Here is a 129,081-nt window from a genome sequence, read left to right as displayed (position 1 = left end):
CATGATCCCCACCCAAGAAGGGAGATTCCGGATGGAGGCTGACTCCAGCAAGGGGGCAATTGGAGTGATACTCTCCTAGAAACAAACTGGAAAGTGGTGACTAGTCACATTCCTTTCCAAGACCTTTAGCACCACAGAAAGGAATTATGAGATCTACAACAAGGAGCTGTTAGCAATCATACTATCTTTGGAAGAATAGCGACACTATTTGATTGGTGCCATGGAAGTCTTTGAGATCTGGACTGATCATCAAAATCTCAGATACTTCCGACAGCTCCAGAAGCTGAACTGCTGGCAAGTCTGCTGGGTTACGGAACTCAGCCAATACTAATACACCCTTCACCATAAGGTGGGCATGGCCAACAAAAAGGCCGATCTCCTAAGCTGACACATGGATCATGATCAAGGAGAAAGAGACAACGAGGAGGTTGTTCTTCTCTCTCCTGAACATTTTCAGGCTATGACAATGCTGACTAAAGAGAAAACACATGAGTGCATCAAAAGCATGATGTGAGACAGTCATAAATGGGACCAGCACATCATGCCATCCCTAAATCATAAATGAGGGCTGGTTCAAGAAGGTGGACTTATTTATTATGACAGACGAATCTATATTCCCCAAGATAGAAGCCTACATGGGAAAATCATCACCACATACCATGACCATGCAACAGCCAGTCACTCTGGAGTCACCAAAACAAAGGAGTTGGTTCTGTGAAAATATTAGTGGCCCAAAATGAGGAGCGACATTACTGAGTATGTCAAAGGCTGTGAAGTCTGCCAATGAGGCAAACCATCAACTAAGCCACATGCAGCCCTCCTATATCCCAATGAGGTCCCATCATCCCCTTGGACCCATATCTTGGTAAATATAATCACCAGGTTGCTTAACTGCAATAGCTATAATGCTATACTAGTCATTGTAGATCGATTCTCAAAGACCATTATCCCAATCACATGCTCAATGGAACTCAGTTCCGAAGAATAGGCAAAGATACTATGAGATGAAGTCTATGCTAAATATAGCATGCTCCAAGTCATCATCTCTGATCGAGGCCTGCAATTCATCTCTAAGTTTATTGACAGTATATCACTCATAGACTGATGGGCAAACTGAGTGCATCAACCAAGAAGTGGAAAAATATCTACATCTATTTATCAACTACAGACAAGATGACTGAGTCGAATGGCTGGCTCTTGCAGCATTCCAATATAATAATTGCATATATTCAGCAATCAAGAAAACTCCGTTTTTCATAAACCATGGCCGACACCCTCTGGTCACTCAGACAAATCACCACCATACATCTACACCAGCGTCCTCAGATTTTGCAACTACCATGGCAAAAATCCATGCCAAGACTAAAGCAGCACTTGAAAAAGCTGCTGCTTCAATGAAACTGCAATATGATAAACACTGCTGAGCAGCACATACATATTCCATCAATGACAAGGTCTGGTTGGACACCACCAACCTACACTTACCTCATCCCAAAAGAAAACTCGCTGACAAGCAAACAGGACCTTTCTCAATTCTCACCAAAGTCAGACAAAGTGCCTACAAATTATGGCTATCAGTAACATGGAAAATACACGATGTATTCAACAAAGCCCTTCTATCATCATATATCATGCCTGTCTTTCTCAACCAAGAACGTCCACTATCTCCTCCCCCAGACTTAATCAATGATGAAGAACACTACAAAATTGAGCAGATCTTAAACTATAAACTCTGAAAAATCAAGGCAAAAAAGAGTGGCATGACAACAACTGTTGACTATTTGGTTAGCTGGAAAGGTTACAGACCCAAGTCAAACCAATGGGTCAACAAGAAACACATGGCAGCTGACACTGCAATACATGACTATAAACTATCCCTAAATTAAGCTATTGGGATGATGATCTTAAGGAGGTGGTAATATTACAATTTCATCTATATTTTCTCTTTCAAACCCCTATTTATGCTTAGTCAAGGTATCTAACCTAGTGCTTGGAGATTATGGGATAAGGCTTAGTCAGCACAACAAGGCTGAATGCTATTTGTCTTCAAATCATCAACAACAACCAGCAATGCACAAAAACCCTTTTATGTACAGTAACAATGACCAAAAACAAATGGATAAAAGAGCAGAGAGATCCACAATAGTCACCATAGCAGTAATAGCATAACATGTATAGTATTTAAGGAGCTTGCTCTTGCTGGCTAAAACTCAGCTTTGAGCTAAAGTTTATAACCACCATTCTACCTTGAGTCTATGACAGACCTTGAGTCACACAGAAGGAAGACCAACTCCATGAACTCAGCTGATCTCTCAAAGTGTGAAGGGACAGCTGTTTATCACGTGGTTTTGCTCATATGACACTTGAGCCTAACAGTGTGCTGATTGTCACAGTTTCAGCTATCTGTTCTTCTAGAGAGATAGATATGTCTCATTTCTTTCAGATCATTCCTTGTATCTGAGCTGCTAGGCTGAGCTTCTGATATGGCTCTAACTTGAGGCTGAAAGGAGACTCAGACAGAGGTAGGAATGTTGTAGAAGAAGAGATCAGGAGTGACATTTTATAAGATCTGTTGTATCTGTTGGAAAGCTTGATAGTGTCTGATAATCTAAGCTGTGACTAATTGGTGTCCTCAATAAAATTGGATAATAGTGAGAAGCCTGAGTAGTATTCTGATGATAAAAGCTAAGAGTTTGAAAAAGTCATCAGTCAAATCAGAGTTTGTAGTTTATGCAGATGGCATTCAGTTTTCTTTACACTTATTATGCATAAGAAAAGAGAAGCAGAAAGCTTCAAGCTAATTGTTAGACTTAAGTTGCATGTGATCAAAACACATGATAAATAAGCACTGTATCATATTCATACAGTTATTTTTAAGTCTATTTGTTGTGTTTTATTGACCAGTGTGCATCAAGATCATTTAACAAGAGGCTTGAGATAAAATAATGTGAATAAACTTTAGCTCAAAGCTGGAGTTTATTCAGCAAGAGCAGATCTACTTATATACTGTATATTGTTGAGATAAATATAATACTATCTATTGTGTGTTTTTAAGTCTTTGTATCTATTATCCTTAAGTGTTGCTACTGTCCACAAAAGATCATTGTGCATCATTGAGGGCTGGTCATCACATCAGAGGACAATGATGGATCAGCTTGTTGTGCTGACCAAGCCTCTCTCATGGTTCTAAGCACTGATCTAGATACACTGACTAAGCATAAATAGGGGTTAATATGAGAGAGAGGTGAAATAAAAATAAGAAAATTGTAACACCATCTCTTACAGGCATTTGTCTATTTATTACAGTAATAGGAATTATCAGATATCATATCATATAGTTACCAAGGGAACAAAAAAGGAGAGAACTAGAGGAGTGGCAGAATCAACAAAGAGTGAATTTCCTTTATCAAGCCCTCTAACCAGCATCTCACACACTTTTAAGTCAGGAGAGTATCATCATCTGGCTATTAGCCTCTGAACTCATAAATATCAGCAGCACAAATTATATTATCTGATCTTCAGAATATAGAAGTGTATGAAGTAGAAGAGGAGAATCTGAATTCTCCCCTCTTATTATCTGACTAGCTATCTCTGACAAGGGAGAGTCAATACAAGAGGATGACAACTATATAAGCCAAACTCCAATCAGAGATATAGCCACTCCTATTGCTGACTACTACTGAGGACATACACTCTGAAGCCTCTTGATCTAAGAGCAGGATATTAGTCAGATTGTTCTCAGAGTCAATGCATACAGTCTTAGAGAGAGCAAGCTCCAGTCTGCTGAATCAGAAATAGTGAATCCATATGAGCCAGGTAGAGAATATGAATATATTCTTAACTGGTAAATCCATGTGACAGAAGAATCTGTCTGGACACTACTAGCAGCTCAGAGAGTGGCAGATAGCAGATATCTGCTGATTAGGCATCAGCAAAGGACTCCAATATCTTGCACTGCCAGAACACATCAGAAATCTAGTGGACAGAGCATAGATAGAGACTAGTGTAGCTGAAATAGTATAGAATGCTAAGAAGCACTGGAAGCCTCTATTTTCTTCCCCTTACTATGTGCCTGAATGACTATTATCAGCAGAAAGCAGTCTAAGCAGTTGGGGAAGCCAAAACCCTTTCTGACAGACTTTTCAGCAAATCTCAGCTACACTCATCTATCTATTCACTGAAGCAGAATCTGAAGATGCCAGACCTCCAGCTCTATTAGCACCCTCTGATGAAGAAAAAGAAAGAGAAGAGCTGGCAGTACTATTTTCTCCACCCTCTGAAAATTCATTGGATCATCCTCAGTATGACCAGAGGCTATGGTCCTTTCCTAGGCCCAAAAAGCCAGCCCTACCACTAATGCTACTGCTACCACTATCTGATACTCTACCCTCATGGGAGTCTGAAACTATAGAGCTCTGAGAAAATTTAAAGCTGACTATAGCCTATGAGCCAGTACCATTCAAAGGAGAAAGCCTGGACTTGAAACACTTTTTCCAACAATGTGAAGTCTATTTTGAGATATATAGCATCTACTTCTTCATAAGCTCCACCAGGTTCAGCCTTTATCAAGTAATATTCTGTACAACCTAATTTGAAGGTGCCACACAAGAATGATAGAGTCTATAAGAACACTACTTTTATAACTCAACTATAGGACAGTGAAGGTATCCCTCCTACCCACAATTTAAAAAAGCTGTACAATGACAATTCAAGCTAGATGCAGAACAAAAAGTTTGTGCAGCCAAGTGGTAGACCTTACAACAGGCCAACTTCATTGATGCCAAAAAATTCTTTTAAGAATTCAAAGAGTTAGCATATCAGGCTAGAAAGATGCACAATCATAAAGCCATATTGGAGCAGATCAAGAATGCAGTCTGACCCAATCTCTGCAACACTATTGCTCACAGGAACAATGATTTTCTCTCCACTTATAATGAGTGGAAAAAAAAGATTTTGCAGATGGACTACAATTATCAAGTCAACACTCTTAGTCATGAGAAAGCAAAAGCCACTACAAGTGGAGAAAAGGCTGTTGCTAACAGGTCAGCTCTGAAAAGAATGACTATGAGTGATAAGAGGACTGAGACTGAAACTGTATATAACAGTCAAAAGCAGCTGATAGATATTGATGCACTCTGAAGAGAAGAAAAGTGCTTCAATTGTGGAGAGAAAGAGCACTTATCTTGTGCCTGCCTGAAACCCCACAAGCCTTGGCCTCAAAGATCCACCCCAAATGCTGCATTAAGCAGTCAGCCTCCTGCCTCACACAACATTTGGGAAATAAAATTCTCAGATGAAGAATAGAAGCAGCTAAGTCAGATATATCAAAAAGAAATGGCTAGACAAAAAGCCCAGAAGAAACTAGACCAGACTATTGAGGAGGAGAAGCAAAAGGAGAAAAGAACCAAATCCCAGGAGGATTTTGGCAAGTAACCTCTTAACATGTATGCAGATGGGTTTTCAACATTTTTTTGACTAAAGCAGACAATACTAAATAGCATATTCTAAACCAGATATTATACCTACCAGTATTAAGATATTCTCTGTAGAAACTGGTAATAAATATTTATTGCTTAAAAAGAAAAAAAGTATGCAAAAAGACTCAAATGCTCTTGAGAGCTGAACCAAGTGAGTGATGCTCCATAAAGTGCATTTTATTATTCTGCCAAGAACTGAAAAAAAAAGCACAGAAAAAAGTGGAATTTAAACCACATATATTGCTACCAAAACTAAGAATAAAACCAGCCATTCAGTGTGAAGCCCCTATGAAAAAGTCCCAGCCTGAGCAGATAGTGAAATATCCAAGGAAAGAACACTCTAAACTAAAGACAGTAACAGGATGAAGGAAGCCAGGCACAGCTGTCTGGATACTACAGGCTGTAAAAGAATCTCTAAATCTAGTAGCTTTAGCTGTGCTGAAAGGATGGGTACACCCAAAATAGCAGGCTAAAGCTGATCAGAATCTGATCAATATACTCTGAAGTATAAGAGAAGATAAAGTACTGTGGATACTAGAAGAAGTACAACAAGAGAAAAAGTATATATGAAGAGGAAAGGATGGAGATGAAACCATCCTCTGAATCCAACTAGAGACACCGGGCATTCATCAAGTGGTGAGCACTGAGGCCTTATTAGACAGTAGATGTATGAGAAGTTCCATAGATAAAGACTTTGTCTGATGGAATGAGTTCAATATCTAAAAAATTTCTAGACCCATTCTAGTGTATAATACAGATGGAACCCTCAATAATAAAGAGTCCATATCAGAGTACTGTGAACTATAAATGACCACTGGAAATGAGCATGTCAAGCAAATAGACTTTGCTGTAATCTATCTCTACAACTAAGAAGTGTTCCTAGAATATGACTGGCTTCAGAAGCATAACCCATAGATAGATTAGAAGGAAGAAGTCATTTTTGATAAATGCATCTGTATCAGAGGACAAGGAGTCCACCCAGACTAAGATGAATCAGAAGAAACCATGTGGCAGAAAATAGAAAAGAGAGATTAACTCTTAATGGTAGACCCTCAACTAGCCATAGAGATCCAAACAGCAGGCACCACTTCAAATGAGTTAGCTGCCAAAGCATATGCAGAAAAGCCTAAGAAGTCCTTTGAAGAGATGATTCTCAGACAGCACAGATATTTCATTGATATATTCAGCAAGAAAAACTTCAATAAACTATCACTAAGGAAATCATGAGATCATACCATTAAACTGATACTGAAAGCAAACACTAATCTGGACTGCAAGGTGTATCCACTAGAAAGGGCTGAATAGGAAGAGTTAGATAAATTCCTGGATGAAAACTTAACTAATGAAAGAATCCAAGTATCTAAGTCTCTCATGGCCTCCTCCTTCTTTTTCATAAAAAAAAAGAATGGAAAGTTGTAACCAGTTCAGGATTACTGAAAACTTAATGATCTTACTATTAAAAATTGATATCTACTTACATTGATTTCTGAGCTCATAGACAAACTATCAGAAGCCAGATACTTCACTAAACTGAATGTCTGGTGGGAATATAATAATATCTGAATCAAAAAAGGAGACAAATGGAAAGCTGCATTCTAAACCAACCAAAAACTGTTTGAGCCACTGGTGATGTTCTTTGAACTCATCAACTCTCCAGCAACTTTTTAGACCATGATGAATGATGTTTTTCAAGACCTTATCATATAAGAGAAGGTCACCATTTATCTGGATGATATAATGATTTTCTCAAAGACCCTTGAAGAGCATCAAGCTGTGATATGGCAGGTGCTATAAATTTTTAAAAAAAACAAATTATATCTAAAACCAGAAAAATACAAGTTTGAAACTCTGGAAATAGAATATCTAGGACTCATTATCACTGAAGGAAGACTACAAATGGATTCTATAAAGATAGCAGAAGTATGGGAGTGACCCATATCAGCAAAGAAGAAGAAACTGCAATCCTTTCTAAGATTTGCTAACTTCTATCAATGATTCATAAAAGAATATAGCTAAGTGGTCTTGTCACTAACCAAGCTTACTGAAAAGACAGAGTAAAAGTGAGAAGAAGCCTAGAAACAGACATTCCAAAAAATCAAGCACTGAATTTGTTCAGATCCCATTTTAGCTATTTTCATTGATGATAGAAGGTTTAAGATTGAAGCAAATGCATCTGAAGGGGCTTTAGGAGCCATTCTTAGCCAAGAACAGGAGGGACAGTAGAAATCAATTGCATACCTGTCAAAAGCACTCTCTGTCACAGAATAAAATTATGAAATCTATAACAAAGAGTTGCTTGCAATAATGACAGCCTTAGATGAATGGCATCATTATTTGATGGGAGCCAAGTATGATTTTGAAATATGAACTGATCACCAAAACTTCTAGTATTTCAAAAAACCACAAAAACTGAATTGACAACAAGCATAATGAGTAATAAAATTAGCTAAATACCATTTTAGCCTCTATTATAAACCAGGTGCTGCCAATAAAAAGGCAGACCTACTCAGCCAAAGGGCAGACTATGACCAAGGAGGAAAGGATAATGAAGAAATGGTAGTACTCAAGTCAGAAATATTCTATACAAATGCTATGATCTTTCCAACTGCCTCAGAAATCTTGAAAAAGGTGCAAAGGGAAAAGATATTCACAGAGGACTCAGTACAGTTGGTCATTGACAATGAAGAGGAAGGATGAACTCTTGAAAAGAAAGTATTCTATTTCCACAACTGATTGTATATCTCAGCAAGCAAAAAGCTACAAGAGAAAATCATAGCCATCTGCTATGATCACCTAATAGCAGGACACTCAGAGATTGCAAAAACACAGGAGCTGATCACCCACAGCTACTAGTGGCCTAATCTTTGAAAATTGGTAGAAGCCTATGTCAAAGAATGTGAAACATGCTAAAGAACTAAAGCCAACACTCAGAAGTGGGCAGCACCACTATATCCCAATGAGATCCCTTCACACAAATGGAAGGTGATTTTGGTAGACATGATAGTCCCTTTTCCCAAGTCTAAAGAACATGATGCCATTCTAGCTATTGTAGATTGATTTTCTAAAGAACTTATTTTCATTGCCACTAACACAAGTTTGAATGTGGAAGGGTGAGCATAACTTTTTTGAGACCATATATATGCCTACCATAGCCTTTCAGACAAAATTATCTCAGACTAAGACCCACAATTCATCTTGCAGTTCATAAAAGAGCTGTTCAAGCTACTCAAAATCACTAGGAATCTATCAACAGCATACTATCTCCAAATGGATAGATAAACAGAGAGGATTAATCAAGAGATTAAAAAATATTTATGAATATTCATCAATCACTGGCAGGATGACTGGACAGAATGGCTCCCTTTAGCAGGATTCACTCACAATAACCAAGAAAACTCTGCTACAGGCTTTAGCTCATTCTTTGTGAAAATTGGTGTACACTCTAACACTCAAATAAACTCCTCATAAAGAGACAGTCAATTATTCCAAGCAAAAGATTTCACTGCTGAAATAAAGAAGATCCATAATGAGATAGAACAAGCACTTCTAAAAGTAGCAGACTTAATGAAGAAACAATATGACAAGAAAAGAGCACCAGAAAAATAGTATCAACTAGGAGATCAAGTCATGCTAGACATGAAAAACCTAAAGACAGACAGGACCATGAAAAAGTTAGATGACAAATATAGAGGGCCTTTTAAGATCACAAAGAAAGTAGGCAATAGAGTATATGAATTATTCATTCTAAAGACTTGAAAAATCTATCTGATCTTCAATAAAGCTTGCTCAAACTATTTCAACAGGCTGAATTCTCTAATCAGCAGAAACCACCACCATCTAAACCTATAGTAGTTAATAATAAAGATGAATATAAAATTAATGCTATTTTTGATAATAAGATTCAGTACAGGCAACAGTGGTTTTTAGTCTATTTCAAGGGGTATGGCAATGAGGAAAACCAATGGTATGTGAAAAAAGACCTTCCACATGCAAAGACCCTTATTGCCAAATATCAGGCATGCTAAAATTCTCTAGCAGCTGTCAACTTTGCCCCAGTGAGTTGACCAATGTTTGACAAGTCAGACTATATCCATATATGATGATTGCCCTTTAAAAAAGACTGAATCCCCTTTGAATGCAAAAAGCTATTTATATGGCAAGAGGAAGATGACCTAGCCACTAGAATCTTTGTCAACCAACCTCATTTTCTTAACTGCACTAATAATATTTCCACTGAAATTGATAGCAAGGATAAAGCATGATCTCTCTTTCCTGGGCTGCTCTGAGCAATTGAGAATAATTGCCTTGAGGAGGAGGTAATATCATAATTTTTGCCCCTAAATCATAATCTGCCAATGCTTAATATGATGATATCATGGCTACACTTTATTCATTAATACACAATAAGATGACAAGGAACAATGGAGTAACCACAGCTATTCCACATCTTGAACACAATGAGAACTGTGGCATATGGGAAACTCACTATAGCAATGATATAGCAGAGTGACAATAATGAACAAAAGCAAGAGCACAGTCATTGTTATTCCAGACAATGAGCAGAAGGCATAAAAAACAGATAATAGTTGTCTGTAGAGCATAGAGTTCTTTAGACAGTATATAAGGTAGTAGTACACACTGATATATCTCAGTCTTGAGCTAAGGTTTAATACACCTATTATACTCTCTGACTACCTGATGCAAATACTCTTGCCACAATGGCAGATTATATCTACTAGCTACAACTCTTCATCCCTCTCCATAAAATCCTTATAGCTTACCTCATCATCTTCACCATACTTTTATATTGAAATCAGATCCAGACTCAGCATCTATAATTAGACCCTGGCAGAAGCAGTGCTAGAGATTTGTGAGTGTTAGTGAAAGCCTAACATGCAATATATAAACAGTTATTATATGCTTTTAGTTGGTGAGAGGTGGTGGTAGTAGTAGTTTAAAAAGGATGAACAGATTGCAGAAAAGATGATTAGAGAAGGGAATAATGAGTGTGTAAATATGCCAATTGCAGCTGTGCTTATAGAGCAGAGTGTTTCCAAGTATAAGTGGTCCATGTTTTAGAAGATTAATATCCAAGAGCTGAGCTTGTATAATGGATTCTGAGAGATCAAGCAATGCATAAAACATAGCTTCTCCAGCTCTAGCAGAGTGACCACTAAAGTCTCTGCCTATAATTGCAAAAAACTTCTTGTTGAACTAATTTTATGATAGGATATCACTATTTTCATGAATGAAGAGTAGAGCATATAGACCATAAAGAAGATCTCAATATTTTATGTATTGTGATAAGAGCATAACTGAGTCTGTGAGTTTCTGTCATGTGAATAGAATGTCAGTATCATAGTAAAAGAAGTCAAATTTATTATAAGAAATATAATATTATACATCATTCTTTTAGAGGATAAAGAAAGAACATTGAATTATTTTGTAAAAGTCTTAAAGTTATTTGTCATTTTTTCAAATGAGCTTATCTGACTAATAGCAGCCATAAAAGCAGCAAGCAAGAATGGTGGCAAATAGAAAATCATCATAAGAATCTGAGATGTTAGCAAGAAGATAAAAGACAATCAAATAAGATAATTGAAGAGATAGTTTTTGAGATATAGAATCATCTCTTATTTTTCTTGAGCCACAGATAGTAGCTTGTATCATGAGGTGTTTCCAATTGGCATCAAAGTCAGAATAGAGGTCTTTTAGAAAGTGATAGACTTCAGTCAAGTATTTTGGACCAGATGAGATGAATTAAAATGTATAGACAATATACCTGCTGAAAGTAAGTGGTGTTGGTTCAAGAGACAATGCATGAGTAATACAAAACTATATGTAATCATGTGCTCCTGTTATATAACTCTTTGCTGCTTTAAGCTCAATTGCATGAGCTTAGAGAAAAAGAATATGTTCATCAAAAAGAGAAAGAGAGAAAGCTGAGTGAGCAATGCAAGAGGCATGCTTGCCTAGTGCAGTTAGAAGGATTGTCTCCATCACACCAGCAGTAGGTCTCTTGGTGGAGTAAAAGTGCAGATGTGATCAGCAGAGAATTTATGATGATATTCATCCAAAAGGAGTTGAGAAAGCATATCTGCCCAAATATTATCCTTTTCATCAATATGTCAAACATGAACATCAATTCCTGATCTGAGTATCAGACCTGCTACTCCAAGTAAGAGTTTGTTGTGAAGAGGTTCTAATACAAATAGAAAATCAAATGCAGTGACAGAATCAAGACTATCAGTGAAAAGCAAGAGATGATGAGGAGATTTGGGTAGAAATACTGCATAATGGATAGCTAAATGAATAGTGACAAGCTCAAGAAAGAAGATATCAATCATATTTTTAGATAAAAGTGGATGGAGCTGATATACAAAACTGTTTCCTGCAAAAACAAATGATAATGTGTCTTTTAAGCTAGCATCTATCCAGAATATCATATCAACTTCTGAGTTGGTCTAGAGAGCTGAATCAACAAAACAAACACCTACAGAATTCAGAAGAATAGATGAAAACCAGAAGAGGTCCTCTCTAATAGCAGCATTGATGAAGATCTTTGTGAAAGAGTGAGTCTTATTTTTTTATACAAAGAAAAAAGAGCAGGATAGTCTCATGACAGAATATTCAGTATTCAGTTCAGGTATCCACTTAAATGCTGCCATTTTTGTAGAATAGGTGCTCTTTCAGGTGTTAAAAGAAATGAGTCAACCTTAGATTCAGCACTGATAACAGACTGCTATATAAGAAAGATACTTTTCTGGTTAGCATTAACTCAGAAACTGATAATTTTAAGAGTCTGACCATGTATCTGTTTTGAATCATCAAAGAGACAGAAGATATATTCTCAAAATATCAAAAGTTGCACTTACCATACTGGTTGCTGCTGATCTTGATAGAAAACTTGATGATTAGTGAAATCTCAGCCAAAGAAGTTATTTATATAAACATGGAGGTCAGTGATGTTGAAATGGTGAATCCCAATCCAGCACAACAAGGCTGAGACTAAGCACCAAATTCTGGATGAAGCTCAGCTCCCAAAGACAAGCTGTCTAACAATATGATATTAGTTGTCAACAAGAATCACTTGATGAATTTGCCATAGAGAATATGCTGGTAAATTCAAAAAGGCTTTAATGACATTGCTTTTATATAGAGTGAAATTGGCATTAGGATGTTATATTTTAGCATTGCAAAGAGCTTCACCAAATAGATGCATATCATTGTATTTGATCTTTGCCTTACTAGCTAGGATTCCTGCATTTAAACTAGAGAAAGTATAATCTATTATGACATGGAATTTTCTATCTTGCTAAATCACAAACATAAGTGATACTTTCATATCTGGTAAGAGTGCAAACCCATCCAGTAAAAGTGGTGACCAATGACCAGCTGCAACTTCACAATTATGAAATGCTCATATTTCATTGATATTTTGAGGATCTATAGTATAATTTTTAATCTTGTCATAGAGAGAATCTTCTCATTCACCAAGATTGAGAGGCTAGAATCCATTCTGAAGACTATAAATGACTGAGGAGATGAAGAGTTTATTTGGATAAAACTGAAGAATATTCTCCAAGCAATTAACATTGACTAGTGTGTCAACTACAATAAAATCCTTTAAAGCATATAGTATAGCCTGCAAGGATGGATCATTGAGTAGATATAAAGAAGAAGAGGGTAGAGAATCAGCTAACTCAGTAGATTGAGCAGCAGAAGATATAGATATAGATAGTGTAAAAGTATTTAATCAGATATAGCCATGCCTGAAGCATAGGCCAATATTCTGGTCCTCATATTTGTGTTTTTGAGGTCTTAAAGATCTAGGCTCTGCTGCTGCTGCTGCTGCCATCTTCACTGTTATCTCTTTCAAATATAAGTCTCCTTTTTGATTAGAGAAGGTTGGTGTATTTGACAGTGTCTCTAGCTTAGTGTCCTGAGCCTCATTCACTACAAGTACTATGCCTACAGCAATTGATATATAGATCTTGGCAGAAACTCAGTTTTCAGTTTTCATATAGAACTGTTGACCTTTTCACAGCAGAAAGTAAAGCAGACAAAAATTACTTTGTGTCTGAAGAAGTCAAAGAAAAGCAAAAAACCTGGGTAAAAATGGGAATTTATAGTTCACTCCAGATGTCCATATGAAAAAGAGACTTAGCATATCACAGCTGAACTTCTTCATCAATATAGATAGCAACTGTGGAGTCATAAAGCACAGCCTAAAAAACTTTGACTATATATTCCCAATAAACTTTGAGTTCAGCCTCATGATGCAGATAAAGAATCTGAACACCTTTAGCTCAGGCATCATACATTCTGCACCAGTTGTATTCTGACCTGAGAGGTTTCTTAACAGATGAAACATTCTTTCTGATAATGGCATATCCTGTCATAAGCTCTTTTGCCTCCTTATTGTAATCATATTCTCAGTCCATCAAAGCAAAAAGTTTTGAAAAGTCAACATACTGATCCTGAATGATGAGTTGTCAGAATAGCCAGGCAATGGGTTTAAACAGAGACTGGGCTTAAAAAACCATGATGAGATTGTCAAGTGACTTTTCAGTAGCATAAACTTGTCTGAGTCAGAATGACTCAGTAAGATGAGGATCTGAGATACTAGTGGCAACAATGATGCAAGGTGAGGTGCTTAAGCAAAGACCATCAGAGAAATAAAAGCTGTCCTTAGTGAGACAGTGTTGCCAAGCCCCAGAATGCTAGTGAAAACTGTAGTGATGAAGCTCTGGAGATCATTTGTATTAGATGTCTGATGAAGGAATTGAAGCTTTGAATAGAGCATCACCCAAGTGGCTTCTTGAAACTGTTTAGCAGTGGCTTTAGATTTTTTGACTCACTTTTATCAAAACTCCTTAACCTCAGCCTGAGACAAGTCTGATAGAGTGGCCTCTCTGTGGTCTGTCACACAAATGTCCTTACTGTCACCATCTTGTATATTAGAGGGTGCAACAGTTGAGCTCTATGGGCTAGCTTGCTTAATCCACTCCTGTAGAAATCTGATGTGGTCTCTGGCAACCTTAGATGAAATGCCAAGTTGGTGAAGTCTGTCCACAAAGTTGAGAATATTGATAGTGCCTCTAACACATTCCTCAACAAGGTCTTTGCAATGTTTAGCCAAGGCAGTGACACCTTCAACATTGATCAATGGATTGAAGGTCATAAATGAAATCCATAGATTTGAAGGATGAACATCTAAACAAAAAACTTGATGACTTGTATAATAATGGTGCAGTAGTACTGAATGAGGATTGATTAGGTCTGGCAAAGCCAAGACTACTCAAGTGAGCCAATTGTGAGATAAAAAAAGAGGTAGAGCCTCACCAGGCAACAGGAGTTATTGATAAGCAAAGGAGGAGGCAAAGCCTCAAAGCCTGAGAGTGGCAGTCAGAAATGATTGACAGTGAGAGTGGAGCTCATCTCACCTAGGGATGTGGGATGAAAGTGGGAGTGAAGAAGAGACACTTGGTGCCGATGTCTCTCATGAATCAGCATCAGCCAAGACTTGGCACTGAGACAGAGACAGCACCAGTGATCCCTCTTCATGAACAAGCAGAGCTCTGCATCTCTGTGATGACAGAGATTGTAACAACCTCAAGAGCCATGCAGAGGCCTGCAAAAACACTCCCTACCCTTGGAATCCGCCTTTACAACGGACTTGGCGATCCCCGTGATCGTGTAATGTTTTAGTACGAAGCTGATATCTCAGATGACGTACACGATAATATCTTCAATGCTCATGTAATATGACGAACCGGGATTGGAAGAAAAAATGCCGACGGCAGCATTAGATGTGTGTTATCTTTCGAATTAGAATTTGAAAACCAAACCTCTCCTTGCAACTGAATCGATCCAGCTATCATGGCGCCCAAGGATGTTCTGCTCGTTGGTTTTGGCGCAGTTGGCGCCGTATGTGAGTATAAGACTTCTCCTTAGGCTTCACATTTTGATTCGCCAAGACTCTCTCATCTTCAAGAAGAGCGGTCTCGCACGAGTCACGGCCGTGGCGAGGAGTAACTATCACCTAGTCAATGGTAGGCTTTTGTGTAAATTACTGGTATTCTTTGAGATGTGACCTCGCAGATAGAACATGGGATGCATTTTAAAAGCCGTAAATACGGTGATATACCAGGATGGAGGCCTGATAGATGTGAGTTGACGCCGTTCCGCTATGCCAACCTCGTAGGAAGTCCAATGGAACATAAATTCCAACCATGGTAATTTTTGCAACAATAACGAGTTGGCAGCTCCGATCTATTCGGACTTCCTATCCTCCTATCCTTGCTGCTTCAATCAATGGCTTGACAATTAATTCTTACAGTGTGCTCCTCCGTTGCAAGCGCTGCGGACCAACGATATGACTACGTCGTTCTCACCACCAAGGCCGTTCCAGAACTCATCAAAACGCCCGAGATTCTGGAGCCGCTTCTGTCTGCCCCATATTCTGACAAGTACCCTCAACCGATATATGTTTTAATCCAGAACGGTTTGGGCGTCGAGGTCGACCTCTACAATGCTATCAAGAGCCTCGGTAAAGGTCCTCCACAGATTATCAGTACCTCCGTGTTTATAGCTACCAATCTACTCGCGCCGAATGTCGTACAGCACGGTGCCTTTGTAAGTTCGTCCAATAATATTCAGCTTGCAGAAAAGATGAATGATGCATGACCCTTAGGATAGACCAACTCTCGGCATGTACAGGTATCGGGATTTCACGACCATTGTCAATACCCCGGAAGAAGATTCCATTCTTCGTGACATCGGCGGGATGTTAGAGAAGGGTGGAAGCACAGTCACCCTAGTATCTGAAATCCAAAGGTTGAGATTTGCAAAGAACTTTTGGAATGTAGCATTCTCTTCGCTAGCAACTTTGACAGGGTGAGCATCAATCATTGGAATTCGTCGAGCAGCCCCTTTTCATTCTTCTTGCAAAAGGTATACCCCGACAGCCATATTTCGACCACTACCTTCAGATCCTGCGGTTCCATATGAAACTTACGTGTATCCGAAGACAGCACATCTCATAAACGAGAGCACCATTCCAAACGTTAAGGCTGTATTGACTGAGCTAATGAACTTAGGCAAGTACTGGTATGTTTTATCTTGTGTGCCGTGCTTATTGTCCTTTTTAGGAAGAGCAATGGGCTTTCCAGACACTGAGGATGGTCTTCCTTCGTCTCTAGTAGAAGGCACCGTTGAGAGAACCAGAGTTCTGCACATAGAACCCGACCACTCGCACAAGCCAAGTATGATGCTCGACGCTGAAAAAAGTTTGCCTATTGAAGTCGAAGTCATTCTGGGCGAAGTCGTCAGATTGGCCAAAGAGTACAAAGTTGACATTCCGGTACGTCTTGCAATTGTTCCGATGTTGACCCTGCTAATTCTGCTAATAGCGAATTGAGATGATGTACTCCCTATTGCTCGTGGTTCAAAACCAGATCTTACGCAAATTGGGGAAGTGAGGGAGTCAGTATGTCAGTAATAGCATAATATACATATATAAGATTAGACGACATTATTATTATTACTTGGCATTTCCAAGATGCAAAGGAAATCTGTCCATGGTACATATTTACTTAAATCGACGTATACCGATGCGAAACGAAGTCCTTGATCCTTAATAGTACAGGTCATCCTCATCTTCCTCATCACTCTGAGCCAGATAATCACGAAGATGTGACGGGGGCCCTGGAACAGAACCATCATCTTCATCATCATACCCATAGTCACGATCACTATCCGAATATCCATATACTTCATCTGCATAATATCCAAGCGCCTCCCCATCGCTGGCATCTTCTGGTTCGGCATATCCATCCTCGTCGTATGCCAGATGTTGATAGACATCGTAGCCTTCGTCAGTGAAGTTCGAATAGGCAGATGCAGGGTGAACGTCGTCATCGTCTTCATCATCAGACATAGCACGAAGTCTGTTCCCAATACGACCTCGATAAGTCATAGGAATTGGGATATCCCCGTCTTCATCCCCACCTGTTTCACTTCGGTATAATACTGCAACCTCTTCATCATCGTCGTCGTCATCATCAATAACGATCGGCCTGATGCTCGGACGATACATAACAGAAGGTCTAGGATTGCCCCCATCTTCTTCTTCGAAAGTGCTGTCTTCTCCATTTACAGAATTCGTACGCGTAGCATCCCAGGTATCATGGTGGGAGCTCGAGGAGGAACTTGAATGAGGCGAAAGGTTCCGCAGAGACGGATATACGCTTGAGCGAGGAGGCGAAGACGCCAGTGAGAGCTCCAGCACTTCTGATGGACTGCTATGCGTCTCAGAATAGGACCCCTCTCGCCAAGAGGAGACACTTCTTCTGTCGCCCTCTGAATCCGAATCATGGACTTCAATAACCTGGTCATCATCAATGAAGCTGCCAACACTGCCATCAAGGAAACTTCCGTCGTAGTCTTCCTCGTCGCTCATCTCTACATCCAAACCGAAGACATTCCCAGGGTGATGGCGGAAATTGGGAGGATTCCACAAACCGCTGGGCATTGAGTCCCTTCCACGTGGTGCATCCTGACTGCCAGGGTAAAAGCGATCACAATTCGAGCAAACTCCAGCCCAAATCTCGTGCATGCAATGGCGACAACGGCGTACACCATCTTCCTCGTCAAATATCCCTAACATGTCCAAATCCTGGTCGTCCTGTTGCAAACGAGTGCCAAAAGTACCTTTCCACGGGTCACCCTCGACAGTCGTTTCTGACTGAGGGTGATCCTGGATATCGGAAAGCAGACCTGATTTGAGAAGACCGGTGACGGTGCTTTTGATCGTCCATATTTCGATGGGTCGCTTCGTAATGACAGTACGACAATGAGGACACGTCTTGGGCTTATGGGCAAGAAGCGCTCCGACATCTACGGCGGGATTTGTAAACCATTGCAAGAGGCAGTCTTGACAGGCGACGTGACCGCAGGGAGAAAGAGCGTAGGGTTTGCGGAGCAAGTCTAAACATACTTGGCAGGTCATGGTCTGCTGGACTTGACGCAAGACATCGTTGTGCTTCTTCAGGAGCTGGTCAAAAGGTGAGACCGCAACAGGACGGGGCACTGGACGAGAAACAAACCTGTGACTTTGCCTGAAGTTCCTCCTTTAGACGAATTATGGTGTCTTCGGGAGACTCGTGTAACGATTTCGCCTTGACTTTACCTTTCATGTCAACCTGCTCTGTATTAGAACCAATGCCGATGACCTAAAGAGACCAACGTACTGGTGCTGCGGCGGGCTCTTTAGGAGCCTAAAGCCTTGTGAGAATAAAACAGGTCTTCAGTAAAATAGAAAGACTTACATCACTCTCTGATGAGACTGACGCAAGCTACAAAGAGTCAGATTGTGTCTTGTACGAAAGTGGTTCACTCACAGTAGCGTCGCTGCTTTCCTGGGCGTTAGCGTCAACATTCATTGTATTTGCCGCTTTCTGTCCAGCATTCGGGTAAGATCTTAGACTCTTGTGTAAACAAAGCACCACACGTACAACAGACGTCGATGCCAGCGCGTTATCAACAATACTTTTCTTCTTTTTCTTACGCCGCCGCTTCTTCTTTTCGCCAGCCGTGCCTGTTCGTGGTCGTTTCTCTGGTCGTATAACACCCAGACTCTCTGTACTGGATCGTTTGCGTGCTGAGGATGTCCCTATACTGCTTGGCCCTGGTATGGATGCCACTGAGGGCATCATCATCGTTAGAAAACAAGAAAGCGATGTGACTGTGATTGTAACGACGCGTCTCGTCGGTCCGAGCCACCGTACATTTTCCGACTTGAATTCAACAAGGCCACGATCCCTACCTCGCAAGTAGTTTTTGAAAATTCACCCCCTGCATAGCCACATGGATTCCAAACTAGTAATGCGATAACGTGACTGGGCACAAACCGACGCCATGTCAGGACATTTATTAGTTTTGTGTGAATAATAATTGAATACCACACCAAGTTTTCATTTTATTCAATTAATTTGAGGCAACTGACCCCTCAAGGATATGGTGGACCACCCCAGGGATACTAACCCCAGCCGCAACCCTAGACCATTATTATGTATGTTTCTATCTTTCAACGGAGGTAATATGAATAACTCTATCTTGTAGCCAACAACCGGAAGAGAAGAGTAGCGGTTGTTGTGGTACTTGTCCGGCTGTTGCATTGGAATATGTTGTTTCTGCCGTGCAGACGGTTAGTATATTCTATATATGGGTCTGTTCTAAAGCTGACGCAATCCGCAGCCCTATGCAACTTATAAACATACGTGCTTTAAATCTTTAATGCTATGTCTACTCTCGCACCACTATATTCTTTTAATCTACGCTATGTTTGAATGACCAACGTGACTTTCATCACTTGAAAGGAACCTCTTTTAAAGAGTGCTGTAGCCCCTCTCAAGCTCGGTTCTCAGATCTCCACCAATTACCTCGACATCCAAAATGCCCATCAAGTTCGTCCTCCTTAACCCTTCCTTGACTTTCTGCTTATCCAAATGCTTGTTTCCTCGTCTTCCGACGGATTCGGGTTCTGTAACAACGACAAAATTCACGCGATTTTTTACGCGTACCATGAGATCGTCGAGCGACTCCCATATCTCGACGGGGCAACGATTCAATGCTTGCGAGTCAAGGGAGACGACTCTCAGCGTTACGTCCTCCATTCGACGTAAGTCATGATTATAATGCCCTCGAAAAAGGTCTGGGAGTCCCCCAATAAAATCGTACGTCGAGAACACGCAGGTAATACGTGGAACACAACTGATATCCACGAAATTCTCAGTAGCTGTAGCACATTAATGAGACGATGAAAGAGGAAGTCCGAAGCTGACTACGCACATCGTTCAATGAAGGTATATAGAACGAGTTCCTTCAACGTATTCCGGGACATGTCAAGAAGTTTCTGTAGACTCCCTGAATGGACAGATCTAGGAGTGCAGGTTAAATAAAACTGCAGCCTCTCCAGGTGTCCGAATACATGAGTAGAGAACGAAGAATTCATCAACATTTCAAATGGTGTCCCATTCAACTGAGACATCCGTACGGCAAGAGAAGACAGTTGTGGCAATCGAGAGCTATCGATAACGGCATGGTATGGTAACGAATGCGCGATTGTTTGTGCATGGACAAGGACATCCAATAGTTTGACTTCCTTGAGTGCCGGACGGTCAACAAGAAGATCCACGAGCTCTTGAAAGTGGGGAAGAATCACATTCACGAGAGATATGCTGGTCAGGCGGGGCAAAGGTGTGTAGAAGAGGGATGCCCTTATGGCACTGGACAGGTTCTGGCTCCTGCGGGTAATGAACCTCGCCGCAACCACGGTGATAGAAGTTAAATTAACCAGGAGCTCGATGATTCTGGGGATCAGAATATCGTCTTGTAGGAACCAGGTACTTTCGAGACCTCCCCCGTAAAAGTCGTGAATACGGAGGGTCTTTACCAGCGCTGCGATGCGTGGCGAGTCCAGGATTAGCCGATGGAACTGGATATAAGGATTAGGTCTTGGGCGGCGAAACTTCAACTCAATACGGGAGAACAACAACTTTTGACACGAGGAATGGAATGATTGATTGACGAGGGAGGCATTCCTGAGGGCGTCATCTTGACCTTCTAGCTCATCGGCAATGGCGTCAACAAGCTCTTGAGGCAGCCCATCCCCCCAAGCGGCATTCGTCACTTCTGTGCGGCGTCAATTCTGCGCAAGAATTTCTCTTCAAGAATACTGACCCTCATCGGCGAACGAAATTACTCCCGCGGATGAAAAATCGGACATGATGGTGGCTGATAGGCTCAGTGATAAGGCACTGGTTCGAAAGGTTGATTGGCAGATCTTATCTTATCTTCCTTGTCCTTCTACCATCATGACGCCTTCCTTTCTGCATGGTCAATCGGAATCACGTATTAGATCGATCTTGGCTTCACTTGTTACGTCGGTCTGTAACCGAAGGATGGCCATGTATGGCTCGTTTCCAGTTCCTACCGTCCATTCTCCGTTTTGAAATTTATTTAGGGACATTTATACGCCTAGCCTGCACCATCCAACTAAATACATCATCGCAATTACATTCAGCCAAGTTCATAGAGAGCGAAGCCATGAGATATTTCAAGAAGATATCGATCGAGTGAGAGTGATAGCAAGGATACGATCACACACACAAGTCGCCTGCCAGAAAATCCAACACAGTGGAACATGGAAGCAGAAGGTTTTACTGCCTGACAGAGTCAATCAGAATCTAACGCTTGTAGACGATAACATCGGTGATGTTTTTCAGCCAGCGCTTGTAGCTTGCGCGTTTGGAGACTTTGGCAAGAATAGAATTCCAACGAGTCGATCGAAGAGAAGAAAAACGAGGGACATGGTTTGACTCGAGCTGTGGTTACAAATGTTACCGCAAAGACTGTGTTTGTTGTGAGTATGATTTCCATGAAGACAAAGCGACGCTCTCAGTCGTGATCATTGATCTCGTAGTTGCATTTATCCAATCTATGTAGGAGCTCAGAGAGCTGCTGAGAAGTTCGCCCCTTCGTCAAGAAACAAATGGAACTGGAGCAAAAAGTCTGTCACTTGGATAGCAGGCGAGCATCTAGATGATGCAGATCCTTGTGCTCTTCCCTTAGTCCCAAGGCGATCTGCATCGCACAACCCAGTAGACACTGTTAGCAATGCCTTGGTCTATCTGGATCCGTCACAAACACAGCAAAGAATGAGATGGTGTATTCCTCGCGATCCGTTATCGAATCAAGATCTTGCTCAAGGCGACGTGATTCTGGTATTACAGGCATTGAAATCTGTCAGATCGCTGGAATGTCAAGGTCAGTAAAGAATCTGAGAGCGATACCATGGCACTGTACAGTAAGTAGTGTTCTGAAATCAAGATCGGCGCCAGGACAAGCAGACTCTGTCAAAGACAAGAAAGCTGAGGCTGAAGAACGAGTAAGATGCCGGGAAGCTCATTCGGCGATCGGTCACTCCCATTCATGCATAAGGTAGTACATACATTGGATCCTCAAACGTCTAGATATACAATTACAATGGCTATTTACAAGATGCTTATACCAAAGAATTAGTCTCCAATAACAGGACGATACCTGAAATTAGGGTTAGACATAAGCTACCACACGAGCAATAGAAATGCGCACTATGAACGATTTCCGGCACGCTCTGCGACACCAGATCTACCGTAAGGTCTGCACAGGAAGGCTTTTCGTATGCCATATCGACGCCGGGGCATCCAGTAATTTCACCGCGGCGTGCTTTGGCATAAATGCCCTTCCTATCCGTCTTTTCGCAGTGCTCGAGAGGTGTAGCGACATGTATTAAGAAGAAATTGTCTCCAGCACCGGCAGATTGGAGGATGGTGTCTTTCGCAGCCTGCCGCGCGTCTTCTTGGGGGGCGAAAGGCGCGGCGATGACTGCAGCCCCGGCACGAGCGAGCTCGGCGGCAAAAAATGCTGCTCTATCGATACTCTCTTGGGTGTTTCCATCCTCTGATGGCGTATTCAATAAGTTTCCATGTGGAGAAGAATGGAGTGGGACTCACCAAGGAGGAGAGAAACACTGCGGCCTCCTTGTTCATTGAGTGAGACCTGTAAGGCCTTGGCAATCTTCTCTTTCCCAGAATTGTGCAATCCAGTAAAGAAGAGGACGAATCCCTGTTGATTGCGAGGTGGGTAGCTTTCACGCAGTGTTTTAACAACGGCGCTAGGAGATGTTTGAGAGATAATAACGGGATGGTAAAGAACAAAGGACTTACTCATAACTAAACCAGTCGGGAATGGGTGCGCCAGTTTTGAGACGTCTGCGGAGCTCAGTGCCAGAAATGTCGAGGGTTTGAACGCCTTTTGGAACCTCGTCAACAGGCTGATACTCGTCTGCCGAAGGCAAATAAGTCATCTGTTGGAAAGGTACCATCTCGATCTGGAGCTCATCTCGATACTTGGTAACAAGGTCCTGCGCATCGTAAGGGCCGTAAAAATCCTTTCCTTGGGAGTTCTTTCCGGGGCCAGCATGGTCTCGTCCAACGATAAAATGAGTTGCACCGAAGTTTTTTCGGATAATTGCGTGCCATACAGCTTCGCGAGGGCCTGCCATACGCATCGCCTAGATGGAAATGATCTCAGTGTTCCGGTAACACCACTCTAGCGCATTCACGAACCAAAGGCAGTAAAGCGAGATGACCCATCCCATTGGGGTACTTGGCCATTATGGCTTCGTACACACGAACCCGTGTATAATGGTCGACATCACCAGGCTTGGTTAGTCCGACCACGGGATGAATCAAGACGTTCTGAATGCGTCATTGAAGGTTGGTGTCCCATGATATTAGATGGAACACCTACTGCTTGTCTTTGTCGGGCAGCGCGAACCGTCAATTCACGATGAGCGCGGTGCATCGGATTGCGCGTCTGGAACGCGACAACCTTCCTCCAGGACAGTTTTTGAAAGTGGGCTCGCAGTTCGGCGGGGGTGACTGTAATTAAAGCTATCAACGAGCGGCCCTGTGTATACTGTACGAAAATACATACATCTGAGCGCGACATAGTCGAAGTGAGTGGGGGCTTGGATGGCTTGGATATTTCCCCCAATATAGAACTCTTGCACGCGTCTTCGCAGGTAACTTACAGCCGGATGAGCAGGATCGTCAGCACCGAAGACTTTCGCTGCTTCTTTAGGGCGGTCTGGCTTGTAGATGTCCTCAACTATCACGAAATCAGTAAGAAGACCAGAAGGTGAAAAATTCAGACCCACCAGTTATAATGGCCAAGGGTTCTTCATCCCGTGGGTCGCGAAGGGCAACTCGGGAACCAGGGACAATTGAGAGGCGGCTGATTTCTTGGCCAGACACATCCAGAGTGATAGGGATAGGGAACAAAACCCCATCTGCCAAACGAAGAGTATCGACAACACTGAGAACACAATTATTCTGGATAAATCAGTAAAAAAAACCCAAGCCTACAAACCTCTTATAATCCTTCTCCGTCATGAAGCCTTCCAAAGGGCTGAAGCCTCCATTGGCAATTAGCTCCAAATCGCAGAGTTGGCGCTTAGGGAAAAAAATCAATACATGTACTAAGAGAAAGATAGGAGGAAAATGACCTCAGTGAGAATGATATCAGGCAAGGTCTCTGCTTCTTCTCTGAGCTGGTGAGAAATTACATTGTCTCTTGCGACGAGGTCCTACAAGAAGGAAAGAGTCAGTACCCGCTCGAACTGAACACGCCAGTATTTTTTCGCTCACTTTGAGAACACCGCCGTGAGGAATGGTAGACATGTCAGTATGATGTTTGTTCTTGAGCTATTCAAGTGAGTGAAAGATAGAATTGAAGTACAGTTTGAGGACGTCTAGCTCAGACATTTTATAGGACGGCGCGATCGCTCAGAATCACGCAATCATAATTAATGCCGTCGGGTTTGTCAGTGTCATGCGCGTCGAATATGGAATACGTCGGATATATGATGCGTTCAGCCCTTCCTTCGAATGTTCGGGGAGACTACGGACATTTGCATCAGACTGTTGCAGGAGACGGGTATTTGATGCAGCAGATATTTTTCTTTCCGCATTGGGCATGCCCGCGGCGGGCGGCGGTATCTAATTCACCGTACGTCTCACATTGGGCGAAGGGAAATCCAGAGGGAGACTAACATAGTTCGTTCAGGATACGATGCAAAAATCAAGCTTCCCCAAAGCTGACATAGCATATCAACCCTTACCACGATGACAAGACGACAGGATAAGGCATGACTGTTTTATGGAATTCGTGTTCGCTGGAAGTGTCTCCATGCGACGTCGATAGTGATTATCATTCAACGAACAGGAGCCGATACCAGGAGTACGACTTTCGAGACTTCAATTTCCGATTGGCAGCACATGGTCTTTGGTAACATTGAGTACGGCGAAATTTTTTTGGACGCAGCCCCGTCACCATACAGTTGAGCACTGAGAGACAGGCCACGGCACATCTGGGTCCTGATAAGGTCGATATACGAATACATATGCGGCATGACCGGGCGCTGCGAGAGACAATACAAAACCGCCAGAGATGTAGAATCAAAAAGTGATGAGGGCGGGTCGGAACTGCCGACATGTACAGCTGGATGCACACGGTCCGGCAAAGGGGAGTACGGCTGAACACGGACAGACAAGTATGAATAACCAAAGTAGAGAACATCCTCCTAGATGAGTATCAATAGGAATCAATCCTGAGAGCAGCGGTACCCCATGTCGGACTTGTTTGATGGCCCATCATCAACAGAGACTGGGTGGGAATACACCAAGGCGTTGCCTGCGTACTGCGGACGGGTCAAAGGAACGTAGCGAATAAGGCACTTTTGGTATGGCGCTGTGTGGTGTGCATGGAAAGGAGAAATTGATTTTCTGGAAAAAACTAATAGACCTCGCGGAAAAAAGGTATTGTAGTGTGAAGATCAACTAGCACGTAATGTCAAAGTTTGGTATGCGGTCGACTTTCTAGCGGTCCAGGTTGCCTTTTCCACGTCTAGAGACCGTCATAATTTCCTGCGACTAGCAGCGTCTGATCCTTTGAGAGCACAGCAATTCTTCGTGAACGTAACACGTCGACGAGACAGTGCATCAATGAAACAATCTTGACTTGGTGAGGGACGTCGCTCCTCATGACCATATGGCTAGTACTCGCTTTAATCGTTCGATAACTTTGCGTTCTTCATTAACGTTTTCAGACCATTGAAGACTGAAATAAAGGACGCCTACTCACAGTTACTAGTCTCAACCCTGGCAGCATGGTTTTGTCACGCATCCGACCCGGAGGTCGATAAAAAAAGACCACTCGACGTTGGACGTGTATTCGGAATTTCCGACATCTAGAGCCCTTTCGATTCGTAAATGCTGGAAGAGAAACGACGATGGCAGTTGGACTTCCAACTGAACCGACATCGTATCCGAACCGGACATTGATACGACTCAAAAGATCAGACAAGATGACGACTGAACCAAAGCCATTAAAAACAAGTAACTCGTCAGAGAACTGCTGATCGACCTAGCCATGGCGATCCAGCAACATCCAGACTCTAGGGACGGCAAGCTAGTATACGGAAAATGCTGACACGTGTGTCCATGGCTGTGGGGGGGCGCGTCAAACCGGCGAGGGCTGTACGCCACGTGGAAAAATGCCGGACGCGTATAAAAGAGGTGAATTGTAGTGCATTGGCCAACCGAATTCGCGAGATGACTCCCGCCATAGCAATCATAGGCGCTGGCCCAAGCGGTCTTCTTCTTGCACGCCTTCTTCGATACCTCGGCGACATACCATCCACCATATTCGAACTCGACCCTTCGTCCTCTGCTCGCGGCCAAGGCGGCAGTCTCGACATCCATAAGGAGACCGGCCAATGCGCTCTGGAAGCCGCCGGTCTCTCTTCAGAGTTCCAAAAATATATGCGATCAGAAGCAGATCACCTCCGTCTGACGGACAAGACTGGTTTCATACATATAGACGAAGAAACGCCCGGGGAAGGGCGTCCTGAGATCGACAGAACTCAGTTGCGTCAACTCCTCATTGATTCTGTCCCAGCTAAATCCATCGAGTGGGCATCCAAGGTCACCAGCGTACAGCCTACTCCCGACGGACGTTTCCAAGTTATTTTGGCGAATGGATCGCAAGACCCACGCAGATTCGACTTCGTGGTAGGAGCTGATGGTGCATGGTCCCGCGTTCGTCCTCTTGTAACAGACGTTCTCCCCTTCTATTCAGGAATCAGTGGTATGGAGGTCCGTTTCCGCGATGTCGACACGACACATCCGGAGATTTCCAAGCTGGTGGGGCAAGGAAGCTACTTTTGCCTTAGCGACGAGAAGGCATACTTTGCACAGCGTCAGGGAGATGGGAGTATCCGCAATTACGCTATGCTCCGCGCCCCTGAAAACTGGATAGATGAATGCGGTATCGATTTTTCAAACCCGCAAGCAGCCAAGGCCGCGCTAGTTGAGCGGTACTTTGATGATTGGAGCGAGGCCAACAAAGATCTTGTACGTCTAGCTGACGATGATCACCTCATTGCACGCCAGCTGCTGATGCTACCTGTGGACCACCGGTGGACTTCACGCCCAGGAGTGACGCTGATGGGTGACGCCGCTCACCTCATGACGCCGTTCGCTGGAGAAGGCGTGAACAATGCAATGGTGGATGCATTGGAACTGGCAGAAAAGATGGTCGCTGCCCTGAGAGACGGCTCAGCTGGAACGATGCAGGAGAATTTGGCGAAAGCGGTGAAGGAATACGAGGAGGGTATGTTTGCCAGGATCCAGCGCGTAGCACATGACACCTTGGAGGGTCTGGGCGTCATTTTCACTAAGAATGCGCCTCTGGAATTCAAGGAAATGATGGAACGACTCAGGGCCGGCGGTCACGATTTGTAGACTCAAGACCCAGTTATTCTCTCCCAAGCATTCCCCGTCTTTTCTATCGCCTAGCAATCGTCACCATTAAATGGGACTGACAAGATCCTAGTAGATAATAGGCAGTTTTCACTTTTGTACTACTGTAATTGTAAACAGGTAGGTTGATAGTTAAAGCAGAGCACAAAGTGTAATATTGGCGCACGCAAGAGCGTTGTGGCAGTAATTTAAATTGTGTTGTTGCTAGGAGAACGTGATTGTGGGAAACAATTCCCAAAATCATTCGGCACTTTGGTCGGAGAGATCGGACCTATGACCATGATGTTCCCCATCCCCGCCTACTTGAGTACTGTAAGGGACTACTCCATGAAAACATGGACGTTACTCGATGATTATTCTCCGGTGCCTCATTTGTTACCAGATTTACCTTTGGCAATGACTATTGTCTCCTGGAACGTAAATTTTGTTGCAAATGTTGTGGCCCGGGAGAGGCTGCGCTGCGCACTTGAGCATATCCGGCGCGTAGTGTCATTGTACCCCCATCCTTGCTGTATTCTTCTCCAGGAAATACGTGGCCCAGGTTTCCAAACTATTCTGTCGACGGATTGGATCCAAAACTGCTTTTTCGTCATTCCACAGTCAGAAGCGACAGACGACAATGGGTATGGTTGTGTCACCTTGATTTCGAACAATCTACCCCTCGTCGGAGCTTGGTCACTTCCCTTTCCATCGGAAATGAACAGAAGTGCCATACTGACCGACCTGCTTTTCGCCTCGGGCCCTGGTCGCCCGCCGGTGAAAGTGCGATTGGCCAATGTACATCTCGAATCCCTTTCATCTGGCGCTGGAGCCAGAGTCATCCAGCTGAATATCACTGCCGAAAGGCTACGCGACGTCGGCGTTGACTTTGGCATTGTTGGTGGTGATATGAACGCGATCTCTAATTCGGACAAGGTTCTTCCTGAGTCGTGCGGATTAGTAGATTCTTGGAAGGGAGCAGAATATGACGAAAGTGGATTCACATGGGGATACCAACCTACCAGCAGGTTTCCACCTGGCAGGTATTGTTTATTCTTCCTTCCAACGTCTTGATCCTTTACATACTAAATTATGTCGACTCGAGGCTGGACAAAATATGTCATACGTTGCCGCAGTCATTCAACTTCACCCTTGATGTTCCTCGTCGAATCGGAGTCGACTTGAGGTCCCCGACTGATAGATGGGTCAGCGACCACTACGGACTGGCGACAATTTTCAGGGTCCTATGACGCATCTTTGAGGCTAATACCACCTTTCCAATCCTACCGCTGATAGCAACTGTTTTCTGGTATCACTACTTTCCTATACCCTTCCTTCGTTTCCAGGCGGCAAATTCATAATTCTCCACGAACCGTTCCGTACCCTTGATCATCTAGCAGTACATCTGTCACGCAAAATCTCACTTGTGGTCCGTACATTCCCGATCTATGTTTAGAACGGGCCGTCGACCGTCTATCTTTCCATGCCATGTTCTTGAAACTTTTTCCCGCGTCAGATGAGCAGGCAAAAGACTATGTAAGGTCATCGATTTTAAATTTACGCACTCTCCATCCAGCCATTGACAATACATCACAGTGCAGTCGCGTCTCGAGGCAGACGAGACCTTCTAAAGAATACTGCGTAGTTTTTGTTCTTTCGCTACTCTCCCACAACCGGGACGTGCGAACCGGACGTGCGCTCTACAACAATATGCACGACGTTGATCGAAGCGCTATAGAAGCCACGAGAAATATAACTTGTAGCTGGTCAGTGTCTCGTAGATTGTCTTCGCGTCACCTTTCACTAATTATATTTCAATGCAGTTGATTTGAGTCAAAAATACTGAAGCCATTTAATAAAAATTTCCAACCGGAATTTAAAATCGCGACGAGGGTCGGCAATTATACGTAGACAATCACCACCAGTTGAGCAGATAAGGCTATCCCATGACCTCACAGGATGATTGGGCCTGCTTCTTTCTAGTGGAAAGATCACCTGTCCCATGGATGAAGGAAGCCCTTTCCGAGTATAAATGATGCTACACAGCATCTGACCCCCCCGTCTTCTTTCTCTCTTTCCTCGTCATGTCGGAAGACAAGGCCCCAGTCGCCGATATCGAAAGACACTCCATCGTCGAGGAGAACCCAAACAAGGAAGGCACTGCCCATCAAAATGCTCTGGGACCAGTGCCAAAGAGGAGGCTGAAGCAGTTCTTGTCGCCGTTGGACTCAGCGTACGCTGCCGCTGTGAACGCGGATGCGGAGACGGTGGAATTTACACCAGAAGAAGACGTGCGACTTTTTATCCTTCATTCTTAATTCCGTCCATGATGCTAAATATCTGTAGTATAAAGTCAAGAGGAAGATCGATAACAGAGTATTGCCGTTGGTGATATGCAGGTAAGTCGCTTTGAGATACCGACTTCGGTCATTTGCTGATACCATGATCATTTTAGTTATGTTTGTAAGTGGCGCTTAGGAAATCCTGAATATATCGTTGAACACATATAACTATTGCTAGTCAATCAATTCGGTAAGTCGACGGTATGTCGCGAAGCAGTTGCAAACCTGACCCATAAACAGACCGCACTAATATGTAACTATCCGTTTTGATTCACGGATAATATCATCTTATCAAGCTCTCGCAGCGGAAATGCCCATGTACTTGACGAATTTAACGACAATTTTGTATGCCAGCATACTGCCTTGCCTCAGTTTTACTCTAATCTCTTCCAGGGTCTCACGACAAATGCCAAGTGGACACTAGCACTTAGTATATTCTACGTGGGTTACTGCCTCCTTGAGATGCCTGCCAACGGTGCGTGCACAACCTTACTTTTGATATGCATCTTATATATTAAACCATCATCATCGTCAGTCCTCCAACGGCACATCGGAGCTAATAGATTGTACGTCATCTGGTTTTATTGCGTCCAGCTACTTACCTATACGTATCCTAGTTTCTTCATGTCCTTGACATGGTGGGGAATTGCGTCTCTATCCTTCATTTACGCCAAAGGATACGGAGGTTTATTGGTGCTCAGGTAAACGTAACTTCCATTACAGTGCCAATGCAGAGCTCATGGCGTCTTAAGGGTTCTTCTCGGAATCGGTGAAGCAGGATACTACGCTGGCATAATCTACTATCTATCATTTTGGTATAAACGGTACGTATTCAACGGAGAATACGTAATGTCACTTTTGGCTGAATGCGGCCCTTAGCCATGAACTCGCTATGCGTATCAGGTGAATTAGATCGTGTTATTCCCTAGATCCGGTTGGCTCATCTAAACCCTCCAATAGCCTCTGTATGACCGGGACCTTTCCCGGCGCCATTGGGGTTCGTTCGCTGACTTGAGCACTTTAATCACATCGTTTTGACAAGTGTTGCCTATGCAGGGTCTTGTAGCATTTGGTCTTGTCCGTGCACATACTTCGGTTTTAAAGGGGTGAGCGCGACCGTTCATCTTGCAATATCGACCTTATCTCTATTTTTAAATAAAGGTGGCAATTCCTTTTCCTTGTATGCCTTTTCACTATCTTCCGAAAGTTACCTGATTTGTAGGATAGATCGAAGCCATACCTACAATCATCATGGCTACGATGATTCTGTTCTTCCTCCCTTCTTTCCCTTTCTCGTCGACATTCTTAACAGCCCGGGAACGAGCCGTCGCACAAGCCCGTCTAAATCGCGATCACAAACCCCAATCTCATGGCGGTATGACCGGATGGGAAGGCTTCAAGCATGTTATACTGGATATCAATTCCTGGCTGTTCATGTTAATTTATGCTAGCTGTGAGTCTGCCGTCCAGTATCTTCATGCTCTAGGGCTAATTCACGGTATCAGTCAATGTTGGAGTCGCCACCATTTCGTACTTCTTACCCACGGTACGCATCTGTGAACTCGTAGGGTGAGTGCTAATGCATCAGATCAGTTGATTAAAGGCCTTGGATTTTCTTCCATAAATGCTCAAGGAATGACTGTGGCGCCCTACCTCGTAGGTTGGTTCATGGTCTTCTTCCAAGCATGGCACAGTGATCGTACGCGCGACCGAGGCTGGCATATCATGCTTTCCTGTGCCGTCTCTTTTGTTGGGTATATTATCCTCGCAACTTCGGTGCAAAAGAGCATTGGAGCAGCGTATTTCGCTCTTTTCCTGGTCGTGGGCGGAAACTATAGCTTGTTCCCTCTTGTAATGTGAGTTGATTCTACGCGACGACAACGTATTATTCACTGACGGTATATACAGGAGCTGGGCTGCTAATGCCTTCTCTCCAACATCCAAGAGAGGTGTTGGCACGGCTTTTATAGTGTCTATCTCAAACTGCGTGTCAATGTATGCCGCTTCTCCCAGTGTCTTCCAACTGGTACTGAATGTTTCCTCCGCACAGCGCTTCGCCCCAAATCTATTTCGATGACGACGATAACTACCGCAAGGGCCACGCCATATCAGCGGCGTCAGTGCTACCATCTAACAAGAAATCAATTCATTGACTTTCCATCTTTTCTAGTTGTTTGTTCTTGGCTTTCCTAACGGCGTTCGTTCTACGCAGTCGTCTATCGATGCTGAACAAGAGAAACGCAAAGAAACTGCAGGAAATGTCGGCAGAGGAGAAGGAGCTGGAAGAAGGTCCGGCAGGAGAGATTCCGGACACTGACCCTAGATATATCTTCATGACTTGAGGCAATGCGATGCTCTGGACCTCGGATGATTCGGGTATGAGTGCCATGATATAAAAAGTAACAAAAAAAGAGAAAAAATGCTGAGGGCGGTAAGTGTGTCCGTGGTGTCCGAAGCTCAATACAGAACATCTGGTGAGCAGGAAGTCCAGTTTTCTTAGATGGTCGGGTGGAGGGTGGACCGCGCTCAGAACAAAGAAGTTGGCAGCTGACAAATCCCCTCACCTTGCTTCCGGACTTTGTCATGAACTTCAGCGGATCTGTATGAAAACGACTTTGCTTGTAATATGATGTTATCCGTGCATCATCTGCAAACAACACTGTCTAAGGATCTTGGCAAACTCGGCGGTTCCGGACATTTACTTGTCTTCTTGGTTTTCGGAAGCTTTCTTCTGGCTTAAAAGTCTTCTGGTTTCCAGCCGGAAACTTATCTTTTTTTTTGTTTCAAGATATTATTATTTTGCTTCTAGCCTTCTATGCAGATGACTACCAGCGCCTAAAATATCGCGAGGAGGTTCTAAAATAGGTCCATGCAGCCATTCGGCGATCGACCAGCATGTGCCTGACATGAAGGTACCTGAACGGCCGCTCTGAAAGGGGCCCACATCGACTTTTTATCCCTCCTGTTTTGCTCTTAACTGCAACGTCTACTGTCGTTGCACCCTACTGTGTCTGCGACTCCCCCTACGCTCTCTCGAACCTTACACTCTTTTTTATACTCTCCTTTCGTGCTTGTTCGAATCACTTCTTTCGAACCCCCCCCCTAAATTTTTTCCTCTGATGTTCTCCAAATCCTCGGCGTTTGTACTTTTTGGCCTTACGACGTCGGTGCTCGCCACAGTCTATGTAAGTCCGAATCTTTAAAGAATACGCTCATCTGAACGTGACCGATGCATACATAGATCACAGACCCGATTAGTTCCACCGTCTGGAATGCAGGTAATAATGTCACCGTCTCTTGGGAAGATGATGGCACCTCTCCAACATTGGAAGAATTTGGTGCAGCCAAATTTGCGATCGCGGTTGGAAACTCGCAGGAACAAGTACGTATTCGAGTGCACATGCCTGAAGGAGAGGTTTGTTCTGACTGCCTTACTCGAATGATAGACTACTCTTCAAGTCATTGCCGAGAACGTCAATGTAGCTACCGTCTCTTCTCTGCAGTTCATTCCGTCTGCAAATATTGGAGCAACAAGTAACGAATAGTAGGCGCATTTTTTAATTTCCTGTTCCTCTATCTCACGAGATAATTCCCAGTTTTATCCGTGTCGATTCTAACGATCTCAAGGACGCAAACAACTCGGCAATTCCTGCTCTCTCTTTTTCTGCCAAATTCACGTAAGTGGCTTTGTGCCTCACCTGCATGCAATTGTAACACTGTCATAGAATTGACGGCATGTCTGGGTCGTTCAACTCCTCCGTCCAAGCAGAGATTGACGGACAGTCGACCGCACCTCTCGCCGGCTCTTCAACGTCCGCCTCATCTAGCGCTTCAGCCAACAAGGCAACTTCTGCTTCAACCACCAAGGCAGCTTCTGTTTCAACTACTGCCACTGTCAAAGCATCGTCTTCGGGAACTGGAACCAAAGCTAGCAGCGCTGCCAGTTCTTCGTCCACCGGGAACAGCGCAGTCGTTGTTACGGCCAATAACTCCAAGATGTGGTTATCTGCGGTACTAGCAGCTGCATTCAGTTTTGCTGTCTGCTAATGGACTTTTTTTTTCCCTTGCGAGTATTGGTTTCAATAATGTCTTAGTATTCACGAGATTAAACGAGCTCCGTAATTGAATACATATTGTTTGGATACCAGATGACGCCGAGCGCCGAGTATTTGGGGAAGTCTGGGGTAATGTTTTCCCATAACGTTTTATTGCAATGACCCCTTCATTTCCACGTTCTCTTTCCCTTTCAATGCTTCCAGGATAAGCCTGCATCCTCGATGCTTCCAGTGCCTTTTCGAATACCAGCAAGCTCGACTTTCCGTCAAGCATACAAGAGTGTCTTGGGCAAGGGACCCAGAGTATTACCCTGCGCACGACCTGTCCAGTCTCGTCAATTCATCGCCGTCATGCCAGCAAGGGATTCAAGTAATGGGCCGCCCAAGGTCGATTTTAGTTTTGAATTGTCCCCAATACCGCCAAATCCGCTGGGAGAGGGCAAGTGCATTCGTACGGCGGCGGCGCTCATCATCGGGTGCGCCCTTCTCACGGCTTCTGCTCTTTCATCTCTGACCGGCACCTTCAGAGATGAGATTCTGAATGGCAAGACACTCGAGGCAAACTCGCACTTTTTCGCCAAGTACTGCTTTGAGCATGGCATCGAGCTGTGGGTGTCTGCAGCCATCGTTGCATCGGACTTGTTTCCTGAGCTAATTTCAGGAAACGTATAGAGGTCATTTCAGACGACGAGAATGAAATGTACGTGCATCGTGGCTCTCCGTAGGCACTCCACTGACATCGTGCAGCATCGAGGCGAGCCGGCGCATGGTGCAAAATTACGACTTCGTGGTCACCAGCGGTGGCATTGGTCCAACTCACGACGACATCACGTATGCTTCTCTTGCGAAGGCATTTGGACAAAGCCTGGCTCATCACACGGAGACACTGCGACGATTGGACGAAATGAACAAGCACCGACCATGGATATTATCGCAGACGACATCACAGAGAGAAGCTACGAAACGAATGGCTTTGTTCCCCGAGCGCGCCGAAGTCATTTTTGTAGGGAGAGATATATGGGTGGTACGTTTCATTGTTTATATCCCCACCTTTGTATGTCTCACATTATGGAAAGCCGGTCGTCCGCCTCGAAGGCAAATTATGCATATTCCCAGGGATACCTAAATTGTTCCAAATCATGCTCACCCAACTCACACCGTTTTTACCCCTTCCGCCTCCAAGCGAGAGGCCCCTAAGAATCCAGATATTCACAGAGTATGTCGGTCGTGCTGCCGCTTCGTAATACCACTAACTCTCGTATAGCCGACCGGAATCAATGATAGCACCGTATCTGACCGCACTTCAAGCACGATTGAAATCCCATGGTATCCGAGTAGGCTCATATCCCGTCTTGGGCACCGGTGTATTCGTCAGTCTCATTGGACGGCCTGTATTTAACAGCCCCGAATGCATCACCAAGGTAGTGAAGGAAGTGGAGAGAGAGATTGGAGGCAAGATTTACAACGAGAGTGAGGTGGCAGAGAAGAAGAGGCAGGCCTCTATTGCACCTTTGATGGGTTCGAGGGCAGTGACTACATCCAACTTTACCTGCACTACTACGGATCTCATAAAGGCCAAGTTTTGACGCCCATTCTGTGTACCATCATAACTAGGATTTTGTACTCTGTAATCTTCCAGGCCCTGTATTAGACTCCTTGTATCGTTGTTACGGAATTGCTATGCATCCAAAAATAGTCGGGCCGGGTTGTTGATAAGATTGGAACCAAATATAATCTAAGGCTCATGACAAACAAATAAAGCTTCATTTGTCGACTCAATGGCAACCATCATCCTCATTTTATCCTCATTTTCTCTGCATGCCGTCTCCTTGAAGGCACGATAGACTTCAGTTTACGTCAAAGCTCGCCACTCCTTTGCCTTTCACCATCAGCTTTCTTTATTTCATCACAGAAAAACAACAAAAAACATGTTTTCCTTTTCGGGCCTGGTTTTGGCGTGTATCACTCTTGGTTTCGTTCTTCATACGAATGCTGCGTTGTCCATTCGTAGCCTCTACGTTACTGAACCCAGCGAAGGCTCTTCTTGCCATGGAGGTCAGAACTGTACGATTCAGTGGCTCGACGATGGCACCTGGCCTCTGTTGTCGTCTTTTGGGATCAGTACCGTTGGTCTGTACACTGGAACTCAGGTATGCCGCCGATAATATGCAAGATGGAATTTTCCTATAGAACACATCGCGTTTCCAGCAACTCGTACAGAATATCGAACCGGTAGACACGTCTACGATTCACTCTCTTACATTCACAGTGCGCACTACCTTCACCTGATTTTTCCTTTCTCTAACCAATTTCTGTAGCCTATCCCAGGGGCAGGTCCTAACTCGGATACCTAGTCCGTACCGTCCCTTTCTACATGATGTAATGCTAACCTATTTATTTGCAGCTATATCTGTTTCACCTCCACATCCGTTTTTGAGAACGGAACAGCCGTCATGGCGTTTTCTCCATTCTTTCAGCAAGTACATGCCATTTCTTCGTTATTCCCTTTTATTCAACTTCTTCGTAGACTCGATCAGATGTCAGGTTCCTTTGCAACACCCTTGGAATCGGCTACAGCAAGTATTGCCATCCCAACCTCTTTGACGCAAACAAGTGCAGATTCCGCCAGTGAATTGTCTACAGTCATAGTCGGGACACTGTCAACGTCCTTATCTCCTCTAACCTCTTTGTCTGCAACATCTCCTGCTACGTCTGCTTCTTCAACCACCACTTCGCATTTCTCGACAGCTTTGACAGGATCCACTTCGACGTCCGCGACTGCAAGTGCGGTCGCTCAAGCAGGAACCGCCAATGGTGCACTTACCCGTGCCAATACGGTGTCTCCGCTCATCATGGGTGTCCTCTCGTTATGCTACATCGTTGTTTGGGTTCTGTAATGTACATTCTGTGATACCCACTTTCTTGGATCATGTTTTCATATATCTTTATTACATGCGATACCAATTCTTTCTTGCATATTCAACCGTTCAGTGTCCTGGTTTTGTATAGTACATCATTTCTTGGCTTTACTTCTGCATCCCATTACAATATGGACACGACAATACGACCAAGTTACTCACCAAACCATATGGACTAGAGCGTCTTGATCTTTCTTTGATATCCTAACAATGGCGCGATGTAGTATCCGAACAATGTCAGGAACTGTTCAAATGTCCAAGTCAACACTTTCAACGTCTGCTCGGAAGTCCTTTATGATAGTTGACTTACAGCTTTCTCGAGCCAATGAATGCCTCCCGGAAGCGAAGGGATCACATCCCCATAGTAACAGTTATGCATGATGTCGAAAAAATCCGTACTCATAGAGCCGCCTGCCATCATATTTCTGATGAAGAGTTGTTTGATCGAATCCTGCATTTCATTTAAATATCATTCTGCCATCACCGTGCGAGAATTCAAACCACGAACATCAGGGACGGTCCTGTCCAAGATGACACAATTGCCGACGCTCTTAAGTGAATGCGGAATTCCTCTTTCGAACATTTGTTCACCGTCCTCCGGGCCGTACACTCTGATCTCTGTCCCGCGAGTCATTTGTAACTTGCCTTCGACGACGAGTACGTATTCATCATGCTTTTCGTGCCAGTGTAAAGGAAGGGAAAGTTCCTCATCGCCTGGTACGCCTGAGGCAGAAATACGTGTCTCATACTTGTTGTCCTTCAAGAATGTCTGTTCGGAGGGGAAGATCAGAATAGATACTTAGATATCATGATGGAACGGGCAATTGCGTACGACGGTGACACCTTTGCCGATGGTAATCATCTCTGGGAGTTCGGCTGCCATGGTTGCTGGTGAATGGTCAAGGAAAACGGCTCGTTTTAAACGGGCACCGTAGACCCAGACATACATGAGACATTTCGCACGCGACGTCCTAATTCTCTTGGCAATAAGTGGGACCACGAATATTATAAAAGTATATCTGATAGATGAACAAATATTGGATAAGACTACTCTGCATATACGTAGCAGAGAGGACCATCTGTAGTACTCAAATAATCCTCAATAACCCAGTCGTCGAACATGCCTTCACCGGTGACGACAGATTGGGGCTGTTTGCAATCAACAAGCCATTCTTAGATGGAAATTTAGCAGGCTTACCGTGAGGAAAGGGGGACCTCCATTTGGATTCTCCAAATACATGGTACGGTTCTGAACAAGTTGGACAGAACCACCCGCGTAAGCGTTCTTGTTGACAGGACTTTTGTTCTGCCAATCATACCAGACTTTGTCAACAGTCTAGGAATAGAAATGTGCGTCATATGTCGGCAAACAATGGTCAAGGTTGGCACTTACGGTATGATGGAGGAAAAACAACGGGTCTACGTAGAATTTTAATACGAGACCGACGAATACAGAAAATCAGGACTATACCATTTGGAGACCAGAGCGGTCCCGGTGCACATGTCGAAGGTGCGGTTGCAGGGCAATTACCAGCCATATCCCTGTTAATAGGCTCAGTGATGATGATAACGTCAACCAAGATGCACTTACCCTCCCGTCATTTCATGGACGCTGGCATGAGCAGCCTTCCAAAAATACTTAGTGAGGAAACCATTTGGAGAGAAAGTTCCCCCTACCTCCCAATCTTCGAATGAAAACTGGAATCCTACGTAATTTCCCTCATTGCCGTTAACGAGCTGCTGGATCTTGTCGGCAGTGAAAGATACGTTCGCCATCTGACTGGGATCTAAAATTACATCCATGCCGGCAAATTGGTTGGACTCCCAAGGCCGCAATGTATAATTTCGTCGCAGACCGTGTGGGACAGGATAGGCAAGTTCAAAATCATATGAGAAGCCGCCATCATGGACAAGATAATCGTCTTCAGGCTGTCCCCACCCTCCGAGGCCGCTATTGAGATCGGGCTCAGCGAAAATAGTCGCTCCTTGGAAGTCTGCCGCGTCTACGAGGGGTATCAGATGAGATGGGGGAGGAAACGTCGCAGAAAAGATGCCTTACCGCGCGTCCAGTCCCAATACGGCATGGTCCCAGAGAAGCCGCACTTCTTCCTGAGCTCCGTCTCCACTACATGCACGAACCATCGATGCCAAGGCAAGAAGAGACCAGTGAAATGGATCTGTCACGTAGGGATTATGAGTCAGATTCGGATTAAGTTGCAATACCGAAAGACGCATTCGCCTTACCTTGAAGTTCATGTCCATGTGGATGTAAGAGATGTCTTCAGGCAATAAGTTGATTTACGAGTGATTTAATTGAAAAGACGCGTACCGTCCCAGTACGAACTGGTGTCGTTAACAGGAGGTATATCGTCAGGTTTGACCGTGGGGCTCAACTTTGGATCGTGAGGCATGTGAGCCAAGCACTAAAAAATGGTATTAGGTCAGTCCTTGCATGTACTCACAGGATCTCACCTTGATTGAGGAAATGAAGTCCGCCTTTTCGTCGTCAGTAAGAGAACGCCATTCCTTCCTGATGGAGGGATTGAGACATTTTGTACCGTTTCCTTGACTATGGTCACTGGCACTGTCTTGCCCACTATCGTCTGCAGATACAAGCGTGGCGAGAAAGAAAAGACTGCCCAGGAAAGAAAGCTTCATGATGCTGGAGTTTTGGGATACTCAGTTCTCACAAGTTTTATATGCGAACGTACATCGGTCATGAGGGTTGGTATGTCGATATCCACGTCAAAATCCTTGACTATGTGTGGCACAGGAAGACCCCTTAAGACAGCCACTCCAAAATCCCTGTAAATGACTGTTCCCGCATTAGACGAAACCTCGGGAAATTCTCACGTCCATGTCCATACAAACCCAATTTTAATCTCCCTGTCTTGTAAGTAATTGTGACGTCGTTGAGGCATATGTAATGCAATCACTTCGGGCACACCATGAGCGAATAACGCCTGTGATAGAAGCCAACAGGCCGCTGAAAAAGTATTGGCATGTCTGCCAGTACAACCACCGCTGGGAGGAACAATCAGTGCGGATCTTTCCAGGAAATAAAAGACGATACTTACTCAAGCAGTTCGTTAAGGATACACTCTCCTGCCAATCATTCAGAAACGATAACGGTGTCAAGTGGTAAGATCTATGAAGCCGGAGCAGTAGTATTACCTAACAAGCCTGTTTGCACCCCGAGATCCTTGATCATCTGTCGGTTTGCTGTCCAGCTAACTTTAGCTATTAGAATATTAGTGAAACACGAACGAGGGCTGTAAAGATTCGTAAAGTGACCATCTTGTCCCAAATAGTCCTCCGAGGTAAAAGGTACCTGGCGGACAACAATCAGAGGTCTGCAGCGAAAATAGCGCTACCATTCCTGATGCATGCGTCAGAGACTTAAAGAGAAGTTTCCCCTGTTTTGTTGTTCATAGCTCGTGGAAAATTTCCAGGCACATCCGGGGAGCTTTACGTTGTTAACATAAGGTCGCTGCCGAGACGATGATGCAAGCAAAGAAGCATTCCTCGACCGACTACCGGGTTCGTATACGATGTTTCCGGCAAAAGTACCCCCACTGACATGTTGGCATGGCTAGACAAACACGAGTACCGATAACGGGACAGAACGCTAAATTCAAACCGGGTCCATACGTCGGACCAACCAATCAAATAAGTGAAATATGGAATCAGTAGGCCTTGCACTGAACCGCAAGGCTTGTCCTTTGCAACGCGCTGTCAATGCTTGTTTCCGATTTCTCCCGTGGAAAATCCAGCGAGTACCTCAGGTAATGCAAAGGTTCTCGACGCAGATACGAAGGATCTCGTCCTGGATGAAATGCCTCTGGAACAGAAAACTGGGGACCAAGTCGTGGCAATCGTGACGTGAAGAAGGAAAGATACGGACCGGCCCCAGTCGCACCCCACACGAATTCACACAGCCCCTATTTCTGTTCTTTAATATCATTCAAATACCCTCTATCTTCCCTCTAATCGCTTTGTTTACCCTGTACCTTCAATGGCTACCACTATCGCGACAATTATTCCCCAAAAACCTCAGCCCGACCCTCTGAATGAAAATATGGTTTGTGCGAGTGTCGTGTGACCGTACCATTAAATGCTGAACGTTAAACCTTTGATAGAACACTCACGTTGACGACCAGCTGCAGGCAGTCAGCGTAGGATTGCATCACCTTATCCAAGTAGCCAGCGACTGCTCTATCTCCCTCGATGATATCCAACTCACGTCAGTCCATCCTTCCATTGAATACTCGTTCTGTCAGCTGAACAACCCGACATGATAGACTATCCCTGCAGCCCATGCGCCTGACAAATGCAACGAGCAGTCCTGATACACCTCTTTCATACCCAGAAGGCTATGCTGCCGGTGGGCCACTTCCCGTTACAAAACGGGAGGCTTTTGCTCTAACTGGTTAGCGCTTTCGACTCGCGTTACCCGAGTTGTATGAATTGAATCGTTGTTTAGGCGCTCAATGTGCGGAGGCGTCTAAGGCTCTCGGCTTGAAGGACATTCCATCCAATGAACGAGGTCAAGTTACCCAATTCCTGGCATACATGGGTTTGTTTGGGGTATGAATCTTTGATGTAGCTCTGTACCTGGATTAATAGTCTCGATCGTGGTCTCCGTTACGGCGTTCCATCTTCCGCTCTCCAATATTGAACACAAGACTCCAAGTACCCCAGAAATGCTCCGTGCCAAAAAGAGTCCGCTGGAACCTGTAGCAACCCACTCGTAAGATCCAAAAAGAAAAATGCTTATGTTCCTATTATGAGTTACAAGATATATATACAGGGTATACAACAGTTAGCGGGTTTCCGAAATAGCTCCGAGATAAAATGACGATAGAACAAGCGATATACCTGTTGTACAAAATGAATAATTTAAACTGTCTTCAGACTTACATAAATAACTCGGCACCATCCAGGCCGTCTGAGAAATCCAAAACAACAATTCGTTGATCATGGGAGGTACTGTCCGGAGATGCATTAGACCCACAATGAACAGCCGATTCCTACACGAACCGGAAACACACCTAACGATTCTCGATACATCAAACTTGACATCGAATATATGACTTGTATGACTATGTTTAAAATCTCGCAACATTTTGCCTGTCGGAGGACCAGCTCTTCGTGATAAGTTATGTCGCAACGAAAGCGGGGTACGTACCAGTGCCCACATCCCACACTCTCACGCTCTTATCATAACTTGCACTCACTAATCTCCTGCTCCGAGGATCAAAGGCCAGAGCTCTGACAAGAGCATCATGCCCAACCAAGGTGGTCAAGCATTCCCCAGTTGTGGCAGACCAAACCTTGATCTTGCAGTCATTGGACCCAGATATTATGAGATCGTCCTACTAAACTGTCAGGGGATTGTAGACGAAGTGGCGATATAGCCCAACCTTGAACTCGATACAAGCCAATCCACGGTCGTGTCCCTCCAAGGTCCTCAGTCGTTCTCCTCTTGCTATATCCCACAAGATCATCTTTCCATCGCCACTAGCACTGACCAGCTTGCCGCCCTCGAGGCATACAGCATTAACAGGACCCTCATGACCACGAAGAGTTCGATACAATTCCAGCGTGTCACGGTGCCACACACGAATGACAGTGTCCTTTGAGCTGCGAGAGCATCAATGATTGTGTGACATAAAGCGAAACCAACATACCAGCTGACAATCCAGTTACCATCGACTCTCAAGTCCAAAACACCGCCACCATGACCTCTCAACACAGCCTTACTACGTGCTTGAACCTCAATGTCTTCATCGGCGTCGTCAACATGAGGTGAATGACTTGTTTTCATGGTCCAAACGTCCCAAACACACACGGTACAGTCACTGGAGCCCGAGTACAGCACCCCATTCCGACCTGCATTCTCCCAGAAGAACTTCAAACACAGAACGCTCCCTCGGTGACCGTCGGCATCGCCGGTGTTACCACCAAATGTCCCTAAGCATCTTCCCGTCTTTAACGACCACATCTTGATGGTGCGGTCGCGAGACCCGGTAATGATATGTTGTTGTCCCGACGCTGTACGGCACAACTCAAGGCAATAGACGCTAAAGATATTAAAGATAAGTATGGAGGCTACAACAAAACATCACACACCTGTCACTATGACCGGTCAATTTCATGATTTTGGGTTGCCAGGGTAGGTGATTAGGAAGATTCGGGTGCGATACAGCACCCCAGCGGCGTTCAAGTTCTAGGCGCTCTTGATACAGATAACGATAATTGAGGGCACCCGACGCCATGCGCGTTCTCGGTGTACGATAGTTGGCGTGTTGTAAGGTCGTCCCTTCGAAGAGCTTGTCAGGACATTCCAGAATACCCCAGCGTGAGGTGAAGAATGCACGCCAAACGCTGTTGTCCTTGGCGAGGCGCCGCCACGTCTGTGAGACTGCTAAACATGTGATGATCGCGTGTAATCCAGCCTCATGTGACGGGTAGTGATCTTGCAGTGACACCGATGATGGTGGACGAGAAGGGATCAATGCAAGCATTGACAGAACTTGCAGAGAAAGTTCAGGCGGAAGCAGTGAGAGAATATCTGATGTTCATAGCATATCAGAAAGTACCGTCTTTGGATTTTTCGGAAGGACACACACCAATTCCAGTCACTACCCTAGCTCTACAGGCATTTATGGCTCCCCAGGGATAATCGACGGCGATGAAGCAGGCCTCGTCATCCACATCGATGAGTTCTCCTTCGTCACCATCTAACGGCGGCAAGTCCAAGAAATTGATAGACTCATTGTAGTAGTCTTGATCACGATACATCCTTTTCACTTTGAGATGACCAAAAGATGTTGTTGAATAGGAAGCAAACCTAGGGTGACGGCCGCTCAAAGCGGGCCGGGAAGGAGATAAGATGGTCCTCGTCGGCGATGCAATGAGAACGTCCCACAGACGCGGAAGCAAGGACTTGAGTGAGCCGTTCGATGACGAATTGTCTGAACTCGAGATGAATGGAGATGAGGACGAAAAATGAAGGTGGCTGGTAAGTGCAGGCGTTGAGTGGATAGCACGACGCCCGAAGGATCCTATGCTCTTATACGGGGACCTGCCATACTCCCAATAATGATGGTCGCTATCGCAGGATGCCTCATCTTCTCCAATGAAGGAGAACCCGGAGGTACTGGGAGAGGGTGACGAGGGCCTGGGGTGGTATACCGATGCTCGCCACGGCGTAGATGGGGTGGTCATCGAGTTGGACGTCGACCAATGGACGATAAGATAGCAGAGAAGACTTACTCTAGATGAAATAACTGTGTTCGAAACGTCGAGTCGACGTTGTAGACGGTAGTGGGAATGGGAGAACCACAGCGACCACAGGACAACGGTGGTGGCGGTCTTGTCCCGTGATTGGGCCAAATAGTGACGTAGCAACATGCAAACAACACCGACGCGTCCTTGGGCCGTACTTGTCCTTTACTTCCATCTACCACCATGCTAGGGACAGCTGAAGTCGCGTAACGTGGCGTTTTATTTTCTCGTATACAGAATGCCGTACTCACTGGATAGACTGAGTGGCAGACACGGCCCTATATTTATCGGCAAGTTGATGTTCAACGTCCTTTACGGAATTATGATCGCTCAGGTGTGCCTGTATTTTGCGGCATACAAGCAGTGAGTCGCCCTTCAGAAATTTAAGTCTAACCTGTTTTCTTATCTTTCTCAGAGACAGCCTTGTCATCAAGCTATTCGTGACGCTAATATACTACTTCAACCAAGGTCCTTCTTTTGCTATGCGATACCGTAAACACCCTTTTCGACTTTGTATATTATCCATTTCTGTACGTGGTACATGTTTCTAATCCCTATAAGATATCGACGACGTACTTCAGCAAAAGCCGCCTACTTGACCAAGGCTACATGCGGTACGATCCGGCCTCTTTTCGGAGCTGCCATTTATCCGAAATCTTCCAGCATTTTCTACAGGTACGATACTTGTCGCTGAGAACTTGTTATCAATTTCTAACTTCTCTGTTCCCAGATCCCGTGATGACGGTACGTTTGGAACTTCACCTTGTCTCGACTTTTTCAATGCTTACAAATATGGAGTGCATCATTGCCGGTCTCGTTCAACTTTTCTTTGCGTGGAGGATTTTGATCTTGACTTCCAATATTTGTCTATGTGGTATTGTTGTGACTCTCGCTTTTCTTAGGAACTGGTAAGTTAGCCGTTTCATCTCCCGTCATTTGCTATTCTAACTTCAGTATGATAGCTGGCGGAATGGCCACTGCTGTAGAATGCGGAATCACTCCTCAGTTTGTACAGTTTCAGAGATTCAAAGATAATCGCATCACGTTTCAGCATCTCACGAGAGTAACAGCCGATGCAACTATAGGATGTTGTCATCATCTGGCTAGCGTCTGAGTGCCTGTGTGACCTTGTTATCACATTTCTTCTTGTTTGCCATCTGTCTGTATTTTCCAAAATCTTGATGTTTCGTCCGCTCACAGTCGTGACAAGGTAAGCATCCTTTGTTCGCGCGCGTCGACATAAACGCATATGTTGAATAGCGAGGACACAAAACCGGATTTAAGCATTCAGACGGCCCCATCAATAAGATCATTCGGGATGGGCATACCCTTTGATTACTTTGACCTGTCTGGTAACCTATGCAGTCACCGTACAAAAAGGATCGATCACGTCTGTTTGCGTGCTAATCGACTTGGTAACATATTTGTCATTCGTAACGTTCATTCTCCTTGTAATCTATTATGCTTGACCCCGTGTTCTTCAGCCGACAGAAATGTGAGCATTCAACTGCTTCGTGTACCTTGCTTGCAAATCGTGTTTGAATAGTCACCTCATCTTCAACTTCCCTCTTTCCAAACTTTACACAGACTCTCTCATGGGCAGTCTCAACTCGCGGGAGTCACGCCAGGAAACAGCATCGGCACCAAATGCATACTCCGCCGGCACTACTGCACACAAACGTACTGTATGTTCATCTTCCTTCAGTCATTGAACGCGTGCTAACAGAACGGTACCAATTTTCCTTTACTCGGGCCTCACAAGAAGATGACAGTGAAGTCACTCTCAATTCGCGCCGGTTCTTGGATGTCAGGATTCGTTCTGGAGGCGACCTCAGTTCATGTATTTCCGTTGAGATACTTCCGCGAGACTCAGGCTCTACTATGGTTAGAAACGCTGGCGTCTCTGGCTCTGGCTCTGGAACCACAGCCGATTTTGGTCTATGCAATCCGGTTTGATCGTGATCTTTTAGACGTTCTATCGCCTTGTCTCTGTGCTCAAGCGTTCAAGGCCATACTTCTTATAGCGTAGTTACAAGAGCACGTGTGCGAGGTCTCAGAACTCAGTCCGTATCCCTGAATGTACGTTCTATTGTATACTTCCGATTCTTCGCACTCCAGGATTCATCGGTTATAAGGTGGTCGTGGTCGTGAGACATGCGGATATACTTGATTGGGTCTTTCGCGTTAGGACTTTGCCACATCACTTTTGGGATTCAGCACCTGCAAAAAGGCCAAGGAAAACGGGCCCGCGATTGCTCAAGTGGGCTAGGTGGCTGGTCGTACTGACGCACGCTTCTTCAGGCACAATTATTTAAAATAATCTGCTTCTAAACACAGCGTTAAATATTCCCAGAGTTTCAGACCAAGTTCGGGATCCTGAGTACCTTTGCTAGCTACCCCAACTCGAGCCCATGGAATGAGATACTCACGTCGTAATTAGATTCAACGAAGAAGGAAAAAGTCGTAGCGCGCACCTTGCCGTTTAATTCAGTTCCCTCGGCAGAGGTGCCGGCCCACAGTATCGTTAGTGCGCTCATGTCGGCTGGATATTGGCCCTAAGAAGAGAATCGACATGCATACGATAAAGGAGAAAGTGGAAATACTTACATGCGTAGCAGCAACGGCAGGTAGGACGTTGCGATGGAAGTTTGTCTTGATGCACCCAGGGTGCAGGGTGGTCGTGATGATCCCTTGAGAACCATACCGCCGTGCGAGCTCACTGGAGACTATCATTCCCTAGGTTTGATTGGACCCGTAAGCCTACTTTCTGAATACAAATACGACATAAGGGCCTACGTATTTGCTTTGAGCATATAACATGTCGGTATATATCTTCTGCCGCTTTGGGCCGTCTTTAAAGGTAGCGAAATCAAGGCCGCGCAGAACATGGGTGATGGACGATGTATTGACAATGCGGACCTTTTCTCTGGCGTTGTCTTGGCGGTGGATAATAGGAGGGAAAGAAGCTTGATCAAGAAGAAGGGACCTTGAGGGGGGGGGGGTGTAAGTACTTCGTTGCACCGTGAAATGGAGGCAACTAGTACCGATAACGTGTGTAGCAAATTGGAGATCATAGTCTTGGGCACTTACTTCCGTTACAGGGGGTGCAAGCAAGCCGCTGAAGATTCATTTCGGCGACTTATGATGGTATCATAGGCGATTCAACGAACGCGTTGTTGTAGAGGATATGAAGGTGGGTCTCATGACTGAAACTGAATTATGGTGTGAAGCTCAGCCGCGGAAGAGGGAATGTTTACCTTGTGAACTGCTCAGCTGCAGCTTTGACAGAATTGAGATCTGCCAAGTGTACTTTCAAAGAATGTGCTTCTTTCCTCGTTGTCGAGCGGAAGTCATCGATAGCCATCCGAGCCTTTGCCGCATCACGCGCTCCAATGTACACTTTGGCGTTATGTTCTAATAATGCCTGAATAGAGGGTGCCAATCTAACGATGCGTCGTGTTAGAGATCTATCCAATGTACCTTTGCAGTTTCTTTGTCTATTCCTGCGCGGAAATTCTGGAATAAACCAAGGCCTAAGGAATGATCATCAAACCTGAAGCTCCGCCTGTCACCAACATCACCTTGTCCGTCAAGTCCGGCTTCGGTATCTTGAATTCTGTATACAATGAAAAAAGTCGTGAGAACATGATGGTATGAAGGAGTCGAGTTCAGCCGGGAGGCTACATCATCAGCGATCGCGGCTGCCCCACAGTTGAGGATGGCACATCGAATGGTTTTAGCTGGATAACTTGGTGTTAGGCTGTTCAAATTCGGACCATACGATCGGACAAAGAGGGTGGCGATGCCGAAGAATGATCTTGTTTGGCTGACCGGACATGTACTTCACACCACGTAGATCCACAGCTAATAGTGAACAGCAAACTAAGGCTTACTCAAACCTCCAAGGAAACGAGGTTGCGTCTCATGGCACAGCCGGTCTGCCATTGCGATATTCGGATGTCGAAATCCCAGTCGCATGTAGTATGATGAAACATGAATAGATACTATATGGGCTTTCCGAAAGCCATGAGCCCGGTTAAATCCTTTCGTTGTAGTAGCCTCGGTCAATTCGCTTCGAGCTATGAGGCAAATCAAGGATGTTAATTTTGCTGCGGCACTTGCCTTTCGATGGATTAGCTTTTTAATGATCATACTATCTACTTATAGGATATTCTCTGTGGAGACAGACAATGGCCGTGAAATTGTTTGGAGTAGGAACCGTGCTACGTCGCCTACGCCGATGCGCAGTGAAATCTGAATGGTAATTTAATGGTATCAGTGTCCTTTTCGAACCTCCTTTCGACTATAATTTACTCTCAACCCACGTCTTACCAGTTCGGGTAGTGCTTTAATTATGTCGTAAGAGGACCGCATCCACAACAGGAATGCCCCGAGGCCGTTTTCAACTGGGCCTTAGCTGCATCAAGTGCTTACCTAGATTAGGCCGTTCACAGTGTCGACGGGGATAACAAACGGATTCTCAGGGTCATCCATACCACTTCATGTTCAAAGGCTGTCAAACCGTTCCGGAGTTACTAGTGGAATCACATCAGCTGAGGCTTTTCTTTCGGAATTGAGCATCGTTTTCTCTGCACGCTCGGGTCATCGATTGGATCGAGGTGCCGTGATTCAGGATGTCGCGTCCATGCATGTTGAAATCACACACACACAGTCTCGGTGTTAGTACACAGATTTCTACTCTCCAACGATTATTGGATGGAAAGGGTGGGGCCTTCTGTCTGATCAAACCACTCAGGTACATATGCTCAAATTACCGGTACTGAGCACAAGATATACAAAGCGACAGATATAGTGCGCGACGCAGGGGGTCATTCACCGTGACGAGAATGATAGAAGCAGTTAGTTCAATTCTCCGGGTAAGGTCTGGCACTTGCCTGGTTTGTCATTTACTGGGCATCACTGTTGGTGTACCTCACACGCAACGAGAAAAATGTACTTACTAGGTTTGATGTTCGATGGGTAAGCGTGTTTCCTCTTTGTATGCTTTCAGTGCATATGCTTGTTAGAAGGCACGATCAGCGTTCATTGAAGGAAAAAAAGTCATCGATATCGGCAGTCTTGCCCCGAAAGAGTACCCGAATAAGCCCGATCGGAAGTATCGGCAAGGCTTACCCTTTTCCCCGCACCAGTGGGGGTGTGGGGAAACAATTGAGAGCGAAATTCTTGTATCTCAACACAAATGTTTCGTACCATATCTCGACGTTCACTTGGCAGGCGACACTATGCGACGGTTCGCGATATCGTCAACATCGTTGAGGTCGGACCAAGGGACGGATTGCAGAACGAGAAGGGTGTCATTCCTGTCGATGTCAAGGTCGAGCTCATTGACCGTCTCGCCGATGCTGGGATGCAGACCATAGAGGCTGGAAGCTTCGTCAGTCCGAAATGGGTCCCTCAGGTGTGCCTTATTCATCTCTATGTGGCCTGAAAACTGTATATCTGTTACTAGATGGCAGGTACTTCAGACGTTATCAGCCAAATGAAACGGATCGCTGGCGTTCACTACCCCGTATTGGTGCCCAACCAAAAGGGACTGGATAACCTAACCAATTTGCTCAAGGAGCATCCGATTTCACCGCCGTTGACAGACGAGATATCCATTTTCACAGCCGCAACAGACGCTTTCACCCGTGCCAACCTCAATACTACTACGAAGGAATCACTCGAGCGTCTGGCACCAGTGGCTCGGTCAGCGCTGGATCATGGATTGCGGGTTCGTGGCTACGTTAGCGTAGTTATTGCATGCCCGTATTCAGGTCTCGTGGACTATGTGCGCGTCCGTGAAGTGGCGAAGGAACTGGTGGAAATGGGCTGCTATGAAGTCAGTCTTGGGGACACGGTTGGTATGGGTACACCTACCCAGGTTGCAGAGATGCTCGAGGAAGTAAAGAAAACCATTCCTGTAGAACAGTTGGCCGTTAGTGAGCGCTGTTCTTTCCGTTATTTATCTCTGACGCTTTATGTAGGGACATGTAAGACGGTGATAGTCTCGTTCTCATCAGGACGCTGACGGTTTTCTGGCAGTTTCATGATACATATGGCACTGCAATCGCCAACGTCTTCACCGCACTTTCTCATGGCGTTCGAACTATCGATTCTTCCGTTGGCGGTCTCGGTGGTTGCCCGTACTCTCCCGGAGCGACAGGTAATGTTGCTACTGAGGACGTACTATATGCTTTACAGACATCTCCGTATTCGGTCGCCGGCAATCCAGATTTGGATGAAATTGTCAACATCGGTTGGTGGATCAGCGAAAAACTGGGAAGGGAGTGTGTCAGTCGAGCAGGAAGAGCGATTCGTTCAAAGAGAGATAGAGCCGAAAAGGAGAGGCCTAAATTGTAGTGGGATTTATGTATCAAATAGGATTGTATATTATCGTAGGAAACATGGACTTGGATCAAACTGTGTACAAGTGAAAACATGAAAATTAAACGCTATTGCGCAAGGAAGCCTATTACCCTCCCCCAGTACCTTTTGCGCCAGGTTCACGGAACGGAGAGATAGAACCTGTTCAATGCATATATTGATGTCGAGCTGAGTCTTGTATATTTAAAATATGTACTGATCGTTTAATTTCTAAAAATGTCATGAAGCGGCACGAATACTCCTCTTTCAAGCCAAAAAGCCGTCTCTTCTCCTCTTAGCCAGAGAATCAAGGATCAGCATTTTCCTTGCGCGTTTCCTGGCAGTTGGGGGGGAAAGCGCTCGCAGGAGACCCAAACAAAGAGCTGCTGGCAGGGATTAGGGAGTTGTCCATCGCATCATCGACACTATTCCTTCGCTTCCCTTCATTCGGAAACGCGTGTAATCGACTGTCTTGTATGGCTCTGTTCGTAATACCAAGGCTAGTCTGACGTGTAGAGGTAGAAGCTGTGGCTGTGGACGAGGATGTTGTGGTGGATCGACCGCGGCATGTACGACAAGCTCCTACGATGTCATGAACAACTCTACGCGACACAAAGGCGTAAATGGCGTTGATGAATGTAAATGTTTGCTCTGCACCGCAATGGTCATTCTTGACGTGGTGACACATGAAGATAGCGTAAAGTTGACTCCATGAAGCGACAAGCTTCTCCTGGTAACGCAGAACCATAATTGGTAGCTCCTTCGTGGATTTGCGGTGGCTAGGAATGATGCGAATCGCCATATCATGGTCAATATTATTAGGCGAGGCGGACTCCAAGTCGAAATCACGGAAGACCTCTGTGTGAAACTTGCGATCCCAGAGAGGCACGCATTCCTTGGTCGTGTTGAGATAGAACAGAACGCGTCTTTCAACGAAGAAAGGAGTCGCCGGAGTGCAGGGTATTTTATCTCCGAGAAGGCTAGCCTCGCGTTCCAGCTTGCCTTGTATTTGCTTGAAGGTGTTGAGACTTAGAAAAGAGCGATCTTCGAGCAACGGCGGTGAGTTAGGCAATATCGTAAATGACTGTAATATAGAAATGGAAGGATAGAGAGGTATCTTTCGCTTGGCTAGATGAGAACGTCGGGTGCGACTAGTAGATTTGTTCGTATTCGACATCGTGGAATCTGGAACCGCCCGTAAGAAGATGATTGATGTTGTTATGAAAAAACGTACAACACCGAGAGTAGAAATCTGTCCTTCTGGAACCGAAGGGACAGAGAGTAGATAGAAGGAGGGAGAGGAAGGGATTTGTGGAGCTAAGAATAGATCTCAACCAATTGCCTCGATCGTCACGTCAAAACATGATCTTTGCTTGGTAGTCTTCTCACGAACGAACAGAAGAAGCCAACATTAGCCTGCTACTGGGTGTCTGAACATCATTCAACACATTGTGATAAGCGTACTTGGGCGCGAACGGTTCTGTAAGTGTACCCAATGTATCACTATAATTTAACAAATAATACAGTCCTCTTTGAAACTGAGATTATACATCGTCTTGTCGACTGTTTTTTCAATCTTCTTCCAATCCGACCTGTGCTGGATAAACTCGTAGATGTCCTGTGCAGTTTATTAGCCGAGATCGGGACGACGACCGCTGAAAGATACCTCGGGTTTGTATGCGCCTCCATACCGAGTAACGTCTCTGACAATCTGCGCCAAATCCTTAGCGTCCTCAACAACATACACATGCCCCAGCATCTTCAGATGAGAAAAGTCTGCTACAATCGAAGGGACCTTAAGCGACGATACAAATGCATGGTACGCATTTAAATCAGCGATGACTTGGAAGCCGCCATTCAAGGATATAATTTGCCTCTTGATGTGTTTCTGCAGGATCCTGTGCCAATAGATGTTAACCTCAACCCCGACGCAAAGCCTCAGGACTTACGCAATGAGTCGGATCCCCACCTCTTGGTGAAACACTTCCAAGACCTCTTTGCTCGTGCTCCCCTTCAAAAGCTTACAATGCATTTCCAGGCACTTGATAGCCTCTTTGCACCCTTTTGTGGCACCAAGCTCCAGAGGCCTGTCTTCCGGAGGATAGTACTCCCGTGGTTGTGTCAACGTGATAATAATATGCTCCACCTTTACATTTCATAGTCAGTAAAAAAACCGCAGTCATTTTAAAAATTTCGTACCTGATTCATCAACACCTCTGTACCAGCGTTAAGTCCACCAGCAACGGAATCATCCAGAGCATTTTCGAACCGCTTTTTCTCGCGCACGACTGCGTTGAGGAAGTCGTGACGATCGATATGAGGTGCCTTTGTAATAGTAAGAATAAGATTCCGAATGATGACTCGAATGCCTACAAGCTCCTTGTCAAAATATACTTGTACCATAGACTGGATAGTGTCTCCAATGTGGACAAGCTCAAAGAACTGCAGGAGCGGAGCCACACTCGTCGTTTCTTCGTGCTCAGCAGGTTTATAGGCTCCCATTTGCTCGATAGCACTGTACGAAGGGTGAGTATCAGCACCACTTTAAGGAAAAGAAACCCTCGGCTTACGCAGAAAACCCCTTGGTTACATGCCGTTCACTAAGCGTCTGAAGCATCAGGATAAAAATTTCCTCGATAGTATCTCGAACTCTATGCCCATAGTGACCTGGATATCCCGCAAATGTTTCAACGCGCTTCAGGCCTTCACGATCGGCGTGAATGAGCTCCAAAGCCACATCAAGGGAAAGGAGAAGGTCAAGCTGATTAATCCCAGAGCTCGCTGTGAGCGGAGTGATAGCCCCATTTAAACTCGAGGCAGGAGGCGTTGGAACCGACGATGGAAGGTCCATGGTAGATGCTAACAAACGAGGTCAGATAGCCATGCGGGGAGGATAAGTACGAACGGACATGAGAGTTCCAATTTCGGGGGTTCCTTCTCCGAGGGGTCCTCGTCATTTCCATCATTATCATCAGGATTATCGAACAACATCTCGCCGTCCTGTGCCAAATTCTTGGAATACCCGTCGGATGTAACCACACCACCACCTCCCCATCTCTGAGGGTTAAGCATCGCAATCCCTTGAGCAGCGGCTGTGCCTCCAGTCATGATGGCACCACCCACAGCTCCGACAGTTCTTGGAACAATAGTAACGGGAAGCAGCAACACGCTGGTAAAAGAGGCTAGGACGTTTCGCTTCACTTGTGCAGGATTTTGGGAGCTCAGAAACCGGGCGGTGTTCATAGCAGATGATGTTTCCGCATGCTGGATAGCTTATAAGCCCGGAATACAGATGAATGCTCTGAGAACCGACCTGTCGTTCCCAACCTTTACAGATTACATCTAGTGCTTGCTTTACGGACTCCACCTCTTCATCAAGGTACTCGTCCATGTTAATCTCAAACATCCGGTACCTAGTTAGAAATATTAATGAGACAATAAACTCAGCCGGAGAAGACATTCTGACACGACATCCTCTGCCCTTGTTTGCGTCACATTGGAGTTGGGGCTGGCTTTGGCTGCCTGTAGAATAGCGTCTACTATGCGCCAAGACTCCTTGAAACTGGCCGCTGCTGCTTTTAGGAAAGTCTCGTTGGAGATTTCGCGCGCCCTTGTGAGAAGGGCGGTCACATATTCCCCAACCTGTAATCAAGCTCAGAATAGTAGCAGACACGCAAGACTGCCTACGTACGACTTCGGTTGCGACACGGTCAGCAAAAGACACGAGAACATCTGATGCTAGTGGAAATACGCGTACTGCACGCGATCCATGTTCGACAATGGATCCGAGAATCGCAGTCATGAATTCGTCCATAGCGTCAAAATCAAGTTCCCGATTCTTCCTGGATACAAGTCAGACCGCAGCCAGGAAGCGTGATATGAGGCGCACGTAAAGTTGTCCATGGGATTCCATCTCTCTTGGACATAGAATATCTCTCTTTTCTCGGCCCACACCTTTCCCATCTCCCAGTCACCACGTCCATCCCAAATCTGCCAGCTGGATTCTGCCGCATCTTTCATCCCTATCTCATCTGCTTTGCTGTCTGCCAGATCGAATGCTGCAAGGAGATTGGCGTCGAACCGGTCCATAGCCGACCGCAATGACGACGAAAGAGTATCCCATTGCCGAAGGGGCTGCACTTGTGGTGAGAGGAAGAGAAAGAGGAGGCGTAGCGTCTGTGCTTCATATCGCAGTGTTTGTGACACCAGATCGGATAGTCCATTGAGTACTAGGTGGGGCGGCGACGACAGTATTCGTGTAAGGGGATTGAGTAACTTATGCGCCCGGATGTACCGCTCCCTGTACGAAGGCTCCATATATGCAGGCATCGGTATCTTTGGAGTGATCACAGTGTCGTCAAATGCGCCGACGAAGTCGCCCATTTCAGCGTGTGGCGGGCTGAGAACGTCGACAGTCGCAAAGTCCCCGAATTCATCATCGACTGCAATTGTCGGCGGAGCTGCTGCACGACTCGCTGCAACCTGGATCCTCGATTTTGCTTCCAGGTCCTCCAAGACAGATGATAGTGAGTGTTGTTCTACCCCCAATGCCTTCCAACGCTTCTCCCAGACAGTCTCATTTCGAGCAAGGTTGGCCGTAGAGCGCGAACATCGACTGTACGCGGGGAAATCAGGTATTGGAACATAGGATAGAACGAGGAGATGCAAGTCCATTGGCAGACGGCCCACCAAAGGTGAACCAACAGGCTTCGACACCAGCTGATTTCGCGAGAGCAGGCGAGCACCCGTCGACGTTGCTGATGCGTAGAGCCTTACCGGTTCCAACGTAGCGAAATTTTCCATGTTGCTGTCCTATCTGTCGCAAGCATGGATTGAAAATAATGGGCAGTAACGGTGGCCCGACGACCTCGAGGACTGCGTGGATCGAGGACACCGGAACGGCAAAAGCCGACCCTTCTTGGCCGTCATTAATGCTGACTCTTCACAGTAATCCCGACATGTTTGTTCTCTCTTCGTAGTAGTCTTATGTGCTAATGGGCATATGCATATGGGTACATGGGTAAATGCAGGTAAATGATAATACAAGGCCGTTGACACCTTCGACCAGCAACGACCATGCTTTTTAGCTATTCTACACCTTACGAGCATTCCGGATATATCATGATAGAACATCATTCAAATACGACGACGCCAATAGACAATGATTCGCTACAACGAATATTCAGTTAAGACTTGTATCATAATTTAAAGATTTGATTACCTTTTACTATCATCTATGGCAGACGACAGCGACGACACTGATCCAGCCTCGTTCTCACCACCAAAAGCCTTGTCCACCAGGCGACTCGCCAAATTTAGGTCCTCGAAATGTCTCCACACCGAAAACACGATTTGATCATATACCAACAACGCCGAGCCTTGTGGCTCTTCGGTTTCACTGACAACAGCTCGCTCGGACGGCTTCTTTTTCTTAGACTGCAGGGTCGATCCAACTTCCTTTATCACTTCCTTGTTTGATAAGGATTTCCAGAGTCCCGGCGACGCTATGACAAGGAAATCTCCAGGTTGCACAAGCGTTGTCGTTATAACCGGCTCGGCGGTAAAATATGGCGGCGTTTTCACATCGTCGTATGTCTTCTTCTCTTTCACATCAGACCAGGAGAGCCTCTCGCGCACCGCCCTGGACCATTTGTACGGCCCCACTCCAAATAGCCGGAGTGGGGCCACGCCAAAGAGAGTATCGTTCTTTATCACTTCTTCGCCAGGGTGCTCCCGCTTCACTCGCGCCAACTCCTCAGCATTGGTGGCGTCCTGGTCAACCGAGAGCACCTGCAGACTATAAGACTCTCCCGTACGTCCTCTTCGACCCAAAATGGCCCGTGAATGGCCCGTCAGCGCAACACGCAACGCGCGAGTCTCCGTGTCATAGAAAGCAAGAGTAGCGGAAGACCCAGAGTATGCTGCGTCCAAAATGTGGGGCAGATGCCGCGAAGAAGACCTGTTGTTGGAAGCAAGCATGGCACTGAAGTTGACGATGTCGTCGTCGAGCCGATTAAATGTTTCCTTGATTTCTTCATCAATCTCATCCGGAGCCGGGTCAGGACCAACTTCGGAGCGTTCAGAAACTCTGCTGAACTTGGTCGCTTTCGCCCGGCTGAATAGGTCGGCTAGCCCCCCGATAATCGCGTTTAGAAGGTTTCCTGCGAGGTACGCACTGGTGTCTACGCCATTGTAGCTGTCGTACAGAGCAAAGAAGGACCAGAAACGATCAGGAAGGCCGGTAGATATGGATTGTATATGGTTGCTGCCTAGCTCATCTCTGTCGAAGCGTTATATCCACGTAGGTTGCGACGAAGAAATGCCTTACATACCTGGCGACAACATGATAGTCGAACCTCGCAATCCCTGGAACTGGCCTCCGTGATGATTCTGAATAATGTTGGGAAAGCCCGGTCAAATCTCAAGACAGGTAAATCCCTGTGCAAGGAACCGAAAAGACAGCAAGCCTACCATTCAGCAGACGAAGGTTGAGTGCGGCATACACTGCTCCTGATGCCAAGAAAATGCGGTGCGAGTTGCGCAAAGTACGCACAAATTTGAAAGTAGTACTCATGTGCCTAGTAAAGGGAAGAAACGAGCGACTTTTACTCCTATCAAAACTTAGAAGGTTCGGGTGTAGTCGGCCCGGCATTCACGTATTTAAAGCGGAGCTTGATTATGCCGATCGGCAGGAACCAACACTTTTCTGCTCCGAGTCCACCAACTCAATGAGTTCGAGGTAGTTAGGTATGTTTTCTGTATTCCCATGTTGCACTGTGATTGCATTTTTAATGTCCAACTCTCTTCCGTGTCACAGGTAGACAGGCACTGAAATTCTATACCAAGCGTTGAAGATCACGAAGACTTTTACTTTGTACCGGGTTCGTCTCTACTTGCGGTGCGCGTCTTGAAATCGTCGGTTACCGGATCATTGTGAGTACCCGTTTAACGATGGCTCATTTAAAGAGCATACCCAACATCTCAGCCTCGAATAACTTGATGATTGGACCCATGCGCAACGACGAGCTAGAGCGAAGAATGATCTAGAGACAAGGATAAAGCAGAGTACAGAATTACTTTTCAGAGGACAGCCAGACATGATGTAGAGCCATTCTCTAACGTTGCAGGTGAAGCGATGCTTAGTTCCGCAACGTAAAGCTGATCCTTTTCTTCATGAATTATATCGTTCCCTTCCATTCACCGGAGTAGCCTCGATCTTTATACTGATATGATCCCACCTCGACGTGAGGCAGATAAACAAAAGTTTGTCTCGTCTCGTTCTCTGTCTGCTGAGCACTCGAAGGTCTCATGCTGATCGGCGTCCAATGATTTGCACTCATACGTGGCGGAAGTTCTGGACTTTCTGCCTGCAATACAAGGCTCTTATCGGATATCTGCCACGAAATTCGCCTGATCGCAGCAAAGAAACCTCAATGAAATGATGGGCTTTGTCGGGTTCTTAAAGGACTGGCTTCGGTGTTGTGAATTGACAGTCGCCGTCTCTTACTGGTATGAACGGATGGGACGGATGCCTTCCATACCTCCTCACTTGCCCCCTTCTGTCTGGCTAATGTGAAATAAGCGAGTCGTTCAGGCATTTGTAGACGCTACTTAGGCAGCCAGGTCCAGACCGCGATGGTGGGACCAGTTATGTGTGCTGAAGTCATGCAACGAAGCGGAGGACCTTTCCCTGAGAAAGACTTTGAACTTTGTATCACAGCAGTAGATCGATGAGGTATGCTCGTGTGAGTTTCGCGTCCATAGCTCCTTCCTTTGAACACGATATGCACACGGCGAAGGGAATCTTACGTTATTCTGGACTCGAAGCTGTCGCTTGTGAAGTCATGTGAACTTGAGGATACCCCCCGGTGAAGCCGAGGCGTCATAAGAAGGACAGCCTTGACAGCTGCGCCCAGAGGCAAACGTGCTGCGACGTTGCAGTACCGATGACATTGTATCGATAAGCGCAGTGACTTGAATAAAAAGGCCGCCAGAAAAAACCAGATTTTCTTTGAGCATCACATGCTCTTTAAAATGGCCTCGATCACAGGTAGTCCCCTTCCCCCCCAAAAAAGAAATTGAATACAAATCATTGATGGATGAAGCTACCGGCCGGAGGTAGTATGAGAGCTACGATGGCATCCTTCTCGGGTGTAATAAACTACCCTTAGACTCCCTCGTCGACCGTCTAGATGTGACGATGGATCATCAAAGTTGCGCGATTTACTTGTGGTGCCATAGAATGGAACCATTGCTACATTTAGAGTCAAAACCTATACCGCGTAAGAGGCGGCGGAGTGCCTGTAAACCGCACCGTGGGGTCTTCCCTGTAAAACGGAGCACCTGAGCACCGGCTGTCGTTCGGTGAAGCTGTTGTGAACTCATGGACACAACTTTAATTATCTCTTTGGACAGACAGGCAACAGACAGTATGGAGAATCCTGTAACGAGGTCGTTATTATATACTTTGAAGACGGGGGCGATTCTCGGTGCGCTTCAAAGCACGTCCACTACTATGCACACGACCAGAATTTTCAATAGACATAAGAGTCGAGGCTTGGACTTTATGTAAGGAGCTGTTAGAAAGACAGGTGCCATACGGTCAACAATCCCGTTTCCCAAGGCCCGTGTCAGTAGTGAATACCAAGGACGATGATAGGAAAGCCACGTCGACCATAGAACTGGATAGAAAGGAGACGAAAATCGTCCATGTTTGGATATCCATATCCACGTGCCAGTAGAAGTTTCCCACGTTACCCCGCAGTGGAGTATTTTGGGTTCTCCTTTTCTTCCATGAGTGGCATCCAAGACGACTCAGCAAGAAAAAACAAAGCGTAGGAAACAAAAAAAAGTGGTCTGACAGGGCAGAAAGGCAACAAATACAAGGATGTCATTGGCAGCCAGGCCGGCCGACAAAAGGCCTAGATAAAAGGGCCTTTCGATGGTCACGCGCCACCTTTGATGTTCGCACCGCCGTATAAATACGGCCACCTTCAAGCTCCACCCCCTCACTGACCCCCACCATCTGCTACTGTTACTACTGTACTCTTCTTACCTCTTATCTTGTCATGACCCGTACCGCCCGTGCTACTTTCCCCAAGGCCGTCCTCAAGGACCGCTCAGAGTCCAGGTCTGGCTTTGACAAGTCCCTGCGCAAGAACGGCGCCGGCCAGCACAATTGGGGTCGTCTCGCTGATGAGCGCGAGCACGAGTATGCTGCTATGGACGACGAGGCTCTCGAACTCCAGGAGGAGTTTGAAGAAGCTGCCGACGACACCGGGAGTGTTAGCGCGGCATCCGATTCCAGTACGTTTGCCACTACACTCATCATACTCTTACTTTCACTGACGTTATCTTTAGCTTCCGAGTCTAAGCCCACACCAGCTAGGGCTTCCTCCATGTCCGAGGAGGAAATAGAAATCGCCAAGCAGTTCAGGAAGAAGGCCCTCAAGGGAGAAAGTAAGTCTTTTTTGTTTCGATTTACCAAGTTGTTCTAATAAGATTTCTTTCTAGTTGATCTTGCGGCCATTGCTCGTACTTCCTCTGCTGTTTCCACCTCGCCCCCTACCTCCAAGACCGTACAGGTTCGCATGTTTCACCTTTCTAGTCTCCGAACTTGGTTTAATACGTCCGGTCACAGGTCGCTGCCTAATTTTATTCCTGCATCCCTATAACCTAGTTATCACCACTTGCCACCCTCTTTGTCTTTTCAGCTTATCGAACTGAAGATCCCCACTTGTAGTGTACTTGTAGTATCGTTTTGCAATCACAATCATCGAATGTATTATTTTTCCAAACCGGAGTATGTACGAGCTTCAGCTCTGTGTGAGACATCTGCACAGTTTTGCAACATCACGAGTACTGGATGTCATGGGTAACATGACCCACTTCGCCAAATGGTACCTTGCTTCCGTGACGAATCGAATGAATGGATCGAAGGCGAATGCTATACCATCATGGTAATGCCGAGGGTACTACTAGGTATTCCTCGTCGAACCGAGGTCAGTTGTATATAGAAGATAACAGGAATAAAGTAGGTTCGATACCAATACATCGAAGAATCTAGATCACGGAGCGGATGACGGAGGAATCATTGGGAACCAGAGAAACGAAAACAAAAGCACATGCCTGCAAAGATTCCGCAGCCTGTACGAGAGTTTTTCCTGAGTCCAAAATACAGGCTGAAGATGAACCTGCAACGCAGTATTGTACCCTCCAAACACGAAAGTCCGACAGTCTAAATCAACGAATATAGATAACAGCAGGAAGAAACTCAATGGCGGACACCAAGTAAGTGATGTACAAAGGAGTCAGGATGATGTTAATTTTCGAACTAGGATCGTCGGCAGAAGGGAATACAAAGGATTCTAGATCCAGTAGGGGAATACTTAGCTTGCTTCACGGGAATTGATATCAAGTGACGTCTTCAAGGAGACTTGCAGAGGATGACATACAGAGACCCCCCGGCAACTTCAGATTTCCGGATATTAAAAGCGTATACTTTTACAGAGCCTTCTCAACCTTTATGCGGCAACAGCCCAACAGTGGATATCTGAGAATCTTGGCGGTGAAGCTACAGCAGGACAGAGCTTGGTGCATGCGATGGACGTTCAACCAAGATATGGTATGCCCAGTCCACAGGCCCCAGTTGAGATGCATGCTGCCCCTCGGTTGACGTGAAAGCACTAAAGATATGCGCGTCGCGTCATTTCAAATCTCTGTGGCACGTGATGTGATCATGTACACGCGTCGCGTCTTGCCTGGCAAGCCGCTTTATAGATGCTCGCAGAACGGGGTAGGCATCTTTCATCTTTCTTACGAAAGCGGTGGAGATTCTGCGGTTTGTATCACATCTCGTGTATCGAATGAAAGTAGTGGGCGAACCCGGTGCATATATGTCTATCATGGTACACCCGATAGCCTTGAGAGCAGGAAGGATTCCCTTGATCTCCCTCATTTCATTGTGAAAGTTTTCGGAAAAAGTGATACTAGACAAACTTGGTTTGTGAATAAAGGACAAACAAAACATCCGGAAAGAGGTGAAAGGCCTGCAATAGGCACCGAAATATCGGTAGGAATATCGTCCGAAATGATAAGGCCATGGTAAATTCATTAAGTCTGCAGCATGTAGTAGCTAGGGTGATCACGGACCCAATTATTCAAACTTCCACCGCTTGGGTTTCTGATGGGCGGCTCAGTGGTGTGGCCGTAGCAAATGTAGCCTACACTGAATATCCTGTCAGATATGACTCAGGCTGTTCAAGAATTCGTGACTTTAAACTCTTGGGGCTCTTTGAATGCTATGCTGTTGTTGCAGTGTATGTCTAGTTCTGACATTCAAAATCTCGCAGCATTCTCCTCTTCTGTGACGACGTTCGAAACTATGGAAATATGAGTTTCTTCTAGGCTCATTCCACTGACGGATCAAAAGGGAAACAGCCATCAGTACATGTGTGTGAAAGGAATTACAAGACAGGGAAAAACCATTCTATTGGTCGATTGAGTCTTTAGCCTAAAAGCCGACTATTTGCTCTTCTAGATACTCCCAAAGCCGACGGCCCACGGCTTCGCCTTTGGTAGCAGCAAATACCGCCCCGACTCGCACCCATGGTTTCATGTACTAAACTCGTCAGCTGCTCGTGTAAACAGCATCACCGAAGGATACCCACCCCACCGTTACATTTCAATGCCTCTGAATCAGACATTGTCGCGTCATACAGCTGCGTGAGCCCTCCCATCTCTACAGGGTACAGCATCGTACAAGAATAAATTAAAAAGAGTTCGGTGATAGTGGAAGGATCGTGCGTGCCAGAATAGTTCGCTCAACAGGTGACATATATCTCTGCATTTCGGACCTCAAGTTTCCCGGATTCACAGAGATAGCGATGATCCCTTGATCTGCATATCTGCGTGCCAGCTCGGTGGTCCACACGACCATAGCCTGAGGTTGCTCTTTAACAATGGTAATGGTCCACATGACGGACATGAGGCTTACGAATTTGCTCTGAGAATACAACGCCATCCTGCTCATCTTACGGCGTTCAGGACCTCTTTGAATGTGTCAAACTTCAGACCATTGACGAAGATGTGATTTAGTGACGCGGTATTGATGATTCGCGGTCTGAATTGGGGGTTGGATGCAAAGATGGATGTGAATGTAGGGAGGAGAAGGTGGGTAAAGTAGAGACACCTGTGAGAGGAAGGTCACGGTTATACACTGGGGTAGTGTAGAGAGAAGGATGTGCGCACCGAGCATGTTAGCGCCGAACTGGAGATCGTAGCCTTGTTCAGTTAGAGCATCTAAGGGAGGAGAGAATACGCCAATGTGAACTGTAAGTCGGATCCGAAAGCATGTGGCAAAAACGACATACCTATTGTTGAACAAAACATGAAGCTTTGATCCCTGATATTGCTAGGAGCAAAAGTATTTTATGGCAATTTTCGGTGCTTCCTGACATTCCAACCACTTCTTGGTGTCCTGGGTGCTGTAAATGGTTTGAGTGGTGCACACCAACCGGAGTTGTGGAGCGGTATTTATCTATCTTTTCTTTGTATCTTCAGCAGGCATGTTGGGAGATGCTGGACACTGTGTGGGAACTGGGCGACGCATGGAACGAAATTGGGGTTGTTGGGGAAAGCCATTAGAAGTAATGTGCTACCGTTTCCGGTGCTAGAAAGGACAGAAATACAGCAGAAGATTAAGTGCGTTTTATTTGTCTGTTAGACCTTTTAGAAATTGGGCCCGAGTTTGCGTCATCGTCGGCGTGGCGCGTACGCGTCTTGTCCCTATCCTTTAGGGTCACTTATAAAACGAAACGTACATGAGAACAACATGACAAGCCCACTGACAAGCCCACCATGCGCACCCACAGCAATGACTCAGACTGTAGGTGACATATGTTCATCGACCAATGTCTTCCTCCCAAACCTCAATTTTCTGTAAATGAGCTTCCTGATCTCTCTGAGCAGTCACCATTGTTACGGGCGCTAACACCGGTAGGTACCATCAACAATTTCCCTCTACGCGTATGTCTGATTGTATTTCCACTAGGTATAGGCCAAGGTTACGGTCAAAGCTCTTCTTGGGCACAATGCAAAGGTCTACTTTGTTTGCCACAGTGAGGAAAACGCCCGTGCCGCAATGGCTGAGTTGCGCAATGAAACCGGACGAGAGGGGCTCTTCCTACAGGTCGATTTCGCAGATCTCAACTTTATCAAGCACGCGGCCGATGACTTTACGAGGTGAAACCTCTCTTTGGCATAATTTGACACTGCATAAAAGATAAGGAGATTGGCAAACTAGTCCAAGAGATGACTTTAATGCCGATGAGTCAAACACAGATGTTAGCATCAGCAGTTTATTCGAATAGGCGCTCGTGAACTCCTTCAGACAGGCTATTTACTACGCTGTCCTGGTACTTGAGTTGTGCATCCGTACGCTATGCATGGCACTAAGAGTGTTTCCCCTGTCATTAGTACGGTCATTAGATAAGTATTCAAGTACGCACTACTAGTAGACCTCGGTCGGGTTGTAGGTTTTTACTTCATGCCCGTCCATAATCAAAATAAATGCATCAGTTTCCAAGATCAGCCTTGCGCTGATATCGCAGTACATAGGAACAAGAGAAAAGAAGACAGGAAGACCCATGTCAGCAAGGTCATATACTCTCTAGAGTAGTCACAGAGGAAGAATAACGATGGTGGTGTCGTCGACTCTTTGGCCGAACTGTGCCCGCGCCATCAAGCTGTCCAAGTTTACTTCGCCATCTCCACCCAATGTATTCCACAGAAGATCGAGAGCCAGATTGCCGCTCCCCTTTCGAGCACAGTTTATAATGGAAAGGATACGTACGCTGGGCTGATCAAGGGAAACGTGAACAATGTCCACCTGGTTAGAGAGATAAGGTGGCGTAAGGTTTCGCGCCATGAACCTGTCGAGTGTGTAATTTGGATGAAAAGGCGGTGTGGCTAGAGCGAGAACGCGTTGGGTATAGATATCCGGGAGCTCAAAAGGCATGTCGCCTATGGCTAGAGGAGCATAGACATAAACACGACTCATGGGTAATAAAAAGGGCTCACCACGAGTCAGAGTGATCAGACCCAGCGTTCTATACTTGTGTATGCACTCAATTTCACCGGGATGCTCAGCTCTAACGCGATCTGCCTCTGCATCGTTGCAGCAATTATGATATGGACTGAGTACCTTGACAGACTGTCGCCCAATCAAGTCCCGTGTACCGAGAACTATTCGACGACAAATTCTAGTTCAGTTGATGAGCTCACCAGCATCGCAGTAAACCCATGCTGGCAACATGAAGAGACTTGCATGAGCTGATTAGAGCTATCAAAGCAGTGGTACCTGTCCTGGCACGCATAACTTGCACATGAGAGTTCCATGTCTTGTTGGAAAGATCTGTTATGATGGCTTTAATTTCATTGTCGTTCATTGCAATGATCTGGGCCAGTCCACCAAGAAAGAAGTTGAGCAAGTCAGTCTTGATGCGCTCGTCAACGCCAGAAACACAGTCAGCCAGTATTTTTCCAATGACAGATTCTGAGGGTGATGACACGACTGTAGTGAGGCTTTGACCATGCCCGGTAAGGTCTCAGCAACGGAATCCACAGCTTCATGACCTGCCCCATGGCTTTTGGATCGTGCTATCATCAGTACCGTAGCAAGCTATTCCATGTTCACCGTCAAAAACGCCGATGAATTTCCAAGCACCATTGGCAAGCCCCCATTCTTCCACAACATGCCGGTCCTCGATGCGATCCCGTGATCGAGTCGAGGCTGGAATGCAACGATATTGGCACCACACTCGACAGTCGGGTTGGATACACGTGCCAAGTCTGCACGGAGCTGTTTATCGACTTGCTGTGACATCGGAGAGTGGAAGCAAGACGGATGCCCCGAAATTTCGATTAGCTTCCATCCTTTTCTAGTTACATAATCCATCTACTGTTGGATTTACGCGTCTTTTGTTCTTTGCTCTGTACCACGATGTCCCGACCGCTCACATACTTTGATATCACTATTGGTGGCGTCCCTGCTGGACGAATTGTGTTCGAGCTATATGCCGACCTGGTGCCCAAGACGGCAGAGAACTTTCGTGTTCTGTGCAGGGGAGACACCATGAGCGAGGATGGTGTCCCGCTCAGGTACGCCGGCTCAGGGTTCCACAGGGTAATCAAGGGCTTCATGTGCCAAGGTGGCGACTTTACAGCGCACAACGGCACTGGAGGACTCTCGATCTACGGCTCCAAGTTCCCTGATGAAGCCTTCCCTGTGAAGCACAGTGAACCGTTCTTACTTTCGATGGCCAACTCGGGACCGAACACGAATGGGTCCCAGTTTTTTATCACCGTTGCGGCGACGCCGCACCTGGATGGCAAGCATGTCGTCTTCGGGAAGGTGAAGTGGGGGAAGAGTATCGTGAGAAGGATAGAGACTACGAAGACAGGACCTCAGGATAAGCCTGAGGACGAAGTGCTGATTGTGCAAGCAGGGGAGATTACAGAATCAGAACTGGCGGAGGGAGTGATAGAAGCGGAGGACTATCCCGAAGATGACGAACGGGCTGAACAGTTCCAGAATGACCCGGATCTGGCGCTGGAAATTGCAGTCAAAAGCAAGGACGTGGGCGCGTCACTGTGGAAGGCGGGAAAGCCTGTAGATGCACTTCATTCTTGGCTTAAGGCTGTCCGGTACCTTGACGTTCATCCCGTGCTTCCAGATGATTCTCCACAGACTCTTAGAGATACTTTTAAATCGACGCGAATTGCTGTCCTGCTCAACGTTGCGCTTGCTGGTTCTAAAATCAATGCGGAAACTGGTGTTGCGGTTGCGACGCGTGTCTTGGGTATCGAGGGTCTGTCTGACCTTGACAGAGGTGATTCAACCTTTCCCGCCTTGCCATAATTCAAACTGAGCCGTTCCATTTCAGCCAAAGCTCTCTACAGACGTGGGGTTTCGTACATCGTGCTAGGAAAAGAGAGGGAGGCGGAAAAGGATCTCGTTGCTGCCGGTAGTGACAGTCTTGTGGTCCAGGAGCTTACCCGTCTTCGAGTGCGAAGGAAAGAGAAGAGCGATAGAGAGAAGAAGGCTTTGCGAAGGATGTTTGCAGAGAACGAAAAAAGTTAGAAGTTACAAACGTAGAAAAATAGCCAAAATATTGGAATTGTAGAAGCTCGGCGGTGCCTGCATTCTTTTTCAGCTGGCACAAGTAAATTATGGATGGCGTAGAAAGTGCTGACTACGTTGTCGTGACGGTCACTGTCACACGATCTCAACGACCATGAACGCACACCCATCTGTAAGGAAGCACGAGTATTCCTGCATCATCAATGGTTAAATCGTGACTTGTAGATGCCAGCACTGACTCACCTGCTTTCCAAGTACCCCAAGACCTCTGGCAGCCTGTTCTTGGTCTACAATGACGTTGTCTACGGTGAAATATTCTCACTCGCTGATCTCCTTTTTCTTCAGCCTGACAGTTGCAGCGCAATCATGGACAGACGTTGAATTGGTGGATCTTGGCGAGCAGTGCCCAAGAGGCGCCATCAAGGGTCGCAGACCGAACACGGACTTAAATGAGCCTGCCTATGTCGTCCCCTGTTCTTTGGCTGAAACAGTGTCCTATGCATGGTCCGTTAGATAGCATATACCTGTGTGTTCCGTGGCTTGAATTGCTCATAGGTTGCAATCTGCTTTCAAATCACTCTCAGATCCACCGGAGATGTACCTGGGAATAACTGCAGATGATTCCTCGATTGTCTACTACAAGATTAGTTCCGGCATTGTCAAGCCACCAGTCTAGTCCACTCGGAATAGAGAGGGAACGTCTCCTGTGGACTGCAGATGGGACACTGTCCCGGGAAATGACAGGATATTAGATGAGATGCATAGGATCCGTGGACATAATGTACGTACAACCCGTTTGATCCCTCGTTCATGTAACAGATAGACCAATGAACAGCATATTGTCATGTAGTGCTTGTCAGCGACAATGTCATCATTGGACCGTATCCCTACCCGTTCTGCGGGTCCCACCTGCTAAGACAAGCACAAGACACTTTCCTTGCTCGATGCCATTGACAACAATCTCCGGACGCGCCGCTCCTGCAAGTTACCTCATGTTTTCGCCTCCTAACGCCTTTCAGCGTTATGTTGAAGGCGTTTGGTGGCTGCAGCAGAACAATAAATATTTTTGGCTTCTCTATTCAAAATACAGCATAGAACATACACAAAAACTCACGGAATACCCATGACCAGGCAACGTTCGTGGTTTGCGGCAAGTCTGTACTTGCACAATGTGGCGTTTTTTCGCGTCGTGCTGTGCCGTGTGGGTGGTTGTCGCGGAATTATCATTTCGTTTCTGCTTGTGGCCGTAGGTCATGCCCTCGAGCCAGAAGTGTCGGCCGACCGGAGAAGATACTTACCATTCTCAAGATCTTTTATACAGATCCAACAACTACTATTGATGGGTCTAGACTATGTTGACAAGGAATCGTGCAGGAATTCGGTGGTTCGCTTTTCCTGTAGGGGATCACATCTCAGGCAAACGTTGCAGCAATGCACGTGCAGTTATTGGAATGACATCATGAGATCTTTTTGCTGTCAATTGTTCGCCTCCCGAAAGGTTCCCGGCGCGCCACACACTGCCTTTGCCTCCAAAATTCAGCGATATCCCCGCATCTGCCATTACTATTGTATTCCTGGGCGTCTCTTTCTTATTTTTGATCCTCTTCTCCCTCGATTCCATCAGAGCCTCGTTGTAAAAACGTGTCGGTGCATATGTGTGCTATTCTCGCAAGAAATTTGGCACTGCCTCGGTGGTCGGCCCGATAAGCCGCTTATCTCCGTTTGCCTCAATGAGCTGATGATAAAAACGCGCGTCTCATCTCTCTAATGTCCATCCTCCTTCCTGTGTGCCCACATCATCAGCTCTTCATCGATTAGTAGACACCATGAAAGTGGTCGCCGCAAGGCATGCGCCTCCCAGAGTGCGACGTCCTTACGCTCCGCAGGCCTGTGATGTTTGTCGCCGAAAGTGAGTCATATATCCGTTACATTTCCTCGCGTGTCTGACGATTTCCAGGAAGACTAAATGCAACGGGGTCAAGCCCGTCTGTGAGTCGTGCGAGACATCGAAGCGCCATGATGAGGTGAGTTATCATGATAAGAGCGACATGCATTCGTTCCTAATGGTCATATAGTGCTCTTGGACCGGCGAGAACGTCCGCCAGCCACGAACAGAGGCTCATTTTGAGGCCATGCGCAAACGTATTGATGCACTCGAGGCACACTGTGAGACCCTCGAGTCTATGATTGACAAATGTAACAAGGATCATGGTGGACTATCATCTGGCGACCGCGCTACATACCTTCAACTTAGACCGTCTCCTGAATATCAACAAGTGGAGATAGATGAATCTGGCAATGTTTCTCAGGAGTTGGTAGTTGCGACTGAGAATCTCAAGGTGCTGATTTCTCTATTGCTTTCAATGCCAGTACTCAGTTCTCAAACAGCTAGAGGACCGTGATCTAGTCATATACGGAAACGTTGCGCCTTTCCGCTTTGCCCCGGTTCCCGCCCAACGTACTTCCCGGTTCCCGGAGATCATAGCAGACCCTCAGGCTCACTACGTTCTCTGGCTCGATGGGGTATCCTCTTCACATATCAATTCATCATTCGACTGGTCCCGTCACCTTCCCGTGAATCTTCCCCTTACTCGGCACGAGCATGATAAGATCCTCGACCTCCTTTTCAGTTTCTTTACCTCCTGGTGCCTCCGTGTCGTCCCTACCCTCTTTCTCCGCGACATGTACCGCGCTATCGCGTTTTCAGGAACAGTCAAGACACCCCACTACTCTCCAATGTTGCATAATGCACTGATTGCCCTCGCAACTGCATTCTCCGACGATCCGCACGTCAACAGTTTCAAGATCCGGGAGCAATACGCAATCAAGGCCAAATCGTATCTGGAGGACGAGTGTGAGAAACCGAACATTTGTGTCGTACAGGCTCTCAGCCTGCTTGGGAGTTTTCACTCGTCAAATGGGGATCAGAATCTGGGATATTTGTATTTTGGTATTTTGAGCTCTCACCTAGACTATTACGAGTGCTTAGAGGTCTCACAGGCATGAGTACCAGGGTCGGTCAGATACTGGGCTTGGAAGTCGACTGCTCCAAGCTTGTGACGGCGGGGAAGATCAGCCATGATGATATGCTTGATAGGAATTGGGCTCACTGGACGGCCTTCAGTTTGGTATGTTGAGCCTCATTGCTTCTCCCTTACCATGAGCTCATTCCTCCATCTAGGACGTCTGCTGGTCACTATACGTCGGACGAGACTGCACTGTTCCCATCCCCGCGCATGTGGAAGATATACCTGTTCCTTTCGTCGACTCGGTCTTCGATCAGATGGCATGGCATCACCCTGGTGCCAACATCCCACCCCAACCAAGTTTCTTATCAAAGACATTCGCGGCGACGTGTGAACTCTGTGTGGTAGCTCGGCGTATCATGGAAGTTGTGTGGGTTCTTCCATGTCTCCCGCTTTTTTTTCTGTATTGACCCCTATTGTAAGGAACCGTCTAGGCACCCGTCAAGACGTTGTCAATCTGGAGTTGATCAGCAAGATGGAGTAAGTTCTTTCTCCATTAAAATTTTGTGCCCATCAACTAATGATTATTTTTACTGTAGTCTTCAATTGAATAACTGGAAGTCACAGCTATGTCCCGAAGTCGATATCACGCCGAGTAACCGCAACATTTCCACTCCACATCGCCTAATGATGCATCTCCTCTATTGGCTGATGTTTATCCTCCTCCATAGGCCATTTTTCAATCGCAAGGCCCGGCCGGTCTATAGCTCCGGATGCGAAATTGATCACAAGAAGTTGTGTAAGCGCGGTGCTGAGAACGTTCTCGCGATCCTGCAGACTTGGCGTTCGCTCTATACACTTCGTTACGTTCCAGTGACACTTTTCCAGGCCGTCTTCTCTGCTGGAACCGTGTTTCTCTTGCTCGGAGGGATGTCGCTGGTCAAAGTCGAGCTGTGCATTCAATACTTGAATGAGATTGGCAAATCATGGAAGTGTGCTACTAATATTGGTGCCATCTTACAACAGTTGTTGGAGAATCAGGAAGGTGGGAAAGGCAAAGGAAAGGGGGTTATAGAAGCAGTTGATGAAGAGTTGCCGCGCTCGTTATTACTACAGCAGTATTCTCCTCCCTTGGGCCCCCCTCCGAATCACCGTCCCCCTTTGGCCGCTTCTGTGGATGACTTTCTTGACGTGGACTTGCTGTTTCCGGATCTTCTTACGGGAGGGGAGGTTGATACGATGTATTGGTCGCAGCAGCCGGATGATCCGGCTCTGTTGAGCACTTTGGCGATGTTTCTGGAAGAGAATTGCTCTGGGGCAGTCCTATGACCGGGAATGTATGGTGGGTATGTTGTGTTATTGCCTTCATTTATTCTATACTGTATACATGTTGTAATTTCGATAGCCCTGGTATTGTATCTGTTATCTACTTGTCCTGTCTCATCATCGTGTGTATATATAATGTATCACTTGTTTCTTATGTTACCAGATCCTCAATTGATGAGTGGGACGCCGAAGCTGTTGCATACGGATATTTCGCGGCAAGCTCATCGGTGAGTTCCACGTAGTCCTAGAGGTCAGCAGACGTGGATCGGGGGAATGAGTTGCGCAATGAATCCAATCTAAGCGTTCCTCCAGAATCCCGGAAACGAGAATTCCAACTTCCGGTATGGTGATATATTCGATACTGGCTGTTTATTCATCATGGAGATTCCTTGGTTACTTGATGCAATATTAGAATCACAATTAATTGATTACATAATCAATCTTATACATAGGGTGGGATAGTGCTTCCACGGTTTGTTTGCGTCCTTCGTCCATCTGCCCCGCGATGCATTTGTCCTGTACTCCCGTGGACTTTACGACCGCGTCCTCAACATGCGCGCTCAGCTTTCTGTCGCTGGCCGTCGTGCTCGTCATTCTCGCCTGCGTCTGGGCCTGTCGCCATCACCAGCAAGGCGATAAGAAGGGTGTGTGGAAGTGGGGCGTCCTGACCTTGGAGACACTGCAGTCGGCGCCCATGAAGGAGAAGGAGCCCGTGTCTGTGTCTGTGTTGGAGGGTCAACAACGACGTGCGTCTTTTACGTTTATGTTTAATTGGTTTAATTTTGAAAGACAACCAACGACAGGCGTGTTGTACTACGAGTCGCAAGCACCGGTGTCGATGGCGAAAATAATAATGTCGCGGCATGTATGTGCTATGGTCTCCAAGGCACGAAGATACTGAGGCTGCTCCTTGTAGACCTTTCGTCGACCAACACCTCGCTCGATACCACCGCCTCCCCGGCCTTCGCAACAGCCACCAATATCAACACCACGGCCACAGAGCGGACAGGGACGACGTTCCCGTTCACTATCACCGCCTCGGCTACGCCAGCAGCTGCCGGTCACACCTTCGATGGTGTGATTTTTTTCGACGAGAACGAGATAAGAGAATATTATGTTATGTTATATACATGCTATTATGATCTAGAGGGAGCAAGGCGCTGATTATTTGCTCGATCCATATCGTCTCGGGCTGACCAAATGGGGCCCTGTCCGACGAGAGGAGGGAAGAGGAGAAGGAGACCCTTCCGTGGGAGTTTGCTTTCGGTGTTTGCATTTCATTCGGACTAGTGGTTACAAGCTCTTGGATACGCATTTTCTTATATCTGTCAGTTTTTGGTTTACCTTTTTTTTTTTTTCGTTATATTATATATATGGACTTTCGTTCTGGATGTAATGTGGATGGAGCGGGTGTTGCATGGTAAGCACCTAATGAAAGGTGGCCGTATTCATCGCACTTCCTCCGGATTCGATGGTCGGAAAAACATAGCTTCGACTGACATTCGCGACTGCTCCAGAGGCGATGACGTTTCAGATAAGAATGTATTTCTACCAAGGCCCTCATGGCGTCTGTTCATTGTTGCGAAGATGTAGAGTCAAAGTTGCAGAATATAGCAAACAATGTGCGACAACGAGAAAACTCCACTCTTGCTCCGAGCAAGCATATGCACCAGCATGTCGTCTAAAATTGCCGCCTTGCCGGTATATCGCCAGCCGACAGCCGACTCGGCGCGATTTGCCTACCGACGCATGAACTAGAGAAAACAGCCGAAATGGATATGAACTTCTCCGTTGTACTCAGCTGAAGACACGGTCGACAATTGAGCCATAATGTTACCGGCGTCCGCCATGTTTCCCATGGGGTCACAAGCACATACGCGGACCACAGAAATGGAAACGAGAGTAGGCCCCAAGTTATTTGCAGAGAGGGACACCAAGTTCTCGGATGAAACTTCATCAAAGATTCTACTAGAGAGCGAGGCAAACGTCCTGCACAGGAGATTTTGTTTGATATAACTACACAATATGAAGAGAATTGACCAATTGCGCAAAAGGAAGCCGAAACGGCAGATGGCGGAATTTCAATATGAATGTGTGCCGAGGGGATACCGCTGCGCCCCTCTTTAGGAGAAATGGCTCCAACATTGAAAAGAAAACATTCATTGGAGGGCAGCACGTCTACCCAAGATTCTCTTGCACAGAATCATCATAGCTGCGAACGGGAGAGGTCTACTTCTCAGTCGCCGTCTCCTCTTTCATGGACGACGACCTTACCCGACCTTCCGAACGAGCTCCTACTAAAAATCCTTGCTATTTTACCTGGCACCGTCGAAACGATCCTTGCTCTGGCTACTACTTGCTGTCGACTTAACCAATTCGCTATGGCATATCATTTTGAACGAGTCTCCTATGAACTTTTTGATCGCACCTGTCGGCCCTTCACCTCTTTCCGAATGCTTCGCTTGTCATTTATTTACAAACGGTCTCTGTCCTTCATCCAATGCAATTTTTCCGATAACTTCCACAAAGAGATGAGAGAGGTCAAACGGTCTCTCGCCGCCCTCAAGCGTATGGGTTTATTTCTGGGCAAATTTTCTGTCTCCTTTGAAAATATGGATTGGCCAGAGATGCTCACAAAGAAACATGCCGCTTTCTTCGAAGATCTTAGCAAACTCAGCTGCAAGACGATAAACACATATAAATCATTTTTGTGGTTGTTCGTGCCTACGACGACGAGCGAGAGCATAACGTTTGACCCCTAACCCTTACCGAACTTTCAAAGGTCACTCTATCTGAGCGTCTGGAACAGTATATTGCTTGGATGCTGCGATCTATCAAGGAGTCTCCCGTGAGGACGTTAAATCTGCATTCCCTTTCTGACGACACCCTTCTGAAAATCAACCAGTTTCCCCTTAGCAATCTTCGAAACATGACGCTCTCGGAGTGCACGTTCAGTTTTGCGGCCTTTGCAAACCTTTCTCGAACGCCACTTACACATTACATACCTCCATCTGCAAACATGGACCCCGATGGCAAGCATCGCAACAAGAAGGGGCCGTAGGGGATCGAACCAGGGTCTGAAGATGTCGTTGGAACCTGCAACTCGCATGTCATTGACATGTATCAGTGTTACGGCAACGACGCTTCGCGCGCTACATTCCAATTCGGAAATATTTCCTGTCCTTCAAGAGGTTACTGTTACGGGCGAAGATATCTTAGGAACCCAGGAAGCACTTTTCATATCAACCGTCTCAGTATTCGTCTCAAACACTTCAACGTTACTGAATGGCTGCAATTCAAGTTCCCTCGTTGGAGAGGCCTGGTCGAAGAGAAGGCAGAATCGTTGCTTACGCAGATCACCGACTTTTCGATTTCGTTCGATACTCTGGATGTCATCGCTACCGCCGAGGTCCCCGCTGCTGCGGGTTCAATCCAATTTGAAGCGGTTTCGTACATCGTCGAGTGGCTCGGAGAAGGCGATACTTGATTTCGTCAGAAAGATGAAGGATGTCTGCCCGGGTTTGGATACTGTGGTTGTGAATTTGTCTGGTTTTTCTACCGATCCGAAGTGGTTACACCAGAAGGAGATGGAATTGAAGGAAAAGAAAGGAAAGTGAAATATGCCAATACTTGAGCGTTACCCCACCATTTAATATGTTTTATGTCCTGGTCAATTCTGGTTATCTTCTAACAACGCCGATTTCCAATTTGGCAATAGCAATAGTTGTTTCCTTGACCAATCCTCAAGGCGTTAAGGAGTGAATTCAGTAACAGGTCTTTATCCAGTGCGCTAACTACTTTGAACTATTGTTTCGTTTCCATTGCTGAAGTCCCTATTCCACGTCTCTAACAGCTTTTGTTCCTTCGTTCACTTTGTTACGCTTCATTACTTCACAATTCGGTATGCCGGGCCGCCCAAGAGACGTCCGTGCATCTCACTAGAACGCATCTTTATTTCAACGTGGAACGACCACTTGTACTATCCCTGCTGTTCAACAACGTGCCGCGTTGCAATGAGCCATTGCGAATGTCAAGATTCAAAAGTCTGCCTATTCCGCGGGCCCAAGAAACAAAGTTCCTTCCAGTTTTCTATCACTCACATCTCTACCCGTGTAGAAATAGCACTGTCTTCTGTCAACCTTCGATATATTCATGTCCGTACGATTCCCTCACCGTTCTCAAAATCACTTGCAAAATTGGACTCAGTTTGCCTTCGGGCTCGACAGCCATGTCCTAACAGGACAAGCAACAATTCTAATATCATTTCGAGCACGATTTCTATTGCATGTTTTGGGTCGCCACCAATAGTATCTACAATATAGACGCAATTCAGCGATTTGAATTGCGTGTACTTTCTTTTCACGGCTTTTTATTATAAGCTATCGTCCAAGAGAGGTGAAAACCTTGACACCTCCCCGAGGAAGCTGTAAAAGCGTCTCTATGTGACAAAAAATCGATTTAATGTCGCAGAGAGTCACCAGGCTCTGGTTCCGCCGAGAGAGCCATCGCCCTGCTGACGACGATACCAACTGGTTCGGCGTCGCCGTTGATGACAACGTTACCGGAATCCCCCTTGAAGGCAAAGGGAGATAGGTTAAAAGATTCCATTATGTATCGATGTTCTGCCCAGCACCACTGTGAAGTGTGCTCCAAAGCTGTGTCTGTTGTCGAATTGACATCCAGCGAAAACGAAGGATGGGTATCATGGTATCCAAATTCATAAGCCGTCGTATCGATGTATCGCGTGTCGTCCTTCCTGCCAGTCAGTATTGTTCCGAAATATGAATGGAGTTCCATAGCAATCAGACGTAGCCATTTTTTCCCCACGATGTCAACGTTGGCACGTTCGCCGTGTCCGTTGTCAGTTCAATCAGACTCCAGTCCATAAACATGGCATGACGAGGTGATGTAGAGACAGAATCAAGCTAGAGGAAACGAAAATATCGGCGGAGGGCATAATTGTTCTGAGAATATGTGCTTTGAGAAACGTTCGCGAGACGCCCGAGCATGCGCACCTTGATTATCAACGACAATGGTGTTCTGTGCGATAACTATCTCTCCCACACAGTACTCTGCATTCCCCTGTGGATTTGAAAGAATTGTTTCCTGAACGGCTAGGGTGTTTTGTAAAGGGGGCACAGCTCTCTTCCTTAGATCTGCTACACCTTGAGGATTTCATTGTCGCCTCCTTAGTAGTCGATTCGTGATTCTTGATCTTGAAGTAGACGCCTTGCAGTGTCATGGTGTTTAGTTACGATGTGATGGTTGTAAAGATGCTGGGAACACCTCTGGGTCGGGATGTGTCATGACGGTGACGGTAACTGTGGTAGGAAAGATAGCGGTGATTCAACTCTGTAGATCTGCCCCAGAATGATATAATCTTCGATCTTCTACAAGTTCAGCATTGACGAAGCTGATCCACAATTTACTGCCCATCCGCCACTGCTTTACTGCTAAGCACATAGAAACCTTTTAGGATTAAGTGACCTGCCAGAAAGGGAGGTGACTGCCAAACCGAACCGGGATGTAATCGAAAGCGAAAGGAGAAACGGAAGAAGCATCAAGGCCTTCAAGAGCTAAACGACCGACGAGCTGCGAGAGATGGATACGAAAGAACCTCAGACACAAAAAGGAGCTGAAAAGGAACAAGAAATCAGTAGGAACTACAACACGACACAAGCCTAAGCATAGATGTAGCTTAGAAATGTTTGAGAATACAAGTAGGAGCAGAAGATGCAGTGTTTTGAACAGAAGATGGGACCTGCTGTACACAGGGGGTCGGTTACAAATACACATTCCAGAATACTAATCTTTCTTTAGTTGACGATCGATTTCAACCTCGACGAAGGCCAACATATCCTTTGTCCCCTTGGTCGGTTTCCACCCCAGGGCTTTGCCTCTGCTTTTCTCAAAGTCGACTCGTGAATTAGTGCCCAGTGAGAATAGTAAAGGTTCCGCTTCAGCCTTGCTGAAAGATGTGGGCTCGGAAGATCCAATACCTCGCCGAGCGAGACCCGCAGCTACAGCCTTGGAGACATCATACAACTGGTGCTCGTCACTAACAGTAAAGTAGATGCCAGATCGACCATGCTGGAATTCGGCAGGAGCAGAAGAGGGTGAGAGAGCAAGATCGAAGATGATCAAGTAGAGGTCGGCCACTATTGGCATGACAATGAATATAGTAAAAAGGAAAGGGAAGGAAATGCCATACTTTCGTTCACGTCAACGTTGGGCCAAATATTCTTGCCTTCACCGACAACACCACCTTGCTTCCTAGCAATGCTTGCCTCAACGAGATGACGGATTTGGGCAACGACTGAGCGTTGAAGACCGTGTTTGTGTAAGATACCAGTGGGCACTCCGTAGATAGTTGGGGGAAGAACGATATATGTTTTCACGTAACCTGTGTGATGATTACAATGATAGAAACGCGGAAAACAAGTCCACAAGCCTTCGTTGTCTGCAGCGATAACGGCGAGATCGACATTCCGGTGAGGTTGGGTTGGGGGGAGAGCTTCATACAGAGAAACATCGAGGTCCGAGTAGATGGTATTGGTGCTATACAACCCTTGCGCATTGTCAACGAGTTCACCAGTGCCTGACTGATTGCAAGTTCAGCAACGTGAGGCGTCAACAAGCGGAGCTCACAGTATGGACGAGGATGGGAGCCTTCCCCGTCTTCTCGTAACGATCTTTGGCGCCTTGCAGAAGTGCCTGTGCGGCAGGAAGGTCGTCACAGTCTGCCTATAAGCCTGTCAATTTCCTCAAACATCGCTGGGCCTGGTGAACCACGTACAGTGGTGATGACAACGTCTGCCGCTGCCGCCTGTGCCCTCAACAGCGCGAAATCAGAGTCAGTTCCTGAGACAGTTTTCAATCCCAAGGCCTCGTATGCAGCAGGAGACCTAGTAGAACGCAGAAGAATAGTGATGTCGAAATTCTTTGAAGCTTTGTGCTCGATAAGACGTGAGAGAACGGTGCCTCCAATGTAACCTAGACTGTGTCAGTCTACGTAATAATAAGAAATGAGGCGGCGACGCACCCGTTCCTCCGGTGAAGAATATGCTGACTTTCGACATAATGAATGCGAGAGAAGGAACTGCTACTTGAACAGTTGGATTTCACATTCTTTATATCGTTGGCGTCATCTGAGCTTCGATGTCTTTCGATGCTCAGTCATCAAGTTGCTCAGTCAGCGTCGTCGATGATGTCAATGCCATAATGATGCGTTCCCATCGACGCCAATCGCAGCATTGAGGATCAGCCACATCCATCATCCGTCCATAGCAAATATTCAGCATTGGGGTCATCTGCAATAGGTATGTACATACTACTCTAAGCATAGTCGTACTGCTTAAGGACAGCGTCCGTCGTCGCCAGCAAATCCTTCGCCAAGTCCTCTCTCTGTGCGTGCTCGCTCGCCTCCTCTATCACTCCAAATGGAACGAGATACACCCCAGCATACCTGCCGCGGTCTTCAGCAATGGCTTTCGAAGCGGCTGCCCATGCAGGCGTGTACCCTCCATCAAATGGGCTGATGAAGAATAGCGAAAAGATCCAGTTTATAATCGTTCCAAACATTAGAGACTTGAAAAGTTTGATGTTACCCTCTGGAAGGCGTCAGGTGGAGTGGCCGGAGGAGGGAAGGAAATAGCGCACCAGACATGACATTCCCTGGGTGGACCGTCATGGCGAGAATGGGAATATTAGCACGATCGAATGACCGCTGAAGCTCCTTCGTCCAGAGAACATTCGCCAGCTTCGTATATGCTACCAATGCGTCATTGGCTATTATCCAGGCCCAGAAGCAATTCACGACGCACCGTACAAATTCGTCTTGGGTTTCCATGTATCGGCGAAATCAGAGTTGAAGGCCTCCAGACTGTCGTATCGAGGATTTGGTATCCATCGGTGGGCGACGGAGGACACCTGGATTGGAATCAGTTGATGGAAATATCTTGGAACGGTGGGTACCCACGTTCACAATGCGTACGTCAGATCCGGGCTGACGAGCCGTCGATTCTAGTAGCGGTAAGAGGGTCTTTGTGAACAAGTATGGGCTCATGTGGCTGGATGAAGAAGAACCGTAAGATTCACCTTGAACGACGTAGATGAAGAAACTCACTTGATAACCATGCTATCCGACAGGCCTGTTCATGACAAGTTGGACACGGTAATTGCTTCCAGATGAAGTGACGCACCATCTGCAGTCTGAGCGTACGGACCCAAGATTCTAAGACTCTGGTTAGCCGTACAGTTCACAGACGTCAGCATTGACATACTTTGCTGCATTGTTGACTAGCGATAGGACAGGTAAAATGGCTCTCCCCTGACTTGAATATCACGACGAACCGAGAATGTCAAGCCGGCTCTCCCTTTCCAAAAGCCACTTTGCAGACTCCTTTGCTTTTCTAGGATCACTCAGATCAAAGGGCAGCCATATGACCTTGCTGGTGTCAAGCCCTTCTGTCTTGAGGCGGGCTACAGCACTGTTAAATTTGTCTTCCGTCCTGGCCCCAAGATACACTCTGGCTCCGCAACGGGCGATGTGGAGAAGGATATATAGGCCGATCCCTGAGCTGAATCCTTGGTCAGCCAAAGAAGACTATTCCCAACGCCTACGCACTTTGCTCCGGTAACGACAGCTACCTTACCGGTGAGGTCAAGAAGGGAGTTCTCATCCCCAATATGCGAAGATGAACCCATGGTGTAAGAGACTTGGTGATAGAAATGTCCAAAGGTCGATACAATTAACAGGACATTTTTTTTTTCAATCATATCGGTCCGACCAATTCGCAACGTTCATGAGTGTATTACTGTGCCTTTGTCTGCCCCGGGTCGCCTCCTGCATGGAGACTTGATCGGAGAAATGTAGGCTTGCAACTTCTTTTTTCGGCAGCAAATCAAAGACTTGCCTGAATAAGGATCTAACCGAACGCCATTACATCCAACAAGGTGCCGAGATTCGGGATCGTGGCGGCCATTTCGAGAGGCTGTGCCCACTGCTTTTTTGTGCGTTGCTTCGGATCGTAAAAGTACACTAATTTAGGAGACTCCTTTCGATAAACGGAAGCTTCGCCGATTCAGAGTAAATGATGCGATACGACGATACAGGGTGTGTGAAGGTATTGTTGCCACGTTTCAAAGAACTGTTTCGTGGCCTTGAACTGATGGGCGTGTAGTGATTAGGGCAGTCGCCCCAGAGGTAGCAGTTCCGTTTCTGTTCATCAGTGTCGATCAGATCTCATCGGAACTGTCGAACTGAGACATGACCCCGCGGAACCAAAGCAAGATTCAGGATCTCTTGAACTTCACTCTCCAGGTCTGCTGCATCGACGACAGACGTTGGTGAAACATCTTGCATTGCGACCGCCGACATATATAATATCAACACCACCATTCTCGGAGCAGACAATATGAGTAGATGAAGGAATATGAATATGCCAACCCAGATCTGCTCAGTAGTCCTTGCACCGAGTTTCCAGCCATTCCCAGAGCTTCTTTCCCACCGCTGGGTCTGCCGTCTCTTTACGAGCTTCGCCTAGTCTGGCCCAGGGAATCATGAACTAACACAGAAAGCGGTCAGTGGATTCTCAAGTACCCAGGTTATGATGAGCCTTACTTCACCGTTTAATTTTCCCGCTTCGGGCGAAGTTCCAGCCCATAATTGAGTCAGAGCTCCCATATGAGCTGGGAAGAGGAAAACGTCTAGCATTTTGTTTGTGAATGGGGAGCGATGGCGTTGTAGATCCGTCCGGATGCTGCCTGTGGTCAATTTAGACCAGAAATGAATAACTGGTGACTGGTGCTCACCTGGATTGAGAGAGTGGGAAATGATATTCTGTTCCCCATACCGTCTGGCCAATTCAACAGCAAAGACGACGTTGCCCTACGTCCCGATGGTCAGCTTCTCCAGGTATCTGTGCACAGTGTTCAGCTCACATGCTTGCTTTGGACGTATAGATTGCCGGAAGTCTTCTCGTTGCGTGCGGGACCATCGACCCAGATATTGAAGTCTAGCGTACCCATATAATTGGCCGATGAAGATGTCGTGATCACTCGTGCTTTCTCGGAGGGTGTGGCGGCTGCGACAAGTGCAGGCAAAAGCAGTTGAGTGAAATGGAAATGGCCTGTCTCAGCGTGTAAGATTATTGAAACAGATGAGTGAGCATGTCGAGTGATATACCGATGACATTGGTGCCGAACTGGAGGTCATAGCCCTGTCTGGTGAGCATGTCCATTGGAGGCAACATAACGCCACTACAGAGATGTTCGATTATTCTGGGGTCTGGGGGTAGAAACGCTGAGCGCACGCATTGTTGAATAATATATCAAGTTTTGTCTCTTTTCTACGAAAATAAGTATGTGGGATTGTCCAAGAGCAGGAGGGTCTGCGTACGAAAAAAACTCATCTGCCGCACGACGGACACTGACCAGATCTGCAAGATCCAGGGAGAGGAATATAGCTTCAGCTCCGGTGTCTTCCTTCAGTTTTACGATGGCTTCCTTGCCCTTTTCCTCACTTCGAGCGGCCAGATAGACCTTTGCACCGTGCAAAAGTAGTGCCTATGAAAGCATAAGCAGATCCCTATTCTGTTAGGAATGGATGAAGGCACACACTTTTACCGTTTCTCTCCCACATCCGGTGTTACCGCCTAGTGAAACGAATTTGTAGATGAAATGCGCTACCCGTGGCAGAGAAAGCTTCACCTGTGACAATAACAACTTTTCCCGTCAAATCTGGAATATCATCCACAGACCATTTGGGCTTTGGGGGGAACATTTGGGAGATTAGAGACCATATGTTGCCCATGTGGAGTCGTCAACGTTGCAACAAGTAAGTGGTGGTGGTCAGCAGGTACTGAAGGCGCCAAGCCCACATGCTGCCTTCTTGGTTTCCAGCGGTTAGTTTGGTCTGCCTGGGCAAGCTGGATCGGATTGTCTCCTGCGAGCCCTTGATGGTTCCGGACTTGCTAATCATTCCTTGACAGCGTTATCTCCGCTGGGCACGAAGACATACTCTGCCTCAGGCTCTCCGGATACTCCGCAGGTCTATTACATCAATACATCAACTCTGAAAACAGACCTGTTAGTCTTTCAAGTCTTCATAACAACATCATAAGACTAACCATCTCATTCTTGGCTTTCAGTTCGCTCGTATTACGATTCGAATTATTTAAGGATCCTTATCTCGGGCCATGGCCGTTCGAATAGAAAAGTTCCAAATAAATTACATACTAATCTGTAGGTTGACGTTAAACTCCGAACGGATATGTGGCACATTGAATGATGCTGAAAATTGTATACCGAGTCGGCTCAGCTTAGCACGCTCTGAGTCAATGCGCTTTTTGGCTGGACGCCACATCATACCTGCCTCGTCAACTGTATTCTTGCTCGGAATCCGAGAATATCTACTGGCCTGATGTCTCCGTAGACTTATATGACAAATAGGAAGGGTAGGACGGCTTGGTTGGACTCCAACATGTGGAACGCCGTTTACCGGAGAATATTTGGATGGTAGTTTGAATCAGCCGAATTGTCTGGTAAAGATCTTACCTTTCCCGAAGGAGGCGGACGGAAATGGATGCTCGCGTAGTTGCCTTTTTTAGTTCTCTTTTCCAAACCACGACCATCCCCAAGGGGAACCGGACTGCGCCCAGTTTCTCTTCATGTCGCGACGTTGTCTGTACCCCTGGATGACTGTATCTCATTGTATCTCGATTTCAAAGTATCCAATGAATCGCATGACAGTAATCCTGCATGGCCGGAGGATGGCCCAGATATACCGTACAAGAAATGAAGAAGGAATCTCTGCTCTCGCCAGGTTCTCACTGGGCCTATCACCATAATGTCGCCTTCTCTTTTGGTTCCTGTGTTTGCCGGACACGGTACCACCGCGATCAACTCGACGTCACTTCGCGAACGCGCCGCTGCCGACGCTTTGTCGCCGTCAGGCGCCCTGCTCCTCGACGCTTGTCACTATGCCTTCAACGTCGAGCTGTCGACACTTTCCCCCTCGGAAGCCTCAGCTGTGGGCATCAATCCCGAGCATTTCACGGACCCGAAATCCCTCATGTTACTCCCCCGTCATGAACACTATCTCACCAATTCTGTCGTTACTGCCGCCACCTTGTTCCTGGTACAGACATTGCGGTATCTTGCTTCTGTCAAAACTTCATCGTCGACATCGTTCGCTTCGTCGTTGCAGAAGAACAGGGAGCATGGTCTTGGAATAGTTGGTTTTTCGTCGGGTATCCTGCCAGCGTGCGTTGTTAGCACGTCAGAAACCGCTTTTGAATTTATCTCAAGTGCTGTTGAGACATTCCGTCTTGCCTTTTGGATTGGAGTTCGTCTCCAGATTCACAAAGCGTCCGTTCAGACGCCTGAGCCTCTTGTTGGGTCGCCTCTGCCATGGAGCCTCGCGTTCATGGGTATGGGTCGAGCCGCAGCCGAAAGTGCCATTCAGAGTTTTCTACAGTCGGTAAGTCGTCGTGCTATCTCTTGTGCATACCATTCTCATTGTCTGTAGTTTAAAGCTACACAAGAGCTTCTCGTCACATCAGTTATGAGCGAGACATCAGTCACCATCTCAGGTCGTCCCGATATTCTTGCCACTTTTGCAGCTCGACTCCCTCCTTCTGGGCCAGTGCACAAGACAACAGTAGACGCGCTGTATCATTCTTCCTTGCACCACGATGGAGTGCGGAGCCAAGTTCTTGCCGATGTAATACGCCGCAATATTCGTTTTCCAACCCATGCAGACATTAAGGTTCCAGTTCGTTCGACGTATTCCGCCGAACTCCTTGGCAAGGGTTCCGAGGGATCTGTATCGTTTGTTGAGCAGGTAGTAGACATGATCCTCACGCAACCCGTCAACTGGGACAAGATCACCGAGTCTCTTGTCCATGCAGTCCCTGAAGGAGCGGTCGTCCATCTCCTTAATTACGGGCCTGGCGCTGGTCTAACGAAGGGCATAGAGCGCTACTTCTCGTCAGATAATGTCTCCTCGATTGATCTATCGAGCGAGCCTGTCCATACTGCAATACTTCAGAGCCCGTCATCGGCACAGGAACCCATCGCCATCTGCGGAATGTCAGTTAATATGCCAGGTGCTCCCAGCGTCGCAAAACTTTGGGAAGTTCTGGAGCAAGGCATCAACACTATATCTGAGGTAACCTCAAGTATCATTCAATGAATCCATTCCGACATACTGATCTGCTGCATAGGTTCCCGAGCATCGGTTTAAAGTGTCAGACTATAATGATCCGAAGAAGAAAGGTCGTACCATGGGTGCTCACACAGGGAATTTCATTGACGAGCCGGACGCATTCGACAACAAGTTTTTCAACATCTCACCACGCGAAGCACGCAGCATGGACCCGCAGCAGCGCATTCTCCTCCACACCGCTTACGAGGCCCTAGAGAACGCAGGATATGTACCAAACTCGACAACGACCAATAACCCGGAGACATTTGGTTGTTACGTCGGCGTCGCCACGAATGACTATGTGCAGAATTTGAGAAATGATATCGATGTTTATTATAGCACTGGTAAGCATAAATCTTACGTCCTCGATTGACGGCTTCTCAAGTGATGATTAGGAACCTTACGAGCCTTCTTAAGCGGACGCATTTCCTACGCGCTGCAGTTCAGTGGTCCTTCGATCGTCATTGACACAGCGTGCTCTTCATCGCTGGTCGCCGTATATCAAGCGTGTCGTGCTCTCATGAACCACGATTGTAATGCTGCTGTTGCCGGTGGCGTCAATGTCATCAGCAGCCCGGACGTGAGTCCTATACATCACCTATAGACCAACTTTCTCATCACTTTTTATACAGATGTTCCTCGGCTTGGATCGAGGCCACTTTCTAAGCCCAACTGGACAGTGCAAGGCCTTCGATGCCTCTGCTGACGGTTACTCTCGCTCAGAGGGCTGTGGAATATTTGTCTTAAAACGCCTCTCGGACGCGATTGCCGAAAATGATCAAATTCTCGGTGTGATCCGAGGAGTTGAAGTCAACCAATCTGGAAAAGCATACTCAATCACTCGCCCTCATGCTCCTACACAAGAATCCCTCTTCTCTCAGGCTCTCGAACGGTCAGGTCTAGATGCTTCTCGTATCAGTGTCGTGGAGGCCCATGGTACCGGAACGCAAGCTGGTGATCCCACTGAACTGGAGAGTATTCGCGCTATATTCGCAAAGCACCGAAAAGCGAACAACCCTCTCCATATCACCTCCGTGAAGGCTAATATCGGTCATTTGGAGGCTGCATCTGGTGCAGCGGCTCTGGCCAAGCTACTCCTTATGCTGCGTCACCGTTCCATCCCTGGCCTTGTCTCGTTGAAGAACCTTAATCCGCGCATCAAGCCTCTTGCATCAGACAATGTTATCATTGATACGACACAAGTACCCTGGACCATCCCAGACGAAAGTCTGCCCCGAGTTGCCCTTCTGAACAATTTCGGTGCGGCGGGATCGAACGGTGCTCTTCTTCTTGAGGAATATATTCCGGAGTCGTCCGGGAACGATACAGAGGCCGCCTCGACTTTTATTGTCGGTTTATCTGCCAAGAATGAGCAGGCACTCGTCGATTTACGCGCCAGCTATATTGAATACCTTCGTCGTCCCGCGAGTGAAGGCGTTAGTCTTGCTGATATCGCGTATACCGCCACGGCTCGTCGGCGTATTTACTCTCAACGACTTGCGGTTGCTGCGAGATCTAAGGAAGAATTGGCTCACAAGCTTGAGTTAGCTCCGGTGAAGACCATGCCAGACCAGGCCTCTGGAAAGGTCGTGTTTGTATTTTCTGGACAAGGAGGCCAGTACCTCGGCATGGGAAATACTCTCTACAAGACATCGGCACTCTTTAAGAGCGTCATCGACGAGTGTGACTCCTTCTTGAAAAAGAATAACTTTCCGGGGGTTTTGTCTATCATCACTTCGGATGGGGAGTCTAGCGGGTTGACGCCCGTGGAAGAGTTCGAGGCGAATCAGGCGGCAATATTCGCGCTCGAATATGGACTTGCGAAGCTTTGGACGTCGTGGGGCATCACTCCTACGGCTGTGGTCGGTCACAGGTCAGTTGCTTGGCTTATCGTCTACTTGTGGTCGTTAACATTAGTTTTCTCAGTCTTGGGGAATATGCAGCTCACGTTGTCGCTGGAGTGCTTAGTCTCGAAAGCGCACTCACCCTCGTTGCCCATCGAGTTCGTATCATGATGCACACATGTGAACTGGACACTACGGGGATGATTGCGATCAACCTTGGCTCTCAAGCTGTCACCGACATCCTTTCCTCGTCCCCCAATTTCTCCGGCATATCAATCGCGTGTTATAACAGTGCAACTGACTGCGTTGCCTCGGGGCCAATTGTTCAACTTGATGCCCTCAAGTCCCATCTCGACACGGTGGTTCACTGCAAGAGCGTGCGTCTCAAAGTTCCGTTCGGATACCATAGTTCTGCCATGCAACCACTTCTTGAAGAGTTTGGAGCCCTTGCGAGACGCATAACAATCCATCCTCCGAAGCTTTCTGTTGTTTCAAACCCACTCGGCCGAGTGATCCATGCAGGGGACAAATCGGCCTTCAACGCCGATTACTATCTCAGCCACTGTGCTGACCCCGTCCAGTTTGAAAGTGGTATCAGCGCACTAGTCGACGATCCTTCATTTACGGATATTGCGGCTTGGGTAGAGCTAGGTCCACATCCCACAACTCTGCCTATGCTCAGCGCGCACTCAGGTGTGTCGAAGGAGGCATTGTTAGTCAGTTCATTAAGAAAACGACAAGATGATGACCTGACGCTTTCGTCGTCTCTTGCTCAGCTCTACACTTCCAATGTCATTGTTCAGTGGAGAAATGTTTTTGCTGGTGTATCTGCCGCTTGCGTTTCGCTTCCTTCCTATCCATGGCAAAAGAGCAAGTTCTGGGTGGCGTGGAAGGAAGACTCACCAGCAGTAGCCCCCCCCGCCGAAGGCTCTCCCGTCTCCACCAAGCCCTTTAATCCTGTCAAGGACTTTGGCATGCTTCAGTCGTGGGCACAATTCCCATCTACCGCGAACAACCAGATCGCTATATTCGAAACTCCGATATCCCTCCTCAAAAACTCGATTATCGGCCACATTGTAGGAGACGTTCCCTTATGCCCAGCTTCTGTCTATCACGAGTTGGCTCTGGCTGGCATAGAAGCTACGAAAGGCCATCTATCACTGCCCCTCCAGGGTAGTCATAATGTTCTGTTCAACATCGACTATGTGAAGCCTCTTGTCTACAGCAAAGATGTAGCTCGCGTGGTCAAGACATCTATCATGACGAACAACGATGGCTCTGGCACCTTCACCGTTGAATCATATGCCGATTCGGAACCGGAGTCTCTGCATTGCTCAGGACAGTTCCGCCCTTCACTAATAACAGATACGACAACGAAGTTTAACCGTATGGCGCCCGTCGTCAGTCGAAGAACTGCAGCTATAATCTCGGGTGAAGATGACGAGGCCGAGGTATTTACGACCCGGACGGCGTATGAAATCATCTTCACGAGGGTAGTCAAATATGCGAAAGTATGTCCTGCATCATTTTTCTTCGGCTGTGTTTTAATACCTTCTTCAGGAGTACCATACAATGAAGCACGTTACGATCAGCAAGAACGGTATGGAAGGATACGCTGTTGTTAAGCTTCCCAAGGACCACGACAAGAGCAAGTTTGTTGTTCATCCTGTGTTCATGGATACGATGCTCCACGTTGCTGGATTCCTTGCAAATATGCAAGGTGGTGATAACGATGCATATATCTGCTCAAGAGTCAAGTCTGTGAAGGCAGTTCCAAGTTTGATCAACAATGACACCACGTACGGTGTGTTTGTCGTCAACGCTTGGGTGGAATCCGAGGGTATCATGCTGTCGGATGCCATTGCGGTAGACCTTTCGGGTAAGCTCTTTGTTTCAGAATCATTCTTCCTGGTACTCAAAGATTGGTATTATAGGGCACGGCCAAATTGTAGCACAGCTGAAGGGCATGTGCTTCAAAAAACTTCGCCTGAACACCCTTCAACGTAGTTTGGCTATGCACGCCGGTCATACTGCAGCAACGTCGACCCAAAAACCCTCGGTGGCACCAGCTGCCCAGAAGCCAAAGATTACAGAGATAGCACCAGCTCTTGGACCCCGATCCTCTCCTGCCAAAGGCTCCGTCGACATCCGGGGCATCGTACTTCGCATCGTTGGCGATACTTGCGGCATCGAGGTTTCGGCCCTTGACGTAAATGCCGACCTCGAGACATACGGCGTTGATTCACTCATGTCCATCGAGATTTTGCGCAAGTTTGAAGAATCTTTCCCTCAAATGCAATTCGACGCCTCTATTTTCAGTACTTGCAACAACATAACAGAACTCGTGCGCGAGATCTCTTCCACGGTTGGATCGCAAGCAACCACTGTGGTTCCTACCCCACAAATGGCATCCACTCCAGAACCCACTTTGCAAGGTGATGCATCCCCGTCCGCCGACATTCGTTCCATCTTGCTGGAACTCATATCTTCCTTCACTGGCTTTGAGGTATCGAGCCTTGATCTGAATGCAGATGTGGATACTGCCTACGGCTTGGATAAGTTCCTATTCATCCCGCTCTTCAGCAAACTCCAGACGTTCTTCCCGAATATTACCCTCGATCCCGCCAAACCCTCTGTCTGCAGCACTATTGGTGAACTCTTGGATGAGGTCACAGCACAGGTCCAAGCAGGGCCATCATCAATACCTGATTTGGTTGATACAAAGCCCATGTTCGTGTCAGTTCTTGGGTTGGACGAGTCGGATATCCAAGACGACACCGAGTTTGAGACCATCGGCCTTGATTCCCTCACCGCTATCGAGGCCCTTCACGCTATTCAAACCAAGTATGGTCTCGAACTACCATCCAACCTCTTCGAGATGCATACTACGACGAAGGCGGTTAACGAGTATATCTCTTCCAAACGCCCGGGAAAATCACCCAAGCCAATCGAAGAGACAGCGATGGACCCTGACAAGGAAGAGGATCTCTCTGATCTTACTCTCGAGCAGATCCAGTCGGTCATCCGGGTTTTGCGACTCGACGAAGTACCTATGTCTGTACAAAAGTCTTCCAGTAGTGGCTCCCCGCTTTTCCTTTTCCACGATGGCAGCGGAGCAGTAAATTACCTTCGTCGCTTGGGCCTTATCGACCGCGAATTCTGGGGATTTAACAATCCGAGTGAGTTTTTTCCCTATGTATTTGTGGCTTGCTTCTGATCGTTCGTAATAGATTATGCGACAGGTAAACCATGGGGGTCCGTAGAAGCCATGGCGTCTGCTTACGCCGACTATGCCGTGAAAGTCGCTGGTTCTAGGCCCGTGATATTCGGTGGTAAGTGAACTATCTTTCGTGTCTATCGGCCTCCATTGACTTTGGCACTCTAGGTTGGTCATTTGGTGGTGTTGTCGGATTCGAGGCGGCGCGACAACTAATGAAGAGAGGGGTACCTGTCAAGGGTGTCGTGCTCATCGACTCTCCGTTCCCCGTGGACCACGTCCCTTCATCAAATGAGTTCATGGCAGTGACTGCTGGTGCCTTTACGCGTGGTGGACGCACCCCGATTGGACGGATGATGTGGAAGCAGCTGCAGCAAAACGCGCCGTTGTTGAAGACGTATGATCCTAGGATTGCTGGCGGGCCATACCCTCCCTTAGTGTTACTGCATAATAAGGAGGGGATCCCACCTGACGCGTTCTTGCCGTACCCTGTTCCCCGATGGATGTCGGAGAAGGGGATGGACCCATGTCTTTTGGCTGACGACTGGTCAGGACTGGTGGGCGCGTCGATTAAGGTGATTCATCTTCCTGGGACGCACTTTACGACTTTTGCTACGCCTCATGTGAGTCTATCCTACCGGTGGTTCGCTGATTGCGTGCTGACTTTTTGCTATTAGCTGGGAGCTGTGACTCGGGCGCTTATTGATGGATGTGCATATCTGGATGAACTTTGAGTAATTTATAATAGATTCGCATGATAGAGAGCCGCTTCAAGTTTATCTAAGTGTCAAGTAGTCAAAAAAATGAATTCTTTGCCCCACACTTACCTTGAACAGATAGCATAAGGAGCGCCGAGCGAGGACCACCGTCGTCTTCAATGGCTATCGAGTACGGTTGAACTGGACTATTGAAACTCAGATGGCTTGGACCGAGTTGAAGCCATAATAACGGCACACGATGCCATTAAGCCGAATATCATCGGCATAATGCCGGACGGCCATCTCCTCGGCTCTTATACCAACTTATGGACAGCCTCCGTTGACCTGCCGTCTCACGAATATTGTGATGCATACGTCAAACTTTACATCCGTTGCCGCCGGTACGTGTTTTACCATCAGAATTTTATTTTGCTGACTGAAATCATATATGTTCTACAATACGGCATGTCTAGCATACAATGCATCTTATATTGGCACCGCGATCAAGTGGGGTCGCCACGAGCCAACGCTTACAACCTCCTTTAGCTCCCAGCCTGTCTTGTCCATGATATCAACAAAATTTTTGAGTGTACGCTCCTGTCCGTTGCCGAAGGTCATCATCTGTTTCATCGTTAGTCAACGATCGTGGGTGGCCACATAAAGACATATACGGACCATCACGTCCATCGAATAAGCCATCGTATTGGCCGCGCCCATGTTAGCCAGGAGAGGTTCGGGTACCGGACGGGGCTTACAGCCTTTTATCGTCTTGGTATCGGGAACATGACACGGAGACTCTAGGATAATATCGATCACCACAAGTTTTGTCTGCGGTTTGGCAGCTGCACGTAGGTGACCTAGGATCTGAATTGCATACGAATCGGCCCAATCGTGAAGGATCCCGCGAAGGACAAACACGTCGACTGCGCTGCCAAGGTCCGGCTGAGGAGTAAACATGTCATGAGCTGTCACAAAAGCAGTTATTGTCTTCGTCTCAGAATACAAGGTAACGATCGGACATACCGACAAGTCTGACGCGACCGCTTTCCAGAGCTTCAGGTAAATTCGATTTCCAATACTATATCGCACAAAATTAACGAGGGTCTGCATGCAAGGACAAATAGATAACGCACTGGCTCAGCATCAGAGACTAGCTGAACTCTTTCTTCCACCACGACATTCAACTTGGAGAATGTTTTGGCCAGAACCAACGACAGAGAGCCTATCCCGCCAGCCACATCAACGACTAGGGCGCCATCAGGAAGAGAACTGAAATCAAAACCTTAACAGTACGTTAGTTCGAGCATGTATTGTTCTATGGAAAATTGATTACCGTTTAATATTGTGGCGTTAGGCAACAAATCAGTAGTTGCACGCATCAGGAGACTGAAGCGGGACAGCACGTCTGTGTTCTCGGGACGCTCTAGCCACTCGAAGAAATTGACATCAAAGTCAAAGGCTTTGCTTAAAGCACTCTGGTTGGCTTCATCAGAGTGTCCGTAAACGGGGTCTCGAAGTGTTTGTGACAAGAAAGCACCGCCCTTGAAGAATTCACCGGTCCTATGCGATATCAGTCCGTGACGGAGAAAATGAGAACGATGCATTTACCCCCAACTGACGAACGTATTGATGGGGGACGTTTCGGTGTATTTGGCTTGTGGGCTTTTCGTGTCGACGGTAAACCAGCAATATTACAGCGTAAATGAATATGACTTACTTCTTCTCGAGCTTTTGGACTGGCTTTCCAGAGTCAAGAAGGGAAGAAATGCGATTGTTTGCAAAGACGTCTGGGGATACTTCTCGGAAGATATGGTGAGAGACGAGCAAGCGGAGGACTCGACCTAGGCGTCGTTTCAGTAATCAAATCACTGCAACAGGAAGCATCATACCAAGACGGGCCGCATTCATTCCGTTTCTCTTGACAATGTTATCTATGTGGGCGCCCTGGGATAATGCCTCAACTTGGCGTGCAGAAGGTCACAGAGAAGTGGTACGAGACCTCGGGGCCCACGTCGCGTAGTATCTCAGCAACATTTGCATCGTTCGCAACACGAAGACAGGCAGGTACATCCCACTATGACTTTGTCAGTCGCCAGGACTTGGACAATGAAGAGAATGCGTACTTGGTGAGCAACGACAGACAACGTCATGATGGGAGCTCTCGCTGTTGCTATCAACTGTGTCGCTGCGGCCGTGATCACGTGGATAGCTTCAACGACGTCCGCGTCGTTGCATATGGCCTCGGATTGGAAAGAAAATATATCGTCAAGCTGAGGGAATGGAAGATTTTGAGCTGTGCATTTCTGGTCGATCTTGTCTACTGAGTCTGCGATAAGATTTGAAAGAAGTTTCAGTGAGGAGGGCATATCGAGGTAGGATACGATAACCGCTACCTTTCCAGTCATAATATACATTCCAGAGTCCCGACTGTAGCTCCCCTCAGAGTGCGCACAATTTCGGACAGACATATACTTTTGAATGGAAGTTGACGTTGACATGCAGCATGATGGGATGACATTCTGCGGGCGTATCACTCCTGAGCTCGCTGAGTTCGCTGAGTTCGCATTCGGGTCAGGAGTGCGGCTTATTTCAAGCATCGCCGATGAGATCGTTGCGATGATCACCCATCAGACAGGATCGAACCGAAACGAATTGCTAACCGGGGGCCCGGCTCCCGCTGACCTACCAAAGATGATGTCAATCAGCTTTTGTTTTCTTTCATATACGTCCCCTTCTCTTCCGCTTCCACGCCATCCATGGGAAATATGTGGTCCCTCATCTCCCAAATGTTCCCTCCTAAACCGAAATGGTCTGTCGACGACATCCCAGATCTGACAGGCAAGGTCATCATTGTCACCGGTCAGTTTCTTTTCCGTACGTCGTTCGACATCTCATTTTTTTAAATCTTAGGTGGAAATACCGGATGTGGAAAGGAGACTGTAAGAGTGCGTGAATCCTGTCTGACACGTTTGGCTCCGTTTGATTCAAACATTCTTTGTGTAGGTACTACTTTTGCATGGCGCAAAGGTCTATTTGGCCGCTCGAAGCGAAGGCAAAGCAAGAGCAGCCATCGAAGAACTGAAGAAAGAGACTGGATCTGAACCTATATTCTTGCCCCTGGACCTCGCAGACTTAGTCAGTGTCCGTCGTAGCGCTGAAGAGTTCCTTTCGTGGGTTTCTGTCCTTTTCGTATCCGTTCTGTTGTCTGAAGGCCGTTCAGGAAGGAAAAGCAGCTCCATATCCTATTCAACAATGCGTAGGTGTCATAGCTTCCGTGCCGTGTCGACGACGTGTTGATCGCTCTTGTTAGTGGTGTTATGCTGGCGCCGATGGACATGCTCACCAAGCAGGGCTACGACCTCCAGTTTGGTACCAATGTCGTCGGTACGTCTCTTTATACCTTAACATTCTCTCGTTTAACCCTTTTCGTTAGGACATTTCCATTTTACTCAATTGGTGCTACCTGCGCTTCTTGCGGCAGCGACGCCTACCGAGAAAGCGCGGGTAATCACCACGTCTTCATCTGCCAATTATATGGGTACCCTCAACTTTGATCTCTGGGCTGACGGGCCTGCGCGGAATAAAAAAGGTGCAGGTGATATGTATGTGCAAAGCAAGCACGTAAGTCATATACAGTGTCTCTTTGGAATTGTCTAATATGTATTACAACACTAGGGCAATGTTGTTTTCGCCGTTGAACTCGCCAGGCGTTACGGGGCGCAAAATATTATTTCTCACTCTCTGAATCCAGGTCAGACAGACATACATCTTATCCCGTTGGATTCAAGTTCTGAATCCTGTCTCTTTCATTTGTACAGGTAGCATTCGCACGGACCTACAGCGTCATCTCTCTCCGTTCGCCAATAAGATGCAAGATATCTTCCTCTTCCCCGTATCTATGGGCGCGTTGACCCAGCTTTGGGCCGGAACTTCGCCCGAGGCTGGACAGATGAATGGCGAGGTAAGTGTGCATCTGACCTGAAGCGATTTTATCGCTGACCAACAAAACCAGTTCATGATTCCTTGGGCCAGGCTTGGCAAAGCACGTAAGGAGACGGGAGACCCTGAGGTGGGTAAGAAGCTGTGGGAGTGGCTTGAAGCACAGTGCAAGGACTATTAATTGTCGCGTAACATTGCATGCATCTCAATTGCGAACCCTTCGTTGATACCACACACTACTTTCTTTCCCATGAACAATAATATATGCGGATTCTTTGTTCAATGATGACATCCTACCTCAACCTCCCGACATAGTGGGCATCACAAAAATGTTATTGATTCCGATGTCTACAAGGAGTTCTGCGGGGATCTACCTTCCTAATTCAGCGGGTCCGGGTATGCGTCATTCCAATTCTGCTGCGCTGCATAGATGCGTAACTCTTCTTAGAAGGTAGATGGTACGGGCGCTCCGATAAATGTGTCGCACATTGCAAAGAGGTACAGCCGATCAAACTTACCTATCCTTGATATCTGACCATATTACTACTTGGATGGGGCCCTGGTTCGGAATCGAAAGTCCCTAACTGGGCAGTCCTAGTAAAAGGTTCTTCCGCGTCACTTGGCTCGCAACCAGGATATACGATGACAAATACCCTTTATGGCTGAGGGTTTGAATCTTTCACATGGGGCTACTGAACCAATTGAGGAACGCCACCGATGTGCTTACAATCTCTATACGAGGACATCCTGGCCAAATGACTTCAATCACTGGAAATCAAAGCCTGACTTGTAATTTGCACTGTACGCTGCTTTCACAGGTGGTGGAATCGCCCATAAGCTTACAACGAGTTGCGGGAGAGGTGAATTTTACATATTTGGTTATTTTAGATAAGATCAGATGAGATAATCTAATCGATCACCAGTGACCAATCAAACTCATTTTTCAGTGGAGACTGTCAGTGTCATCCAAATTCTGAACCTTCTTGACGACATGTATGCTCTATACATGATGGGCTCTTCAATGTTCGTTTCCACTTTTCCCAGATTTACCGGATTGGATACTGATCGTCGCCGGTAGTACCGTCTCCTGAATTACTTCAAACGACAAAGAGGGTTGAACAGAAGGCAATGGTAATTCAATGTTTGAAAATTGAGCGGAAACAGGCTTGAAACTGAGTGGCGCTCCGACTGCCTGCAGCAGCGCCAAGGTCGCATCAGTGCCTTCCCGAATCAGGGTTTCTCATACAACTTGCAAGGCTATGTTCCAGCTTGCAGCTCCATTTGACGCGCGACCTGTTCCTTGATCCTCCTGACCATGTGAAGTCCAATGCAGGCCAGCAGGATGCAAAGCCATATATATTTGGCGACCGATTTTCTCTTGACGGTCAGACGCAGCCTCTCTTCCTTTGAATCTCTTCGTTCAGAGTGGACTCTATCATGCCCGCTCTCACTTATCTGTTGTTGGCCGCCATCTGCGCGTCATCTGTTCACTCTCTGCCTTCCAAACGTATTCAGAGCTGTAATGCTACTGTGACACCCTCTTCCTTCTCATCTACGTCTTTGGATGTTGTCATCGTGGGTGGTGGAACTGCTGGCCTCGTCCTTGCTTCGCGCCTTTCAGAAAGCGAGAAGCTACAGGTCGGTGTGATAGAGGCGGGTTATGATCACGCCAACGATCCTCTCATCGACATCCCCAATGATGCAAACCTCCTTGGATACCAGGGTGCTCTGTTTGGCAACTCGACTTATGATTGGGAGTATACAAGTGTCCCACAGCGAGGTCTAGACGATAGAGTTCTGTCGTATCCTAGGTGTGTGCCGTTACAATACTACGGCTTTATCCACTAATACCTCAATACTTAAAAGCGGAAAAGTTCTTGGTGGCTCATCTGCCATCAATGGTATGACAATACAGCGTGGATCCCGCCAAGATTACGACGCTTGGGGAAACGCCTTCGGAAACGGTCAAGAATGGACTTTTGACGCCGTCCTCCCCTACTTCGAACGTTATGAGCACTGGCATGCCCCTACTTTGTCAGCTACGGGTGACCTTGACTCGGACGAACTAAGTGCAGTCCATGGCACCAGCGGCCCCGTCTCCGTAAGCTATAACAACTGGCTGCCAGACATCGACACTCCCCTCATCCAATCGGGGATCGCCCTCGGTCTCGGACCAACCCAGAACCCTGACGGAGGTAACGACACCTTCTTCCCCAATTTCGGAGCGTCCCACAGCTACGATCCTGCTACGGGAAGCCGCAGCTATGCGGCCAGTGCGTATTATGGACAGACCGAGCGGTGTCGCTCTAACCTACATCTGTTGACTGGTGCTATTGTGTCCCGTATTATCTGGTACAACAACACAGCTACGAAGGCAGCGGGTGTAGAATATACAGTCGGAACCGAGAAGTTTACGGTAAAGGCTTCCAAAGAAGTCATACTCTCAGCTGGTAAGCAGCTTCTTCTGTGTATAAATAGATGTTCACTGACCCGCTTATCTTACAGGCTCCCTTAGATCGCCACAGATTCTTGAGCTAAGCGGAGTCGGCAACAAGACATTGCTGGAAAGCCTCAACATCTCCGTTGTCGTCGATATCCCTCAGGTGGGAGAGAACTTGGTAGAGCAGTTTATCGCAGCAACGGACTTTTTGGTTCGTGATGGGGTGTCCACACTTGGTATGTTGGATCAATGTATTTGCCGCATTTTTGGTTAAAGTCACTCTACAGATGCTCTCAGCAACAATGCCACCCTCTTAGCCGAACAGCAGAACCTTTAGTATGTTTTGCCGTTCTTATCCCAAGGGTTAATCTTACCAAATCTATTTTCTTAGCCGAACGAACAAGACTGGCGCATTCACCTACTGTTTACATGTCAATGCTCCTACTCCCATTCGTTCAGTTGTTCCGGAGGACGAATTCACGGCCATGCGCGCGGTACTCGACAATTATCTCGCCAACGCAACTCTCACTCCGCTACAAAAAGTGCAATACGATGTCATCAAGCAATTCATTGACGGCGGTGAGGTTGCCACTGCCTCCTTGTTGGTACTCCCGAGCGGTGGCTTGGTCAGCACTCCGGCAGCAGACCAGGGTTACATATCGGTCGTTTCGAGTCCAGGGGTAAGATTTCTTGTCCATGCTGAATATCCTCTTCTTTAACAAAATCCCATTCCGGACAATAGCACCCTTTCTCACGCGGAAATGTGCATATCAACACCACGGACCCACTTTCGTACCCCCTCATTGACTCTGCATTCCTAACAAACCCCTGGGGTGAGATCATGGATTAACTGGCGTTTGATGCACTACTGATGCATCTTTCAGATGTCCAGGCTACGTTCAACTTTATGCTGTTTGGTATGTTGATGAAAAGTCTTCACGTCATCCCTCATTCATTGACTGTTGAGTGTAGTTCGCAAGTGGATCGCCACTGTGGACGATGTAGAATCGCCTGGTACCCCTCCACAGGATGCAGATTCATGGAGTGATGACCAGTGGACGGCGTACGTGAAAAGCGTTCTCGGGGTTCGTGTAACGTTCTTATATTTGTGCTGATTATCTGACAACTTCATACACTTTAGACTGCCCATCATCCAGTTGGAACCGCAGCCATGGCATCGCAAGAACTTGGAGGTAGGTGCAGTTTTGATCAGCCTCGATATCCATTCACTGTTCGCCGTGTAGGTGTCGTCGATCCCCGATTCAAAGTATATGGTCTCCAAAATGTCCGCGTCGTTGATGCTAGCGTGTTTCCCATGCCTGTTGGCATAGCCCCGTTGTCGACAGTATACATGCTAGCCGAAAAGGTAAACTGCATGGTTTCTGATCATTTCTTCCCTACATCTGACTTGATTTCCAGGCAGCTGATACTATCAAGACCGATCTGAATGCTAACTAAATTAGTGTTCAGGTTCTTCATCAGTTCTTTTGAGAGAATACCCACATCAGACGTTCTTTACCATACTACTTTAAAGTTACGCGGCTACGTCTTATATCTGATCGTGATCGTTTCATCATAATTAATTTTATCTGCAATGTGCATTTTGGGAGTGTTTACTTTCCACAGACTGTTCATCATTTATCGAACACTTAGTGGATGATTATTTATTATATCAGATATTAAATATATGAGTCTTTGCTCAAAATTCCCACTATCCCATACTAGCATGATGAGTTTCAAATGAAAGGTATTTCTTGAAGTACTTCAAGTTGGCAGTCCTCAGGCTTCAGGACGCAAAAATCAAACCCAAACATCGTGACCTGGGGTTGAAAATGAATGCTTGCTAGCTCAGCGGCTGCCACCATACCTGTATTCGTAATAAATGACGATCTATGCCAATGAATTTGATCGCCTTGAACATTGAGCAGCGGGTCGGTAATACTAAGACTGTAAGACTTCATAATTGGTGGCAGAGACAAGGGCAGGCCAAGGACTATGTCCTATTTCACGGCAACTCCCGCCTTTCAGCGACGGGCCGACCCGGGCCTTTGAACTTCCTGCTAGCCTTCGTGGTCAATTCGTGGTAGTAGGTGGTTATCTGACCGACACGGCACAGCGATGGATTCAGAAGAAGGATGCTTAGCTCATGACTGTTGCATAAATACTTATCAGTAGGAAAAATAGTTCTACTGAGGGACACGTTCAATCTCAAACCAAACGTTGCTATCCCCAGTAAGACTGAATATCTTTGAATCTTATAGCCGGAGGAAGATTTAACAAGTAGGTTTCCTTTTCAAGAAGACCTGTAGAAACGGATACTCTCAAAGGAATGTACGGCATACCTGGTTCCATCGCATGCGTCGCTGCTCTGGAATGACATATCTCCTTCGTCATCGCAACGTCACAAAATTGGCCACAACTTGAAGGCATCGCAGGCGACTCGCCTACTATTATTAATTCATTCAGAACGGGAAGATCACTTCTGATAGTCAAATCAAAGATGCCATCACCGCAAACATGGATATGCTATATGTCAGATACATGTAGACAGCATTTGAATGACTGTTCGACAGCGATACAGTTACGAGAAAAGAGATCCCTGAAGCTGTGCACGCGATTCCGGGCGTGTGAAGCAATATAATGACTTCCATCGGAGGACCTCGGTCGTGGCTATCACTTTTCAATAGCCGGTGGTGCATTGTACAAGGAACTTGAAGTTGTCACAAGTCGAGTGATGGGGCTTCTCTACTAAAGTTGAACCTCAAACTCTGTAAAGAGAAAATCCAGTCAGCCACATCGTACACGTCATTGACAAATTATTCATGAAAACATTTAAATTTAATCCAGGTAGCACTGAGATCCTGACCGTCCTTGATCCTCCAAGCACGCATTTACAACTATCCATGCAAATAGTTAATTTAATAGCCGTATATCTAGAGACATACTTAATCCAAGACTTTAAGGTTCTTCCCTTTTCCAGCTCGACTTCAATCATCCTGCGTAATGAGTTCGAGAGCAGCCTTGGATCGAGGCTTAATAGTACACGGAAATGGGGCGGGGTGACTATTTATAGCGGTCAGCTAAAAATGGAGTCTTCATCTGCCCACGCTCACCTGATCGTTCCCGGGCTGAGCTTCACTAGAGGTGTGATCTCATTCCCGCGTTCATCGATAGCTTTCGAAATATCGAAGACGGCCAGAATTGACGCCATGGCTATCCACATAGTGTCAAGTGCCATAACCCTCCCTGCACAAGCGCTGTCGATGGAATTAGGCCACTCTAGAACGAGACAGGCACCCTCACGTACCGCCTTCCAAACCCAAATACCCCATTATCGATCGGGTTGGGTAAGGTTGGGTTCTCAATGAATCTGCTTGGTCTGAACGTTTCGGGGTCTGTGAAAATGTCGGGGTTGTGAAGTATAGCCCTAGGAGAAGTTTAGGCAACGCTCACACGTTGATAATGGACTCACCATGCATTTCCGTACACGAAGGCACCGGCTGGGATATAGTATCCTTTGTAATTGTCAGCATTAACGGCGCGATGAGGCACAGCTAAAAATTATTGTGAGTGAGGATCGTGTTAAGATACCTGACCAGTCCTTACCCATCGGTAATACGGGAATCCAGCGAAGGACTTCCTTTAATATCGCCGTGACGTATGGAAGCTGGGTTTTATCGGAAAAGTCGGGTAAACGTTCACTGCCCAATAATTCGTCGAGTTCGGCTTGTGCTGCCTTTTGAACCTCGGGATAAAGTGTCATCGCAAGGACAAAAGTCGTTAGAGTTGAGACGCTCTGGAACATATCCTGTCAGTGTTCTGAACCGTTTCGAAGGTCAGAGGAATTGTACCGTATCAGCACCTGATTATCAACTCAATAAGAATACAAATGCCAAAGGAAATAGAGCTAAACTGACCGGCAGCATATGCGACGGCAGCGGTGTCTTTAATGAGTTCCTCACTTAACCCTTGACCAGAAGCAGTCTTGTTCTGCTCGAGACAAGCGGAGACGAAGCAAGGCTCGGCATTTCCTTCATCCTTGCACGTGCACCAAAGTTTAGTTCGCAGCGTGATCCGATCAAAGAGCTACAACTTACAAATTTCCCCTTCGCCATGTCATATGGTGCATTGATCATGGCTTCTGAGAGTTTGCGCCTATAATGGGCGCTTTCGTAAGGCGAGATGGTAGGCCTACCGACAGAAGACACTTACCACTCCCTGGCCTTTCTCTTGAACTGAGCGCCCGGGAACCAATCAGGAATGTACTTCACTGCAGAACGGATGTCAACAGGCGAAAATTTTTGGGTTTGACAAACGTACTGGATGGAAATAGATCGACAAGAAAGGCTCCAGGAACTGCAGCTACAGAGCTTCTGATGAGTATCATCGTCGCTAAGAGAGTGAGGAAGGAGGTTACCTTCAGATGTACTTTGAGATGCTGCCTCGACCAGACGGATGTAAGGATCACTCTCGTCCACTACCGTGTGTCCATACGTGCGCTTGAGAATAATATGACCCGTGTAGCTGGAAAACATAGTCGATGAGGAACATTATTTTCAGAAAACCGCACCGACATACTGCCGAAGGTTTTCAAGATAATTTGATGGAGAATGGACCATCAAAGATAAGAGCTCGCGACAGATATGCAGTTGGATATGCCGGTCTTCTGACGAGCCGGATGTGCCAATATTGAAGTGGTTGTTGAATACTCGTCTGTGTTCCTTCCAACGCGGCCCGTATCGCATGAGGGCAAATGTCCAGTCCCATCCTACACGGCACACATCTCAAAAAATTGCCCTTATACCATATCATGGTCGGACGTACCCATTCTAGACGTCGATAATGGATTTTAGCTATCACAAACAAGTCAACGAAAACTACTCACAGGTCGACAATCATTGGCATGTCGGGCCGATCTGAGTAGTTGGAGCCTCGCTTGTCAAAAAGATCAGAGACCGAGGTAGACGAATTGAGGATTATCATAGTTTTCCCAAGAACATTGAGGGAGATGACATCCTCATCTAGAAATATAAAAGTGTCATTTCACTACTATTAACTTGGGTGGTTGACTCACTAAAATTTCGAGACCAATGACGAGCTCTGATATGAACGTCGTTGTTGGCCAAATCAAGGAGATTACCTATAATAGGATATCCAGGAGGCGCTGGGGGAAGAGGGAGAGAAGAGCGGGGACGAAAAGTCCTCCTGAGCCACAAGACGAGAAGGATAACCCAAATGACAACGAGAAGAGATGCAGAATCCATGACAAGATGGAAACGAGAAGGTAACAGCACCCTTAGCCCTTAGAGATGTACTGTATCCCGATGCTCAGTCTTCCCACAAAGGAAAGTACAGAGAGGCATACCCATTAAGTAGAAACCATTGTAATCAGTCACCGTTACTCCGAAGAGGGTCACTAGTTGAATCAAGATCAATACCCGTCGGGCGCAGAGTCGAAACCATGGAATGAGCGAACATTTTCCAACGTCCTCTATTCAAACGTGAAATTTCAGTGGATCAGGCCCCTGCGGAGATGAGGTGTTCGATGATGACGGAGGTAAATAGCCAAAGTAGGGCCGGGCCATCCGAGCCGACATCCGTCACTGGTACCATTCCGCGCGCATCGCCGCCTTTGGTTCACTTGGGAGCTTCGAGCTGGAATGTTGTAACTACTTAGACTGGCTTTTTTTCCCTGCCCAGTTGACTTGACAAATTTTCCCATGAACTCCCACTGCGATCTGGGCTCCTTTCCTGCCAGGTGCCTCCCAGGCACTTCTTGAATTATTGTGCAATTGTTTCTTGAATGTTATCCATTTTTGTGGAACAATTATCGATCTAGATAGTACGCGTGGTCGATCACTCGGTCCCGGTGGCTCTGTTTCTTCCAACTGGAGGTATATAGGCCAAACCCCCATTGGTGTACTTACCCCTGGACAGTTGAGGGCGTGTATCGACTCGCCGCTCGCAGGACATTACCAGCGCCAATGTCGGGCCCAAAGGTCTGCAAAGGTGTTACAAGTGAATACAAGGTATTACAAGAAATTCCGAATCGGAAAGAGCATATACTTGACGCCTTCAGTAATCCGTGGAAGATGGATCATGCGGTTATCATTTTGTCTGCCGGGATATGTTACTTTATTAACTTTTTTTGAGTATATCCCAAACTTCCGTACGACGTTAATGAAGGTGCATAGACCGAAGGCTACTTATCGGATGCGATACTTGATTTGAATGACTTCCAGTAGACTCCAGTTTTATGAATAGGCCGGCGCTAAAAGGCCCAGTCCATAGACGCTGACATACCACGGAATGCTGTTACGGTCGTCTAAGTCGACCGTTCACACCGAACGGGGTGAACGAAGTCTATTCATATTTTTATTCGACGTTCTTCATATATCACCCCCTCTTTATACTTGGAAATTCTACCTAGCAGTTGACGTCACGCCTCACAAAAGTCAAGAATAGGAAAACTAGAAAGGATGACTCGTCATGGTTTGTGAGCCGTCGTGATAGGGCCGAGTTACCGTTGATACAGGATCGTTGTGAACCGTCGTAAAGCTATACGGAACGCGGATCAGACCCAGGGTGAACGAAACAATGCTCGTCCTTTGCTTACTGATATTTATGACAACTAAACAATATCAATGAATCTCAGTTCAGATTCATCTATGGTAGCATGTAGGCGAGGTGGCATTTCCATTTTCTGGTTCTTTTTCAACTCCGCACAGGAATGTTCGCGCAGAGTGGCGCTTAAGGCATCCACGCATGGAGTTAGATACCGGAGTTACGCCAACGTCGCGCCCCGGCTTATGTTACACCAAGGCACGGTAGCCACGCTTCAGAGAAGTTCCCAACCCGAAGGAGGGTAAATCTCGCGAACCGATACCATCTATGGATGTTGCGACGGGTTTCATTCACGCTATCGCAAGCAGTTCATTTCCGCTACATTTAAAAATCACCAGCGACATTCCTGCCAGAAACTTAAGAGGTTCCAGACTGATCTTTCAGAAAATCCCCACATCCTTCTTCCGCTATTCTCAATGTCTCAACGCATCTTCCTTCCTGATACTCTTGCCAACTGGCAGTGGCCTCGCCATCTTAACCCCCACTATGCTGAAGTCAAGAAGGAATCAGCGGCCTGGGCACAAAGTTTCCGAGTAAGTTGCATACAATGTATACCCACATCGAGTGTTCTGAGGAGCATTAGGCCTTCAAAACGAAAGCTCAGGAAGCATTCGATCGCTGCGACTTTAGTAGGTCACGATTGCGGTGCTTACTGGACTTCAACTGACCAGACGCCATCACTCAGACCTCCTCGCTTCATTCGCGTACCCGCTGGCGGACAAAGGCAAGTAATGCAGGACATAAGATTTGACTGTCCAAGCATCCTAATCTGCCCTCGTCTCTAGCACGTCTCCGTAGTGGATGTGATCTCATGAACCTGTAGGTCTTTAAGTTATTGCTCGGGGATATTTTGTTGATGCGATCATACAGTTTCTTCGTCATCGACGAATACTCGGACGTCTCGACAGAGGATGAAGGTAAGCCCACTGGACTTCTCCTAGAAATAGGCAGTGTTGTTGACATCTGTCTAAGTGCGCGCACAGAAGGACATAGTCATGGACGCCATCCGGAACACAGAGAAGCCACGTCCCGCCGGAGAATGGATTGGAGGAGAAGTTTCTCGGCAGTCAGTACCACACGTTTAGATACCTATCAGCCAGGAACTGATGCACCATAGATTCTGGGACCTTGCGAAGAAGACAGCAAGCACCCAGGCGCAGAAACGCTTCATCGACACCTTTGACGAGTACCTGGAAGCTGTCGTGCAACAGGCCGCCGATCGAAACAACTCTCACGTCCGAAGCATCGAGTCGTACCTTGAAGTTCGGCGGTGCACTATCGGCGCGAAGCCATCGTTTGCGCTTCTGGAGTTCGACATGCAGTTGCCGGACGACGTCATCAATCATCCGGTTATTAAAGAGCTCGAGAAGAGCTGCATTGATATGCTCTGCCTGGGAAATGTGAGTGATTGTATATAATCAAGAGAAGCAGAAGATGACCTAGTGTTTTTTTCAAGGATGTTGTTTCATATAACCTTGAACAAGCTCGGGATGACGACGGGTGGGTAATAGTACTTCACCCGTCATTATCATTCTGACGCAGTCTCTAGCCACAATATTGTCACTATCGCAATGAACGAGCTTAGGACAGATGTGGCAGGTGCCATGCTTTGGGTCGACGAATACCACAAGCAGCTCGAGTCCAGGTTCATGGAAAACTTCAAGAAAGTGCCGAGATGGGGAGGTCCCGTTGACCTGCAGGTTTCTCGATATTGCGATGGCCTCGGTAATTGGGTGAGGGCTAATGATCAGTGGAGCTTCGAAAGCGAGAGATACTTTGGAAAGAAGGGACCGGAAATTATCCAGACAAGGTGGATAACGCTCCTGCCAAAGATGGTGTCAGAAGAACTTGGTCCTCAAATCGTTGACGGGTCCCATCTGTAGAGAGTACGTTGGCGTAGTATATACTATATATTAAAATTAGTTTCGAGGAATATTTAAGAGTATAAGCGATGCAGATAGCAAGTAGATGGACTTCGGATTTGAAACACCGAAAGTGGCATCATGTTACATATGTTTGGCAAAACCCTCACGAACCGCTTGAACCGAACCACCACTTACTCAACGCGACCGGTCGATGACCATATCATGATTGCAATCATATATAAAGGTGGCAACAAACCATTGCTTCTGTATACCTCCCCCTCGACAGAATGGCATCTTCTTCAGTTTCTCAAGGCAGAGTAGCGCTTGTCACGGGAGCTGGACAGGGCATTGGACGTGCTATTGCACTTCGATTGGCTTCGGACGGATTTGACGTCGCACTCAATGATCTCCAAGCGAACGAAGAGAATCTCGTGTCTGTGCTGGCTGTTGTAGAGGCTAATGGTCGCAAGGGCTGCTACATCTTTGCCGACATCTCGCAGGAAGCTCAGGTTGAAGAGATGATATCTCAAGTCGTTGGAAAACTAGGCGGGCTTGACGTGGTACGTTATGCTGTTGCTTCGTGGACGATTTTTTATTTCTATAAGATGGTCTGCAACGCTGGGATATCCATCATGAAGTCGTTTTTCGACAGTACAGTGTCACAGCTCTCTCTCTTCATCAAATTTCTCATCCCTTACCTAGCTACTGTTGAGGACTTTGATCGCATAACCTCTGTAAACCTGCGTGGTACATTCTTGTGTTACAAGCACGCCGGAAAACAGATGGTGGCCCAAGGAAGAGGTGGGAGAATCATCGGTACGCTGTTTGTTGGCGTCTTTAGAGCACCTTTGTCAATGATATTCTAGGTGCGTGTTCCGGAACCGGGAAGAAAGGTGAGTAGTTGCTGAGGATCATCTGCATCTATCTTGACATCTTCAGGTCAACCTTTGTTTAGTGCATATGCGGCCAGCAAATTCGGTATACGAGGACTAACCCAAGTCGCGGGTGAGCGCCGTAGAATATATATAACATGGGCTCCCGTTCACGAATATCTTTTTTTCAGCTTTGGAGCTCGGTCCTCATGGAATCTCCGTCAACGCTTTTGCCCCAGGGCCAGTGAAGACACCTATGTGTATGAACACGCCCAATTCTATTCAGTTCTACACTGACGCTTTCCTTAGATGATCATTTTGAAACCGTTATCGGCGCACCCAAGGGAACCCTTGAACAAGAGGTGAGAGCAATTGTGTTTTCATGTTGGTATATCTCACATTTTCAAAGCTTAATAAAACAGCGGCTTTAGGTCGCATCGCCTTGCCCGAGGATATTGCAGTTGTAGTATCCTTCCTTGCGTCGAGGGAGGCTAGCCTCATCACTGGTAACTGCTTCTTTCTCCCGTCTTCAACCATTTTTGATTTTTTTCTTCTTCTTAGGACAGACAGTAAGTATCTTTTTACGTCCACGGTTTCTATTGTAAATTTACTTGGATAATCAGATCAGTGTCGATGGCGGTATTGTATTCGATTGATAGTTGCGTGGATTCACCCTACGTTTCCTTTGTTAGCTTGATATGTCATTCATTGTTCTTGCTGTTTGTCAAAGGTTCTGTACTTCATGCTCTTATGTCAGCTCCTCATTCTGCTAGTGGAGATTGTGGAGTGTCGTACGAGTAGCATTGTTCAAGTCACATCGTGACCTTGGCGCTGTCGTGTCATCGGGGCGCACAGTGTGTCGTCTGCCACTGAGTTTCAAGGGGCTTATGAACTCAGTATGTGTTTCTAATGGTTTTCAAAAGGTGTGAAAGACAACATGAGGCATTGCCCATTTGACTTGAAATACTGGACACGGGTATCGGCTCTATCCAATAGCCGCTATTCATTCGATATTCAAGGAGAGTAGTCTACAGTCATTATCTGAATTATCATGAAATCATGACCGACCTGGCCGCCCGAGAAGAGACGAAGTGAATGACAAAGATGGGTTATAAATTGGGCTGGAGCATCACAGCATGATGACCTCAATTGAAAGATATTTATTTTTAGGCTGTCTTCAGCCTAAAAAATCAAAGCAAAATATCTTTCCAATATTGGTGCTTTTATCAAGTTTCTTTTACCCATTTGAGACACAAATATAATTAAAATAAATATCATTTGAATTCAACGTTTACGCTTCAATTATCAAAGCCATCCTGCAGTGCGTTGGATGTAATGTGACATGCGGCTCTGGAGGCAGCTTGACAGTACCCATACTTTGACCTATCCCACTATGTAAACCAAAACTGAACTAGGATCTCCGAGAAATTCCAACGACTTCCGATCACGTTCCGAAAATAACGCAGACCAAATAAGGTTGTTGCATGTCTTTCACTCCTCCGACAACGGTTTTGTGGCCAAGGTGCCTGGAGCCGATGAAATGGAAAATGTTGGACGAGAAGGCGGTCCATCGTCTCCTATGAATCCTCCTCGCGTACTTACGGGGAAGTTACTTTATTCCTACACTCCGTGCTCGGAGCAGATGTGTGCCAAGGCTGTCAATGCTGTCGATATATCCGAAATGCATAACATTTAATGTTTCGTGGCATTGTCTATCCAGGGGTGGTGTCTGAATCAGATCAGATGCCGATCGACTCGAGTTTTGTTCTGATCAGTGATTGAATGAATCGGATTGGAATCAAACCGGGCTTACCACGCGCCCATCCGTTGAAGCTCAGTTTCCAGATTCATGGGCGGTGTAAGTTTCTAATAGAATGGATCTCGAGTGTGAGAAAATATTGAGTGAAGAAGTACAAGAGGAAACCCGCATGCACAGGTCGAGTGTATCACTCCCATTCCCCCGAATCTCGGAAGCTCGTCTCTTATCGGGCCATGACTCGCATACTCTCAGAGGAGGTGTCGCCGATATGGATTTTGACTGCTATCGCAGTCATTGCCTACACCACCGTTCGCTACCTTCGTAGTCCTCGGCGCAACCTCCCCCCAGGACCGAGAGGCTTTCCTCTTATCGGAAACCTTTTGGAGCTTCGTGGAAAACAATGGCTCACATTTACTGAGCTAGGGAAGAAATATGGTATATTCTTTCGAATTGTGTACGATTAAATCATCGAACCTGGTTGCAGGTGATCTCATGTACTTCAACGTCGCCGGGCAACCGCTCGTGGTCATCAACTCCCAGAAGGTGGCAGCCGATCTGCTTGACCGTCGTGCTGGAAAGTTCTCCGATCGTCCGCGCAACATCGTTGCGTCGGACATCATGACTGGAGGAATGTTGGTCGTGTTCACACGTTACGGTGATGTGTGAGTCCTTCCTGTTCGTATTCGGTTCGCCTATCTGATGTGTAGAGTTCAGTTGGCGTCGAATGCGCAAAGCTGCTCACGAGGGCCTCAACAAAGGCGTCGTGTATAAATACCATCCCATTCAGACTGCGGAAGCTGTTCTTCTTACAGCTGGTGTGCTTGCGGAACCTGAAAAATGGAATTCGCATCTACGTCGCACCGCCGCTTCTGCCATCATGTCCATGGTATACGATACGCCTCCGACTTCAGAGAAGGATCCGTCGGTTAAAAATATTAACGACTTTGTTGCACGGCTGACTCGTGCTGCTATGCCCGGTGCCCACTTCGTGCGTTGCTCTCCATGTGCTTCGCTTCGCCTAATAATACTTATGATCCCAAAGGTCGAATTCTTCCCTTGGATGCGATGCATCCCCAGCAAGTAAGTTTCATAAATGTCTTGCATAAGCGAGCGCTGGCGAATTCCCCCCGTTAGGTACGCTAAGTGGAAGCGCGAGGCGGAGGAATCATACGTCCAAGATTCTGCGATGTTCGAAAGGCTCTTCAACGGCGTTAAGGATCGCGTAGTACGTGCGCGGTGATTACGTCTTTGGTAGCTAATTTTCATTCATTCCGGTAAGACCAAGGGTGATGAGCGTCCCAGTCTCGCGAGCACTTTGATTCAAGATGCAGGAAGACACGATCTGACTGACCGAGAAAACTCCTGGCTGGCCGGGACCATGTAGTATGTCTTCATTATCTGTCCCAAATCTCTTCTCCTGAGCCTTCAACAGCGCTGCGGGTGCTGAGACCACTTCAGGAGTTATGGCCTGGTGGACTCTTGCTATGATTGTTTACCCCGAAACACAGAAACGAGCCCAGGCAGAACTCGATGCTGTCGTTGGTCGTGATCGTCTGCCTTCTTTCGCCGACTATGAACATTTGCCATACATTCGCGCAATGGTCAAGGAGGCCCTCAGATGGCGCATGGTGGTAAGTCTCTTTCTCCGTGGTGCCGGCGTGATGCAAGATGCAGACTAATGTATCCGTTACAGGATCCAGTCGGTGCGTATGGCCCTAGAGGTAGACCTGCCCGACGCTGATAGTCTCTTTTTAAGGGCTTCCTCACAAGTCGACAGAAGATGATGTATACGAGGGATACTTCATTCCTGTAAGTGTGGATTACGCTCGTGCCATACAGTGTTCACCACCATACACAGGCCGGTACTATCCTTATCGCCAACGTTTGGCACCTCAACAGAGATCCGGAGATCTATGGGCCTGATGCTGAACATTTTAACCCTGCACGGCATCTCGACAAGGACGGTAAACTAGCCCCGGGACCCGTAGACACGAAGGAGGAGAGGTTTGTTGATATCCAGTTCCCGCACATAATACGCTGATTTTTCTGCACAGCCACGTCACCTACGGATTTGGGCGACGAATTTGCGTTGGACGACATGTAGCTAACAACTCTTTGTTCATCGACATAGCAATGATGCTTTGGGCTATGGACATCGAACGAGCCACCGACGAAAAGGGCGTCCCCCTTCCGTTGGATGTTGATGGATGCGTTGAAGATGGACTGGTAACGTATGTCCGGCACTGTTCCTTGTTTAAGCGCGTATTAATCATATAATCCGTAGCCGTCCAATCCCTTTCGAGGTCAACATAACTCCGAGGTTCCCGGAAGCACAGGCAATAGTAGAACAAGAGCGAGAACTCCTTGGATATCACTGAAGGCTGTCGAAAACGAGTTTTTTTCTTACTGTCACAATGTATAATGCATTCCGCTGTAAAGAACAGTCCATCATTTAATTGGAATAATGTCAGTGGTCCCGACCACTTACAGAGGAATGGTTCCATCATGTGTATAATCATCTATCCATTACTACCACGAGAGAAACATTGGTGTGTGTCTGGCATAACACGAGTTCTCCCGAATCCAAATCTGAAGAAGATGGCTCACTTTGAAGCTCTGATCAACCATGATACGCGCTTACGTCTCTGTAATATACCTGAGTATAATGCTTCAGAGATATAGCAATATATTTCTTGAGAATGCCCCTCCATCACAAGGTGCTTACTGAAATCTCAAGGTCAGTGATGTGCTCCAATGGTGGGCACGCTTCAATGCAGGAAAAAGCCAATAAACATGCCTAAGAGAGAAAGATGTGATAAAAGAGAGCAAAAAGCTTCCAAAATTGCACACCATGATCAGGCTCTGAGATGTGCCATAGGCTGCTCAGGTTCCCAGCTTGACTATCCATCTATATGATCAGAAAAATTCCTTGATAGTTTGAACATTCATGACACTGGAAGTTTGTAAGTCCACAGAAAGTAATGCAGCACTATGAAAAATGCTGGATTTTGGAGTGATGAAAGTTGAGGGTACAAGCCATGTGGATGTGTGTCATCCACTTCAGAGTTAGACTTTACATAGATTGAAGTGCTGAGGTCTTGGACATCCAAGCTATGCACTGAGATCTTAATAGAGACTAATTCCATACTGATCTTTCCCTTTCCATTGACAATGGTAGGGTGTGTTACATTTGCAAACCACTACTTAGTTACTTAGTCTCAGTAATCACTTATTTTAGTTGGTGTAACTGTCTTTCAAGTCTTAACTAGGTACCTTTCATCTCATTTATAGTATGTATGCCTAATGAGGCCAGTTCCAAAATTTGATGGCATGACTGGAATTTCTTTTTATATCTTCCATAAGATCTTTTCTGCAGCTCTGCCTTTTCTCTGCTGCTTCTTATCCTAGTGAGAGCATGATCAAATTCTAGTACTTCCATCTCAGATGTAGCCTTCTTGTTGTGAACAGTACTATTTTCATTGTAAAGACTCAGAAATGAGGTAGAAAGGAATTGTGAAAGAGAGGGATGGAGGAGACAATTGAAAATTTTGTGTCAATCAAAGTTTACTAAACTGGAATACTTATTATGTAACCTACTATTAGCAGCATGAGTTGCAGCAATAGCACAGGCACCCTGTGATGAAAAACATCTATGGCTATAGGGAGCCACTGTATAACCACCCAGTCACTCACTAGTACTCTGAAAAGCTCAATACTTTGATGACCTATATGCTATGCTCAGCCACAGTGCATATAGTGCAATATAACTTAAAGATGAGCCAAAATCTTGAGAGAAGACACAGGCTTCAGCTGATGCTGAATGCTGGTTGGAAAAGTATAAAGACAAGTTGAAGTCACTCTAAGATATAGGAGTCTACAAGCTGATTCTGAGGTCTGCAGTCTCTCAAGGACATAAAATCAGAAAAGGACAGCCTGTCTTTCAAATAAAGCATAACAAAAATAGTACACCAGTCAGTGTTATGATTTTTCCATTTTCTTTCCTGATTAATCCCTATTTACACTTAGTCAGAGCACTAGAACAGGCACCTAAGATCATGAGACAAGGCTTAGTCATCACAACTAACTAAGTCTGCCATTGTCTTTTGATGCAGCAGCATTGCTCAATGATACACAACCAACCTTTTATATACAGTAATGATGCTCTAGAACAATGAGCATGAAAACAGAAAGATACACAATAAGTATATAGTATAATTAGCAGACCTTGAACAGTATTTAAAGAGGCTTGCTCTTGCTAGTAAACTCCAGCTTTGAGTTAAAGTTTATTCCATCTCATTCTACTCTCAAGCTAGTCACACAAAGCCTTGAAGCACAGGGAATCAACATTGGTACATATAAGTGAACTCTGATGGAAGGCTCAAACATGAAGCCACATTAGTTTATCATGTGCTAGTTGATCACATGCAGCTTAGGCCTAACAATTAGCTCAAAGCTTCACCTTTCCTTTCTTAAGCTTAATTGTGCTGAGAAACTGAATGCCATCAGCAACCACTGCTGACTTTAATCATGACTTCTTTAAATTGATAGCTTCCATCATAGGAATGCTACTAGGGCTTCTAGCCATCATCATCTTTTGCTATGGATGACAATCAGTAACTGCTTGGATAGTCAGACACTATCAGGCATTTCAACAGATCTACACCATCCTTTAAAATGCAACTTCAGACCTACCATTCTATAACATCTCTGCCTCTGTCCAAACATCCTTTCAGCCACAAAGGCAACCCATATCAGAAACCAGGCATAGTGGCCTGCCTTCAGAAAGAAGAAAGACCTCAATACCCCCCTTGATGATCTAGCAGAAACTGCGACCCTACTTTCACAGGATTCTAGAACCCTTAGACAATGAACATCACTCAAAAGCTTGAGAAAATCCCTAATAACATCCCTTTGAATGCCTCTGCCCCCAGTGATGCCATCTCCTCTAATATCCCAGAGATTGGAAACCATGCTTGGAACTCTCTTGATACTACTCAGATGGCTTCAAGATTCCAGGCAACCTCTGACTCCTCTCACTATTCCCTCTATGCTATCTCTGAGTCAAGCCCATCTATCAGCAGGTTAGGGCTTGACAACTCTCATGAAAGAACCATCCACCAGGATTTTATGAATGTGGAGCTCACCATCACTATGGCAGAAGATTCTCAGAACCACCTTCACATTGGGAGTCAGCCAGAGGCAGAGACAGCTAGCACAAGGGAAAGAATTATCTGAGACAGAATTATACAATGAATCTTTCTGGACTGGAACCTTAGGATCCTCTTTGACTACAATGATGCAGTATAGCAGCAGCAGCAGCAGCAGCAGCAGCAGCAGTAGAATCGAGTCTGGCAGACAGAGGTTAAGTGAGCTTGGGAAGAGCTCGCCAAATACACACAGACAGAAGCACAGCAAGAGTCTAAAGAAGCCAGATATGATTATCAAAGACGACAATAAGAACAACAGAAAGAGGCCATCAGATTGGGATTGGCCTCCCTTAGTTATTATAGCCTTCAAACCGACTCCTCAGGATCCCCTTTCAGAGAGCCCAATTCAGAAACTGATTCATAGACAGGATCAGACAGTGCCATCACTAGGAATGAAGCCATCAGAAGGAGCCAAGTTGCAGGAGACAGTGATTATCCCTTTTCTCTTTAGTACTCCACCAGAATTGATACCATCTCTTCTGATGCTGACTCTGTCCTCAGAGCCTATGGGCTCCAGGTACCTAATAATGCCTACATCTCCGACTGAGCCCTCTACTGATTTCTAAGAAGTAGAGTCATCCACTAGTTCTTTGATTCCAGGTTTCAATAAAACTTTGGTCTCTATAGCCAAAAACTGGAGGAGAAAAGAGCATATGGTGGAACCCAATACAGTCAGCTCTGAAATCCCCCTATCCAGCATACAACTCCTAGACTTGATCCAAGTACTGCTAGGCCCAGCACCAGGATCAATGACAGGCTCTCTGGTGACTCTTAGGCCAGCCGTCCTGTCTATCTATGACCTGCCTATTGGTTCTCTCCTCAAAAAAGAGGACAGTGGAGATGAGGAAGATGAGAAGGACAGTAAAGACCCCTTCCAACTTGAACAATTCATGGAATATATTGCCAAAGAAACTGATGAAGAAGTATTAAGAGAAAAAATAGAGCAAGAAAAGAGGAAGAAATATCAGGGACTATATGAGCAGGGGATACTCTTTTTATAGAGAGATGCCCACTGGCAGGCTGTGCCCTTAGGATTAAAGTATGAAAATACAGATGGCACTGAAAAAAAAAATATTTTACAGTATGCTATGATAAAGTATGCCTAGGAAGAATATGGCTGATGGCATTCAGAGAATCCCCTCAAGCCAATACCCCCATACCAACCTATAACTCAGCCAGGGCCAATGCTGAGCTCTCCACCTATCCTGCTGAAATGAGCTGTATACATGGCATTATCTATCCACAGCCAAGCTGAAAGACTAAGCCCTTCAGTCTGAAGCACAACAACTTGGTTTACCAGAACCTGACACTCACTGGCTGCTTCAACACAGCAGTATGAGAAATTGCTGAACCCATAGACTAGCAAAGAGAGCTGACTCTTAGGGGCTCAGCCCCCACTGGACATGACAACAGAAAGTGAGAAGGGAAAAGAGCCAGCTCAAGATGATCCTGAAGCCATCTGGCTAGGATTCACTATCTGAGACAGCTTTATTGTCTGAAAAGAAGCAGCACCCTAGGGGAGCCCAGTTGCTAATGACAACTCCTTTCACTCTTTCTCTGGATCTCCACATGAATGGAGTCAACCTCTATTCTCTGAGTGGCCCAATCTAATAGATACCCTGCCTGAAAACACTGCTGTCCTACAGTGCTGACCTGATCTGCTTTGGAAACCTCACCCCTTTAAGGAAGCCTCCGATGATATTGATCGGTTTCTGGTCAACTGTGAATAATACTTTGAAGTCTATATCAGATATCTCAGCTCCAATATGAATAAAGTTATATTTGCTGCCTCCTATCTTGAGGAGAAGGTGAAGACCTGGTAGATCCTGATCTCTCCAAACTTTTGATTATTGACTCAGGAACATTATCGATATCTCTTATGGCCTATCTTTAAACAGATGCTCTATGACAAATTTATTGATTCTATAGTGCAAAAAGTATACAAACAGAAGATCAAGGAGTACAAGATGGCTGATAAAGTGGCAACAGACTACTTTAATGAGTTGAAACAGTTAGCCAAACTTGCCAGAATTCAAGATGACATAGCAAATGATGGAAGGATGGTGGAGGCCCTCAAGTGAGAGGTCCTCTCCTCTTACATTACAATGATCTCAGCCATCAGTATTTGAGCTCTTATGCTGAATAGTTATGATAAATGGAAGGAATGGATCATTAAAATGTATAAAGAGCAACAAAGACAGAAAGCAGAATCAATGATGCTATAGAACTATATAAAAAAGTCGACACCACCAACACTGGATCCAGAAAACCAATAGACATAGATCAGATGAAGAAGGAAGGTAAATATTTCAACTGTGGCCAAAAGAGCCACATAGCAAAGGATTGCCTGAAGAAGAAGCAGACATGCAAAGACATTAGAGCCTAAATTGCCGATCTATAAAAGAAAGAGGAAGAACTTGGCCTAGAGACCAAAGTGGGGGAAGTAAAAGACAGAGCCAGTTAGTGAGTGATTCTACTAAACTAGCCAAAGGACTTTATGGTATGCAATCTCCAGTCACTAGTTGGACTGATAAAATCTCTGTAGTTACACCTATGCCAACTGTACTTACACATTTGAATATACCATAGTTACCCCTTCTGCATACCAAAGAATTGCAAAAACAAAAAACTCAAGTGCCTCCAGGCTGAACAGGGGCAGAGGGCCCCAAAACTTGGCTCAAACCATTCAATACTGAATGGACTTGGAGAGCCATCAAAGACACCAAGGACAAAGAAATAGCAAAAGCCATACTCAAGAATTGGGTCCATCAGACCCAAGTTGAAGAAGTGATTAATGAGATGATAGAAGGAATGAAAAAGACTGAATGATGCTGAGCCCTGAAATGGCTTGATGAGCTATGAGGACTGTGCAAATTCATTTATTGGTCCAAGACCATAGGATGAGACCTAGTCTCTAAAGCACAAATTGAAATGCTTACATTCTAATCAATCTATGCTGTAACTGCTCTAATTGATAGCAGATACATGGAAAGCTCCATTAATTGTGTCTTCATTGACAAGCACAAAATACCAACCTGAGCCATAGCAGCACTGATTTCTATCTACAATGCAGACAGAACAAAGAATCAGGCTGGCTTAATTACTGAATTTATAGAGCTTAGGCTCACAATCGGCAATCACTCTGAATGAATAGATTTAGCTGTTACAGACCTCAGGACCAAGGAAGTTTTTTTCAGTCATGATTGACTCATCTATCACAACCCACTAATCAATTGGAAAATAGAAAAAATCATATTTGCTAGATGCTAATATCGAAAAATTCCATTTGAATTGCTGGATGAGAATCTGGAGGACCGATGAGATGAGGAAATGGAGGATGGGGAGACCATACTTGCTGTTGACTTTCAGCATGAAATTCACATCCATGCTGTACATCATGCCAACAACCTGGCCACTAAGGTGAACAAGAAAAAAGAGGAAAGAACCTTTGAGAAAATGGTGCCCAAATAGGCCCAGAACTTCAAAGATCTATTCAAGAAGGAAAGTTTTGACAAGTTGCCAGAATCAAAACTCTGGGATCATGCAATTGAGCTGATCTCAAATGCAAATGCCAATCTGGACTGCAAAATCTACTCTCTCAGCAACAATGAGCAACAGGAGCTCAACAAATTCCTAAAAGAGAACTTGGCTAGTGGACAAATTCAGCCATCAAAATCTCTGATGGCTTCTCTGTTCTTCTTCATCAAAAAGAAGGACAGTAAGCTCCAACCAGTTCAGAACTATCAGAGACTTAATGAAATAATGATCAAGAATCATTACCTCCTTCCTTTAATCTCAGAACTCATGAACAAACTCCAAAGAGCCAAGTATTACACCAAATTGAACATCTGGTGGGGTTATAATAATGTCTGAATCAAAGAGGGGGATGAATGGAAAGCTGCATTCAGAACAAATTGGAGCCTGTTTAAGCTAATAGTAATGTTTTTTGGCCTGACCAACTCTCTGGCCACTTTCCAATGGATGATGAACGACATCTTCAGAGACCTCATTGCCATCAGGAAAGTTATCATATACCTTGATGATATCTTGATCATGTCCAAAATGAAGAAAGAACATCAGAAGCTAGTATGATAGATCCTAGCTCTCATGAGGAAGCATAAGTTATTCCTTAAAGTGGAGAGGTGCAAGTTCGAAGTACTCAAAACCGAGTATCTCAGGATTATCATTAGTGAAGAAAGCATTTGAATGGATCCAGTAAAGGTGATAGAGGTGACCAAGTGGCCAGAATCAGCCAAGAAGAAAGAACTACAGTCATTCTTTGGATTCATGAACTTTTACCATCATTTTATCTGAGACTACAGCAAAGTTGTTCAACCTATGACACAATTAACCAGCAATGCTCTCTGGATCTGAGAAATCCCTCAAAAAACCACCTTTAATGATCTCAAGCAGCGAATAGCCAAAGACATCATACTTGCTATTTTTATACAAGCAGAGAAGTTCCAAGTGGAAGCTGACTCTAGCAAAAGAGCAATCAGTGCTGTACTCTCTTAGAAACAAGACTAGAAATGGCACCTAGTGGTATTTTTTTCTAAGGCACTCACTGTCATAGAATGAAACTATGAGATCTATAATAAAGAGTTATTAGTGATCATGCTTACTCTAGAGGAGTGGTGACACTATCTGATCAGAATAATAGAAATCTTTGAGATCTGGACAGATTATCAAAACCTCTATTACTTCCAACAGCCCCAGAAACTTAACCACTATCAAGCCAGATGGGTTATTGAACTAAGTCAGTATTAATACACTTTTCATTACAAAGCAGAGATAGCAAATAAGAAGGCCAACCTTCTTAGCTGAAGAGCAGATCATGACCAGAGAGAGGCTGATAACAAAGGAGTCATATTATTATGGCCTGAACACTTCTGGGCAATGATGATACTAACTGAGGAGGAAATCCATGAGTGCATTAAAAGCATGACTTGAGATAGTCATAAATGGGACCAGTGAGTGGTCTCATCTCTCAACTATAAACAAGGTCTAACCAAAAAAGAAGGACTCATCTGCTATGATGGATGAATTTATATTTCCTGAGACCAAAGACTACATGATGAAATCATCACCATTTGTCATGACCATGCAACCACTGGTCACCCTGGTATAGCCAAGACCAAAGAATTGATACTATGGAAGTACTGGTAGCCTAAAATAGGCAATGATATCATCACATATATTAAAGCATGTAAAGTCTGCCAGTGGGAAAAATCTTCAATGCAGGTATAAGCAGCCCCACTCTACCCAAATGAGGTCCTCTCATTGCCATGGACTCATATCACTGTTGATATGATCACTGAACTACCAGATTGCAATGAATATAATATAATCCTTGTCATTATCAATTGATTCTCAAAAGCAATCATTCTAATCACTTGTTCAATAGAGCTAACTTCTGAAGGATAGGCAAAAATATTATGTGATAAGGTCTATACCAAATATAGCATACCTCAAGTTGTCATCTCAGATAAAGACTCACAATTTGTCTCTAAATTCCTTGATGACCTCCACTGGCTCCTAAATATCAAATGAAATGCCTCCACTGCTTATCATCCTCAAATGGATGAGCAAACGGAACATGTCAACCAAGAAGTTGAGAAATATCTATATCTCTTTATTAACTATTGACAAAATGACTGGATTGAATAGCTTGCTCTCACAGCATTCCAATATAACAGCTGCATACACTCTGTTATAGGAAAAATCTTCTTTTTCATTAACTATGAATGACATCCTAATGTTATCCATATAGAATAGCACCAAATTACAACCTCTGCTTCTACCAACTTCACCTCAACAATGGAAAGGATTCATGCTGAAACAAAAATAGCTCTTGAAAAAGCTGCACAGACCATAAAAAAACAATATGACAGATGATGTTGTCTAGCATATACATATACCACTGATGACAAAGTATGGCTTGACATCTCCAATTTTTATCTCTTATGTTCCAAACACAAGTTGGCTAACAAACACACTGGACCATTCTTAATCATTTCAAAAATCGAGGCCAGTGCCTATAAACTCAAATTGCTAACCACTTGGAGAGTTCATGATGTGTTTAATAAAATATTGCTGACTCCATACATCACACTGGCCTTCCTCAACTAACAATGACCACCTTCACCATCCTCTGATCTGATTGATGATGAGAAATATTATGAAATTGACCAAATCCTAAATTATAAACTGTAAAAGATCTGAGCCAAAGGGAGCAGAATGATGACAACAGTTGATTATCTAGTCAGTTGAAAAGGATATGGACTAGAATCCAACCAGTGAGTAAATAAAAAACAAATGAATATAGAGGATGCCATACATAAATATGAATTATCCCTTAACTAAGCTATTAGAATGATGGTCTTAAGGAGGGGGTAATGTTATGATTTTTCTATTTCCTTTCCTGATTAACTCTTATTTACACTTAGTCAGAGCATTAGAACAGGCACCTAAGATCATGGGATAAGGCTTAGTCATCACAACTAACCAAGTCTGTCATTGTCTTTCGATACAGTGGCATTGCTCAATAATGCACAACCAACCTTTTATGTATGGTAACGATAGTCCAGGACAATGAGCACAGAAACAGAGGGATACACAATAAGTACATAGTATAATTAGCAGATCTTGAACAGTATTTAAAAAGACTCGCTCTTGCTGATAAACCTCAGCTTTGAGCTAAAGTTTATTCCATCTCATTCTACTCTTAAGCTAGTCACACAAAGCTTTGAAGCATAGAGAATCAACATTGGTACATATAAGTGAACTCTGATAAAAGGCTCAAACATGAAGCCATGTTAGTTTATCACATGCTAGTTGATCACATGCAGCTTAGGCCTAACAGTCAGATAAAAAGTCTATCTTGTCTTTAAAGATTTCAAACAAATATATGAAAGAGACTATACTAAAACTATCTTTCTGACTGCTCACATAGAATCCTAAAGAATACTGCTACATATCACTGCAGCTCTAGATTGGAACACACAATAAATATATGTAAAAACAGCCTTCTTATATGGCTTGCTTCCTGAAGATGAGATCTAATACATAGAACAGCTCAAAAGATTTGAAAAACTTGAATGAGAGGACTGAGTTTGGAAACTTCAATACAGATTATATGGCATAAAATAGAGTGGCCAAATCTAGAACAAAACTATGAATAAAGCAATGATCTTATGGGATTTCACTCATTTTAGTGCAGAATATTGCATATACCACTGAAAAACTGCTTCTGGCACTATCCTTGCTGCTGTTCATATTGATGACTTCCTGACTGTAGCTAGCTCAAAAGAGGAGAATGAAAGGTTCAAGATGCAGATGAAAGAAAAATAGATGATCTCAGATCTAGGAGAAGTGAAATTTTATATTGGCATTGCTATATCTCAAAACTATAACAATCACACCATTGCTCTATCACAAATAGCACTCATTAATCAGATTGTATCTCAATTTGGCCAAACAGATATCCAATTTCAACTCCTATAGATGCAGGATTCAAATTACATCAATATGACTTCTCTATGCTTTCATCAGAAGATTGAGCTGAGCTCCAGAAACTGCCATATCATTCACTAGTCAGCTCATTCATTTATCTTACTGTTAGAACTTGATCAAATATATCTGTTGGGATTTTGCTGGAAAGTTCTAGAAAGAGTAATCCAGCATCATGCCAAAAGTTGATGAGTAAGCTTGAGAGAAAGAGAAAGTTATAGTAAATTCTAGATACAAGCCTGGAGAGTATAAATACAAGTTCTGTAGAAGCTGTAAAACAAGAAGTTCATTCTTTCTGGTCTTACCAGCCTGAAGTCTATCTTGTGCAACACTAAGGATTTTCAACAATATTATATGCTATTCAACAACTATTCCACTTTCTTGACAGTTACTCCTATGTATTAAGTTCAAGTGACATGTGACTGAAACACATGATAAATAAATGCTGTATCATATTTGTACAGTCATATTCAAGTTCACTAGATGTGTTTATATGACATTGTATTCTAAGGCCTTTGCAAGTGGCTTGAGGTAGAATAGTAAAGTATAAACTTTAGCTTGAAGCTGAAGATATACAGTGAGAGCTATTCTACTTATTATTAGGCTCAGATGATATATGACCACTAACATGTGATAAACAGTCACTGTATTGAGTTCATACAGTCACAACTGAGTTCACTATTCATGTAGTAGTGTTATGTCTCAAGGTCAATGCAATGTTGACTCAAGATTAAGTGTGTCAGGAACATGTCAATCAAGTGGGTTCAAGTGCATGCATGGAGACTGACAGAATGTGTGAGCATCAATGAAGCTATTGGCAATGTCACTCTTGAGTCAGGGCCTAAAAATTTGGATAGATGGAACAGAGTTCTGTTGGAGAAGCAAAGAGGAGTATTCTTTGGAGTGGAATCTGACAGATAAGATAGAGAGGAGTTAAAGTGAGTATGAAGTGTAGATGGCTATCCAAGTTGATATTTGAACTGAGTAGTTACAATAATTCTACATGGCTTTATATACTAATAGTAGCTAATTTCAAGTCAGATTCTATTGGGTTTTGATATCAATATTTGCTACTGAGTTTGGAGTCTAGATATTACAATGTGAAATATAGATGTGAAATAATAATGGTGAAAATAAAATTAATAGGTAATAGGAAGTGGACAGAGTCTGATGGGTTTTGGTGATTGAATCTATGGTTAGTTGAGATGACACAAAGGCTAGTGGCATGCACATAATAGTATCCTCCTGTTAGCATTCTTGCCCTCAAGAGCATAGATCCTGATGGCTGGTGAGGCCACATGAAAGATTGTTGGTGGCCATGGGAAATTTTGCAACTTGATCAGATACCATCACCATTGCCTAGACTTTTGCAACTATGTTGTCTCTCACTATGTATTGTTGTTCATACACTCTCAAGCCTTTGGTGAGAGATCTCACTTCTGATAGCTCTGAAGAGGCTAAGGAATTATTCTGTCTGGAATAGCAAACCATGAAGAAAGAGTATGTGGAGGCTGTCAAAGTCCACTTGGAGTGGAAAAGAGAGTGAGAGAGAGAGAGGAGAAGGTCCAGGTAGACTGTGTGGCCTGAGAGGCATGGAGAAAGAAGCAGCAAGAGAGGTTGAAGAGCAAAAGAGAGGAGGTCTGGCAGATAGCAGAAAGATGGATGAAGGTGGTGGAGGAGGCTTTGAGAGAGACAGCTCAGAGGGAGGCTGAGAAGAGAGAGGCTGTAGAGACTGCAGTGAGGGCTGAGGCCTTGGAGATAGAGCAGGAGGAGATGATTACAGAGGATGGATTGTAAATGACCCTCATAGAGGCCATTGATTTTTGGCTGTGTCAAATGCTGGCAGAACAGTTTAGTTCTGGCTTCAGTCTTTGCTTCAAGAGAGTGACTGGCCATATGCCTCTAGAGTCTGATGATGAACAGAACAAGAGAACTGAGAGAGATGATGAGTCAGAAGAATCTGAAGAAACCCTGAAGAGGAGAAAGACAGTGTGAGAGGGGAAGAGGAGAGCAGTGGTTCTGGCAGAATAAGGCCAAAAACAGAAGTTCAAGTCTCAGAGTGTGGTGGGTGACAGTGAGATGGAGATAGTGGTCAGTCCCAAGAAAAGGGCAAAGTTAGAGGTTGCAGGGCCAGTAGAGAGTGAGGAGAAATTAAGTGGTGAAAGTAAGTGTTTTATTGTTTCTGGTTGGCTTGTCTTAGTTCTGTTTTCAGAGAGTTGTATGCACTATTGTCAAGATAGTGCACCATGTTATGCATATTCAATAATCAAAGATGCCAGCTGTAGGCAGACTTGTGCTTATTGCAAGGTTAAGAAGATCATCTATTCATTTAACAAGAGTGTCACTGCAAGTGAGGTGATCAGCAGCATGGAGGTCTCTACTGATCTCCACCAACTTTCAAAGTTAATATGCAAGTTGATGTATCATATAAATAAGTTGGCAGACAAGATGGTGGATGTCTGTGGTATTATAGCAGGTCATCAGGATGATTATGGGTCAGACAATATATCATCTCCCTCAGAGTTGTTTTCAGAGTCTGAATTGAAGGCCTGAAAGAAGGCTCATCTGCTTTTCAAGGATGAGAAGGATTAAAAGGTGAAAGATCTGTGAGAGACAATATTGAAGAGGCTGGATGAGGGTATAGAGGAGTTGAAGAGATGAGGGAAGAGTTTGAGTTCTGGTGTGGATCTATCAGGTTCTGCTTTCTTGTAAAGATTTTGTATGAAATGTATATAGAAAGAAGCATTGGATGTTGGTAGTGGAGAAAAAAAATGTAAATACAAGATTTTGACTTTGAAAGTGTAAAAGAGATGATTGAAATAATAGTAATTGATGATTAAAATTGAAATAGTAAGATGGAGTGCTAGTGGCATTCAGAGTCACATTGTATTAAGAATGGAATGATTGAGTGACTTTGGATAAGGGTCCTGATTTGTCTGAGTATTGATGATGGAATTTTTCAATAAATTCATTGGCAGAGAACTCAGAGACTGGTAACCAAGCAAACTCTTTATTGATACCTTTATAGCCTAGCCACTGAATTTTGTATAGCAGTAGACAGCAGAACTGGCAGTCCAGCTTAGAGTCAAGGATTTAGGCTATTTCAAAATATTCTTCTCTATCAACTTTGACTAGAGGTGATGGTGGTTGGATTCAGTTAAGAATGGTGTTTTCTTCTATGAGTTCCAATTTAACATATAGAAGACCAGGTGAATGGACTGGAGATCCAGTGGAAGTCTCAGCATAAAGGAGTGGAAACTCAGTTGAGCTATGATTTCAAAAGAGCTGAGATATTTCTCTGAGAATTTCCTGGTCAGATGAGTGGTTTTGATATATTTGGAACTGAGGTAGATCTTGTTGCCCACTGTAAATGAGAGCACTGGAATCTGATGCTTGTCTGCTTAGATCTTATAGTGAGCCTAAGCCTCAGAGATTTCATCTTTTAATACTTAATAGAGTTCATCAAGATCAACTGCAAAGTCTTGGGCCCAAGCAGAGGCAATGTCTCTTTCAGGATGAACAGTGATATTAGGGTGGTAACTCTTGTTGGCAAAGAATGGGGAAATCCCAGTGGATGCACTAGAGGTATTGTTGTAGGCAAACTCAGCAATAGGTAAGAGGGTGTTCCAGTTATCCTGCTGGTAGGAGCAGTAGATGTGAATATATTATTCCAGAGTTTAGTTTGTCTGTTTAGTTTATCTATTAGCCTCTGGAGGATAACCTGAAGTAAGGTGGAGTTCCATGTTAAGGGTGGTGGCTAGAGTGTGAGTAAATTGGGAGACAAATTCAGCATCATGATCAGATATGATGTGACTGGATATCTCATATTTGAAAAAGACATGGATAAGAAAAAGTTGAGTGAGCTCTATAGAGTTAATAGTGTCATGAGTGGAGATGAAGATGGCTTGCTTGCTAGCTCAGTCTATGACTATTAAGATGATGGTAAATATATTAGAGTCTGATAGTTGTTCAATGAAATCCATGGAAATAAAATCCTATGGCCATTCAGAAACTGACAGAGGTCTGAGTAACTCATAGGCTTAATACTATAGTTCAGACTGATAGTGTTAAATCCAAGTCACATGTGATCAGAACATATGATAAACTGATACTGTATTATATTTGTATAGTCATATCAGAGTCTACTATTTGTGTCTGATGACCAAATGCTTTAAGGCCTTAGTAGATTAGCTTAAGAGTGAAATGATATAAGAATAAACTTTAGCTTAAAGCTGAGGTTATACAGTAAGAGTTATCTTACTTATATACTATTCATCTATCAAAACAAAGATAATACTATCTATTGTATCTATTCAAGCCTTTGTGCTCATTATCTTTGGTTGTTGTTACTACTTATAAAAGAGTCATTGTGTATTATCAAGAGTTGTTGTTGCATTAGAAGACAATGATGGACTTGGCTTATTGTGATAATAAAGCCAGTCTCACAGTTCTAAGCACCAGTATAAGCACTCTGACTAAGCATAAATAGAGATTAAAATGAATAAAAAAATGGAAAAATTATAATATTACTCTCTTCTTAAAATTATCATTCTGATAGCTTAATTTAGAGATAATTCATAGTCTTTTATAGTATTATCAGCATCCATCCACTTTTCATTAATCCACTGGTTAGATTCTGAGCTATATCTCTTTCAACTGATGAGGTAGTCAATAGTTATAGTCATTCTATTATGATTTTATTCTTTTTTCTTTTATTTCTTTGACTTAACCTCTATTTATGCTTAGTCAGAGTGCTTAGGCATCAGCATTTAAGACCATGAGACAGACTTAGTCAACACAACAGCCCAGTCAGTCATTATCTTTTGATGCAATGGCAATGCTTAATGATGCACAATGAACTTTTTGTAGATAGTAGTGATGCTCAAGGACAAAAAGCATAACAATGAGCACAGATACAATAGGTAGTCATATTTATAGCTGAATGCTCTGTAGTATATAAGTAAGACAGCTTTCACTGATATAATCCAGCTTTGAGCTAAAGTTTATCTTCACATTATTTTACTCTTGAGTCAATTGTAACAGGTCTTGAAGCACAACAATCAATATTCACATTAGTGGACTCTGATGGAATACTCAAACATAAAGTGATGTCAGTTTATCACATACTTATGATCACATGCAGCTTGAGTCTAACACATCCTGCCACTATATGCATGGACTTTGCACTATTGGTGATTAAGAACTTGATCAATTTTATAATGTTTTTCATCATCAATGAGATCAGATGGGAGCAGTGGTGGATATTTCTGATTTGGAAATGCAGGGACAATAAAAGAGTTTGGGAGAGATTCATTAAAAATGTCATGAATTTTTCAGATTATGAGAAGACAGAGCTTATAAGTGGAGACTCTGGCTTTTATAGTTATTGTGAATGAGCCGGTGTGTTTGTCTGCAAGTTTTTTCTTGAGGTGTGGCAGATAGAGATTAGTTGTGTCCAATCAGACTTTATTGTTGATATTATATGCATAGGCAAGAGTACAGTATTTGTTATATTGTTTCTTCATAGAGGATGCCACTTTTTCAAGAGTGATGCAAGTTTCTTCATGGACTTTGGACATAGTATGTGTGAAGTTGGAGGATGCAGAGATCATGGTATGGACAGGCTTAATTTAGGAGACATTAAGATGTCAGCTATAGTTAATGAAAAATAGTGTTTTTCCAGTGACTAAGTGGACTTAGTTATTATGCTAGAAAGCTATGAGAGTAAGCCATTCTATTCAGTCATCCTGTTGGTAATTAATAAATAGTCAGAGGTATTTTTCAATCTTCTGATTAACTCATTTTGTCTATTCATCCATCTGTGGATGGTATACTATTAATGTATTTTACTAAATGTTCAGAAGTTGATACAATTCATTGAGGAACTTTGAGACAAATTGAGGTCTTTGATCTGATATTATAACTTGAGACATGCTATATTTGGTGTAAACTTTATCTCAGAGGATCTTGGCTCACTCTTCAAAGGTTAATTCTGTTAAACATGCAATCAGAATAATTGCTTTCAAGAACTAATCAATAATTACTATAATTGCATCATAACTGTTGCAGTCTGGTAGGCCAATGATTATGTTGACAGAAATATATATCCATGGTGAGTGTGGTATCTCATTTGAATAAAAAGAGATGACCTTCAGTTGAGTTGTGGATTTTCCTTTTTGATACATTTTATATCTCTTTATATAGTACTTGATGTTTTGACTTATCTTCAGTCACCAGTACTTGCAGAGAACAAGTTTTTTAGTCTTTGTGATTTCTAGATGTTCTGCTGTGATATGATCATGGCATATAGCAATGATCTTATCTCTAAGTTGTTGTTCTCATAAAATGTAGATCCATCTATTATAGTGGATCAGTCCTCTCTCCTTTATTATTTCTCACTTATAGTTCAGTGATGGAGACACTTGTTGGTCCTATTTACTGCTGTTTCTGATGACACTTTTGATCCTTTTATAGATCTCCTTCTCTATAAGCATTATCATTGTCCAAAAGTGTTTGGGCTTTAATAACACTACACTATTATTGTTGTATTCCCCTTGGTTATGATGCCCTCCTCCTGAGCAAATCCATCTTCTTGTTTGCAGTTCTGGCTTTATGGTGGAGTGTGTAACTGTACTCAGAAAGCTCTGTTACCTACTGGGCTTGTCACTGGTTGAGTTTCTGAGGTTGTCAGAAGTAGCAGAGATTTTGATGGTCAGTTCAGATCTCAAAGATCTGGGTCATTCCAATCAGATAATACCTCCACTCTTTCAGAGCCAGCAGTATAGCAGGGAGTTTCTTATCATAAATTTCATAGTTGTGCTCTGTTATTGTCAGAGTCTTAGATAAGAAGGCTATGGACCACCACTTCTCTTCTTGTTCTTGAGAGAGTATGGCTCTGATCACCTCTTTGCTTGAGTCAGCCTTGACTCAGAATTATCTATCCTAAGTTGAGATGGTAAGAATGATGTCTTCTGCAAGCTGTCACTTTAGGTTGTTGAATGCAAGCTGTTAGAAAGGCTCTCAATTCCATGGAGCATTCTCTGTTAGCTGTGTCATTAGGCAGATAATTTTGCTGTAGTCATGGATGAACTGTTGGTAAAAATTAGTGAACTTTAGAAAGGATTGAAGCTCTTTTTTTTTGGTTAGTACTGGCTATTCAGTAACTCTGGCCACTTTGATGGGATCTATCCAAATAATTTCTTCACTAGTGATGACTCTGAGATATTCTGTTTCTAACATCTTGAATTTGCACTTTTTGGCTTTAAGAAAGAGTTTGTGCTTTCTCATTAGTGTGAATACTTATTAGACCAGTCATTAATATTCTTCTCAATCTCAAGACATAATGAGAATATCATCAAGATATATAGTGATCTTTCCAGTGGTGATGATATCTTTGAAGATGTTGTTTATCATCTACTGAAAGGTTGCTAGTGAGTTCATTAGCCCAAAGAACATGACTGTAGGCTCAAATAGTCCTTGATTGATCTGAAACACTGCTTTCCATTCATTGCTCTTCTTAATCCATATATTATTATAGCTCCATCTAATGTCCAATTTAGTATAGTATTAGACCCTAAAGAGTTTGTCTATTAGTTCTGAGATTAATAGAAGTGGGTAATAATTCTTGATCATCATTTTGTTTAGCTTCTAATAATCTTACACTGGTTGGAGTTTGCCATCCTTCTTTTTGGCAAAGAAGAAAGAAGAAGCCATCAGTGATTTTGAGGGTCTAATTCATTCACTGGAGAGACTCTCATCCAAGAACTTATCAAGTTCTTATTGTTCATGATTGCCAAGGGAGTGGATTTTACAATCAACATTTGCATTTGCATTGGAGATAAGTTTAATAATGTAGTCTCAGGATTTTGATTCTGGTAGATCATTGAAACTCTTTTTGCTGAACAAGTCCTGATAATCTTAAGTCCACTTCAGCACTATTTCCTTGAAGATCTTTTTTTCTTTATCAGCATTAGCTTTGGCCATCAGATTATTAGTATGATGTATGACTCTGATGTGTAGTGCCTGTTGTATGTCTATGACAAGAAGAGTTTCACTATCCTCCATCTCTTTATTCTATCTGTCTTTGGGATCTTTGTCAGATAGCTTGAAAGAGATCTTCTGACATTTACACCATGCAAAAGTGATTTGCTTGGTCTTTCAATTGACTAGGGGGTTATATTGGATAAGCCAATCATGATCTAGAAACACCTTCTTAGTTTCTAGATCAGTGATAGCCAGGTCAATCCATTCCAAGTGGTCACCAATAGTCAAGTGTAACTCAATGAATTCAGTTATTGAATAGGCCTGGTTCTTAGTTCCATTTGCATTATAGACTGGTATGGGGGTGGCAGTTGCTCTAGTGAGGAGTTTATGCTTATTGATAAAAGCATGATTAATAGAACTGCCAGTACAACCACTGTCAATCAGGGCTATTACTATATATACAGATCAATTTGTGAAGATCTTGATTTGGACCTTAGTGGTTAGATTCTGTCTCAGGGTCTTAGTCCTTCTGACATATCTCTTAGGCTCCTAAAGTTTATCAAGCCATTCTAGTGCTTAGCACTGTTCCACTCTTCTTATTTCTTCAACTATTTTGTTGATTACTTT

General features: G+C 45.4%; 38 protein-coding genes across 38 annotated transcripts; 21 read left to right on the top strand and 17 right to left on the bottom strand.

The window, feature by feature from the left end:
* Positions 1–15,297: 15,297 nt before the first annotated feature.
* On the top strand, positions 15,298–17,038 carry BT62DRAFT_442294 (6-phosphogluconate dehydrogenase C-terminal domain-like protein). Its single transcript, XM_043180900.1, has 8 exons — positions 15,298–15,411; positions 15,458–15,532; positions 15,586–15,648; positions 15,820–16,115; positions 16,174–16,376; positions 16,434–16,579; positions 16,631–16,842; positions 16,892–17,038. Exons 1-8 carry the CDS (start codon positions 15,360–15,362, stop codon positions 16,958–16,960), a joined length of 1,116 nt encoding a protein of 371 aa, XP_043045183.1. The 5' UTR covers positions 15,298–15,359; the 3' UTR covers positions 16,961–17,038.
* Positions 16,959–19,399, bottom strand: BT62DRAFT_991170 (uncharacterized protein). Its single transcript, XM_043190269.1, has 6 exons — positions 18,995–19,399; positions 18,881–18,937; positions 18,809–18,835; positions 18,731–18,757; positions 18,587–18,682; positions 16,959–18,534 (listed from the first exon to the last, which is right to left on the bottom strand). Exons 1-6 carry the CDS (start codon positions 19,196–19,198, stop codon positions 17,116–17,118), a joined length of 1,830 nt encoding a protein of 609 aa, XP_043045182.1. The 5' UTR covers positions 19,199–19,399; the 3' UTR covers positions 16,959–17,115.
* A 338-nt stretch (positions 19,400–19,737) lies between these two features.
* Positions 19,738–21,280, bottom strand: BT62DRAFT_991169 (uncharacterized protein). The gene is made up of 3 exons (XM_043190268.1): positions 21,222–21,280; positions 20,331–21,173; positions 19,738–20,277 (listed from the first exon to the last, which is right to left on the bottom strand). The coding sequence occupies exons 1-3, from the start codon at positions 21,265–21,267 to the stop codon at positions 19,868–19,870; spliced, it is 1,299 nt and encodes a 432-aa protein (XP_043045181.1). The 5' UTR covers positions 21,268–21,280; the 3' UTR covers positions 19,738–19,867.
* Positions 21,281–22,495: 1,215 nt separating this feature from the next.
* On the bottom strand, positions 22,496–24,801 carry BT62DRAFT_984707 (ATP-sulfurylase). The gene is made up of 11 exons (XM_043189880.1): positions 24,734–24,801; positions 24,592–24,672; positions 24,456–24,538; positions 24,244–24,401; positions 24,021–24,194; positions 23,835–23,965; positions 23,651–23,782; positions 23,249–23,595; positions 23,036–23,196; positions 22,635–22,982; positions 22,496–22,583 (listed from the first exon to the last, which is right to left on the bottom strand). The coding sequence occupies exons 1-11, from the start codon at positions 24,764–24,766 to the stop codon at positions 22,546–22,548; spliced, it is 1,686 nt and encodes a 561-aa protein (XP_043045180.1). The 5' UTR covers positions 24,767–24,801; the 3' UTR covers positions 22,496–22,545.
* Positions 24,802–26,530: 1,729 nt separating this feature from the next.
* On the top strand, positions 26,531–28,081 carry BT62DRAFT_927414 (monooxygenase FAD-binding protein). The gene has a single exon (XM_043185239.1). The coding sequence runs from the start codon at positions 26,699–26,701 to the stop codon at positions 27,887–27,889; it is 1,191 nt and encodes a 396-aa protein (XP_043045179.1). The 5' UTR covers positions 26,531–26,698; the 3' UTR covers positions 27,890–28,081.
* Positions 27,923–29,623, top strand: BT62DRAFT_442136 (uncharacterized protein). Its single transcript, XM_043180899.1, has 4 exons — positions 27,923–28,929; positions 28,992–29,315; positions 29,403–29,422; positions 29,532–29,623. Exons 1-2 carry the CDS (start codon positions 28,181–28,183, stop codon positions 29,134–29,136), a joined length of 894 nt encoding a protein of 297 aa, XP_043045178.1. The 5' UTR covers positions 27,923–28,180; the 3' UTR covers positions 29,137–29,315; positions 29,403–29,422; positions 29,532–29,623.
* Positions 29,624–29,842: 219 nt separating this feature from the next.
* Positions 29,843–32,674, top strand: BT62DRAFT_442131 (MFS general substrate transporter). The gene is made up of 20 exons (XM_043180898.1): positions 29,843–30,177; positions 30,233–30,285; positions 30,342–30,349; positions 30,407–30,418; positions 30,469–30,481; positions 30,534–30,573; positions 30,622–30,703; positions 30,764–30,794; positions 30,846–30,929; positions 30,981–31,052; positions 31,108–31,131; positions 31,189–31,225; positions 31,285–31,334; positions 31,390–31,408; positions 31,456–31,681; positions 31,734–31,774; positions 31,822–32,084; positions 32,137–32,223; positions 32,279–32,344; positions 32,399–32,674. The coding sequence occupies exons 1-20, from the start codon at positions 29,971–29,973 to the stop codon at positions 32,568–32,570; spliced, it is 1,587 nt and encodes a 528-aa protein (XP_043045177.1). The 5' UTR covers positions 29,843–29,970; the 3' UTR covers positions 32,571–32,674.
* Positions 32,675–33,103: 429 nt separating this feature from the next.
* BT62DRAFT_441885 (uncharacterized protein) lies at positions 33,104–34,393 on the top strand. The gene is made up of 5 exons (XM_043180897.1): positions 33,104–33,413; positions 33,470–33,610; positions 33,675–33,772; positions 33,825–33,905; positions 33,954–34,393. The coding sequence occupies exons 1-5, from the start codon at positions 33,348–33,350 to the stop codon at positions 34,273–34,275; spliced, it is 708 nt and encodes a 235-aa protein (XP_043045176.1). The 5' UTR covers positions 33,104–33,347; the 3' UTR covers positions 34,276–34,393.
* Positions 34,394–34,634: 241 nt separating this feature from the next.
* BT62DRAFT_883666 (Molybdopterin binding protein) lies at positions 34,635–35,869 on the top strand (the record flags this gene model as incomplete). Its single annotated transcript, XM_043182762.1, has 6 exons — positions 34,635–34,759; positions 34,811–34,891; positions 34,945–34,983; positions 35,031–35,307; positions 35,360–35,499; positions 35,548–35,869. The coding sequence occupies 6 exons, from the start codon at positions 34,635–34,637 to the stop codon at positions 35,867–35,869; spliced, it is 984 nt and encodes a 327-aa protein (XP_043045175.1).
* A 170-nt stretch (positions 35,870–36,039) lies between these two features.
* On the top strand, positions 36,040–37,325 carry BT62DRAFT_441043 (uncharacterized protein). The gene is made up of 6 exons (XM_043180896.1): positions 36,040–36,433; positions 36,492–36,551; positions 36,602–36,636; positions 36,688–36,759; positions 36,811–37,181; positions 37,275–37,325. Exons 1-5 carry the CDS (start codon positions 36,212–36,214, stop codon positions 37,178–37,180), a joined length of 759 nt encoding a protein of 252 aa, XP_043045174.1. The 5' UTR covers positions 36,040–36,211; the 3' UTR covers position 37,181; positions 37,275–37,325.
* Positions 37,237–38,130, bottom strand: BT62DRAFT_927409 (uncharacterized protein). The gene is made up of 5 exons (XM_043185238.1): positions 38,034–38,130; positions 37,710–37,970; positions 37,512–37,652; positions 37,364–37,445; positions 37,237–37,315 (listed from the first exon to the last, which is right to left on the bottom strand). Exons 1-4 carry the CDS (start codon positions 38,082–38,084, stop codon positions 37,377–37,379), a joined length of 522 nt encoding a protein of 173 aa, XP_043045173.1. The 5' UTR covers positions 38,085–38,130; the 3' UTR covers positions 37,237–37,315; positions 37,364–37,376.
* A 53-nt stretch (positions 38,131–38,183) lies between these two features.
* Positions 38,184–40,144, bottom strand: BT62DRAFT_927408 (Di-copper centre-containing protein). The gene is made up of 10 exons (XM_043185237.1): positions 39,674–40,144; positions 39,531–39,624; positions 39,446–39,480; positions 39,261–39,378; positions 38,879–39,204; positions 38,793–38,827; positions 38,673–38,743; positions 38,595–38,620; positions 38,400–38,537; positions 38,184–38,350 (listed from the first exon to the last, which is right to left on the bottom strand). Exons 1-10 carry the CDS (start codon positions 39,857–39,859, stop codon positions 38,249–38,251), a joined length of 1,131 nt encoding a protein of 376 aa, XP_043045172.1. The 5' UTR covers positions 39,860–40,144; the 3' UTR covers positions 38,184–38,248.
* A 1,662-nt stretch (positions 40,145–41,806) lies between these two features.
* Positions 41,807–44,572, bottom strand: BT62DRAFT_961674 (WD40 repeat-like protein). The gene is made up of 7 exons (XM_043188601.1): positions 43,834–44,572; positions 43,334–43,775; positions 42,892–43,284; positions 42,625–42,844; positions 42,390–42,576; positions 42,253–42,331; positions 41,807–42,190 (listed from the first exon to the last, which is right to left on the bottom strand). Exons 1-7 carry the CDS (start codon positions 44,429–44,431, stop codon positions 42,118–42,120), a joined length of 1,992 nt encoding a protein of 663 aa, XP_043045171.1. The 5' UTR covers positions 44,432–44,572; the 3' UTR covers positions 41,807–42,117.
* A 2,226-nt stretch (positions 44,573–46,798) lies between these two features.
* Positions 46,799–48,138, bottom strand: BT62DRAFT_883697 (NAD(P)-binding protein; the record flags this gene model as incomplete). Its single annotated transcript, XM_043182765.1, has 9 exons — positions 46,799–46,915; positions 46,966–47,046; positions 47,099–47,227; positions 47,288–47,457; positions 47,503–47,609; positions 47,662–47,697; positions 47,749–47,915; positions 47,972–47,994; positions 48,045–48,138. 9 exons carry the CDS (start codon positions 48,136–48,138, stop codon positions 46,799–46,801), a joined length of 924 nt encoding a protein of 307 aa, XP_043045170.1.
* A 1,341-nt stretch (positions 48,139–49,479) lies between these two features.
* On the top strand, positions 49,480–50,935 carry BT62DRAFT_927402 (aldolase). Its single transcript, XM_043185236.1, has 4 exons — positions 49,480–49,910; positions 49,962–50,429; positions 50,479–50,484; positions 50,537–50,935. The coding sequence occupies exons 1-4, from the start codon at positions 49,692–49,694 to the stop codon at positions 50,852–50,854; spliced, it is 1,011 nt and encodes a 336-aa protein (XP_043045169.1). The 5' UTR covers positions 49,480–49,691; the 3' UTR covers positions 50,855–50,935.
* A 74-nt stretch (positions 50,936–51,009) lies between these two features.
* Positions 51,010–52,163, bottom strand: BT62DRAFT_441013 (uncharacterized protein). Its single transcript, XM_043180895.1, has 2 exons — positions 52,092–52,163; positions 51,010–52,042 (listed from the first exon to the last, which is right to left on the bottom strand). The coding sequence occupies exon 2, from the start codon at positions 52,032–52,034 to the stop codon at positions 51,165–51,167; it is 870 nt and encodes a 289-aa protein (XP_043045168.1). The 5' UTR covers positions 52,035–52,042; positions 52,092–52,163; the 3' UTR covers positions 51,010–51,164.
* A 61-nt stretch (positions 52,164–52,224) lies between these two features.
* On the bottom strand, positions 52,225–55,749 carry BT62DRAFT_961666 (f-box protein pof6). Its single transcript, XM_043188600.1, has 11 exons — positions 54,747–55,749; positions 54,549–54,699; positions 54,324–54,499; positions 54,171–54,270; positions 53,767–54,121; positions 53,428–53,716; positions 53,231–53,372; positions 53,057–53,182; positions 52,807–53,003; positions 52,524–52,755; positions 52,225–52,475 (listed from the first exon to the last, which is right to left on the bottom strand). The coding sequence occupies exons 1-11, from the start codon at positions 55,658–55,660 to the stop codon at positions 52,368–52,370; spliced, it is 2,790 nt and encodes a 929-aa protein (XP_043045167.1). The 5' UTR covers positions 55,661–55,749; the 3' UTR covers positions 52,225–52,367.
* Positions 55,750–55,821: 72 nt separating this feature from the next.
* On the bottom strand, positions 55,822–57,443 carry BT62DRAFT_984697 (protein serine/threonine phosphatase 2C). Its single transcript, XM_043189879.1, has 4 exons — positions 57,329–57,443; positions 57,190–57,277; positions 56,079–57,137; positions 55,822–56,026 (listed from the first exon to the last, which is right to left on the bottom strand). The coding sequence occupies exons 1-4, from the start codon at positions 57,429–57,431 to the stop codon at positions 55,990–55,992; spliced, it is 1,287 nt and encodes a 428-aa protein (XP_043045166.1). The 5' UTR covers positions 57,432–57,443; the 3' UTR covers positions 55,822–55,989.
* Positions 57,444–59,654: 2,211 nt separating this feature from the next.
* On the top strand, positions 59,655–60,621 carry BT62DRAFT_1072211 (uncharacterized protein). The gene is made up of 4 exons (XM_043178834.1): positions 59,655–60,163; positions 60,218–60,316; positions 60,371–60,441; positions 60,498–60,621. The coding sequence occupies exons 1-4, from the start codon at positions 59,926–59,928 to the stop codon at positions 60,507–60,509; spliced, it is 420 nt and encodes a 139-aa protein (XP_043045165.1). The 5' UTR covers positions 59,655–59,925; the 3' UTR covers positions 60,510–60,621.
* Positions 60,622–62,369: 1,748 nt separating this feature from the next.
* On the bottom strand, positions 62,370–63,247 carry BT62DRAFT_1000925 (uncharacterized protein; the record flags this gene model as incomplete). Its single annotated transcript, XM_043176688.1, has 6 exons — positions 62,370–62,477; positions 62,527–62,678; positions 62,733–62,798; positions 62,853–62,888; positions 62,939–63,157; positions 63,229–63,247. The coding sequence occupies 6 exons, from the start codon at positions 63,245–63,247 to the stop codon at positions 62,370–62,372; spliced, it is 600 nt and encodes a 199-aa protein (XP_043045164.1).
* A 507-nt stretch (positions 63,248–63,754) lies between these two features.
* Positions 63,755–64,103, top strand: BT62DRAFT_1072209 (uncharacterized protein; the record flags this gene model as incomplete). Its single annotated transcript, XM_043178833.1, has 2 exons — positions 63,755–63,853; positions 63,915–64,103. 2 exons carry the CDS (start codon positions 63,755–63,757, stop codon positions 64,101–64,103), a joined length of 288 nt encoding a protein of 95 aa, XP_043045163.1.
* Positions 64,104–64,210: 107 nt separating this feature from the next.
* On the bottom strand, positions 64,211–65,404 carry BT62DRAFT_440811 (uncharacterized protein). The gene is made up of 3 exons (XM_043180893.1): positions 65,184–65,404; positions 64,366–65,118; positions 64,211–64,308 (listed from the first exon to the last, which is right to left on the bottom strand). Exons 1-2 carry the CDS (start codon positions 65,252–65,254, stop codon positions 64,536–64,538), a joined length of 654 nt encoding a protein of 217 aa, XP_043045162.1. The 5' UTR covers positions 65,255–65,404; the 3' UTR covers positions 64,211–64,308; positions 64,366–64,535.
* A 398-nt stretch (positions 65,405–65,802) lies between these two features.
* Positions 65,803–67,091, top strand: BT62DRAFT_1072207 (uncharacterized protein). Its single transcript, XM_043178832.1, has 2 exons — positions 65,803–66,747; positions 66,802–67,091. The coding sequence occupies exons 1-2, from the start codon at positions 65,859–65,861 to the stop codon at positions 66,996–66,998; spliced, it is 1,086 nt and encodes a 361-aa protein (XP_043045161.1). The 5' UTR covers positions 65,803–65,858; the 3' UTR covers positions 66,999–67,091.
* A 61-nt stretch (positions 67,092–67,152) lies between these two features.
* On the top strand, positions 67,153–67,674 carry BT62DRAFT_1000921 (uncharacterized protein; the record flags this gene model as incomplete). Its single annotated transcript, XM_043176687.1, has 4 exons — positions 67,153–67,170; positions 67,224–67,305; positions 67,358–67,502; positions 67,554–67,674. 4 exons carry the CDS (start codon positions 67,153–67,155, stop codon positions 67,672–67,674), a joined length of 366 nt encoding a protein of 121 aa, XP_043045160.1.
* Positions 67,675–68,824: 1,150 nt separating this feature from the next.
* On the top strand, positions 68,825–71,293 carry BT62DRAFT_1000920 (uncharacterized protein; the record flags this gene model as incomplete). The annotated part of the gene is made up of 8 exons (XM_043176686.1): positions 68,825–68,907; positions 68,956–69,022; positions 69,074–69,337; positions 69,387–69,948; positions 69,999–70,126; positions 70,180–70,394; positions 70,448–70,504; positions 70,564–71,293. The coding sequence occupies 8 exons, from the start codon at positions 68,825–68,827 to the stop codon at positions 71,291–71,293; spliced, it is 2,106 nt and encodes a 701-aa protein (XP_043045159.1).
* A 454-nt stretch (positions 71,294–71,747) lies between these two features.
* On the top strand, positions 71,748–72,421 carry BT62DRAFT_440615 (uncharacterized protein). The gene is made up of 2 exons (XM_043180892.1): positions 71,748–72,036; positions 72,094–72,421. The coding sequence occupies exons 1-2, from the start codon at positions 71,796–71,798 to the stop codon at positions 72,189–72,191; spliced, it is 339 nt and encodes a 112-aa protein (XP_043045158.1). The 5' UTR covers positions 71,748–71,795; the 3' UTR covers positions 72,192–72,421.
* Positions 72,422–73,380: 959 nt separating this feature from the next.
* BT62DRAFT_1072203 (uncharacterized protein) lies at positions 73,381–74,777 on the top strand (the record flags this gene model as incomplete). The annotated part of the gene is made up of 4 exons (XM_043178831.1): positions 73,381–74,010; positions 74,073–74,347; positions 74,418–74,544; positions 74,592–74,777. 4 exons carry the CDS (start codon positions 73,381–73,383, stop codon positions 74,775–74,777), a joined length of 1,218 nt encoding a protein of 405 aa, XP_043045157.1.
* Positions 74,778–76,650: 1,873 nt separating this feature from the next.
* Positions 76,651–78,284, bottom strand: BT62DRAFT_1040450 (uncharacterized protein; the record flags this gene model as incomplete). Its single annotated transcript, XM_043178416.1, has 4 exons — positions 76,651–77,448; positions 77,502–77,892; positions 77,939–78,034; positions 78,087–78,284. Coding segments are annotated over 4 exons (1,038 nt in total), but the record flags the coding sequence as incomplete, so codon positions are not given.
* Positions 78,285–78,634: 350 nt separating this feature from the next.
* BT62DRAFT_942728 (NAD-P-binding protein) lies at positions 78,635–80,099 on the bottom strand (the record flags this gene model as incomplete). The annotated part of the gene is made up of 9 exons (XM_043187845.1): positions 79,917–80,099; positions 79,643–79,869; positions 79,573–79,588; positions 79,492–79,523; positions 79,416–79,440; positions 79,269–79,359; positions 79,114–79,219; positions 78,950–79,060; positions 78,635–78,900 (listed from the first exon to the last, which is right to left on the bottom strand). Coding segments are annotated over exons 1-9 (1,026 nt in total), but the record flags the coding sequence as incomplete, so codon positions are not given.
* Positions 80,100–80,748: 649 nt separating this feature from the next.
* On the bottom strand, positions 80,749–82,103 carry BT62DRAFT_978357 (NAD(P)-binding protein; the record flags this gene model as incomplete). Its single annotated transcript, XM_043189343.1, has 9 exons — positions 80,749–80,856; positions 80,913–81,055; positions 81,104–81,179; positions 81,233–81,420; positions 81,477–81,550; positions 81,604–81,639; positions 81,690–81,856; positions 81,911–81,945; positions 82,001–82,103. The coding sequence occupies 9 exons, from the start codon at positions 82,101–82,103 to the stop codon at positions 80,749–80,751; spliced, it is 930 nt and encodes a 309-aa protein (XP_043045154.1).
* A 666-nt stretch (positions 82,104–82,769) lies between these two features.
* BT62DRAFT_942724 (ketoacyl-synt-domain-containing protein) lies at positions 82,770–90,187 on the top strand (the record flags this gene model as incomplete). The annotated part of the gene is made up of 10 exons (XM_043187844.1): positions 82,770–83,771; positions 83,820–84,461; positions 84,517–84,841; positions 84,893–85,077; positions 85,130–86,370; positions 86,424–87,852; positions 87,902–88,220; positions 88,276–89,520; positions 89,572–89,673; positions 89,727–90,187. Coding segments are annotated over exons 1-10 (6,582 nt in total), but the record flags the coding sequence as incomplete, so codon positions are not given.
* A 550-nt stretch (positions 90,188–90,737) lies between these two features.
* Positions 90,738–92,622, bottom strand: BT62DRAFT_942719 (S-adenosyl-L-methionine-dependent methyltransferase; the record flags this gene model as incomplete). Its single annotated transcript, XM_043187843.1, has 10 exons — positions 90,738–90,877; positions 90,932–91,221; positions 91,280–91,334; positions 91,390–91,538; positions 91,590–91,816; positions 91,865–91,918; positions 91,974–92,097; positions 92,146–92,200; positions 92,256–92,330; positions 92,380–92,622. 10 exons carry the CDS (start codon positions 92,620–92,622, stop codon positions 90,743–90,745), a joined length of 1,407 nt encoding a protein of 468 aa, XP_043045152.1. The 3' UTR covers positions 90,738–90,742.
* Positions 92,623–93,008: 386 nt separating this feature from the next.
* Positions 93,009–94,376, top strand: BT62DRAFT_961645 (NAD(P)-binding protein; the record flags this gene model as incomplete). The annotated part of the gene is made up of 9 exons (XM_043188599.1): positions 93,009–93,115; positions 93,167–93,201; positions 93,260–93,426; positions 93,477–93,512; positions 93,567–93,640; positions 93,690–93,877; positions 93,932–94,007; positions 94,075–94,217; positions 94,269–94,376. The coding sequence occupies exons 1-9, from the start codon at positions 93,013–93,015 to the stop codon at positions 94,374–94,376; spliced, it is 930 nt and encodes a 309-aa protein (XP_043045151.1). The 5' UTR covers positions 93,009–93,012.
* A 1,028-nt stretch (positions 94,377–95,404) lies between these two features.
* On the top strand, positions 95,405–98,392 carry BT62DRAFT_439752 (alcohol oxidase). The gene is made up of 9 exons (XM_043180891.1): positions 95,405–96,006; positions 96,062–96,645; positions 96,701–96,871; positions 96,923–96,971; positions 97,027–97,315; positions 97,378–97,468; positions 97,520–97,552; positions 97,608–97,720; positions 97,777–98,392. The coding sequence occupies exons 1-9, from the start codon at positions 95,633–95,635 to the stop codon at positions 98,080–98,082; spliced, it is 2,010 nt and encodes a 669-aa protein (XP_043045150.1). The 5' UTR covers positions 95,405–95,632; the 3' UTR covers positions 98,083–98,392.
* A 1,230-nt stretch (positions 98,393–99,622) lies between these two features.
* Positions 99,623–101,899, bottom strand: BT62DRAFT_883464 (cytochrome P450; the record flags this gene model as incomplete). The annotated part of the gene is made up of 14 exons (XM_043182750.1): positions 99,623–99,698; positions 99,749–99,892; positions 99,943–100,062; positions 100,108–100,189; positions 100,242–100,429; positions 100,549–100,673; positions 100,733–100,790; positions 100,848–100,905; positions 100,956–100,997; positions 101,053–101,159; positions 101,214–101,403; positions 101,460–101,464; positions 101,521–101,656; positions 101,710–101,899. 14 exons carry the CDS (start codon positions 101,897–101,899, stop codon positions 99,623–99,625), a joined length of 1,521 nt encoding a protein of 506 aa, XP_043045149.1.
* Positions 101,900–103,631: 1,732 nt separating this feature from the next.
* On the top strand, positions 103,632–105,285 carry BT62DRAFT_927382 (terpenoid synthase). The gene is made up of 9 exons (XM_043185235.1): positions 103,632–103,792; positions 103,843–103,888; positions 103,945–103,983; positions 104,045–104,078; positions 104,130–104,176; positions 104,232–104,325; positions 104,377–104,659; positions 104,716–104,759; positions 104,809–105,285. The coding sequence occupies exons 1-9, from the start codon at positions 103,676–103,678 to the stop codon at positions 105,140–105,142; spliced, it is 1,038 nt and encodes a 345-aa protein (XP_043045148.1). The 5' UTR covers positions 103,632–103,675; the 3' UTR covers positions 105,143–105,285.
* A 1-nt stretch (position 105,286) lies between these two features.
* On the top strand, positions 105,287–107,060 carry BT62DRAFT_927381 (NAD(P)-binding protein). The gene is made up of 10 exons (XM_043185234.1): positions 105,287–105,684; positions 105,730–105,775; positions 105,827–105,940; positions 105,991–106,017; positions 106,064–106,129; positions 106,188–106,256; positions 106,306–106,358; positions 106,406–106,502; positions 106,558–106,565; positions 106,620–107,060. Exons 1-10 carry the CDS (start codon positions 105,412–105,414, stop codon positions 106,650–106,652), a joined length of 786 nt encoding a protein of 261 aa, XP_043045147.1. The 5' UTR covers positions 105,287–105,411; the 3' UTR covers positions 106,653–107,060.
* An 895-nt stretch (positions 107,061–107,955) lies between these two features.
* BT62DRAFT_961630 (cytochrome P450) lies at positions 107,956–110,199 on the top strand. Its single transcript, XM_043188598.1, has 12 exons — positions 107,956–108,190; positions 108,240–108,417; positions 108,470–108,743; positions 108,798–108,835; positions 108,890–108,980; positions 109,035–109,138; positions 109,188–109,386; positions 109,449–109,458; positions 109,512–109,564; positions 109,614–109,759; positions 109,810–109,986; positions 110,040–110,199. The coding sequence occupies exons 1-12, from the start codon at positions 107,989–107,991 to the stop codon at positions 110,131–110,133; spliced, it is 1,566 nt and encodes a 521-aa protein (XP_043045146.1). The 5' UTR covers positions 107,956–107,988; the 3' UTR covers positions 110,134–110,199.
* Positions 110,200–129,081: the final 18,882 nt, after the last annotated feature.

The sequence above is a fragment of the Guyanagaster necrorhizus genome (genome assembly GCF_019112545.1).
Source record: "Guyanagaster necrorhizus MCA 3950 unplaced genomic scaffold BT62scaffold_3, whole genome shotgun sequence".
NCBI classification, from domain to species: domain Eukaryota; kingdom Fungi; phylum Basidiomycota; class Agaricomycetes; order Agaricales; family Physalacriaceae; genus Guyanagaster; species Guyanagaster necrorhizus.
Note: the sequence above shows the minus strand (reverse complement) of the source record. Positions and strands in the feature narration are given on the sequence as shown.

What these genes read in the sequence shown, in the direction of transcription:
- BT62DRAFT_927381 (XM_043185234.1), top strand. Translation starts at nt 105,412, where the DNA reads ATGGCATCTTCTTCAGTTTCTCAAGGCAGAGTAGCGCTTGTCACGGGA. An exon ending in AGGACTAACCCAAGTCGCGG is followed by an intron (nt 106,130 to 106,187) that starts GTGAGCGCCGTA and finishes TCTTTTTTTCAG; the next exon opens with CTTTGGAGCTCGGTCCTCAT. An exon ending in GCCAGTGAAGACACCTATGT is followed by an intron (nt 106,257 to 106,305) that starts GTATGAACACGC and finishes CGCTTTCCTTAG; the next exon opens with ATGATCATTTTGAAACCGTT.
- BT62DRAFT_961674 (XM_043188601.1), bottom strand. Translation starts at nt 44,431, where the DNA reads ATGACCACCCCATCTACGCCGTGGCGAGCATCGGTATACCACCCCAGG. An exon ending in TAGGGTAGTGACTGGAATTG is followed by an intron (nt 43,776 to 43,833) that starts GTGTGTGTCCTT and finishes TATGAACATCAG; the next exon opens with ATATTCTCTCACTGCTTCCG. An exon ending in AGTGTGGGATGTGGGCACTG is followed by an intron (nt 42,332 to 42,389) that starts GTACGTACCCCG and finishes GTCCTCCGACAG; the next exon opens with GCAAAATGTTGCGAGATTTT.
- BT62DRAFT_991169 (XM_043190268.1), bottom strand. Translation starts at nt 21,267, where the DNA reads ATGTCCGATTTTTCATCCGCGGGAGTAATTTCGTTCGCCGATGAGG. An exon ending in AATTTCGTTCGCCGATGAGG is followed by an intron (nt 21,174 to 21,221) that starts GTCAGTATTCTT and finishes GACGCCGCACAG; the next exon opens with AAGTGACGAATGCCGCTTGG. An exon ending in ATATACCTTCATTGAACGAT is followed by an intron (nt 20,278 to 20,330) that starts GTGCGTAGTCAG and finishes AATGTGCTACAG; the next exon opens with CTACTGAGAATTTCGTGGAT.
- BT62DRAFT_442136 (XM_043180899.1), top strand. Translation starts at nt 28,181, where the DNA reads ATGACCATGATGTTCCCCATCCCCGCCTACTTGAGTACTGTAAGGGAC. An exon ending in AGCAGGTTTCCACCTGGCAG is followed by an intron (nt 28,930 to 28,991) that starts GTATTGTTTATT and finishes TGTCGACTCGAG; the next exon opens with GCTGGACAAAATATGTCATA.
- BT62DRAFT_927409 (XM_043185238.1), bottom strand. Translation starts at nt 38,084, where the DNA reads ATGGCAGCCGAACTCCCAGAGATGATTACCATCGGCAAAGGTGTCACC. An exon ending in TCGGCAAAGGTGTCACCGTC is followed by an intron (nt 37,971 to 38,033) that starts GTACGCAATTGC and finishes CCCTCCGAACAG; the next exon opens with ACATTCTTGAAGGACAACAA. An exon ending in TGGACAGGACCGTCCCTGAT is followed by an intron (nt 37,653 to 37,709) that starts GTTCGTGGTTTG and finishes AATGAAATGCAG; the next exon opens with GATTCGATCAAACAACTCTT.
- BT62DRAFT_1072207 (XM_043178832.1), top strand. Translation starts at nt 65,859, where the DNA reads ATGTCCCGACCGCTCACATACTTTGATATCACTATTGGTGGCGTCCCT. An exon ending in TCTGTCTGACCTTGACAGAG is followed by an intron (nt 66,748 to 66,801) that starts GTGATTCAACCT and finishes GTTCCATTTCAG; the next exon opens with CCAAAGCTCTCTACAGACGT.
- BT62DRAFT_442294 (XM_043180900.1), top strand. Translation starts at nt 15,360, where the DNA reads ATGGCGCCCAAGGATGTTCTGCTCGTTGGTTTTGGCGCAGTTGGCGCC. An exon ending in GACTGAGCTAATGAACTTAG is followed by an intron (nt 16,580 to 16,630) that starts GCAAGTACTGGT and finishes TGTCCTTTTTAG; the next exon opens with GAAGAGCAATGGGCTTTCCA. An exon ending in AGTACAAAGTTGACATTCCG is followed by an intron (nt 16,843 to 16,891) that starts GTACGTCTTGCA and finishes TTCTGCTAATAG; the next exon opens with CGAATTGAGATGATGTACTC.
- BT62DRAFT_927414 (XM_043185239.1), top strand. Translation starts at nt 26,699, where the DNA reads ATGACTCCCGCCATAGCAATCATAGGCGCTGGCCCAAGCGGTCTTCTT.
- BT62DRAFT_441885 (XM_043180897.1), top strand. Translation starts at nt 33,348, where the DNA reads ATGTTCTCCAAATCCTCGGCGTTTGTACTTTTTGGCCTTACGACGTCG. An exon ending in GGAGCAACAAGTAACGAATA is followed by an intron (nt 33,773 to 33,824) that starts GTAGGCGCATTT and finishes GATAATTCCCAG; the next exon opens with TTTTATCCGTGTCGATTCTA. An exon ending in TCTTTTTCTGCCAAATTCAC is followed by an intron (nt 33,906 to 33,953) that starts GTAAGTGGCTTT and finishes ACACTGTCATAG; the next exon opens with AATTGACGGCATGTCTGGGT.
- BT62DRAFT_961630 (XM_043188598.1), top strand. Translation starts at nt 107,989, where the DNA reads ATGACTCGCATACTCTCAGAGGAGGTGTCGCCGATATGGATTTTGACT. An exon ending in CTATGCCCGGTGCCCACTTC is followed by an intron (nt 108,744 to 108,797) that starts GTGCGTTGCTCT and finishes ATGATCCCAAAG; the next exon opens with GTCGAATTCTTCCCTTGGAT. An exon ending in ATGCGATGCATCCCCAGCAA is followed by an intron (nt 108,836 to 108,889) that starts GTAAGTTTCATA and finishes TCCCCCCGTTAG; the next exon opens with GTACGCTAAGTGGAAGCGCG.
- BT62DRAFT_927408 (XM_043185237.1), bottom strand. Translation starts at nt 39,859, where the DNA reads ATGAAGCTTTCTTTCCTGGGCAGTCTTTTCTTTCTCGCCACGCTTGTA. An exon ending in TTTCATTCGAAGATTGGGAG is followed by an intron (nt 38,828 to 38,878) that starts GTAGGGGGAACT and finishes TATTTTTGGAAG; the next exon opens with GCTGCTCATGCCAGCGTCCA. An exon ending in TGTTTTTCCTCCATCATACC is followed by an intron (nt 38,538 to 38,594) that starts GTAAGTGCCAAC and finishes TTCTATTCCTAG; the next exon opens with ACTGTTGACAAAGTCTGGTA.
- BT62DRAFT_984697 (XM_043189879.1), bottom strand. Translation starts at nt 57,431, where the DNA reads ATGAGTACTACTTTCAAATTTGTGCGTACTTTGCGCAACTCGCACCGC. An exon ending in CAACCTTCGTCTGCTGAATG is followed by an intron (nt 57,278 to 57,328) that starts GTAGGCTTGCTG and finishes ACCTGTCTTGAG; the next exon opens with ATTTGACCGGGCTTTCCCAA. An exon ending in GCCATAGATGATAGTAAAAG is followed by an intron (nt 56,027 to 56,078) that starts GTAATCAAATCT and finishes TATTCGTTGTAG; the next exon opens with CGAATCATTGTCTATTGGCG.
- BT62DRAFT_927402 (XM_043185236.1), top strand. Translation starts at nt 49,692, where the DNA reads ATGTTTCGTACCATATCTCGACGTTCACTTGGCAGGCGACACTATGCG. An exon ending in GTCCGAAATGGGTCCCTCAG is followed by an intron (nt 49,911 to 49,961) that starts GTGTGCCTTATT and finishes ATCTGTTACTAG; the next exon opens with ATGGCAGGTACTTCAGACGT.
- BT62DRAFT_439752 (XM_043180891.1), top strand. Translation starts at nt 95,633, where the DNA reads ATGCCCGCTCTCACTTATCTGTTGTTGGCCGCCATCTGCGCGTCATCT. An exon ending in AGAGTTCTGTCGTATCCTAG is followed by an intron (nt 96,007 to 96,061) that starts GTGTGTGCCGTT and finishes AATACTTAAAAG; the next exon opens with CGGAAAAGTTCTTGGTGGCT. An exon ending in GCCGAACAGCAGAACCTTTA is followed by an intron (nt 96,972 to 97,026) that starts GTATGTTTTGCC and finishes CTATTTTCTTAG; the next exon opens with CCGAACGAACAAGACTGGCG.
- BT62DRAFT_961666 (XM_043188600.1), bottom strand. Translation starts at nt 55,660, where the DNA reads ATGGAAAATTTCGCTACGTTGGAACCGGTAAGGCTCTACGCATCAGCA. An exon ending in CCCGAAATTGGAACTCTCAT is followed by an intron (nt 53,717 to 53,766) that starts GTCCGTTCGTAC and finishes CTCGTTTGTTAG; the next exon opens with CATCTACCATGGACCTTCCA. An exon ending in GTGGGGATCCGACTCATTGC is followed by an intron (nt 52,756 to 52,806) that starts GTAAGTCCTGAG and finishes CTATTGGCACAG; the next exon opens with GATCCTGCAGAAACACATCA.
- BT62DRAFT_1072211 (XM_043178834.1), top strand. Translation starts at nt 59,926, where the DNA reads ATGACCCGTACCGCCCGTGCTACTTTCCCCAAGGCCGTCCTCAAGGAC. An exon ending in TAGCGCGGCATCCGATTCCA is followed by an intron (nt 60,164 to 60,217) that starts GTACGTTTGCCA and finishes CGTTATCTTTAG; the next exon opens with CTTCCGAGTCTAAGCCCACA. An exon ending in GAAGGCCCTCAAGGGAGAAA is followed by an intron (nt 60,317 to 60,370) that starts GTAAGTCTTTTT and finishes ATTTCTTTCTAG; the next exon opens with TTGATCTTGCGGCCATTGCT.
- BT62DRAFT_441043 (XM_043180896.1), top strand. Translation starts at nt 36,212, where the DNA reads ATGTTTTCCTTTTCGGGCCTGGTTTTGGCGTGTATCACTCTTGGTTTC. An exon ending in GTCTGTACACTGGAACTCAG is followed by an intron (nt 36,434 to 36,491) that starts GTATGCCGCCGA and finishes TCGCGTTTCCAG; the next exon opens with CAACTCGTACAGAATATCGA. An exon ending in GGTCCTAACTCGGATACCTA is followed by an intron (nt 36,637 to 36,687) that starts GTCCGTACCGTC and finishes ATTTATTTGCAG; the next exon opens with CTATATCTGTTTCACCTCCA.
- BT62DRAFT_984707 (XM_043189880.1), bottom strand. Translation starts at nt 24,766, where the DNA reads ATGTCTACCATTCCTCACGGCGGTGTTCTCAAA. An exon ending in CTGATATCATTCTCACTGAG is followed by an intron (nt 24,539 to 24,591) that starts GTCATTTTCCTC and finishes TTTTTCCCTAAG; the next exon opens with CGCCAACTCTGCGATTTGGA. An exon ending in ACCCTTGGCCATTATAACTG is followed by an intron (nt 24,195 to 24,243) that starts GTGGGTCTGAAT and finishes ATTTCGTGATAG; the next exon opens with TTGAGGACATCTACAAGCCA.
- BT62DRAFT_442131 (XM_043180898.1), top strand. Translation starts at nt 29,971, where the DNA reads ATGTCGGAAGACAAGGCCCCAGTCGCCGATATCGAAAGACACTCCATC. An exon ending in ACGAATTTAACGACAATTTT is followed by an intron (nt 30,574 to 30,621) that starts GTATGCCAGCAT and finishes AATCTCTTCCAG; the next exon opens with GGTCTCACGACAAATGCCAA. An exon ending in ATCTCAAACTGCGTGTCAAT is followed by an intron (nt 32,224 to 32,278) that starts GTATGCCGCTTC and finishes TCCTCCGCACAG; the next exon opens with CGCTTCGCCCCAAATCTATT.
- BT62DRAFT_440615 (XM_043180892.1), top strand. Translation starts at nt 71,796, where the DNA reads ATGCATTTGTCCTGTACTCCCGTGGACTTTACGACCGCGTCCTCAACA. An exon ending in GTTGGAGGGTCAACAACGAC is followed by an intron (nt 72,037 to 72,093) that starts GTGCGTCTTTTA and finishes AACCAACGACAG; the next exon opens with GCGTGTTGTACTACGAGTCG.
- BT62DRAFT_927382 (XM_043185235.1), top strand. Translation starts at nt 103,676, where the DNA reads ATGTCTCAACGCATCTTCCTTCCTGATACTCTTGCCAACTGGCAGTGG. An exon ending in GTACCCGCTGGCGGACAAAG is followed by an intron (nt 103,984 to 104,044) that starts GCAAGTAATGCA and finishes CCTCGTCTCTAG; the next exon opens with CACGTCTCCGTAGTGGATGT. An exon ending in GGATGTGATCTCATGAACCT is followed by an intron (nt 104,079 to 104,129) that starts GTAGGTCTTTAA and finishes GCGATCATACAG; the next exon opens with TTTCTTCGTCATCGACGAAT.
- BT62DRAFT_991170 (XM_043190269.1), bottom strand. Translation starts at nt 19,198, where the DNA reads ATGATGATGCCCTCAGTGGCATCCATACCAGGGCCAAGCAGTATAGGG. An exon ending in AGGAAAGCAGCGACGCTACT is followed by an intron (nt 18,836 to 18,880) that starts GTGAGTGAACCA and finishes GACTCTTTGTAG; the next exon opens with CTTGCGTCAGTCTCATCAGA. An exon ending in CAGTCTCATCAGAGAGTGAT is followed by an intron (nt 18,758 to 18,808) that starts GTAAGTCTTTCT and finishes ACAAGGCTTTAG; the next exon opens with GCTCCTAAAGAGCCCGCCGC.
- BT62DRAFT_441013 (XM_043180895.1), bottom strand. Translation starts at nt 52,034, where the DNA reads ATGTCGAATACGAACAAATCTACTAGTCGCACCCGACGTTCTCATCTA.
- BT62DRAFT_440811 (XM_043180893.1), bottom strand. Translation starts at nt 65,254, where the DNA reads ATGGAACTCTCATGTGCAAGTTATGCGTGCCAGGACAGGTACCACTGC. An exon ending in GATAGCTCTAATCAGCTCAT is followed by an intron (nt 65,119 to 65,183) that starts GCAAGTCTCTTC and finishes CAACTGAACTAG; the next exon opens with AATTTGTCGTCGAATAGTTC.